The 144,179-nt window shown below is 42.5% G+C and overlaps 4 protein-coding genes across 7 annotated transcripts; 1 reads left to right on the top strand and 3 right to left on the bottom strand.

Moving 5' to 3' along the window:
- The first annotated feature begins 29,742 nt into the window (after positions 1-29,742).
- On the top strand, positions 29,743-51,256 carry myocd (myocardin). Of its 2 annotated transcripts, XM_034131994.1 has the most exons (12): positions 29,743-29,984; positions 34,033-34,098; positions 40,094-40,257; positions 40,746-40,853; positions 40,941-41,236; positions 42,384-42,528; positions 42,608-43,108; positions 44,272-44,742; positions 47,654-47,785; positions 48,092-48,220; positions 48,809-48,866; positions 48,988-51,256. In XM_034131994.1, exons 1-12 carry the CDS (start codon positions 29,930-29,932, stop codon positions 49,599-49,601), a joined length of 2,739 nt encoding a protein of 912 aa, XP_033987885.1. In that variant the 5' UTR covers positions 29,743-29,929; the 3' UTR covers positions 49,602-51,256. The 2 variants fall into 2 exon arrangements, with proteins under 2 accessions (XP_033987885.1, XP_033987886.1); XM_034131995.1 differs by lacking the exon at positions 34,033-34,098.
- A 1,197-nt stretch (positions 51,257-52,453) lies between these two features.
- Positions 52,454-66,746, bottom strand: map2k4b (mitogen-activated protein kinase kinase 4b). 2 transcript variants are annotated; one of them, XR_004555991.1, is made up of 12 exons: positions 66,559-66,746; positions 62,557-62,592; positions 57,798-57,900; positions 57,126-57,300; positions 56,874-56,993; positions 56,678-56,797; positions 56,536-56,587; positions 56,281-56,408; positions 54,410-54,487; positions 54,171-54,336; positions 53,920-53,965; positions 52,454-52,936 (listed from the first exon to the last, which is right to left on the bottom strand). XR_004555991.1 is itself a non-coding variant. In XM_034131996.1 (12 exons), the coding sequence occupies exons 1-12, from the start codon at positions 66,659-66,661 to the stop codon at positions 52,823-52,825; spliced, it is 1,224 nt and encodes a 407-aa protein (XP_033987887.1). In that variant the 5' UTR covers positions 66,662-66,744; the 3' UTR covers positions 52,454-52,822. The 2 variants fall into 2 exon arrangements, 1 of the variants encoding a protein (XP_033987887.1); XM_034131996.1 differs by having other exon boundaries at positions 54,171-54,319; positions 66,559-66,744.
- Positions 66,747-68,410: 1,664 nt separating this feature from the next.
- Positions 68,411-72,393, bottom strand: adprm (ADP-ribose/CDP-alcohol diphosphatase, manganese-dependent). Its single transcript, XM_034132039.1, has 3 exons — positions 71,711-72,393; positions 70,870-70,992; positions 68,411-69,726 (listed from the first exon to the last, which is right to left on the bottom strand). The coding sequence occupies exons 1-3, from the start codon at positions 72,264-72,266 to the stop codon at positions 69,431-69,433; spliced, it is 975 nt and encodes a 324-aa protein (XP_033987930.1). The 5' UTR covers positions 72,267-72,393; the 3' UTR covers positions 68,411-69,430.
- Positions 72,394-122,375: 49,982 nt separating this feature from the next.
- rsph1 (radial spoke head component 1) lies at positions 122,376-126,473 on the bottom strand. Of its 2 annotated transcripts, XM_034132032.1 has the most exons (9): positions 126,210-126,473; positions 125,967-126,080; positions 125,208-125,313; positions 125,005-125,095; positions 124,043-124,178; positions 123,785-123,853; positions 123,575-123,664; positions 123,003-123,108; positions 122,376-122,828 (listed from the first exon to the last, which is right to left on the bottom strand). In XM_034132032.1, exons 1-9 carry the CDS (start codon positions 126,258-126,260, stop codon positions 122,788-122,790), a joined length of 804 nt encoding a protein of 267 aa, XP_033987923.1. In that variant the 5' UTR covers positions 126,261-126,473; the 3' UTR covers positions 122,376-122,787. The 2 variants fall into 2 exon arrangements, with proteins under 2 accessions (XP_033987923.1, XP_033987924.1); XM_034132033.1 differs by lacking the exon at positions 123,575-123,664 and having other exon boundaries at positions 122,381-122,828.
- Between the last annotated feature and the right edge of the window lie 17,706 nt (positions 126,474-144,179).

Genomic DNA, 144,179 nt, shown 5'->3' with positions numbered 1-144,179 from the left:
AATAATCAGCAATGTTGTTTTTATATATATATAATATTGTCTTAAAGGTCACCTATTAGGCAAAATCCACTTTTTCATGTAATGATGTGTCCCCTCTGTGTAAAGAGATTCTGAATGTTTCAGGAACAAAGACCCCCTCTCTTTTTGTCCTGATCCATTTATATAAAAACCTGTCTGAAAATGAGCTGATCAGATTTGAGCCACTTTGTGATGTCACTATATTTTTTGGGGTTGTGCAACCATTAGCCAATAACCAACCAAGGTAACCAGGCCTCAGAGAAAGAGAGCAGAAGACAGACAGACTTTCTCTAACAATGCTAGCACTGGCTTTCAATAGCAGTGTGAATAAGAAGAGGAAAGGTTAGTGTGTGTAGTCTACTGTAGGCCTACAGTTACAAAACTCTTAACCTGTTACGCACGGCCCCCCCAGTACCGGGCGGATAAACGCGTCATTTGCAGGAAACAACGTCTAAGGAATCTTAATATTTAATAAACTATGAATGTTTTATATCCATGTAACGGGAAGAAACTCAGCTAACTGATCTTTTTAATTTTTTCCAAAAAAAAAACACAATGCTAGCACTCAGCCTCTGAATTAGCCACGAGCGAAAAAATGTAACCTAAAACGGCACTTAAACTCACAATAACTCCCTTATTACTTATCCGAGATGCACAGCCAACCACTCGTTTTGGGTCTCCTAGAGACACAGAATCGTTTGGTGCCCACCTCAACACTCAGTGATAAACATTTGCGATGCTATAAACGAAAGCGTACATCATAACATGTGGAGCTAGGTAGCTAGAAACGCTAACATGGCTTACCTTGGTCAAAACTGGTCTTCAATGGCATTAAAACGATAAAAAAACGATGCTGCAGTTAATCCATAGGTTAATCCAATGTATCTGTGTCCTCTTTGAAATGATTTCTGATAATCCATAAGCAATAAAACTGCTTTTTCGTTTCCAAATGCCAGAGCTAGAGATAGGTCCACTCTGCTGTACATTTACATGCGCGCAGCCCCCACCTTTTCTCTTCACAACCTGTGTGTGTGGGGGCCTCCTCCTTCGATTCTATTGGCTCTAACGGTCAGAAAGAGGTGTCAACCATCAAAATCGACCAAGGAGGGCCAGAGATATGGAAAAAAAAACATTTTCACCCAAATCACCTCAGAGGTGGGGTGGTTTTGGCTAAACCTCTCTAAAAAGGTCAAATGTCACTTGTTTTGCATCAATCTTGATACAGGGTACTTATTATATGTTGTACTTTGGATTCCTAAAGCTTTTAGTCTACTACCCCATCATCCAAGGGTAGTTTTCACTATCTGTAAAAAATAATTTTTGGACGGACACTATAATTTACAGTTTTTTACTATGTAAAATCTGAATTTTCTTTAAAATAAAAAACATCTATATTGATTCTGACACTTCTACATCCAACTCACAGATGTAACCTTGCTTTGATAAAAGAAATTATTCATATAATCCTTTTAGAAGTTAACTTGTAGTCATTTGTTTTGGGCATGTCATTTTCGAGCCTGAAACATGAAAAACAGGCTTGGTGCTTAACAGGTTAAGGAACAGGACTCTTAGTGTTGAAATAACAATTTATAATCATGATGATGAGTAGAGTTTCAATAAGATATTTAACTATTGGTGCAATTGTTTATTACACATAATTAATTAAGCTCCCTGTTAAGGCAGCATGGATAACTGTGATGTTATATTGGTATTATCTCATTGGCTGACTGACATTTGAAGAGTTTTTCAGGAGGGGAAATAGATTATATTATCCACTGGAAACAAAAAGTCAGCTGGGAGGCTTTGGAACTTTCCGTGATTGCTGCTAATATGTTCTGTGGATATGAGGACAAATGTAATATAGAGGGAATTAAAGGGCTTATTCCGGAAGCTTACATTCAACGTTTTCATTATTGGTTAGTTCTTCACGAAGGCAGGCAATTAAAGAAGTGCCCTCTTTCATCTGTCACCACAGATACCAGCCATATTATTATTATGAAAACTTTAAAAGCTTCCCTGGAATGAATGTGGACACAGAAACACACACACTGAGGGAGACCGGAAGAAGAAAACTTATCATATGTACTATATCTTTTCAGAGGTTTCAGGAATCACAGCACTCTTAAGTTAAGAGCAACAGTGACAGGGATCTAATCTGTGTAATGATTCATTCATCAGAGAGAGATAAAGACCTTCTAGGATTATCTATCCCTCCAAACTCCGGAAAAGATTAGGTCATTGCATTCACCCGGCTATTTTTAGAGCCCCTTAACGGTGGCATATTAAACAAAACGCTTAGAAATTCAATTAAGAAACCAGTCGCCCACAATGACCTGAAAATAACCCAGAGTTATTCTAAAACAAAGGCTCTGCAGAGCAGCCGCTGTGCCGCCTCACATGTGGTTTGGAAACAGGAGTGCTTAAAACCACAGATTCTTAGGGGCTGTGGAGATTAATGAAGAGTTTCTTTTTCCAGGTGTTGTATTGTGGATACAAGAGCTTTGGGAGGTGAATTTTAACCAAGGGGAGAAATCCTCACGGTAGAAATGAAAACAGTAACACAATATACAGCTCTGATCCGGCTCAGATCCGAGAGCAGCATTCCAGAGCGGAGAGAAGAGGAGGCATGGCTCTCAGATCGATCACATGGATGGCTTTTATATGAACGTGGGCTCCATAGATTCAGGGTCATATATTCCCACTGGAGCTATTTCAGTTTGTGAACATTTACTTTGATAACATCTTTTCCCTCAAACCTTTGATAAACACTGTATGACACCGTGACATACAGTAAATATCAGTTAAAGTGCTATCTAGTCCAGTGATTCTCAAACTTTTTTCAATAATGTACCCCCTTTGAAAAAGAAATTCAGCCATGTACCCCCTGATCAGCGCAAAAACTATTTGTTAGTGAAAAAAAGCCTATATTAAGAGGTAAAGTACAGCCTTGCACCATCAGTGTCTGATTTATTAAAACAACAACATTGTAACTGAGAAACACTTAAATGCTACATTTCAAATGTTTACAATCCATCACTAAATTCATGGCAAACCAATTTTAATATCATGCAATAACACTAAGACGACATTAGTTGCATTGAACTGATCTTTTTAATAAGTTGTACTTACAATTTAGTGAGAAACATGGGCTTGTGCTTCACTGAGGATCTTTGTTATTCTGACAGGGAGGCAACTGCAGTTATTACACTTCGTGTTTTGAAATATGTGTAACTCTAGTCTATTAATATAAAACCCACACTGCTCAAACTTCGTTACTTTTCCTAAAATTGGTATATTTATCTTTTTCTTTTTTTTTTCATAGACATATAAATCTCACGTACCCCCTGCAGTACTCCAACGTACCCCTAGGGGTCCGCGTACCCCCATTTGAGAACCACTGATCTAGTCCATACTCTCATTTTTCTTCTGTCACCATCAGCACTACCTTAGACGGTTAGTAACCTACTGGTGCTTTCATTGGCATGACCTAAAGATGCCACATGTGTCACAAACTAAACCCTTATTTTATGTAATATATATATATTTAGGTGAGCTCTAATTGGAAAGCACTTCCAGTTATACATCTGAATGTTTTATATTTCTTCGCACATGTCAGAATTAGGGCTGTCAGTCGATTAAAATATGTAATCGCGATTAATCACATGATGTCCATAGTTAATCACATTTTTTATCTGTTCTAAATATATTTTTCAAGTTTTTAATTTATGAGTGGACAAATATGCTTTATGCAAATGTCTGTTTATTATCATTGGAACAATGACAAATATTCTCCTGAATATTCTCAACACAACAACCTCTCAATAAACAAGCAGCAATATATCTGAGTGCAAGCGTACGCTCTTGAATAAAGATAGGGAATGACCTCCATAACACGGGAAATACTGTTTTCACGCCGAGAGATGACGATAACTTCACATGGACACTGGCCAATCTAAAACCTCTTTAGTAACATACGTAGTATATATACATTTCCTTGACAAGAACTGAACAAATCTTTGTATTCTCCACAAAAATGTGTGTTATAGTGAACCAAAAGTCGTGATAGAGGCTTGCTTGTCAACATCCGGGTATTTCTGCACTGGTGGGCCATGTTAACAATACCGTGTAACTGTCACGTTTGAAGGGACGAAATTGTAACATCTTCATGTCTCCCAGCGCGGTAAATCGTCACATTTTCACGTCTTGCCGTGATACCGGGTTGGCTGTACCACATTGATCAACAAATCACCATTCCACTCTGGAGAGGAGTATAACGTTTGAGAAGTCATGCTTTAAATAGGGCCAGAGGACCTATTGAACATGGCAGGGTTATTCTTATCATTCTTTAAAGTTAGCACATGAGTGGCGAAAATAGAGTTTTGATGAGGGGTTTGTCTAGGGCAGGGGTTTTCAAAGTGTGGGAAGGTGAGCCTCCCCTCAGAGAACATAAGAACAGCCGCGCCCCACCTCCCAATTATTATTGCTATTATTATTATTATTGTTGTTGTTGCTATAATGCAGGGGTATTATTATCCAGTGGAATGTCCTTACCTACTGGCCTAGGTAAATCAAAGTGGTTACTTTTTTTTGGCTGGGCAGTGTAGTTTTACACACCGTCTTATTTGACTTTCTCAGGACTTAAAACTGTTTTTTGGGGGCAGACCCCCACAAAGAAAAATATATATTTACACACGTAAGGTCATCATCTTAACAGTTGTGTATGCTCATCCGTGAGCAGAGCATCAAGTTGACATGCCTATTACAGCTGAATGCGGCGATTGTTCATTTTGTTCAGCAAAACGCCTCACAAACTTATTAAGATCAACAGCTTTAGTGCGTTTTGATTCAATGCTGAGTACAGCCAAACTTGACAGTCTCTTCTCTGTCAGTGTAGACCGCAAGACGGCCCTGGACAACTTGTGGCCCCACGCAAAGTTATGTGATGAGGCCCTCTGTGTCGCGATCGTCGTCGTCAATGGGGGGGGGGGAGCTAGTGGAGCGCGCCAGAGCCTTGCAGCGGCGAAACTGTGGCGCTCTTACAGTAGGTGCGCCGCATTTGTGCTTCGGATGAGGCTGCCTCCGCGAGGTGAGGCCCCCTCCGCGAGGTGAGGCCCCCTCCGCGAGGTGAGGCCCCACGCAGTCTGCGTGATCGGCGTGTAGGGAGGGGCGGCCCTGCAAATACCTCATTCCTTCCGTCTACTTGGGTCCGAATGCTTCTCGTTTTGCGCCGTCCCGTTCAAATGAAATCGCCGCCAATCACATTTCCACGCTCGCACCAGGGACGGGGGAGGGGTTACAAGGCTCGCGTCTTGTGCTGCATTCACTTGCACTCGGACATTAGGGATTTTCTCTCATAAATGTCCGATGAGCCTCAACTTTTATTTCAAAACAAAGCTGCCAACTTGGGTGGCAGCTGGGGTGGCAATGCTATTTTTAGGGTGGCAGTTGCCACCCCATGCCACCCCGGTAGATCCGCCCCTGCTTGACCGGTACTTGCTTTTGATCAAAGTCAATGCGGAAAACCCGCACTCACACAGGTAGGTGGAGGTGAAGGGAATGAGCACTTTTACAGCCTTTTTGGTGAGGTGGGGGAACTCGGTCTCCACAGACAGCCAAAAGTGTGCAAGTGATGTTTTCTGCCAGACGCTGTCTCCTCTCTCACTTTAGGTAACTTCACTAAAAATCGATCCATGTTGCCGCTCGCATAAAGTTAGCTGAAGTTAACTATCTGAAATTTTTCTCACGCTGCGCCTCCCCTGAAACTCTCTGGCGCGGGGAGGTGCGCCTCACACTTTGAAAACCGCTGGTCTAGGGCAGTGATTCTCAAATGGGGGTACGCGGACCCCTGGGGGTACGTTGGGGTACTGCAGGGGGTACGTGAGATTAAAAAAAAAAAAAGGTTAATTAAAAAAATACCATGCATGATTACAAAAATAATCATAGTACAATAAATTAAATAGAAAATAAAATGTTATATTACATATTTCTAGAACCACCAAGGGTTCAAGATCCGTTCTTTTGCTTTTCTAGTGCTTAACTGGTTCTTCTCTGTTTTTACAAGTGTGTGGTCATGTTCTAGTCACTTTGCTCAGCGCTACTGCTTGTTACAACTTGTAATGCCGTACATTAACTGTTATTGCTCAGGTTAATCTCGCCCCCCTCCGACGTAAGCGTATTGGTTCTTGCCGGGCAGCCGAGTGGGGCCAGCTAAGAACCGGGTTTCGGTACTGAGAGCCGGCTGCACTGCGGTGGAAACAGGAAGAACCAGAGCTAAATCAGGCTCTAGCCCGGAACCACGCTGAGCAGAAAGCCAGTTGCAATATTATATTATAACGAATAGACATTGAAATGGAATCGTGGTTTAAACGTAGCAGCACTACAGCAAGGAATGTAGACAACGGAGAAAAAAAGAGCCAAAATTGAGCCAACAAAATGCTGTCAATATCAGGAGGCGTATGCTTTGATGGGATTCACGTCAACAAACGGCAACCCGCCCCAGGCTTTGTGTTTTTTCTGTGGGGAGAAACTAGCCAACAGCTCGATGAAACCAGCGCACCTCCAGAGACATCTCAGCACCAAACACCTGTGTCATGTTGGTAAGCCACCGGAATGTTTCAAGAGAAAACTTGCTGAGTACAGATCCTCGCAAGAGATGATGTGAAACGCCTCCACAACATCAGCCATATCACTGGAGGCATCGGACCTAAAACTCCTAAATAGTGTAATTGCAGTGTTATTACATGGTTTGTTTATAATTGCAATTTTTTTTTTAAACCCTTTCATGCATTGTGGTCACTACATTAGAGACTGCTAATTTAATGCTGTTTTCTTGTATATGCATGGGGTTTCGGATGGTATAGTTGCACATCAGGCACCACAGTGGATTTTATTATAATATTTGTGTATTGTATTTTATAGCTTTTGCATAATATATAATTTTGTTCATTGGTTTGTTAAACATATATTACTTAAAAATCAGTTTAAAAAAAATGTCTCATGCATAAAGATGAAAATATCCTTAGTTTGTTGTAATTCATGCATGAAGGAGTTAATAAATCACACACTGATGGAACATTACTATATTGTAATTATATATATATATATATATATATATATATAGGCTTTTTCTATCAAAATTGTTCGGGGTCGGTCAGGGGGTACTTGGCTGAGAAAATGTTTCAAAGGGGATACATTACTGAAAAAAGTTTGAAAACCACTGGTCTAGGGCATGGGGAAAGCCACTCCCATAACCAGGAAATTCCTGTATGAAATTTGGTAGGCATATGTAGCATGGTGAGACATTTAATGAAGTCCTCCTACACATTTTGTCTGATTAACTTCAAATTTGGTAAGGACCATCTTAAGACCTTGAGGAGGAAAATGTATCAAAATCATGAGTTTTCATGCAACGATTTTGCCGTGGCCATTTGGCGATCCACTTAAAGAGAAAAAGTTGGTGCAACTCCAACAGACTTTGTTTTATTGGCACCAAATGCCATACATCTACAAGCCTATGATGCTGTTCTCCCCGCCCCCTACACTGTAGCCACGCCCCTTTGCATAACTAATTAACCGTTTGTCGTAGACATTTGCATAATGTATCGTTTAACTTGGCTGAGCGTGTGTAATGACACGTCAACCGGCCAGTAACCCCGACGCGCGTGGGAGTGCAATGGCCCGTTCAATACTGCTTGTAGCTTTAATTAAATTGGCTTTGTAAAAATAAAAGCTACATGATCACAGCTCAGAAGCAGTCTGCCATTGTTGTTGCTGTGATCGGTGTTAAGTAAATTAGCGACGTAAACGGTGATGTCATTACCGTTAGTATGAAGCACTAACTGCAAACCAAACTAAGACCAGCACGGAGTTAGAACCGAACTGATTTTCAGTGGAAAAGGTGTATATGAGTGTCTGCTTTATTAACAGGAAAGGCTTTGTGTGGTGTTGAAAAGCCCCTTTGTTCTAGATATGCTCTTCATTAAAGTGTTAAGTTGAGAATCTACCAAGAGTTTCCTCCAAATATCTCCTAAGTGCTGCGTATACCAAAGGCCAAGTATAACATGACATCAAGGGTCATATTTTTAAAGCTGACATACCAAAGGCTATGGGAATCCGCTTTAGAAAAAACAACAGAATACCAACTTTTATATTGAGATCACGCTCCAGCCAATTCTATGGAGGTCCTATCAGGTCAAGTATGTGTTCATTACAGATGTTCCTCAATTAACGCTCAGGACAGTTATCTTGTCTGATAACTCTCTGTTTATGTTCATTGTCCATTTGTAGCACACCTTGGAAATTTCATTAAAATGAAGAAGAGCTAGATAAGGTATGATCCACAGTTTTCTCTTGTTTGATGTAGACTGCTGGGCAATGATACTAAGCATTGTGCTAGTTAAATGTGAAATTATGAACTGGACTGGGCTGAGAGACTTTGTATTAAATAAGAACGGGGGTGTGGGTCGAAAATAAGTCCATTTTATATTTGATGTCACTATTTCCTTTAGTTGAGCCTTACCAACATTCACCTTTTTTTCAACAATGCTGTGCATAGCCTTATCATGACCATCATCACCCTTTCCTTTCTTACCAACCAATTAACCTAACTCAACTATTCAAAACATATCATTTGACAAACTACGTTCACAGATATATCTTTGTCTTTCAGCATTGATCACAAATGACATTCAAATGTTTATTCTAAAATACATATACGAGTTGAAATCAATATGAAATTCTCAAAATGTTTAATTAATATGTTGGGGGAATGGATAGCAAGTATTACGGTCTCTAATGGCTTTTAAAGCTAAGACAAAATAAAGAGTACTTCTACAACAGTCACCTGAAGGATAGGCCACTGGACTTTATTTACAATTAATGGTAGGACCATATATTTATTCTTTTGTGTTAAATAGCAGAACTGAATTCGCCTATTTTAACATGAATAGAAAAAAACTAATGTTTTAAAAAAGTTTGATATGAAATATGCAACATAAAACGCCTATCCAAAAGGCTAGTCATTGAGCAAGCTCCCAATTCAATGGTGCATTTAATCTATCTCTATGGGGTTCATATGTGTTTGAATCTGACTGTGATACTAGCCAGTGCAGTGTCATGACTGGGAAGGGGATGGGGGCTTGTGCTGAGCTTAACAGTTAAAGTTATGGTGTTGTGAAACAACTGTTCTTAAGCCTGCTGCTGCATTTTCTAGGGCTCCTGTACCGCGGCCCTGATGGGGAACCCAGTCTCACTGCATCTCGTGTTGTAGTCTCTAAATGTAATCTAGTGATTCGTGTACACGGACACGATTTCTCCTTTTTTTTTTTCTCGTGTCACACAGAACGATTTTAAAAGCGGATGCTGTGCGGTTGATCAACTTTTGTTTTACTCAATATCAAGCCACAATTATTGTTTTTAATTCTTTATTTTAATTTTATAATGTCCGACTTTTTTGCCGTCAGTGAGGAAGAGAGTCTGGGCTCAGAATACTGGAAAGTGTATTGTTTCAAGGTTTTTTCCTTCTATTTGTTATTCTTTTCTGAACCACACACTGTTATTTGCTCAACAGTAAGTCACAATTATCCTTGTTTTATTTTTTATTTTTTATTATATAATGTCTATTTTGTTTATTAACTACACCACTGGGTGTGAAGATCTTTTCTGTGTTGCTGTGGGGTTTTTCCATCGGTTTGGTGTTACAAATATCAAACAATATACGGTAATAAGCCTTTTTAACTATCAACATAATTATTTTGCCAGGCAACAGCTTGGGTTCAGGTTGATTCACAAACTCTGCAACAAGAACCCTTCTTTTTTATTTCAATATGTTTGGTAGGCCTAACGGAATACTTGAATGTAAATTAAAATGTAAAGGAATGTGTGTATTACAAAATACATCTGCTATAAACTGTCTTATATCAGAGTTTATACATTTGTTTATTTCCCATAATTAGAAGTTGCCAGTATTAAACTGTGTACACCCTTGGCCGTTTAGGGGATGGAAAAACACACTGGTGTTATCAAATACAAATAATATAATTGACCCACATGACAGCTCAGGTCAGAAGAGCTTTATTTAATAGCTGGTCTTATGTCTGTGACCCCTCCTGTTGTTAATTGATAAGCCTTGAAACATGCACATGCAAATATGGCAGTAGCCATCCACCATCTTCAGATTAACATGATGTTAAGAAATTATTGATTTTAATAACTATTCAAGCAAAACTATAACGGAAAACCACAACCTAAAATACAAAAACTAAGACAATTTACTCAAGTACTGTACCTAAGTACTTTACTTATTTCATTTAGATGCTACTTTGTACTTCTACTCAACACTACAATTCAGAGGTAAATGGTGTACTTTTACTCCACTACATGTATTTAATACCTTTAGTTACTTTGCAGATTCTGATTAATGATGTGAAATATAAACAACCTTTAAATCAGACTTTAGTTACACCTGGAGTAAAATGAAGGGAAGGTGATTGTCAAGTGCCAACAATCAGGCGAGATATTTGATAGTGGGTGCTTGAGAAAACTAAACATTTATCTGCAGATCCTTATTAAGCATTATTCATTACTCGTTATTCTCTAATGGTTCAATAAAGACTGTATATAATGGCAATTTTGCACTTCACTCTATCAGCATTTGTGTACCTACTCATTAAACTGTCATATTCTTATTCTTCACATTTCTTATACTATCTACATATATCTTATACAAGTATAAGAAATATGTATAATATCGGTTAAAATAAGTGCTTCAGCATAGTAAACATTGCAGGAGAGTTGATTGATCACGCCTTGAACTGTGTGTTGGAATTAAAGGTAATGTCCTAAAATGGTTTCAATCCTATCTGTCAGAAAGGACCTTTTCTGTGCATCTTGGCCAGTATTCTTCAGCTGCAGCCCCACTAGCATATGGGGTCCCTCAAGGCTCTATCCTAGGCCCCATTTTGTTCAGTCTGTATTTACTACCTCTGGGGTCAATTTTTAAAAAGCATAACATTTCTTACCATTGCTTTGCAGATGATCTGCAGGTATACCTGCCTATAAAAGCAAATAAGGAATCTAGGATTGCCTTGCTTAGCTGTCTGAAAGACATAAAATCATGGATGGAAATCAACTTCTTGACTCTCAACGAAAACAAGACAGAGATTATAATATTTGGACAGTCTGAACTCCTGGATGGCTTTAATAGTGTACTCGGCCCCTTAGCCTCCTACAGCCGTCCCTCTGTCAGAAATCTTGGAGTCATCTTTGACAACTGTTTTAAATTCGACAAACAAATAAGCTCAGTTGTCAAGACAAGCTTCTTCCAGCTGTGGCTTCTGGGGAAGGTAAAGGCCTATCTTCCTAGTAAGGAATTTGAACAGCTAATCCACCTATTTATAACGTCTCGTTTAGACTATTGTAACTCCCTGTATATTGGTGTTGATAAGTGTTTGATCCGTCGCCTGCAGCTGGTCCAAAATGCGGCTGCACGCCTTCTTACTGGGAAGAGACGTTATGACCACATCACACCCGTTTTGGCAGACCTTCATTGGCTTCCTGTCAGTTACAGGATCCAGTTCAAGTACTTACTTGTTGTTTTTAAATCATTGCATGGACTGGCACCACATTACCTGTCTGAGTTGTTGCACCGCCATGCTCCAGCTACAGTAGAGCATTGCGATCAGCTCAGCAAAACATGTTGGTGGTTCCTCGGTGCAGGAAAAAAACCCGAGGTGACAGGGCTTTCAGTGTTGCAGTTCCCAGACTGTGGAACAGCCTCCCAGTACATATCCGGACTGCTGAGTCTATTGAACTTTTTAAATCTCAGCTAAAAACTCACCTCTTTGCACTGGCTTTTAATACTAGTTGAACATTACATTTTTACATTTGTATGTGTTTTTTTAAATATTTTTCTAGTTATTGTGCTTTTTATCATGTTTTTAATTATTGTTTTATTATTGTACTCCCATTGTGTTATTTAATATGTATTGCCTGTACAGCACTTTGGTCAACTGAAGGTTGTTTTAAATGTGCTATATAAATAAATAAAGATTGAGATTGATTGAGATTGTCAAGTCCCAAAAACAACTAGGCAATATATTAGACTTTAAGTACTTTGTCAGGCTTAATATTTATCTGTAGATACCCCCAAAGCTTTTTGCCTATTTAAAAGAAGTCCTTAAACCAGAGTCCTGCATCGGGTCGGGTACCCGCGGAAACAGTGATTTGCGGGAGGTATTTTTTCATACATTCTTTTTCGGGTTCGGTTCTGGGTAAAACAAAGAAGATGCTGGTCGGGTCACGGGTGTTGCATAATAAATATATTAAAATAATAATAATTAGGGCCTGAGCACGAAGTGTGCGAAGACCTATTGTTATTCGTCAAATTCTTATTATTATTCCCCGTCCGGTTCTAAGCTGTTTTTGAGGGCTTTACGACGCCATTCATGCAGCGTAATTTTGCACGGACGTCAGGACCGGCGAAACATTTCACATTCTGGAGTCGATGGGTTAAAAATGTCCAACATGCTCGCTAGCGCCACCTATATGTAAGAAATTTTTGAAAAATGTACATAGTCGCACCGTAACTCAGATGGACCTGCACTACATAAAGTCCTCTTGAACCCCTAAGCTCCGCCTACTTTTAAAAAATTAAATTAGCATAATGTTAAAAACAGTGCAATACATTTCTATTTCTTGTTTATCAACACCAATCTTAGTATACAGCATCGGTGGAGGGTCACACACATTACAGTAGGAAATGAGCATGTTCAGTTAATAAATATGGCCGCCATTAATCAAAACGTATTAGCAAAAAGGTGTGGCTTAGAAAGAAATGCTCATAACTCATCCACAATGTATCCATTCACCACAGATTTTGGTGGATAGGTTCAGTCTGTGTTGGGGAATAGGCACACCAAAGTATTGTCATTTTGGACTATAGGGGGCGCGAAAAACACCACCAATTTATAACTCAAGAACGGATGGACGACATAAAATACTTTTTTTTAGACATAGACATGAGTATGAACTGAGATTTAAAGTGTCGCAACGAATGACGAACGTGGGCGTGGCCTATACATTTTTTTTAGACTGCGATAGCATAAAATGAGCTACGAACGCGACATTTGGGACACACGTCACAGCCCACGAACTCTTGGCGACTGTACAAAAAAATCGCACGTTTGGCAAAAAACGGCTCAGTAGCGCCCCCTATTGTGCGGTAGTCACATATAGTTTCTTCCAGCTACCCGAATCATGGCACAGATTTTCCTCATGGAATTGCGAACATATTTCAAAATGGCTTCCATTAGCTCCGCCCCCCATAAAGTCGGCCATTTTGAAAAATGTGCAGTCTAAATTACCCCTGATCGAAAAAATTCTAGCACACTGCGGCACAGATCTCAAGATAAAGATACCCTTATTACTTATCGTAACTGCACATACAATATATCCGATTAAAGCTGAGACTCCACAGATTATAAAGGGTATAGTATCATCACTGAGCGATCCGAACTCGCAGAAGACAGACAGACAGACAGACAGACAGACAGACAGACAGACAGACAGACAGACAGACAGACAGACAGATAGATAATAGACAGCAGACTGCCTGGTGGGCCTCAGCAGTATTGGTGAACACAGGGTCCAGTGTTCTGTCTCCTCTGGTGGTGCAGGAGATGTTTTGGTGGAACTTGGGGCGTACAGTTCTAAGGTTGGAGTGATTTAAATTACATGCAATAATAAATGCCCTACCTGGATGTGCAGTTTGTTGTTTGCTAATAGCAGCTAGAAGTTCTTTCATTGCTAGTTTAGCATTAGCATCAGGGGGTAGAGAAACAGCAATGACAAAAGTAGATGGAATCCTCTAGGATTTCTCCCTGTTGGGTGACGTAGTTCGCTAGACTTCGGTGACCTGACTATCTCTTGCCGTAATTGAACTTTGTTTATTTGGTATTGAGGTAATCCAAAAGTAATGTAATGTCTTAAAATCACATTGCTTTTTCAGACTTTACAAGGCTACTGTCTAGATTTTTGCTTCTAAAAAATGATTGTATTCTGACTAACTGCTAGCCCACCACTACTAAGAGCCAAGATCAGTTTCACTGGAGACATTATATGTAATGGATTCATTGTCATCGCTATCAAACAAATAGCAATCAATGCAACCAAAGCAATGCTGTTCTCAAGAGAGGATTCTGATGCTACATCCAGGGGTTAAATTGGGCCGGGGCTGTCCGGGGCAACGATTCTCTGACATCATCACCCTTGCACATTTGTCATATGTTTACAAAAAACGATATATATGTTAAAGGTCCCATGACATGCAAAGTCACAAACCCTCAAAGTACACCCTGTAGCGAGTAAAACTCTAACACAGAAAAGACCTGTCTATGCTGCCCCAGAACGCCTCGTTGGAGATTTCTCTTTTTCAATTTTTTCTTCCGGGAACCAAGTTACGTAACGACGACCCAATGAACCAATTGATGGAGCTCCTCACACTCACACACTCTCTCAGCGGCGAAACTGTGACGCGCTGGGGGGGGGGGTGCTAGTGGAGCCTCGCAGCGGCGAAACTCTGGCGCACGCCGCTTACACTGTAGGTGCGCCGTTTTTGGGGGTGCGGGGGGGATAGCCTCGCAGATTGGGGTGCTGCAGCCCCCTCAGCCCCCCCCCCATCACCCCCCCTCCATGGTGCTCAGGCTGAGTTCAGGCTGAGTTTCGCGATGTCTCGCTGTCTAGGGAGGGGGGGGGGGCAGGAGCTCCAACAAGCCGTTTCATTTTGGAGCATTGAACAATACAAATCTATTCTAGTAGACCTCAACAATGGAATTATGATCAGTAGAAATGGCCATGACATGGGACCTTTAAAACTTTTCTCGTTCTCAATGTAGACTATATTTATAATGTGTTGACTTTTTTTTTTAATAGCAGATCTCTGTGACTGGCTACAGTTTGTCGGCTTAGTGAGCGTGTCTCTGCTCCGATCCTGAGCTTTACACTGCAGCGCCGCCTGGACTCCGCTGCAGTTGTTTTATTCCTTGTATGCAGCAAATCATAAATTAACTAAAAGGTGCTTTACATATTTGGTTCTCTCTACTAGTACTGCGCATCCCATTATGCTGTTTCTTTTTTACCATAACAAAAACAACACTTGGACCTTTCACAAACAGGCCTTTTCACAAGTCCTTTGTAGTAGTGTTCTCTGTCTCCAGAGTACAGTCCAATTTTATAACACCTCACAGTTAAACAATTTAAGGATGCATTGCCCAGGATTAACAATGTGCAAATAACAACTACCATAGTGCAATGCCCATACAACTGCCAGCCTGATGTGCTTAACACTCATTCATAGGCTAACTCACCAGTGAGCAGAAAGCAGTGGTTTCTATATGAACAATAAAGAATACAAAATTACAATTGTAAGGAAGGCATTTAAACTATTATTGGCAGTCACAGGCTGCTGTAAACTAAACACCACTCTCACTGACATAACACCTCACTGAGTGATTGAACTCATATGTCTAACTTTCAGGTTTTTCTTTTCAGCCGCAGACCCCATGTCGCCTCTTTATGTGCGTCGCTAAGTTCCTCGTACTACTTGTCTACTTTAAAGCGGCACGGCATTGTTTACAATTTGCTTGCGATTTGTGAAGTTGTCCGTCTTTCTTGAAAAATCCGAAGTGTTGCCAAACGTTTGATTTGTAGGTATTTTTCAGTGCGCTGTGTTTCTCTTTCTCCTCGACTTCCATGTTTGTTGATAACTGAGACTCCCGGCCTCCGTAGTGGCGAAGCAAAGATCAAAGGCCGACTCTCTCAAACAAAAAAAGGGTTTAAAACGAAAAGAGGAGAATATTGGGCTCAGCTGTGTCTATTGCTCTCAGGAGATATCCACCCGTGTCTGGGTCCCGGCGTCGTTTCCATCAACCTGACGGCTGGCGGCCCAGCCGCTGAGCTCCACACGCCATCAGTCGGCTTCCGAAGAGGCTGGCTAGCCGAGAAGCTAGCACCACCGGCGGGTCTCTGCGGTCTCGCGCCGACGGCTGCCGGCCTAGCAGCAGGACCTCTACCCACACCACCGGAGGACTACGGGTCCACGCCGAGGGCTGGTGGCCGAGCAGCGGAGATCCACACACTGCCGGCTGGCTTCAGAGGAGGACGGATAGCTTCCACACCACCGGAGAACTACGGATCCGCACCGAGGGCTAGCGGCCTAGCAGCGGAGATTCTCGCACCACCGGACACCACCGGACACCACCGGACTGGCTTCAGAAGAAGCCGGCTAGCTGAACAGCTAGCTCTGCCGGCGGGTCTCGGTGGTCTCGCGCTGACGGCTGCTGGCCTAGCAGGCCTAACACCATCGGAGGACTGCAGTGCCGATGGCTCCACGCCGATGGCTAGCAGCCTAGCGGCAGAGATCCATAAAACACCAGCTAGCTTTGACTGCTCCACTGTCAACAACGGCACTGAGGTAAAGCCTAGAAATCCTGTGTTCAAAAAACACCGTTGCACAAAAATGTTTCAAACAGTGAATCAAGCTAAAATAGTGTGGGATCCTTGGTGCAAGCCGAAGGGACTATTCAGTGGACATTTAAATTTCCGCAGCATCTGCAATAAACATGAACAACTAGAACATCTCCTCCTTGAGTCCAATATTGACTGTTTGGGAATATCTGAATCTTGGCTAAAACATTCGTCACCATCTACTCTTGTATCTATGTCAGGATATAATGTGTTTAGGAAGGACAGACTGAAGGGGAAAGGAGGGGGTGTGTTGCTGGTGCCCTCACCATGATTTGCCTGTATCGACAACCCACCGCTAAGGTGGATTTCTATGACCAGGTAAAACTCATGCTGAATTCCTGTGACTCCAACAAAGAGCTAATTATTGTAGGAGACTTTAACATCAACTGGAATGACAAACAAAATAGAAAAAGCTTAAAACGGATCACGGATAAACACAACTTAATACAACTAATGGATCAACCGACTAGAATAACCAAAACCTCCAAGACTATGATACATTTATTATTTACAAACAAAGCTGACAGAATAGTTAAAACCTACAACTTCCTGACTGGTCTTTCTGACCATAATCTTGTTCTTTTTACCAGGAAACTCACAAAAAAAGGTTAATGGCCACAGCTAAAACCCCTGCCTTGGCTTCATCGAAAAAACCTGCAACAACATTTTATGGATGCAGTGAAAATGATTGATTGGGGGGACACTCTGTCCTCTGAAGACATTGGTGAAAACAGTGATCTGTTTATATCTAAAATTAATGATACAATGTCTTCCTTCTCAAGGAGAGGGTGCCTTAGGGACAGGAAGGAACGTCATCTTCCCTGGCTCAATCTACAGTGCAGGAATCTAATGAAATCTAGAGACCAACTATTAAAGCAGAGCTTGAAATCCGGACTATCCACTGACAGACATAAATGTACTCATGCTCGTAACAAGGTAACACAAACAATAAGACAGGCCAAAGCAAACTTTTTCATCAATATAATTGAAGGTGCGAAAGGTAACGGTAAAAACGTTTGGCAAATCCTAAATAAACTATTAGGTAAACATAAGAAACAGGAAAATAATGCTCTAGAATTAAATAAAAATCAATGATGCCCTGATAAAAGACCCTGCTGTATTGGCCAGCTCTCTAAATGAGTATTTCATAAATAGTGCTCTGGATATTACAAAGCTCTTCCCGCCATCTGAGGTCTCACCTAGCCTGACTGTGGATATACATCTAGTTTTTGAACTGGAGGAAATCACAGAGGTGGAGGTAACAAATATAATCTTAGGGTTAAGAGGTTCTAAGGCTAGGGATGCAGATGATTTAGACACCAACTTCATAAAGACAAATATTGACAGTCTAATAAAACCAATTACTGTGCTAGTGAATCAATCTATCAGCACGAGGGAAGTTCCATCGACCTGGAAAGTGGCCACAGTGACACCGATCTTTAAATCTGGGGATAAGGCAATGATGTCCAATTATAGACCAATCAGCATCCTCCCCTGTGTCTCTAAGGTAGCTGAGAAATGGGTGTCAAAACTAATCACCAAACATTTAGACAAAGGTTTCGCTCCACTCCACCCAATGCAGTTTGGTTTTCGTGCTCACCACTCCACTGAGACAGCTAACTGTGTCTTTGTGGAAAAGGTTAAATGTATGTTGGACACGAGCCCATATGTAGGTGCTGTCTTCCTTGATCTCAGGAAGGCTTTTGACACAGTTGACCACCAAGTGCTCCTTACAAAGCTGACTCAGTTAAATTTTTCGGCAGATTCAATACAATGAACCCTGTTGGGGTTCCACAAGGTTCCATTCTTGGACCATTACTGTTTTCTCTGTACATTAATTACTTGCCTAATGTATGTCCTGATTTGAATGTACAAATGTATGCCGATGATGCGGTCATCTTTGTACATGGGAAAAAGACTGAAATAATCTCATCCTGTCTCTCTAATGCTTTGGACAAGGTCCAACACTGGCTGAACAACATTTGCTTACAGTTAAATGCAAAAAAAACAGTATGCATGATGTTCAGTAAACGACCAGTCAAAATCTGGTTTTTAAACGGAGCAGAATTAGAACTAGTCCCCCACTTCAAGTATCTTGGAGTCATACTGGACTCGAACTTGATTTTTAAGAAACATATCAAGAAAGTATCCAATACCGTTAAATTCAACTTGCAACATTTTAAACAAATTTAAATGTTTTAAAACGTTAAAACGTTTTTAAAGCATTATTTGTTTTAAATGTTCATCAATGTGCACTGTCCCTCGTCAAATAAACGATGAAATGAAATGAAATGAATCGGTGAATCTTTACATCCCTAGTTCCCGGTGTAAGGAGACTCACAAAGTGTCAGAAAATAAAACTCTCTCTCTTTTCCTCCTTACCCACATCTCTTAAAACGGGGGTACAATGGAGCTGATCCAGATTTGCTGCGGTCATGACGACATTACTAAAATGTGGGCTGGCTTTACGCCCAGAATTGATGTCTATGTATTTTGTTATATTAGCACTGTTTTCTTCTGTAAATGAAACACTAACAGTAGCCATGTAGTACCTCCACAACCTCTACCATGCTGTCTTCCTGGTGTCAGGCCAGTGGCCGATTTGACCTCTGAGCCGACAGCAGACATCTCCAGAGAATATCAGGCAGCCATCCCCACAGACCATGAATGTTCTGCTCTGTGACAGACAGGAATGATAAGAGTCGCCAGACGACACGTTCCCCATCAGCATGCAGTCAAATCCTGCAGTACAATACAAGGTCACACTCCAAAAAGGCCCCCTCCCTAGATTCCGTCTGTTTACATTTCCCAGCAGACTCTTTGACATCCCACATAGCACATTGGACATTCTTTTCAGGGTCACTTTGAAGCTTTTACAACATTGTGATAAAAAATAGAAGCGTTTGTAATTTTCCATTTAAAGAGGGACCAAAGAGAAAGAAAGCGTATGTTATCTGTTTCACTCATGACCTTATTAGTGACAAGACACCATGACAGAGATCAGTGACTGCCTGATGCCTTCACTTTCTCTCTCTCTTCTGACATGTTGCGCTCTTGAACATTTCAAGAGGCACAAACATTTCCTAGCTGTCCGTCAAGCTGATGAGCAGTTCTTTTTTTGTTTTATTTGAATTAAACTTGAACACAGTATACGCAACTAGTTCACGTTTGACCTATAAATAATAGTTTGGCGAAACAAAATACAAGACACTTTTCATGGAGCTCTCAATAACTTCTCACATTGTTCATCAGCAGCTCATGGATGGTTCATCAGTGACCTATGACTGACACACTCTTAAAAGCCCCGGAGAGACCTAGTGAGTGGACTTGATCATAGATGACTTAACCATAGATAACTCACCTGGTTGGAAGAGATCTTGGCCTGGGCCAGTTGAAGAGTCCGCACCTCCTTCTCAACACTTTAACAAAGTGCAAGCAGACCCCGGATCATACTCTCCAAACTGTTAAACGAACGCTGTATTAGCATTTATATAGCTAAAGCCTTCTAGTTCCTTATAGTTGGACATAGGTGAAGGATGATGAACCACCTCCCCGATTCTTTGGTGTAACCCTTATTCGCATATGTTTCCGTACACGTTACGCTTCCGTACACATGTCCATGGCTGCGTTCCCTGCACTACATTGACCAACTCTGGGCCTTGTTAGTTTTCTAGCATGTGAGAGGAGTTTTTACTTTTGTTCATTTTCCTATTGTAACTTCGTACCCCATTCATTTTAGAGAATGTGAAGAATAGTTTACGTGAACCTACTAAAGTAGGCCTTTTCGTTCTACCTTGACATTCTGAATTCCACATTTTTTGAGGCCTTGCTTTTGACCTAGTTCACAAAGTTAAAGATAGCATTCTGAGTCCTTTATTATATTTCACGCAACATATCCTAATAAAACAATAGCATGCATACCCACATCTAAAACAATAATGAGCTTAATGTCATTTCAACGTAATGTAAAGTGACGTATTACCTATATGGCACATTGCAGTAGGCAACCAAGCCCCCCGTCGTCATCGTCGTCTGTCCGGCTCGTGTGGTGCCTGGAAGTCGTTCAGACTGTGATCATGGCCGTGGTCCACGACTACGCAAACAGGCAGCCAATGACATCATATTTTACCATGGATGTGTGTGTGTGTGTGTGTGTGGGGGGGGGGTTGCTCAGAAAGTGACACCTCTGGTCACTGTGACACTATCTGTCTCCCCCCACTTTGGCGCTCTGAGCCAGATCTCACAGTCCTAATGAGTGTGTGTAGTGCCTTCATCTGCAACAGCTTTATGTTCTCTCACGTTCACTCCGACACTCAGAAAGAACTAATTAACTAAACTAATTGAATGATGGAAATGGGCATCCTTAACTGTTTCTTTTCATTTGGATCATTCAAAGAAATAACTTTGGACAGCAGGAAATTACGAAATACATTTTGGCTTAAGACCCAGCAGAACAGGAGTTGGCCAAACGGGATCTTTCCTCTTTAGTAATCATTGAAAAATCAGGGTTACTTATCGGTTGAAGATAAATAATATTGTCATCACTCTGATGAATATGTTGATGTCACACTAGTTTTGTTGCATTGATGTTCACACTTCACGTTGCGGTGCGAAAATGGTCATAACCAATAAGTTAAAGATTTCCCTGAGTCGACAGCATCAGCTCACTTTATCCTACGTTCAATAACAACTCTGCATGTTTCCCATCTAACACACACACACACACACACACACACACACACACACACACACACACACACACACACACACACACAGACCAAAAATAAAGAAAAAAAGACAGCAAGAAACACACATTTCTATCCCGTTTCAGAACCCTAAAACAACATCCAATCACACCAACTGAGCGCCCCTGGAGTGTTCAAAGCAAGCAGGACCATATAGCTGTTGGTGCCCCTTTATTGTTTCAGCTTTCAGAGTTGGGCAAAAAAGAAAGAAAGGTTTGTCTGACCAAATGACCTATTGCAGGAAAAATAATAGAAAAGGCAACGTACCGCATCAATGGGTCGGAGTGACGATTGCTTTGAATGCGGAATGACAGAAAATGTCACTGCTGATGAAGGCTCCCTGATGCTGATAGGACGGACTCCCCACTGCAAACACATAGGACTCACGTGCACAAGCAGGCAGATAAATACACATAGAGAGGGACACAGTCCTATAAATAAGTCTTTGGTCCTGTGAGGTCAAGTGGAGTGCAGCAGCAGATACCGACTCTGTACCCAGAAATCAGTCGCCCACTTCATCCACTGAACCTGGATCAGTTTAAACGGCCGTTGAACAAAACAAAAAGAATCTGAGCTGGCATAACGTCTGGACAGCATGTTTTATTCTGTCGGACAGACGTCATGGAGGAAGGAGGGGTCCACACCCCTCCTTCATACAAACAAAAACATAGCTCCGGTCGGAATGTGTCAGGCCGTTTCAACCGAGCCATTTGTTCTGTTCTGAGCCAGATAGCTAAAGATTTGCACTATTGGGTCTTCCGTAGTTCTGGTGGATCTGCAATGATGCTGTGGTTCTGTCTCACTGTAACTCGCTGTGAAAGGGATTTGTTAGAGCTGTTGGAACCCTTCACTTCCTTCTTGTGCAGGCTTATTGTAGGGTCTCTATGGGGTTAGATTTGTCTCAATAATATTTGTATGAACATAACAATTATTTGTGTGGAAATGTGTGATTTGTAAATGTAAAATACCTTCCACAAATGCATTCAAAAGATTAGCAAACTCCCAAAAAGGTTTTGCAAATGTAAAACGGATCTGCAAATACGCAAAATGTTTTCACAAATAAAAAAAAGATCTGTGAATACTATAATTAGTTTACAAATAAACAAAAGGAATTTGTGAGTCTCTCTCTAACATTGACAACTTTAGATCAGGCATTTGTGAATCCATTTTGTATTTGTCGACCGAAAATGCGCTTGTGGATCTCAGATCTCTGCTTGTGGATCGTCTTTTTACACACACAGAGTTTGGAGACAAACTTTCCGCTGTTTCTTTTACATTTACAAATCACACATTTACACACATATCATTTTTATGTTCACACAAATATTATTGAGACAAATATAATAGGTCTCTACAAAGTTAGGCTACTCAGAAATCACATCATTTGGTTTGCCAGTGGCAGTATACATGTTCAAGAACAGTTTGATGACAAATAAAGCTACATGAGAACATAAGATATGATAATATCATGTGATTTGATCACATGATGGGGCAATTTATCTCATGTCTCTGAGAGTGCTGCCCCTCGGCCTTGATGCCCCCGGTAAATACAAATGTACCCTTGGATAATTTCAACTACTCGTGAATAATATTTCATTCATTTTCACTTAATTGCTTCTCTTTATAATGCTGCCCAAATGTTGGTAACGGAGACACACATTACCAACAACAACGTAGACTATGACTTATTACATTTCTTACAATGGGAATACCACATAAAGCCATGTCATAGCCCTTGGTAATAGGCAGGAGATAGGGTTAGCTGTGCTGACCCTAACTGTGCCCCCCCCCCCCCCCCCCCCCCGTGCCTGCAGACTACAGCCAAGATCTAAACAATCACAACCTCACAAACTGTCTGTGTTTTGGGTTTTACTCGATGTGGAGACAGTCTGTGTCTGACACACTGACAGGCCCCCCCAACAGGGGCCCGAGAGAGGGGAAGTGACCGAGCCACAGTCCTGATAAAGACGGAGAGAGTGTGGGGGGGGGGGGAAGCTCCTCTTTCTGTCACTCCTGCTTTAGAGTCAGCTTGTCCCTCCTGAGACTTCCTCATCAGAACCCAGAGCCCCCGGGCTCCACTGCAGGTCTGGCTCCTCCACCCTTGTTCCATCACCGTGCCATTTCCCCCTCTTTATCCTATTATATATTATACATTGTTTTAGTTCCATACTCTCCAGTTTGTCCTGTTTTGAGCTTGTGTCGTGAGAACGGCTCAGTGTTCTGACTGATTGGAGCTGATAAAGTCTCTCTGTGGATTCATCCAACATCCGTCATCAAACCTTATATTCCCCAATGACTGTTTTATATAGTGGGGCTAAACAACATGACAAAAACATAGCTTCACGTTCACTTTGACACTCGCTGCATGATGAATTGAATATTTGAGATAAATAAAAAATAAATGGACAATTATATTTTACTTAGTGACTTATATCAATGTATTAGTTAGTGTAGAAGTGCAGGAATTTGTTTTAAACTAACTCACAAGTTTGCATCCCCACTCCCCCCTATCCCCAACGATTTTGGAGGTGAAAGAAAGTGTTCTGTGTCTCTCCTGCAGCAGAACATGCTCCACAGGGTTCTGTCCACACTTTGTGAGGGACGCTAACATACAGAACACGCTCTTGTCTCTCAATATCTCTCAGGCCTATTGGAGAGATATTTAAAGGGTGAAAAATCAATAATTCATATGTCATGAAACTGATGGCAAGACATTGACAATTGTCTCATGTGAAGGGCTTGTAACTCCCTCACTGAGTTGGCGCTTAACTGGTGAGACATGTTGTGCTCTTGGGGCATTTCAACCAGACTCCTCTGCTTTATCTAAAACACAAACAAACTAAAAACACTACTGTCATTTTGATCTAGATGTCTGTATAATGGGCCAATAAACATGCTGTACTCACTTGTTGCATTATGGACTATGTGTTTTCAACATGCAACAGCACATGACTTATTGCATTTGCAGTATGCATCACACAGCAGAGCGGTGACGCCGGACGCCCTGCTGCAGACTTGTATGTAATGTACAAAATATGCACTTGAATCTGTCTTTTTTTGTTCATCACACACACACATGTACAGCTCCAGACAGTTCAGATGAGATGTGTCACATCCAATGACATAGGGCCCAATTAAAGGGGAGGATTAAGGCAGGGCTGGGTGACCTCTGCAGGAATCTCTCTGAGACGCTGTGTGTACACTGTCAGACCTCTGACAGACCTCCCCTTTAAGCACTTTCACCTGCTAATTAATACTCAGGATGTGTGTGTGTGTGTGTGTGTGTGTGTGTGTGTGTGTGTGTGTGTACATGTGTGTTCATTCACACACACACACACACACACACACACACACACACACACACACACACACACACACACACACACACACACACACACACACAACAAGACAAATGTCAGTGATAGATTTGCAGCCTGAGAAGCCTCTGTGTAAATATTTGACTGGAGCATTGTCCGGGTTTTGGGAGCTCGCTCCAGCACACGTCAGCACAGTGCTACAGCAAACAGATAGGCCATGTCATTACATGGCCTACATTAAATCATGATATGTTTTGGTGTGTGCATCGAACTGCAGTGTGTAGAGGCTCCACGGCAACAAAAGCCGAGCAGTGTTTATGGTGTGAAGAGATTAGAATGGAGACAGAAGCAGTGAGCTGTTCCTGGACTTTCAATGACTGATTAGTGCTGAGCCACTGAAGGTGTTACACAATGTGGAAAACACCTGTAGTAATCACACACTTCTTGTTTGGTATGATTTGTAATTGCAGTAGCAGTAGGAAATTGGTGGATGTTTTAAGGTAATAATAACTTGGGTAACAAAGTCAAGCCGGATACGGGCTTGTGGGGATAAACAGGTTGATAGAAGTCAAAAAGGAGGAGGCATTGAGATGAAATGATAACCTACCTAACTAACTGATGTGTTTGCATTAGCATTGAATTCAGGTCACTAAACACTTTGTAACCTCAAAAACTAATATGAAGGATTTGACATCCATGGGAAAGGGCCCATGGACTTTTATCCGATTGTGAGGAGCAAGCAGACGTCAGGAACTATTGCATAATATTACATGCAGAGCCGGATTATAAAAGTCTCCCTGACTTGTATTTTGTTTGTTTCATTTTTACAAACCCAGAGATGTGAGAATACAAGCTTATCATATAAGCCAGCTTTACGGCTGTTTGTAGTGTGTTTTTAAATTGGACAAAGCCAGTCTTTATGCTAAGCTAATTATGTTCTGGCTGTACAGTAGCTCCAGGTTGAACCAGTGGCGAGCGCCCACAGCCAAGTAACGAAGAACAATTACCCTTCATTTTGGAACACAACACAAACAGGCAATTTTGTTAAAACCGGCACAGCGGCTAATTAAAAATATGTTACGATTCATTTGGGGATACGGTTATAGGCAGAATGAATTAAGTTGGCACGGCAGGACATTGAAAATAACTTTGGCCTACCTTTGTTGATCCTGTCATCCAGTTGTATCGGTATATGATATTAAAATGCCTCTCAAATCTCCTTGAAGATACACAAATCCACGTTTTTTTTTCATTTGTGATTTGTATTTACCGCCATTCAAATGACAGCGTTGTTTTTCCCCCCGGAATCGTAATTTCGCCCGGAAGTGACGCATGTATCACTCTCATCTAACTGACGTTAGCCAGCATGAAATAATGCTAACTAGCTACTTTCCCCCCTAGCTTGATAGCGGGCGGAACTTGTGATAAAGTTTGCGAGAATAAAGCCCACCCACCCATTTAACCCTTCACATTCCAACAGAAACTGTTAGGCAGGTTTGAAGGGTTTATTCTTCAGAATATTTTTGTATGTTGATTGTCTGTAATAATTGTAATTACGAATGAATACAATTAAATAAGTAATAAGTAATTTAGGTATAACTAATGAAAACATTTTTTTTTATATAATTCTTTTGAAAATCTTAGGCCATGCTCAGCCAGTAAAGCTTTAATGTGGTTTAAGTGAGACACTAGCCCTGCTGAAAAAAACACCCATCATAACCTCCCCACAACATCTGACTGGGATAGATTTGAGATACTGCTGTGCCAACCGTCAAGCACTGCGCTGAGATGTTCAAATGAAGCCTGCAAATAAAGCGGCTCAGAGGAAGCCTTGCTGCTAACGTTGTGCACTGACAGAGGCTCAGAGCTCTGAACTCTGACAGACGCTCAGAGCTCTGAACTCTGACAGACGCTCAGAGCTCTGAACTCTGACAGACGCTCAGAGCTCTGAACTCTGACAGACGCTCAGAGCTCTGAACTCTGACAGACGCTCAGAGCTCTGAACTCTGACAGACGCTCAGAGTTCTGAACTCTGACAGACGCTCAGAGTTCTGAACTCTGACAGACGCTCAGAGCTCTGAACTCTGACAGACGCTCAGAGGTCTGAGCTCTGACAGACGCTCAGAGCTCTGAACTCTGACAGACGCTCAGAGCTCTGAACTCTGACAGACGCTCAGAGTTCTGAACTCTGACAGACGCTCAGAGTTCTGAACTCTGACAGACGCTCAGAGCTCTGAACTCTGACAGACGCTCAGAGCTCTGAACTCTGACAGACGCTCAGAGCTCTGAACTCTGACAGAGGCTCAGAGCTCTGAACTCTGACAGACGCTCAGAGCTCTGAACTCTGACAGACGCTCAGAGCTCTGAACTCTGACAGACGCTCAGAGCTCTGAACTCTGACAGACGTCCGCCTGCTGCAGAGTGGGAGCTGGAGGAAGGGAAGCTGGATGAAGGCTGAAGAAGAAGAGCAGCCTCTCTGCCGCTGGCCGACTGCACTCAACTCAGCACTTATTTACCTCATTCACACCAACGCAACTCCGGTTCAAGCTCCGTGCTAGAGCTTTTCAGGTTCAGAACCGGTTCTTCGGTTTAGCTCCGGCTCTTTTCACACCGCCCAGAGTCCGACTGGTGCTGCGTCATTGCGTCATCGTTTGCGTCATGACGTAACCGTTTGCGTGCCTGCTTCATAAAGCCAAACCGCGCGGAAACCCCTCACAGCTCACACCGACAACAACAACAACAATGGCCGATTGTGTTGAAGCGCTACTCGTTTTGTTTTGCTCTGTCGAAAGGAAATGGAAGACCAGTAGGTAGCTGGTCTCTTCAGTGGACCACTGCTGCTTGTTAAGTTTCTCCATCGTTGTGTACAAACTGGATAAAGCGCAGGCTTTTTGTTGTTGTTCAGGAGTTGATCCCGCCCCTGCCCCTGCCCCCGCCTCGACGTAAGCGTGACGTATGCGGTGCTTTTGCTCTAGCCGGACTATTTGTTGGTGCTTGAAACGAACCGGATTCCGGAGCAGATACCCCTTTCACACCAACGGTGTTTCAGGGCCGGTTCGGTGCTGGTGCTTGAAAAGCACCGGGTTTTCCTGTTCACACCGCAGCGGAGCAGCGTCATAGCTCCGGAATCCGGTTCGTTTCGAGCACCAAAAAGTTGTCCGTCTAGAAGCAAGAACCGCATACGTCACGCTTACGTCGGAGGTGGGCGAGATTAACCTGAGCTAACACTTAAGGCGAGTACGGCAAATAAAAGTTGTAACAAGCAGTAGTGCTGAGCAAAGTGACTAGAACGCAACCACACACTTGTTAAAAAAAACACACTTTATAAAGTCAGGCAACACTAACCAGGCTTCGTGTGATTCTGTTTATTTGTACCTTACTTTGACCATCCGTTCGCTGTTATTGATCATTGTGGAGAGCAGGCAGGCGTTTTGTTTGTTATTATAGCAGCTATCGGATGGAATCAATACATGGGCTGCACAGGTTGTCATGTCCGACTATCACAAGTAGAATCATAATGAAAAATACGTCGGTAAAAAGTGCCTGTAGAAAACTGCTTAGCAAGTAGTCAGTTTAGCTTCGGTTGCTATGCTAACATCACCCATGTTATACCAGAGAAACTTTCATAACAGCGTTGTGATGCCAAACAGCGTCAATTCAGACTGACACCAAACAGCGTCAATTCAGACTGACACACATTCACTTAAGGGGAACTGGGGATATGTATCAGCTGCTTGTGTGACAGTCAGACAGTGAATACTTTAGAGCCGTGTGAGCTAACCCGGAGCTAACGGGAGAATACACTCGTGGAAGAGCAGCAGCACTGCAGCGGTCGGTAAATGCCGCTGAAACACATTAATAAACAATGAACCACGGCACTCTGGAGAAAAGTATAAGGTTGGAGAAGTCGTTATTTAATTTAATCTGGCTTCGTATGATTAAAAGCAACGCAGTCCCCGGCCCGTTGTTATTGTGAGGTGAGCTCCGGCGTTGGGGAGAAACTCAGCGACGTAAACTGTGACGTCATGACGCAGCAGCGGCAGCACCAGTCGGGCTCTGAGCGGTGTGAAAAGAGCCGGCGCTAAACCGAAGAACCGGTTCTGAACCAGAAAAGCTCTAGCACGGAGCTTGAACCGGAGTTGCGTTGGTGTGAAAGGGGCATAAGAGGCGGCTCTGCTGCGGTGTGAACAGGAACACCCGGAGCTTTTCAAGCTCCAGCTCCGCACCGGCCCTGAAACACCGTTGGTGTGAATGAGGTAATTGTTGTGTTCTTCAATAGATCAAAGTCAAATATTGTACTTTTTAATCTACTATATATATTTTGACAATATTAGTTTCTGGTCATTCAGGGTTTTTTTTAAGGTTCATATTATTAATACAAAAATGTAATTAAATAATACATGATTGATGGAGTTACATGGCAGTATTAAAAGTCATTAAAGTTATGTTATCCTTAACCAGCTGCGACATTTAAATAATGACCAAATGAATGCATCACTAATCCAGTTATATAATATATATTATTAAAAAAATTGCCACTTTGAATAAAGAGTACTTTTAGATGTGGTACTTCAGTCTATTTTGCTGCTAATACTTTTGTATTTTTACTTAAGTATAATTTTTATTGCAGGACTTTTACTTGTAACTGCAGTATTATTACTTTTACTTAAGTATAAGATATAAGTACGTCTTACAACAGTGATCATAATGAATATGTTTTTTAATCACACTTTAAATGTATACTGCATTTGATGAAGCTTCTACTTGGTAATAGTTGGACACACCTCAATGGGAGCCAATACAGTTGTAAGCATGTACACCTGCTGCACCTCCTGTCACTTATACTCTGCTGCAAGAAGGCAACATATGAAGCGTCCCCCTCCTCCTGCCTCCTGGCTGTGCTGCCTGTCTCTATCTTGATCTTCTCCTCCTCTCTCCTCTAATGACAGCAGCTGATAGGCAGATATATTTACACCGGTGGCAAGGGAGGAAGAAGTCATCAGCCAAGCCCTGTCCAGCCCCCGGGGCTGAGGCAGGCGGGGCTAAGAGGAAACCCTGGCCCCGGAGCCCCTCCCCGAGCGGGGCATATCTGAGCTCTGTGCCGGGCCTGCTCTCAGTTCTCAGCTGGATGGGATCAAAGCTGCACCACCAGACTCCCACTCTGCTCCTCCTTCACTTTCCCTCTGGAGCTGTTGATGAGGCGAGGGTCCACTCCATCTCCTCTCAGTCTGGAGTCCAGAGGGGGCAGGGGGGTCCAAGTGTGTACCGCTTTTCGAGTGTACACTTTATTTTGCAACTTTTGAACACTGGAACTGTACTGTAAGCATTATGACTCTTCTGGGCTCTGAGCACTCCATACTGATACGAAGCAAGTTCAGATCAGGTGAGTGACATGAGGCTTGTTTGTTCCTGTGTATGCACTGATCAGGGAACAGTGTTTGTATACACACAGTTTGCCTGTGTACATTATGCCATTCATCTGTCTTGGATGAGTAGAGTGGACCCACAATGGTATCTTTAGTGTCTTTAACACGAGCATGTGGCTGTGTGAGGAATACCAGAGGAAGTCCTGAGCTCCGTCACTCTGATCAATATGCAGCCTTCCTGCTGTCCATCCACCTCTGTGTGAGCCCGTCCTGTAAGGGGGGGTCCGGGCCAGGTCAGCGCACTTGTTGCCTGCCTGCTAGCAGCTAACCTGCTGCTGGGGGGGGGGGGGGGCATGGGAGCGTTCCTCTGCTGCTCGGTGCTCGCTGATAAAGGCCCAGTACACACTGAGAAGGGTCAGAGGTTATCTTAATGAAGCTGATGGGGCTTGTGTGTGTGTACCTGCACATATCAAAGAGGGAGGTAGGGTCAGATCCCTTTAACACACAGCAGCTGGGAGGGCTTTGTATCCATCTGGCTCCTTTACACACACACACACACACACACACACACACACACACACACACACACACACACACACTTCTTAGTTTAGTGTATAGTGTGCATTTGTGTTTGTGCACACACACAAACAGTGTGTGTATTCTGACCAACACTGCCCCCTCCCTGAGGGAAATGTAACTGATGCTGTGATGTGCAGGCGGGGGGGGGGGGGGGGGGGGGCAGGGGCAGAGTAAAAGATGCTTTTCCTCTGAGTTGTTTAGAGCAGATCTGCAGGGTGGGAATGTGTCCAGTGGGAATGTGTCCGGTGGGAATGTGTCCGGTGGGAATGTGTCCGGTGGGAATGTGTCCGGTGCTTCAGGAGCGTGACAGGGTGAAGGGTTGTGTTCAAGGAGCCTCTTTCTGTGTTGCTCGACACAGCCTCTATCAGATCATGTTAATATCGTGCAGGTGTAGATATACTGTCTGTACAGCCTTGGTAGGTCATCTATACCAGCCTGCTTACCAATACAACTGATACGGCTGGTCAGGTGACTTTATGAGTGAATGAATGTTGTGCGTAAGATAAATAGATACATCCATGAATCTCTCTGTGAAGATGATGTGAAGCTCCAAATATTCTCAGTAAGGAAAGCATTAATTGGGCTCCTTCTGCAGCACACTTTGGGAACATTATTAAAAGCCATGGGAACTGCCGCTGCATGGTTGAAGCTAAAGGAAAAGATACAGATCTCCTCTAAGTGCTCCCTGTGGACCGCCATAGTTGTGTGAGTGTGTGTTACTGACTAGTTCTCATGCCGACTTGATTAACAGCTCAAAGGGCTGCGGCCCGTGAACTTGCTCACTGCCATGACCTGATAGGATGACTAAGGCACCAATTATTAGTTAAATCAAAACTCCAAGCACCACACACACAGACACACACACACACACACACAGAGACACACACACACACACACACACACACACACAACACACACACACAGACACACACACACACACAACACACAACACACACAGACACACACAACACACACACACAGACACACACACAACACACACACACACACACACACACACACACACACACACACAGACACACACACACACACACACACACACACACACACACACACACAGACACACACACACACACACACAGACACACAGACACACACACACACACACACACACACACACACACACACACACACACACACAGACACACACACACACACACAGACACACAGACACACAGACACACACACACACACACACACACACCACCACATGAGTTACTGAGAACAACATACTGCTAAGGTATGAAACGATAATTGATTCATCCAAAAAATGACAAAACGTTATTAAACACTGTCATTTAGGAGGATGCTTATCAACTGTATCTTCATTTTGACTTTGCTTTTAGGATAATCATTTTGTGCTCATCATGTTGCGCATTTAACGGACAATCAGCTGGTGAGAAAAACAAATATTACTCCAATGACCTATATTCTTGCTGACATGGTAAATAATACAAGAGACAAGACATATAATGAAAGGCACTCTGGAAACAGATACAAATGAAAGAAAGAGATTTCCAACTAAATGTAAAGAGTTGACTTCAATCCCGTTCACTGAGGCTCCTGCACAGACTGTGTCCTCCTGCACCTCTACAAACAGTTCTCTAAGTGCCCAGAGCCAAAGGGATGGCATTGCACATGTGACTGATGTTATATTAGCAGTATTTGACAAGAACAGTTCATTCAGGAATACCTGTTTATTAGATCTGTTACAGCAAGGCTCATCCCTTTACTCTTGTCATGACAGAGAAGCTGGATGAAGTGAGGCACACTACTGTTTGTTTGGGTGTCACGTGAGCTTGACAGAAGCATCACATAGGAACAGAAACACACCAGTCCTAATAGTTCAGCATTAGCTGGATGGGTTGTGCCAGAGGACGGAGAACTACTCAGATCTTGCACGTTTTTTTTTTGCCAACCCCAACATGGGACAGAAACCCTTTGCAGCTTTTTGGTGTTGTTTCCATGGTTACCTCCACTGCTAGCTGCTGTGTCTGTGGTTGCACGTCAAAAAGACATAGAGGTCAAAGTTGAAGTCATTAGAACTTTGACAGAGCGTTTGTAGCACCTTCCGCCCAGGAACAAAACAGATACAGTGACGTGGCTTGTCCCCACATCTACAGCATGGCGTTCAGCTAGGTGGGCTGTGTGACAAGACTCTTAAGAGAAAGCTTTTTCATTCAGAATTATGGACAGTAAACATAATTCATCCTTCATGAGTTCAAATCAAAGAGCCTCTCACAGCTACATTCCACCGCCGTTAGCTTTGAGCATGACAGAGAGACCCCACCTGGACATGCAGTGTGTGAACATACGGACTGCATTCCTTCTGGTGGAGGTGACAATGAACGTCCCTTAGCAGGTTATCACTTACATATTTTGGAAGAGCAGCGAATGCTGTATTGGCTCTCTGTGATGTTGGGACCCCCCCCCCCCCCCATGTAATCTAAAGCTTAATATAGCTGTCCGATGATGGGCAGGGTCTGCATGGTGTTAGATAATGGAGGGCACTACCATATGGCCCCCCAGGGAAACTGTTTAAAAAGTGATTACATCAAAGGTTTGAGAACATTCATAAAATGCTTGAATGTGAGATGAAGCACCTGAGGGAGACCCTCAAGCAGGACGTGGAGGAACACTTCATACTCACAGAGAGCCTCCAGATAGCAGGAGGAGAAGCACACAGACACGAGCCGAGCCACAGACAGGGGGGAGGCTCTGTGTTTATGACCCGCACTCCCACCTACACTACTCACACACACACTCACACACACACACACACTCACACACACACACACACTCACACACACACACACACTCACACACACTCACACACACACACACACACACACACACACACACACACACACTCACACACACACACACACTCACACACACACACTCACACACACACACACACACCACACACACTCACACACACACACACTCACACAACTCACACACTCACACACACACACACACACACACTCACACACACACACACACACACACACACACACACACACACACACACACACACACTCACACACACACACACACACAGCACGCAGAAAGCTGCGCACACGCTGCAGACCACACACTGGCTGACAGATCTGTTTAAAAGCCAGGAGCTGTGTTTATCATTCCCTACATCCTGCTGCAGAAGTATGTGTGAGCGAGCAGCATGTTGTTCCTGTGTTTCCTGAACGCATATGTAAATATGGAAACACACATACATGCAGACCTGTACTTGGCCTGCAGCTGAAGTACCATTTACTTTGAGTTGAGAAACAGTGTTTTAAATGGGTTGAATTCTCAGTGTCTTCCTGCTTTTTGTCTGTCCCTTACCTGTCCTTTCAAATCTTTTTCTCAATTCTCCTTCCTTTTTACTCTTCCCCTCCTCTCCTCCTCCTCCTCCTCCTCCTCCTCCTCCTCCTCCTCCTCCTCCTCCTCCTCCCTTATCTTCAGTCCTACAGTTCAGACTCCAGCAGAGGAGGACACGAATGCAGCTGGTAGACCAAGGCATCATGCCTCGTGAGTAACACCTTCCAACACAGAGCCGCCGCACATGCACACACACACACACACACACACACACACACACACACACACACACACACACACACACACACACACACACACACACACACACACACACACACACACACACACTCTCACGTCCATGCTTTAGACTGCTAGACCTTGTAAAAGGCGGACAAATTGCAACATTGTTGCCGTTACATAGCTAATGACCTTTTTTAAGTCTTTATAATAATACCATAAGCCTCACTAAAGGTGTTGTGAGAATAGATATTTTTGAATTTGTCGTAAGAACAAACCTAACAAACAAAATCAAAGATATGGTAATGATTATAGACTACATGGTAGGGGTTAGTGAGCATAAGCCTTTGTGAGTGATGTGACCCTATAACCCACAGTGGGTCTAATGACAAGGGGAATAGGCATAATCATGGTGTCTGCTTTTTGAAGGTTGGCATAACATCCACAGTTGGTTAAACAGATAACGATATGTTGGCCACTAGGGGGCATTCCAGAGAATTGGATACAGGAACAGCGTCACTCTAACATACTGGCCAAAGCGTAGAAATGACAGCCCGTGTTCAAAAGAGACATTTTTTAAATTGTGAATGAGACGCCTGTTAATCAGCATTTTGTTGTTGTTGGTGAAACCGACTTGCAGTATGAAGACTTGACCTTATTTCAATCATTTGGTCTTAGAAGTTGTTCAATTCACTAATAGCTGAATCCAGAACTATTTTCCTCTGAATATTGAAGGGAGTCAGACCCACAGGCTGTCCTGCAGGGAGATAACATATCCAGCGGCAGTGTGGAAAATATAAGTAGTTATTTCCTTTGCAATCGGCACTTTAACCTTTCTCATGGTTCAATCATTTATATTTGGCAAATATTGGAACGCAGTTTTTAGAAGCCTTTAATCACATGACTTTGACTGTTGGGTCTGGAGTCCTGTAGTCATTCCCAGGCTATCAGACCTACTAATTGAGCTGTCAGAAGCCATAGAAGTCTGTTATGCCAGGCTCGGGTCCACCATGTTGCATGACATGCTAATGGGAGAGCTTTTAAAAGAGACAGAAAGGAGCAGAGAAAGTGTAGCTCTGGAACCAGCGGGTGATCTAGATCCGCGCAGCCACTTGTAATGTGACAAGGAGCAGCCAATCAAAGCCCAGAGTTACCTTTGCTTCCAAAAATATTAGTCTACATCAAATATGGAGAATTTTAGTGCCGGTTTCTCGTCACCCTGACTTTAAGATATGAACACCACTGCTACGATGTCATACAACCACTAATACCCTCTCATGTCACACACACACACACACACACACACACACACACACACACACACACACACACACACACACACACACACACACATAGATGCCTGCTATGAGACATAGCGGACCTGAGCGTACTGAGTATTCTATGATTGCTCTGATAAACGGCCTCTCATGTTTTTTAGGTAATGGCAGCACTGTTATGTTGCAAACACACTTCATGGTAAAAATGTTACACATAGAAAGGTTTTTAATGCCATTTACAAAATCAAAATGTACAATATTCATAAGAAACTGACGTTTTTTTACATCATAAACCTAGATTGTATACATTTTCTTAAACACTGTGTCGTCTTTGCAAACGTGACAGCAGTGAGCCATGCCAGTGTGCAGGAAAGACTTGTTGACTGATATCTCTGGCACCGTTTGCCATTTCACAGAGGCTCCAGCCTCCAGATAAACGTAAGTGTGCGGGGGAACGGAATCCAGAGGCCCGGCAAGGCCATATCACTTTCTAGGAGTCTGTCACAGATAAGGCAGCAAGGGGAAAGGCAATTGGCCAGCGAGGCTGCAAGCGCTTTTTTAAAAAGACATTTCAATTGGCTGTTTATCTCTTGATTGCAGGCGGTGGCGCACATGGAAGAGCGTTTCAAAGACTTGTATTTGTTAGTACACACTTTCTCACAGCCACACAGTAGATGTATGAGCACTCTCTAAAGCAGCAGCATCATTTGTCCTCCCAGCTCTTAATGTATCAAATAGATGTTTCAGGGCGTAGCGGCATCCTTCCCCTCTGTGCTGATGTGTTATTCCTGCTGGGGAGATGGACACGGCACAGGGTCTGTGTATATATTACCCGCGGAACATCTGGTGTTTATTAGGCTATTCAGCCTCTTAGGCTGACTGGCGTGTGGCCTGCAGAGCAGCACATTGTCTGACTGGCCACAAGTCTGAACACACACACACAATCTAATATTTCCTCATAAAGATAAACGGGCTGTAGCTGAGCTTTAATGTGCTTCTTTCTGCATGCGCACACATCCAAACACATATTTCCATTCCCACAGCAGCGGCACTTTAATTCTCAGTGGATTGAGACACAAAGGGAATTATTGGAGCCTAATGCACCATACGTCTTACTTCTAAGTGTAATGTTTACATTGAACAGATACCGTCAGCAGGTATATGCATTGCAAGCGGTTTAAAGTGCGTCCTGTGTTTGAATACTGCTGCAGAATGTTTCAAAGTGTGTGAGCCAGCTTGCGACTCAGCGGATCATGTTACACTGTGCCCACAGCGGAGCCGTGCTCGGACATGTTTCACTCTGCTTACACAGTTGAAACACACTTTATGCTGTGTGTGTCCATTGGATGTGAACTCAGGTGTTAAATCAGGCATGTCAGTGGCAGGTGAGCATTGCTCTGTGACTTCCTGCTCCTCTGAGCAGAGCGAGGCCGACAGGAGGCCTCACTCCTTCCTCCCTTCTTCAATCTGTCCCTTTCATTTCCTTTTTCTAACAATATGTATTGCTACTTTTCTTTATGAACTTCTACCCACATGAGTCTCTTTTCATGACTCCTTTCTTTGTCCTTCTAGTCTGCAACCTTCGTTTCAACTTTCAATTTATTCTTTGAATTTGAATTTTTCCTTAGATTTTCATTTCAATTTAAGATTTCATTTGTTTCTTTCTTAATCATTTTATTTCTTTATTCTTCCAACCCCTTGATAAGAACCTGAATGTTCCCTTTTTTCTTTTGTTCTGCCTTCCTTCTTTCTTGAACAACTCAGAGCCATCAGACTCACTCAGGAGCAGAACGCCTCCTTCATCCCAACCTTTAAGTCATCTCCTTTTCTCTTTCCCTGACTCTCTCCATAGAACTACTTGTCCTTCTTCAGTTCTCCTGCACTGATGATTTATACTGGTGTGAAGTGTTTCAACCCCCCAGAGACAAACACTGATAACAACAACATGACCACACTTTTTGTAAAGACACTTTTAATCAGACAGACATTCATCATTTACCAAATGAATAGGTAGCTCTAAAGATCATGTGTTGAAAATACAAGGCGGAACAGGAAGTGTTGTTGAAGGAAAATATAAAAACTGGATAGTGTGGCTGTGTGTGTGTGTGTGTGTGTGTGTGTGTGTGTGTGTGTGTGTGTGTGTGCGTGCGTGCGTGCGTGCGTGCGTGCGTGCGTGCGTGCGTGCGTGCGTGCGTGCGTGCGTGCGTGCGTGCGTGCGTGCGTGTCTTGGATGCTGACATGATCTCCAGTTTGGTTTCTTGCTGTTCTGAATGTGTTCTGTTGTGTTAAGTTGCTTTGCATAAAACACTCAGCTCAATGAAATGCCATCTTTGTAAGGTACTATATCCATACTTTATTCAAATAAGTAAACTACGTCTTAAGTTACAGGCTACATTTTTAACAAGACGACGACAGGACCCATACATATTAGGTCAAACATGCATTAAGAGACAGCTGTTGGAGTTCTTGCTCAAGGACACATTGGCAGGGCCCAGGAGGTGAACCTGTCCACCTACCAACCATAACACCTTTATTTGATTTCTTTGGTCTGTGCAGGGACTCGAACCAGTGACCATCTGATTCCCAATATGAGTTCCTGCCACTTCAGAATCAGATCAGAAGTCCTTTATTTGTCCCGTAACGGGGACATTTACACGATCACAACAGCAGATATTGCAAATAAACTTGCCAAGTATGCGCACGCTACGACAGAAAGTCAAAAACAAAAACATAATAGCTGATATGTACACCATGGTCAGAAAGTAGCAGTATATTTGTTTTGAGGTTCTTTCTAAAGGCTTTCAAAGCTGCACCTATTGGTGTCATTACATGAACAAGCCTATGTGCCACTACAACCACCTGTTGTTTATGAACATCTTTTTGTGTTAGGTCGTTTTTGTATTTATATCACAACCAAATAGAATGGGAAATTCGTAATGAACTCAATCCAAATGTGTTGTTATTTCTGGGTTATAACTGATCTATAAAGCATTGACAAATTAGATATTATCAATCAATCAAATTATAAAGCTGTAATAAAGGCCACATTTTTAGAAAGTGGGACCCAAACATTTAGACAAAGAAAATTCATTTACAACTCTGGTGTTTGTTAGACTCTGGTGTTTGTTAGACTCTGGTGTTTTGGAAGGTTTTTTTCACCCCTCCAGCTTCCAGTAAACATGTTGCGTAAAAGGGGAGGGGGGGCGGGGTGCAGCGTGTTTACACTACCTCTGCAGGAGGGGTGGAGTGCCGTTTATTGAGATGAACAGCAGCTGTATTTGGGTACACCCTTGTTCTTTTCAAGTGGGGATGTGTGTTTGAGTGCATCCTTGTGTGGGTGTACCTATGTGTATGTTTGTACCTACTGCCCGTCCACCCCGTCCCCCGTCCCCCCGGCATTTGTCTCTGCTTTAACAGGCCTCCTACAAAGCTCAGTGACAGCAGCAGGCTGCGTCCCCTCCGCCTCAGCATTAACCCTTCAGCTCACAGCCCCATGTCCCTACAACACATCCCTCTGCCTGCTCGTTGTGGACTTGTGACTTGCTTCCTGGGCAGCCACTTGAAAAGCAGAAGTATCAACAGCTCTCAGATCAGTCCTGCAGACCAGCATGAGGCAGAGAGCACACATCGATACATTCATTTACACTGAGTGTGTGTGTGTGTGTGTGTGTGTGTGTGTGTGTGTGTGTGTGTGTGTGTGTGTGTGTGTGTGTGTGTGTGTGTGTGTGTGTGTGTGTGTGTGTGTCTGTGTGTGTGTGTGTGTGTGTGTGTGTGTGTGTGTGGTGATTGAAACCAGGGTATGCTCCTGCCTGTCACATGTTTGGATACAAAAAGAGAATCTTATAACACACACACACACACACACACACACACACACACACACACACACACACACACACACACACACACACACACACACACACACACACACACCCCCCCCACCTCCTCTGTGCCTTCAGCTCTGTGAGATAACCACTCTTAGCTCGTCCAATTAAAACTGATTAAAGCTGTGCTCACTATCAGCACAGCCAATGAGGAGCCAAGTGTGTAGAGTGGGGGTGTCAGTCTGTCACACCTCAGGTTGAGTGTGCTGCTGGGTATCCCAGACATACATCCAAACACTTTTTAATAAAAGGCTCTTTTCATCACCAATCAAACTTAGTTACACATCACCTCTTTCAAATGTTTTTATTTTGTAGGTTGCAAATCAGGAAGAAGACACAAAGAGCAAAGACAGATTCTCACAAGTGTTCTGACTTTGGCAGAAGGTGTTTCTAAACGTGTAGAAGCCATCACCCCCAAAGGGAAGCTGTGAGCCTCTCATCAGAGCCCTTCAGGGCCCCTCTCCAACATGCTGAGCCTCTCCTGGCTGATCAATCCAGCCTTTAGCTGTACACCTCAAATAACTGTTACATCAAATCATTTCAATGATTAAAGGAACCAAGCTTTGGTTCTTTTTAAACAATAGGTAAGTGAAACACGGAGACATCACATGCGCTTCAGAACAGGTTAGCCACATTTATTTGACAGAGAAACAAAGAGATAGTAAAACAATCAGCCTAGTTTACAGCAGGCGTTCTGAGCCAGCGTGTGACCTTAAGGATGTGCTCACGTTCAGACTGACCTCCACATAGAGTGCTTAAAGTCCTGGCTGATGATGGGATTGTGAATGCCTTTGTGCTCTTCTTCAGTGAACCACGGGAAGTTCCCTCAGCAGGAGGACTCGTACGCATTCGAGGAGGACAGCAGCAGTGAGAGTCTGTCTCCAGAGCAGCAGCACAGCGAGGAGTCAGAGGCTGCTGCCGCTACGCCCTCCTCCACCTCCTCCTCACCTGCCCTCTCCTCCCTCCCACAGGTAACACATCTGTCCGTCTGCCACCCTACCAGCTGCTGTCACTGCTTAACTTCTGCTGTCCTCTGCTGGTGGCATAGAGAACCTGCACTGTACTCCATTGACCTCAGGCCAAAGATCATGTGATCGAAATTCATACCAGAACAGGTTTTATCACTGTATATGTATATATATATATATATATATATATATATATATATATATATATATATCCACCTCCTTACAACTACATAATTAGCGCTGTTTCAGTGCCTACTTAAACTTCCTGGAACCCTTTTGCAAAAGAAGGAAGACATTTTAGGTATACTTCCATTTGGATTAGCATATACGGACATTACTTACACACAGTGGGCCTTCATTATCCTGAGGTAGATCAGCAGCTAGTTAGCATTTAGCTCAAAGCATTGCTGAATATATTGACAGACGTTATGGACTGGGGGGCATACAGGTGTGTGCACTGTATTCACTGTTTGATTGTGATGTGTGACCAGGGACGAGCACACCGAGACCCCCCCGCAGATCACAGCCAGGATGAGGGGCTGTCTGCTTCCGACAGGAGCCAGACTTCCCCCCCAATACCTGTCCCTGCTCTTGTGAAGGTCAGCTAAATGTATCCACTTGGCTTGTGTGTTTCTCACTGACTGGTGAAGAGCCTCTCACTAATGTCCCCTGCTTCCTCTCCTCAGTCCAAGTCTTCAGACAAGAACCGGCACAAGAAGCCCAAAGATGTGAAGCCCAAGGTGAAGAAGCTCAAGTACCACCAGTACATTCCTCCGGACCAGAAGGCAGAGAAGTCCCCCCCGCCCATGGACTCAGCCTACGCGCGCCTCCTGCAGCAGCAGCAGCTCTTCCTGCAGCTGCAGATCCTCAGCCAGCAGAAGCACGCTCACACACACCTGCACACACACACTCCACAGGCCCAGGCTCAGCAGCGGCAGCCGTCTTTCAGCTTTCAGCCTCACCTCCCCTCCCAAGCAAACAAGTGAGTTGAATCAAAGTCCCCCCCCCCCCCCCCCTTTCTGAAGCTTTTAACTACAGGACAGTACAGTCTTGTTGTGAATGGAGCTTGGGTAAAGTCACTCCATGAACATTGAGTGATGAAGAATGAAGGGTGATAATATGAGATGCGGTTAAAAGCTCTGGAGTAGGTCATTCAGATTACTGTGCGTTAGTTAAGCTTCAGTTTCTTATTCTCAACAAGCAGAACTTAACGGTGAGTCAATTGAAGTTGGCTAAGTACTGTGTATAGCTTTAGTGGAAGACGTTTAACAATGAATAGAGATACTTTTTGAAAGCTTGCCTTATATAAGAAAATGCTCCCACGTCTGTACTGTGGTTCTCCCCGTGGTTCTCCCCGTGGTTCTCCCCGTGGTTCTCCCTGTGGTTCTCCCCGTGGTTCTCCCCGTGGTTCTCCACGTGGTTCTCCCCGTGGTTCTCCCCGTGGTTCTCCCCGTGGTTCTCCCTGTGGTTCTCCCTGTGGTTCTCCCCGTGGTTCTCCCCGTGGTTCTCCCCGTGGTTCTCCCCGTGGTTCTCCCCGTGGTTCTCCCTGTGGTTCTCCCCGTGGTTCTCCCTGTGATTCACCCCGTGGTTCTCCCTGTGATTCACCCCGTGGTTCTCCCTGTGGTTCTCCCTGTGGTTCTCCCTGTGATTCACCCCGTGGTTCTCCCTGTGATTCACCCCGTGGTTCTCCCTGTGGTTCTCCCTGTGGTTCTCCCTGTGGTTCTCCGTGTGGTTCACCCCGTGGTTCTCCCTGTGGTTCTCCCCGTGGTTCTCCCTGTGGTTCTCCCTGTGATTCACCCTGTGGTTCTCCCTGTGATTCACCATGTGGTTCTCCCTGTGGTTCTCCCTGTGGTTCTCCCTGTGGTTCTCCCTGTGATTCACCCCGTGGTTCTCCTTGTGATTCACCCTGTGGTTCTCCCTGTGGTTCTCCCTGTGGTTCTCCCTGTGGTTCTGCCTGTGGTTTTCCCTGTGGTTCTCCCTGTGGTTCTCCCTGTGGTTCTCCCTGTGGTTCTCCCTGTGGTTCTCCCTGTCATTCACCCCGTGGTTCTCCCTGTGGTTCTCCCTGTGGTTCTCCCTGTGGTTCTCCCTGTCATTCACCCTGTGGTTCTCCCTCTGGTTCTCCCACCCAGAGGAGTCAGTGAGACGTTGTCAGCTCCATCCAGTCAGGCCAACAGCAGCTCTTCCTCCCCGGTCAAGAACACGTACAGCAGCAGCAGCAGCAGCATGTCCCCGGCCCCCCCCGGGCCCCTGCCAGCCAACCTGGATGATCTGAAGGTAGGTTTTACAGAGACAAAGATTAAAGAAAAGTATAAACCTATAAGAGAGCCTTCAGGACGTCTTCTTCTGCCGGCAGGTGTCAGAGCTCAGGCAGCAGCTGCGTGTCCGCGGCATGCCTGTCTCCGGGACCAAGACGGCCCTCATCGAGAGACTCCGCCCCTTCAAGGACTCCAACGCTGGCTCCTCCCCCTCCGGCTCCTCTGACATCACCACAGTGACCTTCCCTGTCACACCTACAGCATCCCTGTCCTCCTACCAGTCCCCGTCCCAGGGGGGCTACTACCCTTACCCCAGCACCTCCTCCACCCCTCCCATCTCCCCCGCCTCCTCAGAGCTGTCCCTCACTGGTTCTCTGCCAGACAGCTTCAGTGACGTGCCCATGTCCTCGCCAACGCTCTTCACCCTGCAGCCCTCCCCGGCCCAGCTCAGCATGGAGGACGGCCTGGGCAGGGGCAGGACGAGGTCGGGGGAGGGTGGAGGTTTGAATGGCGTGGAAGCTGAAAAAGATAAGATGCTGGTGGAGAAGCAGAAGGTGATTGAGGAGCTGACATGGAAGCTGCACCAGGAGCAGAGACAGGTGAGTGCCATGCAGAATATCAGTTACAATACAGGGCCAGGCATCCTTAAACAGGGAGCAAATCAGAGAGCACTGACTGAACACCAGCATCATGCACTGCAACACAAGTCAAAGGCAGAGTCAAAACTTGGACAGAAACGTAATCCTGGAACCATGTTTGTAGCGGCCAAAATCATATAGAAATGAAACTGATCATTAACTTAAAATAACACTGCCGCTGAGGCACTAGTTAGCGGAACTTACGCAGGGCAATGATCCAGCTCAGACAAGAACCTCCGTTTGTGCATTTATTTCCATGATCCAATATCATTAACATGGAGCAATCATCAGGTTTCCTTTAGCCTTTCCTTTAGCCTTTCCTTTAGCCTTTCCTTTAGCCTTTCCTTTAGCCTTTCCTATGGCTTCCTTCCTATGGCTTCCTTCCTATGGCTTCCTTCCTATGGCTTCCTTCCTTGTGGCTTGGAACACCCTGGTAAAAAACGGTTTGCCTACTAGTGCTCTGGCTCCCACCTCCACCTGTCTCCAATACAATTACACCAGGTGCTCTAATCACCCAGTGCCCAAAACTGCCTTCAAAATAAAAGCATAGAAACTACTTTAATAACAACAATAACTAAGAATACATTTACAATAAACACTATAAACAGCAGGAAAATAAATGTTTAAGTATTAAATAATATAAAGAGATACAGTGTTTCCCCTAGGTTTACTGCTTTGGGGGGGTGCTGTCTGAGCAGGGGGGGGGGGGGGATATTTAATTTTTTTAAATCCTCTGGAGCAGAGAGAGGAGCTGTGGATGATTGTTATTGATGAGTGCATCAGTGTTTCTTAGGGTCAACAACACTAATCTCACAACTTCAAATGAAAGTGTTTAGTTTATTTAATAAAAGAGCACATGTTCAATGTGAAAAGTGACAGTAGATGTAGATTAGTTGCAATTTGGTGCTATATATATATATTATTAAAAAAAACAAAAACACCTTGAATTTCAGGGGGGGTGCGGGGGTGCGGGGGTGCGGGGGTCCGTTGGCGGGGCGCGCGCCAAGACAATGGTAGGGGAAACACTGAGATATAGAGCTCCAACAATGTTCTTTGTTGTTATTAAATCAAACGTGTGTCTGGCTTTATCTGCTCACCTTCACTTTATCAATCACTCCTGGTAGGTTGAGGAGCTGAGGATGCAGCTCCACAGGAGGAAGCGCTGCTATAGAGCTTCCCTGGACACCACACCTCACCCCCCCATGCTCCACCAGCGGACTCCGGCCATGTTGGGCCAGCACTTCTTTGGGGTGACAATCAAGCAGGAGCCCACGTCCCTGTCCCCCAGCTGCCCTCTGTCCTCCCCCAAACTGCTGAAGTGCTCTCCTCGCAGCAGCTGCATGGAGGATGTCGGACACTGCAGCAAACCCCCCTCCAACATGAGGGGCCTCGGGGGGCCACCGTGTATGGACGCTACCTCTGGCAGCCCCCCCACAATGTCTGCTTTCCTCAGTCCACAGTGCTCCCCTCAGGGCTCCCCCATTGGAAAGCCTTCTAGCCCCCAGCCTTCGTCTCCTAACAACCCATACCTGCTAGCCCCCCCTCCGGGAAGAGGTCACCCCCACCCCCAGGGCAACAGAGCACACAGCATGCAGGTAGGATGTATTTAGGTTCTGTTGAGTCAGACTATGTATCTAACATAATAGGGAAGTAACTAAGTATATTTACTCAAGTACGTTACTTTTGAGATACATGTACCCACTACAGTTCAGAGGTAACTGGTGTACTTTTACTCCACTACATGTATTTAATGCCTTTAGTTACTTTACAGATGTGGATGAATGATGTGAAATCTAATCAAGTGTTAAATCAGACTTTAGTTCCACCTGGAGTAAATTCACAAGCTACCCTGCAGTATACAAAGTCATTCAAACTAGCTGCACCTTTACCAGCTTTGAGAACACTTTCATGATCAATCATTATAAAACATATCATATATATTATTCTGAAATAGACCAATCTGCACAATGACTACTTTTACTTGTTGTACTTTTACTTAAATAACATTTTGAATGCAGGGCTTTTACTTGTAACAGAGTATTCCTACACTCTTGTACTTATACTTTTACTTAAGTACAAGATCTGGGTACCACCTCTGCATAATACTGTTCTGAATGTAGGAAATAGACATGTTGCTATTCTAATATGATATTTGATCAAGGTAAGAGTTTATTTTGCATTCTATGTGTACAGACAGAGAGATCGAAATACCGTTTCCCACAATCCTGAGGAATAAAAAATACAAATATATATAAGAATATGTATACAAATATGTATATACATATATATACACATACATAATCAACAGACACATTCATACATATGCACACATTAAAGACATACATAAATCACAACAATCAATATATACAAAGTAACAGTCACTTCAAAATCTGTGAAAAGTGCATTAGTGCAAGACTGCCCATAGCAGCGTAGAAAGTGTCTGGGGCTGGATTTGTGTGTCTCATCTGCAGATACTATATTGACCTAAATAACAAACTAACATTGAAAAGGAATCTAACTTCGACACAACCAACGTTAATATCTAGGCCGTCTCCGATACCGAACTCCGGTGCTGATAAGGCTCCGGTGAACGGCCGTCCAATCGTTTTAGGACTAAACCCCCCAGAATCTACAGGCAAGATCACCGTAATCTGCTTAGGGGGGCGTCTACAGCGTGGCCTCTAACACCAGCTGCCCGTCGTATCCCTATTTCAGGCACTCCAGCCTCGGATGTCCGACCGCTAGGATAGCAAAACGGAGTGTATAGTGTAGTAGGTGTTGGTGAGCTGGTAGAACCCCAGAGCAGTATCTAAACTGCCCCTGGAGGGGAAACCTCAACAATTGAGGATTACAAGAATCCTTAAAAAATAACAAAGACACCAAGTCAAAATACAAAAGCAACAGGTTCACAAGTCAAATGTCCTAAAAAAGATGTCTAAAAGAGCCCAAGCCCAGGCCCAGGGCCAGGCCCAGGCCCAGGCCCAGGCCCAGACCCAGGGCCCAGGTTCAGGCCCAGGCCCAGTCCCAGTCCCAGGCCCAGTCCCAGGCCCAGGCCCAGGCCCAGTCCCAGGCCCAGGCCCAGGGCCCAGGTTCAGGCCCAGTCCCAGGCCCAGGCCCAGTCCCAGGCCCAGTCCCAGGCCCAGTCCCAGGCCCAGTCCCAGGCCCAGGCCCAGACCCAGGCCCAGGCCCAGGCCCAGGCCCAGTCCCAGTCCCAGGCCCAGTCCCAGTCCCAGGCCCAGTCCCAGTCCCAGGCCCAGTCCCAGGCCCAGTCCCAGGGCCCAGTCCCAGGCCTCAGAAAACTTCCCCCAAGCCTTCAAGCCTCAAAAAGCCCCAAAAGCCCCCCTTTCTCTTCACACATCCTCTTTTATAGTCTCTTGCCTCCTCCCTCTCTGCATCAGGTAGTTTCCCCTTTTCTATCTTTGAGGGAGAAGGAGGTCACATATGTTCAACTTTTATTTAATGGACAATTAAAAATGTAAAGTTAAAATAAAACAAATAAAGACTTATAGTAATAATATGTATTGTTAAAGAGAGGGAACATGAACGAGTTTCATGAAAGCAGAACACGTTGTCAATGTCATGTTTAGAATCAAATATCAAATATGCTAACTTTATACTTTAATTTATGAACAGAGACTTCATTTATTAACAGAGACAATAAGGACAGCTTGTCTCTACGATTCGCTGGCCCAGGAAGTCGCCTGCATCCTGACTCATTGTCTTCATACCCGCTGTAACCGCTCTCAAGGTGTCAAAAACCACAAGCGCCTTCTCAGAATTGTTGGAACTTTTACGCTGTTATTGCCCCATCTAGAATGCATAGTGCGCATAGGTCAAAAGTTCAGGATGTTCTATCTAGTTTCACATGCCTGGTTTCACACGTCTGAAAAGACATGATGGAAACATACATCCTTTCTATTTACAGCCAATTTAGCATCTGTTTATCAATGGTAAGCTTAATAGAGGTCGTGAGGTGAAGGTCAGGTCTGACACGGACACTCAAACAGCAGAACTGTCAACAACATACCTCCGTAACGAGGTGCTGGGAATGAGCCAATGTTTCCTCTTTTACATTATTTGAATCAGGTAAACCCAAAACCACAGTTCCAATAATGACAGATGATCTCCTTCCTCCTGTGGATTAAACATGAAAGGGCAAATGTATTGATATGCAATACAATTTGTACTGCAGGTTAAGCCTGTTTGTCATCTTAGTTGAGTTCACTTATCTCTTCAGGTTCATTAGCAAACGTTAACGCTTGATTACATATTGGATAAATGAACATGTTGACCAGATGATGCTGATCATCATTACTAATCATTCTGTGGAAAACAAGCCAAATGTCTACTATATCTCTGATGTTGCCTTCATATATATATATATATATATATATATATATATATATAAATCTTTGGTATTTTGATCTCCTCATATTTATGGGTATCATTTTTTATGTATAGTTTTTTCTAACATACATGGTTCCATGTACCCGCTCCTTCCTACAGATGCAGCAGAAGAGTGGTGTCCAGGCAGGGGGGTTTCCTTATCCCTCTGAGCAGCAAGCCCTTCAGGGAGTCTTCCATCCCCCCCCTTCCTGTGACCCGGCCCGACCGGAGCCCCACCCCCTGCAGCCCAAGGTAAACGCTGAGCATGAACAGAATCAGCTGACGTTTCCCTCTCTTTCATTTGTGATGTGTCTCTACAGTTCTGTCACTCTCTCTGTTCCCTCACATGATGGTGACTTTTCCTTTACAACAAGACAACGCCAACCATGTTATCAAAACAAAATCTTTAATGTGACAAAAGTATTTGATCCTGAGGGCCTGATTTCTATTTATTAATTTTACTTTTTTTTTTTTTTAAATGGGCAATACACTCACGTTTGATAAGTTTCCCTATTCTAATTGTTGGGCTAACGTCATTTTCACCTATGTCTCATATAGATGTCAGTATTGCCCTCTCCTCGGCATGTTGGCCCAAAGTGCCAGGTCTGCCCCCCCGCCTTCAGTAGCTCAGATTCAGATGCATCAGACTTAAGACAGCCCCCATGCTATGAGGATGCAGTGAAGCAGGTAAACTGAAACTCATGCTGACATTCAGTGGATAATGGCTGGCCAGAGATTTTATTTGACCTATCGGCGTTGCTCTGATTCCCCTTTTCCACCTATCACCTCTTTTTTCTGTTTCAGTCCATCACCTGTATTGCACCTTTTTTCATTCATCCATTTGCTTTGTTCAACACATTAACACTCCAATCACCAAGTGACTGAAGCCAATAGCTGATGTACACACAGTGTTTGAAGATGAAATAACTGTTACTAGTTGAGTTAGAGCTACATGAACATGTGGAGGCTCAGCTGATATATCAGTAGCACTGTAGCAGGTAGGTCATTTAGGAACACTTTCTCTTGCAAACACTTTGTCCACCAGCACTAACACGTTTAGTTTGACCTGTCATTGAAAAATGATTTTGCCTTAAGTTTTACCACAACCAAAAACTGGTCTGTTTGTATTACCAAAACTCTTCTCTGCAAGTCCTTGCAGAACGCTTAAAAAGCTTACATGTTTCATGTAAAAGGCTTCAATGTAACTGCATTACATTTTCAATTGTTAAAACATAGTTTTTTGCGAAAACCAACAACACTTTCCTTCTGTTACAGCAACTGACCAGAAGTCAGCAGATGGACGAACTCTTGGACGTGCTCATAGAGAGCGGAGGTAAGCTGGAACACAGAACTGTTAGCATAGCTAGCCCTGCCATGCAGTGGGTGTGACATCACATTGGTATGGGAGCCCAGTACCTGCTGTGACCCTCCCCCCTCTCCTCTTTCTCTGATAGAGATGCCAGCTAACGCCAGAGAAGAGAGGGAGAGGGCCTCTGTAACCAAAGTTGTCCCTCACATTACTGTGTCCCCAGGGTGTCCCGGCCTCCTCATCCCACGGTTCCACAGACACTACGAACAACTGCCCCCAAACCAGCTCCCTTACGACCACTCGGCCAATCACATCGCCGAGAGCCACTTGGAGAATCTGCTGGGGAGTCCCATAGTCCGAGGTGGGGAGGTGGCCCTTCTTAAAATGTCTGCGGAGGACGGGGGGCAGGACGATGAACCAAACAGAGAAGGCAATGGGTACAGCAGCCCCCACAACCCCCACCGCCGCCCTCACCACTCCCCCCAGGGCAAACATGTGACCAACAGAGATCTGATCACGCCTCTGTCGCCCATCAGCACCAAAGTTTCCTCCATCTCCGAGGTGCAGGGGATGGTCAGCATGACTTTCAGCGAGACACCGTGGGAGGCCATGGAGTGGCTGGACCTGACCCCCCCCAGCTCTGCCACCGCCTTCAGTATGGCTCCGCCCAATGGCCCCAACATCTTCAACACAGAGTTCCTGGATGTCACAGACATTAACCTGAACTCTGCCATGGACCTTCACCTGGAGCACTGGTGAAGGAGAGCCCCTGATGCTGGCCCTCCGCTGCCCCCCACCAAAGAACCATTGACTATCACCAGCTTCAGCAGGGGGCTTTTTTTAAACAGTGGGCTGTGATATGAAGGACTCTTTTAATCTACATTAAGAGACGCTGAACTATAGAATTGTCTCTAAACTATCTGTTCCCATTCCCAAATATAAGATTGTCATCATATGTGCCTGGACAACGATGCGCCACATGGCAGTAAGTCTGTGCTTTATACCAACACTATGCAATATCAGTGTTACGCCACCTAGACTTGAAGACACATTTTGAAGAACATTGTATATTTTATAATTTATGTCTGTTTGTATTACTGGAAAAGAAATGAAAAAAATGACAAGAGGAATTAGATGGATTATGTAAATATATAACTATCCGTACTGACAGAGACAAGTTGACGTCTGTGTTTTGTCAGTGGGAGAGACACAATGTATTATGTAATGAGTCCATCCAATGATGTAAATATGACGAAATGATTTCACTGCCCACCTCCAGCTGAACACATTTGAGTCCGTTTACTCGAGCTTCCAATACATGGGTAGAGATGCTCGTCATTCCTTTGAACAATCTTATTTTAATAAGCTTTCTCACTATTAGCTGTATTTATTCACAGAATATGGAGAGAAATGAATGTCTTTGAAAAACCTTGGGTCTTATCGATATTCATCGACAAACTGTGCCTTGTTTGCAACAACTTTTTATAAGAATTTTATACAAGTTTTCCCTTTTAAAAGTATTATTAATTGGTTATTCGGTGAAAGCTGTAGACAGATATTAATATGCTCCAACAAAAGTCAACACCAGTTGTTCAGACAAATGAAAAAGATGTAATCTGTATTTATCCTCACAAACGTCACCCTTTCTATTCCCCGGCCAGTTGTTTATTTTTTCTTTTGATATTTATACGTTATCCTGTATTTATACTGACATTCCTTTGAAGATTGGTTCTTTTTGATTTCATGGGGATGTTCCAGTGATGACATTCTGCCCATGGACATTTCTGAGTAATTCAATGTTATACAAAGTGTAGGAGACACATCCAAAAGCCATGCTTTCTTAAAGGAATCCTATGAAGTTGACATGTCCATCATTAGCCCTTGTGAATAGTACAAATGTAATATATTTAGATCTTTACTGTGAATACTGCATATTGACACACAGTAGTTACATTACACAGCACCTGTATGCTATTGAGTTCTGTTGAATTGTCTTTGCTTCATGTACAACTTAAAGACATCTCATCCAACTCCCAGAAGAGCATACATGTACTTTCCAGAATGCCAAGTTTGCTGAAAGCGCATTGAACGATACATGTACGATGTCTGTTAACATGGGTCTCGTGTGTTCTGGTCCTTATCCTGGCATTGTGAAGTGCTGCACCTGCTAAATGGGTTCTGTGGTCACATGTAGGCTTTGAATGGCCATCTTACATATTTGAGAAAAGCAAATATTCTCTACTTCCTGTCTCCGGTTGTGAAAATATCTGCTGGCTTTTTTAAATTTCATTTGTTTCCCTCATCAGGACAGAAGCTTCCATGTTGCTTGGCCACTGACTTGCTTTACTTTTGTAAAAAGAAAAAGAAACTGTATTTGCCAGCATTCCTGTATACTTCAGAAAGAGCAATACACTTTTCACAAGTCATCTTTTTTATTTGTGTCTAATTCACAAGAAGCACACAATAAAGGTTTCCAATATTTTTCAATACTTTCCATGGGAACTTTATTTGTAACCCTTGATAAAGACACCATATTATATTCAATTACCTAAATCTTCTAATGTAATATGAACATTCTAGTCAATTGCAATTTATACAACCAGTATCCTGGAGGTTGATAAACTCCATTGATAAATGTTTCTCCTGGAGATGTGTCCCTTGAGAGGAGACAGATGGTCGCCATGCTCCACATGGTGGTGTTTCTCTTTCTGCTAAAAAGACTCAAATATTCAAAGTGTGTTTTAAACGAGAGAACACTGAACTCCAGACTCATCCCGAGAGCAGGGGCCCGTCTCCAACATGGCATGGCTGACATCTGTATGTCCAAGTCAACCAATTTGACACAAATGTAGTCAGATCATCAGCTGGTCATCACTGCTGCTGTGGCTTTGGAAGATGATGACATCAGGGCTTTTCCTTTTCCTTTTCAAGCTCACTTCATAAAAAGTATTGAAGATCAGGAGATCTCAGCCCCAGGCCATTCTTTCTTAATCAGTCTTCTGCAGGACTCCCAACTTCATGAAAATACAACACTACAACGGCCGCAGGGGCCCTTTAAGTACGGCAATCCCAGTAATGTAAAGTAATAAAGCGTACAGTGGGGGAATAAAGCAAAAGTAGCATTGTTAATAATTTGAGTGTCTTCACATGAAGCTTCCTGCTGTGCTATGGGAAACAGTGTGATCAGTGCAGTCACATGCCTCCTCTGCTGTGGGCATGAAGTCGGTTAGCAGCATTTCTCTCTGACAAGGCCTCTGTCTGGCAGCAGGGTGTGATCTGAGATCAGTGTGGATGAGGTTTACTGTGCAGTGTCAGGCTGAAACACACACGCCGGTCACTGTGCACCCTTTGGTTTCATGTGTGCAGGAATGAGCCTCAGATCAGCACATTGAAATGCTCTATTTACATACATATTTACATCAGTGTACATGAGGAAGGAACGGTCCACCGGCCATGGAGCACTGAAACACTGTGAGCCTCAGTTCCTCTGAGAGGGAAACCCATCTCTGAGAAACACAGGGTTGGATCTGAGGGTCCTTCACGTACAACACTTACTGCAGTTTTCCTAACCAGAATTCATTTTTTCAATAATTTTTAATCAGCAGACAAGAAAGAAGATAAGTGTTTTTTTACTGAGCATTAGACAAAAATATCGATGATCTATCGGACTGAAGGACAGAAGCTGCAATTCTGTTAATAACTAAACACAGAAAAGTGTAATGATCATCTTGGTAAAGGATTTCAGCTGAGCTCTAACTGAAACAATGATGCATACTGCGGCTGACATTAGGTTTGATGAATGTACATGTTGTCTCACAGATTGCATATTTTGTACATTCACACACACGCGCTTTATTCCGGTTTCGCTTCATAAAAAGATGCATCTAATTTTCCCCAGCTGCAGACGAGTGAAGATGTTTGAGCTTCAGGCGGTGAGACTCAGTTCCTCTGAATAACTGAGGGCTCCGGTGTTCCCTCCATCAGTCCACAAACATGGGGGAGAGGGGAGAGGGGGGGAACTGATCCAGGATGCGACATACGTAACTGGCGACGTCCACAAAGCGCTCTTCGTACATCAGAATGAAGGGATGTTTCTGGAGGACAGACAGAGAGCTTCAGGCTGAGCAGGAAGTCAGGGTTGTTGTTCCTGAGACAACCCGCTTTTTGCGTTAAACTGGTAGCAAGGAGAATATGAAGCATTGTTCTACATACTTTGAGCATAAACACACATTTTAAAAAGGAAGCTTACATATCATTTGGCAATATTAGTATACATATTTGTATGACTTGCTTTCATTAGTTTCTAAGCCAAATGTTATTTAGCTACTGACACACTGAAAAATACAAAATGTATGGTATAGACCAGTGGTTCTCAAACTTTTTTCAATAATGTAACCCCTTTGAAAAGAAAATCCAGCCATGTACCCCCTGATCAGCGCAGAAACAATTTGTTAGGGAAAACATGCCTATATAAAGAGGTACAGTACAGCGCTAACCATCAGTGTCTGATTTATTAAAACAACAACATTGTAACTGATAAACACTTAAATGCTACATTTCAAATGTTTACAGTCCATCACTAAATTCATGGCAAACCAATTTTAACATCATGCAATAACACTAAGATGACATTAGTTGCATTGAACTGATCTTTTTAATAAGTTGTACTTACAATTTAGTGAGAAACATGGGCTTGTGCAACTGCAGTTATTACACTTCGCGTTTTGAAATATGTGTAACTGTTAATATAAAACCCACACTGCTCAAACTTCGTTACTTTTCCTAAAATGTGTATATTTATTTATTTTGGGGCGTGGGGAATGAAAAGAAAAAAATATATGAGCATTTTATGAGCATGGGATTTTGACCCCTCATATAAACATATGCATAATGAGATGAGAACCACTGGTATAGACATCTCCATAATTAAGTTATTTTAGAATGAATTCACTTCCTAAAATGCTCTGGCCTTGAAGTGCAAGTAGTTTTAGTAGTTAATACAATCAGAGAATGTAGTGCTCCATAACATGTGCTCATGGAACTTAGAAATGAATGAATTGAAATGTAAAGATCTCACCAGAAGCTCCTTGTACTTGGGCCGTTTGGATTCATCCTTTGTGAGGCTGCACAGAGAGAGAACACAGTCAATCATACACTAGGAGTTCCTCTGGAAGCTGTTTGCTCTGTGGCAGAATGCGTCCAATCATAAAGAGCGTGTGGTTTTAAAGTGCTGGACAAACTAGGCCACAAATTATTTGACTGTCAGCAGTTTCAAAGTATTGTCAGTATTTCACACACATCAGATGAGCCACTACACTGACTGCTCACCTGAGGTTAACAAAGTTGATGAACTTAGGGGAGAACTGCCTGTCCTCTGAGCTGCTGAGCTGGGGGGGCTCCCCTTTCACCACCTGTGTCAGCTGATCGAACACACTGTTCCACTTGGGGTAGGGGAACCTTCCCGTGGCCAGCTCGTACTGAAAGCAAACACACACTGCAGCAGTTCTGTTTCAACGTGCTCAGCCATCACAGACAAGACTACAGGAGCTGAAACGTTGTTGTCTTACCAGAGTGATCCCCAGGCTCCACACATCAGAGCGCACATCGTAGCCCTGCCGGGACGCGCTGGGGTCGATCCTCTCCGGCTACACACACACACACACACACACACACACACACACACACACACACACACACACACACACACACACACACACACACACACACACACACACACACACACACACACACACACACACACACACACACACACACACACACACACACACACACACACACACACACACACACACACACACACACACACACACACACACACACACACACACACACACACACACACACACACACACACACACACACACACACACACACACACACACACACACACACACACACACACACACACACACACACACACACACACACACACACACACACACACACACACTTTGTTTTTTTTGCACCTCAAGTCAATTCAAAGACGCGAAATTTGCTAGAGTTGAAATTGTCGAGCGAGATATTCAAAGCCAATCAGCAGTAAGAATCTCCGCCTGTCAGCACTGAAATACTGATATTGTTGAATCAGAAAACCAAAAATCAGGAGCCTTTCCCATTTATCTCATTTCTGCCTCCTCGACTCCTCGGTCCTCCGGTAGTGACCCGGAAATAGATTTCAGCGCGCCATGTTGAAGGACATCCCATTTCTCTAAATGCACATCGAGGACCAAGGATCGAGCGCCGAGGAGCTACAAGCGGGGATACACTGATGGCTCCTCCGGGGATGTATTTCCTGAAGATAAGCGTCCGCAGCGTCGCTCCGCCCGCCGAACAGCCGATCGCCCCGCCTACACTGCGTTACTATAGTTACTACCCCAGTTGGTAAACTGTAATGGAAACGCAGCATAAAGTGGGCCTACCAAAGCCTAACCATACCGTACTAAGCCGTGCTAGGTCCTGCAGTGGAAAAGCGCCATTAGTGACAAAGGGGGGGTCAACTGTGGCTCAGAGGCTGAACAGGCAAATGGTCAGCGGTTCAATCCCCTGCAGTCACATGTCGAGGCGACCTTGGGCAAGATACTTAGCCCCAAATAGGCATCGGGGCATGTCTATGGTACTGAGGTGTATGTAATGCCCCTTTCACACCAACGCGGTTCCAGGGCCGGTTCGGAGCTACAGCTTGAAAAGCACCGTTTTTTCCTGTTCACACCGCAGCGGAGCCGCCTCTAAGCTCCGGAATCCGGTTCGTTTCAAGCACCAAAAAGTTGTCGGTCTAGAAAGCAAGCACCGCATACGTCACGCTTACGTCGGAGGCGGGGGCAGGGGCATCAGTTTTAATGTTATACCATAGTAATTAATGCTGCAAAGCCGGGTATTTTGAGCTTGGCGCGTGCACAGGCTAACAACAGCTAGCTCTAACGCCATCGAATAGGACGTATATTTACCTTCTTTCTCCTAACGAATCGTCGTTGAAGTTGATGATGATGATTGTAAAGAAGTCTTGAATGTAGCATGTAACGACTGTAAAGTTGGTAGTAAAGTCGTCCCATTTCTTCCATTTCGTTTCGACAGAGCAAAACCAAAACGAGTAGCGCTTCAACACAATCGACCATTGTTGTTGTTGTCGATGTGAGGGGTTTCCGCGCGGTTTGGCTTTATGAAGCAGGCACGCAAACGGTTACGTCATGACGCAAACGATGACGCAATGACGCAGCACCAGTCGGGCTCTGAGCGGTGTGAACAGAGTGGGAGCTGAACTGAAGAACCGGTTCCGAACCAGAAAAGCTCTAGGAGCTAGAACAGGAAAAGCCTTGGTGTGAAAGGGGCATTAGCCGCTTTGGTTTGTTAGCGTTATTGTTTTTTAACAGCGTGAGTTAATTGACATGTGGTAGAGATAATAATGGGTGCCATGTCTCACCGCCATGTAGGGCCTGCAGCCGGCGTCTCGGGTCTTGGCGATGGAGTCCACCAGCTGCCCGCTGATGCCGAAGTCACACAGCTTGATGTTTCCTGTCCGGTCCATTAGAATGTTGGAGGGTTTGATGTCTAACATGACAGAAAGGAAAAATATAGACAGAATTGCTCCAATAGAAATGTGTTCATATTAACAATGACCAAAATATTGTGCTGACATTAAATGTTATGTCTATTAATATATAAGAAAAATACTTACCTCTGTGAATAATTTTCAAATTTTCTTTCAAGTGGTTCAGTGCTTTAACGGTCTGTTAGAGACAAAATAAAAACGTCACTTCTGTTCCCGTCATATGTTTGGTGTAAAATCATAATGTAGGAGGAAAACTATGTCTACCCACCGCTAATGTTATTTTGCCTAATATTTCCTCTGGAATGACGTCATCTAATGCACAATATACATATTTGTAGAATTTGTCTAATGAGGTAGCCATAAGTTCCATACAAATCCAACAGTCGCCCTGAAACAGAGTCAGAGGTTAGTGAGAGGATGTCAGGATGATGGTCTCCACATTAGTGCTGCTCGGGTCAACTGACCTCTCTGAAGAGGGCCCCGTAAAACTGGACGATGTAGGGACAGTCGCTGCTCCTCATCACCACGTCCAGATCCATCAGCAGCTGCTTCTGCTCCTTCTCATCCACCGTGGAGCGGATCCTCTGACACACACACACACACACACACACACACGATCTCAGACTCTTATTCGAGTCAGACAGACCTCTGGAAAAGAATCTTCTGTCTGTCTCTCCGCCTCTCTCTCTCTGTCTGTCTGTCTGTCTTTGTCTCACCTTGACAGCCATGATCTGTTCTGTGGGTTTGTGTACCATCTTGTTGACAGAACCGTAGGCTCCGCGCCCAATCTCCCCAAGGTCCCTGAGGTCCTCTGCTGTAAAGTCACAGTGCTGCTCCGGAGAGATTTTCAGCTTCCCAGATGACTCGATGCTGTGTGTGCGTAGACGCTCTCTGGAGGAGACCAGGTGACATAAGGAAGATTAGCAGGAAGAGAGAGAGTCGTGACTGTGGATATGACATGATTCTGTCTGTGAATGTGAAGCTAATGGATCCTTTTTAATCCAAGCTTTCTTATGTGATTGGACCCTCTGATAGGAGTGGGGGTATGAGGAAATGAGGAAAGTTGCTACGGATCACTTCCTGTCTTCATTGGCAAACATTAGGAAGCAGGAGAGGGAAAAGTGAGATATACCAATCAGGGTTCAATAGGTTGCTGTATCAGCAGGAATAGAAGTGATTGGTTGTTGTTGCTATTCCTGGCAACAGGCGTGTTAGCAACAACCCTGTTTTAGAAGATTTGAAAACTAATGGGGATCTGAAAAAGGAAGAAGCTTGGTTTGTAAACTTTTACTTTGTTTTCATTGTTTCATTATTGAATTGCATTACTAAAAAATGGTGTTTCTAAGACCTGCAGAAAATTCAGAGACAGTGGCCCAGATGGAACTTACATGTGAGGATTCTGGAAAGGGGGGGCGGTTGGATGGAGCGGGAGCCTGGAGGCCGCTTTCACTGGAGGGTTGGCGAAATTCAGCTTCAGAGCTTTTCGTTTACCTGGAGGCAGAAGGGAAGAAAGCGATCCAGAATCCCACAACATGCACACACACTGCGACAGTTTCACACAACGTGGCTCAGCTCAGGGACTCACACATGTGAGATAAGCCCTTACGGGTGTGCAATAAGCAATATTAACAAATGCATGCCAGCACATGGCATCAACATGATCCAGGCTTGACCTGACCTTGGGGGTATCTCAAGATCAGTGGAAACACACAATGCATGAATACAGGCAAGGTGTCGGGGGGGGGGGAATGCTCCCGAACTGCACCAGTTCCTTCTACTTTTTCATCCAAAATATAGAATTAATTAACTTATTGGAATTGTTGTTGCTGAAATAGAGGCAAATATTGGAAATCCCTGTCCAAACACTGAAAAGTTCCCTAAAAATATCAAAGTGACCCAACACTTAGAAAGCACTTGATTCTAATTGAAGAAAGGTCCACAGTGTCGGCCAGCTGTTAATGCACACGAGAGTTTAAGTGTGGAGTCGTCTTTGCCATTCCCTGTTCCACCAGCTCCTGAGTGCAAACACTCCATAACTCGGACATAACTGTCTGTGCCAGGTGACAGCGTACAGGAAGGACAGCTTTCAGAGCACCACACAGGGGCTTCAGTAGTTTACAGTGGCTTCCTTCAAACATATTTGTCCAATTAAATATGAAACACATCTCTACAGCAAGCGCTTTAACATTTTATCAAAAGTTAATCAGCAGTTAAAACAGCCATTGAAGAAATCAAATTCTGACTGGGACTGGTTACAAGTGCAAGGCAACATAACCATAATGTAATGTTGACTAGTAGCAATTCCAATTTAAGGTGTCTTATATTTCTAACAAGTTGCATTGTTAATTCTTAATATCTTAATAACTCATTTCTTACTGTTGGAAATGTTCATTGTTGATATCTTTGATTCTGTAACTAGTTACCTATTACCAATTTACCATTGACTTAATTTATAATTCAGTTACAACACCTTATCTGTATTGTAATATTGATAACTTATTGATAAACATTTAAATTATCACTAGTTAAAATGTTTATTATTGATATCAATAAAGGAATTGTAACCAGTAGAGATGTCAACAATTATATTCTAACTAGTTTAAATGTTAATAATAGGTATCTACAATTGAAGTCATATTTTAGATATAACATATTATAGATGTTTAAAATTGAATTGTGACTAGCTATAATTCAATTATAGATAGGCTTGGAGTAGTAACTCGTAAGAATGTAATTTGAGATTTCTAGAATTACCTTTTTAGTGATATCTAAAATACAATAGATACAGGTGGAAATTAAATCGGACGAGAAACAGTTATATTTTAGATGTTTACGTTTCCTTTTCTAACTAGTCACAATCGAATTTAGTATATCAAAAAAGAAATGATCAGTTCAAATGTCATTCTATATGCCTTTAATGAAATATCCCAAATTAACATGCAAATGAGAGCAACATATCCTAAATGAATACGCTAACACGGGAAGTTACCAAGATTCCTGAGACGGCCGTTTCTGCGTTGGATAGGAATTTCAATGTTGCAAATAGATGGAGGCAAGGGTTGGTGACACCATTTACAATTGCAAAACATTTCCAATGGATTTTAATAATAACTAACTCCACCATGTCCATCCACAGAAAAGTGTTCCTGTTCAACAGCAGGCAACTTCCCCCAAACATGTGCATGTTTGGAACATTCATTAGGTAGTTGTCGCCCTTTTGAACACTGCCAATGGCTTAACCCTGACAATGCCCACTTGTTGATATGTATGCAACTACTACATATGACATTTCTTTGCAAAATGTTGAACTTTTTTAACAGATCCATCCAACAGTTTACCTAGTTATTTCAAGATTATTTTCAACCAGTAAGCCTCGCTGATTAAATGTTAAAATGGCTTGCTAAACAACTCGGTCAAAGTGAGTGAGGAAGGAAACCACTGTAGAGCACTGAGGAGTTCCGACACAGAGACAGGTCGTGTGCTTACTTTGGGACACTGCAGAAAGCCTTATCTGAAACCCTGAAGTCAAGAAAACAGGATTTATTAGGGCTTGTTTACCTGTCAGTGGGTAAGAGGAGTTCAGCAGTTTGACTCTCACCTCCTGACACCATGTTTAAGGCCCCGTCCACACGGAGACGAAACGGGTGTTATCCGCTATAGTTCTTTATCGTATGGACGGTTTGTCCACACGAGGCCGTAACGGAACCGTGGAAACGGAGCCCACAAACGATAACGCATCCCAAAGTGGGAAGGTCTGGTAACGTAACGCTTGCGGCACCGTGTGTACACCCTAAACGATCATAGCCCCGCCTCTCCTGCGTCATTGCTGATGCGCTAGACCAGTGACCATCAACTGGCGGCCCGCGGGCCACATCCGGCCCGCCAGACATTCTCATCCGGCCCGCACGGCGGGGGTGACTGTGGCGTTGGCGGAGTGGTTAGTGCGTTCGCCCCCACTAATCTTTTTTTTTTACAACGTCTCGTGAGTAATGTGCAGTACCGGAGTCCAACAGAGAGGCAGCAGCTGCGGGACAGTAGACTGCGTAGCCTTCCCTGCCCTGAAGAAGAAGTGATCCTTTCTTAGCGTGAAGAGTCTGCTTTATGCTGGGCTATAAAAATCGCTGGCCCGCGAAAGTGTCTATTGGATACATTTTGGCCCTTGGACAAATGTAGTTGGTGATCCCTGCGCTAGACGCTCCAGACGCTACTGATGCTACTGACCATGATACAGATGTTAGTGCAAAATCTACAGCTTCTCTACCACAACCATCAGCAACAAGTGGACATGGAGAACTACATGAACTACATGTTGCTAAATCCACCGCGGAGAATAACCAGAAGGGCAACCAGGCAACCATGCTCGGGGGGTCTTATTCGCTGCTTTTGGTGTATTTTGTGGCGGAAGTACAGCGCCACTTACAGGCCCCATATGTACTACAGCGTCTCCAGCGGGTCGAGCGGTCTCGTGTGGACGGACACGTTTCTTGAGCCGATTCCGTGTGGACGGAAGACTTTTTTGATATCGACTTCGGTTCGTTTTCGTCTCCGTTTTGTCTCCGTGTGGACGGGGCCTAATGGCGCATTTCCACTACACGGCCTCGCTCGGCCTCGCTCGGTATGGCTAGGCCTCGTTAGGACTGGCTCACTTTATGGCGCATTTCCATTACAGTTTAGGAACTGGGGTAGTATCTATAGTAACGCAGTGTAGGCGGAGCCGTGACGTCATCTTCAATGAGAACCCCAGAAAAACAACACAGCCGTTAGCTGTTAGCACTCAGAGCTCACAGCTCCTCTTATCTGTTCAGAAACTAGACAAAAGTTAAACAAGTACAAACCACAGACTGCCTGTGTCATGGCGAATACAGTCGCTGCTTTATTTATGTCTGTATAGGCCGTTGTTGCGAGTGTGGACGGTCGGGGCATATGCAACGTTAGCTTAGCCAATCTCCATTTAGAAAACACACATTTTAAAAGGTTTTTCGCCTGCCGTCTGTCTGCAGACTTGTCAAAGCATTAATTCATGGTTTTTACTAACCGGTATCAGTGTGTTGTTACTTCGGCATCATTTTGAAACGTGTGTTACAATTAAATCACGGTCAAATATGTCCATCTTGTTGTAGTTGTAGCCCCCTTGCCAGCGATTCTCTCTCTAGTTTAGCATACTCAGCCCGACTCAGCCTGGTTGTTCCTGGCCCTAGAACCACGATTTTATGGGGCCAGAAAAACTGTGAATTAGAACCCGCTAGCCGGTACTAGGCCAAGTGGAAACGCAACCAAAAACGGGCTCGGCTCGGCACGCTTAAAGCGAGCTCCGTGCTGCAGTGGAAACGCGCCATAAGTGTCCTTGGGCAAGACACTAAACCCCAAATTGCTTTGAGTAATATGTAATGTAATAAAATAAGCACCTCGTGTCTATGGTTCTGATTCAGGCAATGGTGGTTCCATTTATCCCAGTGGAATAATAATACACCTCAATTTTAAGGCTTTTTGATGACTTTGTTTAATCTCTTCTGTGACCACCTGATACTTATATTTAATGTTTCACATCACCCTGGGGTGGAAAGTGGCTGATGGTTTTCCACTTTTGTCTTGGTGCCATATGCCTGTTCAAAGCATTCCCTCACTGCTGTCTGACATATGGTCCTGCACCACTGGCATCTCCCACTCTCCAGACATGTGCACTTTGATTGCTATACATGCCAATGCTCTGCTATTGACTAATGTCCCTTCTAACCTTACCAAAATTAAATAAGACCTTTTATCAAAGCACCACTAAAAATGCGCACGTTGTACTATAATAGGAGTGGCACACCATTGTAATGTGTTGATTAATCTGCAGGACATAAGATACAAGATGTTCAGAAGTGACACATAGCACAAACATGCAGTGGCATATGCAGAAATGGTATTTGCCAATGAAACATGACAGAAATATAGTGTATGCCACTATGCCATGAACCAGTAGAACACCAAAGACAAATAACAGATACCAATGCCAACAGCAGATTAAAACTCGTAAAATAACACATTATGATCCCAACAGCAGATTCAAACTGTAAACTACAACATAATCCCAAAATCTGATTAACACTAGTGAAATAACACTTTATCATCCCAACGGCAGTGTAATAAGTGTGAATAGTATACCTGTTTCATTTTGACATCTCCAGCAGGTGTTGGTTTCTGTAAGGTTTAGATAAAACATGTGATACTAGAGTCTGCCATACAGTAGGAAATAATGTTACATCTCACATGTGTTGAAAATTGAAACATGAGAACTGCTGCTAAACATCAACCATCAATGGGAATCCAGCAGCAGCTAGCACAAGCACCAGCATGTCCATTACTGGACACCAGCATGTCCATTACTGGACACCAGTCTGCCCTACTGGCTGTCCTACGTCCTTTTCAGCCATCACATAATAGTCTAGTGGCCACTTTCTGGTTAAAACTGCAATTTTTCATCCTGAAAATGTAAAAAATAGATTCAGCATACCCAATAACCCCAAAACCACTCCAACATTTTCCAAAATTGGTTACGCCATTTTTAACTAATGTTTACGTTTTAATTAGCACAACTTATGGGGACCCTACTATACATTTCTATCATCAAACTTTGGTGTATAGGATACTGCCTGAATATGCTTAATGAAAGGCAGGTTTTCCTATGAAAAAAATTATTTATGATACTGAATATCTTGGTATTTTCTTTTTTATTGTGACATTGTTCTGATCAAACACTTAAGTAAAAAACATCTAATTGATATTTATTCTCCCTTTTCTTTTATTTGCATATTTAATATTGAGGAAATCCAAAAGTAACGGAAAGTATCAGGTAGGATTACTTTTATATTTTGATACTCAGATTATGTTACGGATTACATTTTTTACTGGTAACTAGCAATTGTATTGGATATCAGTAACCCTCTTAAGCCCTGAATATGAGCTAGGGTTTGAAAGCAGAGTCCGCCATCACTGGACGCTGCTTAACATGTTCGTGTCAGCAGACAGAAATGTTGCTTAAAGGGGACCTATCATGCAAAATGCACTTTTTGATGTCTTTTATACATAAATATGTGTCCCCGGTGTGTCAGGGAACTCACGCAGCATCAGAAAATAAAACCCTCTCTCTTTTCCTCCGTACTCACATCTCTAAAAACGGGGGTACAACGGAGCTGATCCAGATTTGCGTCTGATATGACGTAATATCGGAAATGTGGACCCACGGCACTATCAGAAAGTTGCTATCAGAAACAATGCACGACTGTTTTGGACGTAATATGGTCGGTGTTTACATTAGCATCGCTAACACTCAGAGCTAACCTGTACTGGAGAGCATGTGTGTGAAGAAGCTGGATATAAAAAAGGAACTCATCTTGTGGTATAACCGGCAAGAGAGAAAGCCTTTGAGCTCCATACTGTTTCAGAAATAATCCTTGATAATCCATGATATGGCGTTTCACCATGGCAGTATTTAGTTTAGACCAGTGTTTCTCAAACTTTTTCATACCAAGGACCACTTAACCAATAAAAAAACACTCGCGGACCACCTAACTCCACAAATGTCCAAAAACACATCGTTTTTCTAGAACAGATTACAAATCGCCTGAAGATGGTACAAACAAGTGGCAACATGTGTGATGAAGGTGATGCGCTGGGCTATATCATGCAATCGGAAGTGAAACTTAAGCTCGCTCCATTGTGGAGATATTCCCGCGAGAGTGCGGAAAACTTAAATGTATTTATTTATTTCAAATGTGAAATTTTACCAATATACTCATGGACCACTAGGGGGGCTCTCACGGACCACCAGTGGTCCGCGGACCACACTTTGAGAAGCACTGGTTTAGACGGTAGCTGCCGGTCTGCATGAGCTCAGCCCCCTCCTCTTTTTTTTTAAAGCTTTATACCCAAAATCAGCATGTGGAATGGGTGATCTGTTTGGTATTTTGAGCAAAACACTTCATAGACATGTTTTTTATATATTTTTATATATCTGAGACCTATGCTATTGCCTAATAATAGCATGATAGGTGCACTTTAAATAATTTATTTGGAGGCAGATTTGTCTCAGTATTATTTGTGGCAACAGATTGGGAATCAGGGCGTAATGTGTAATCTGTAAATGTAAAAGAGCCTTTATTGATCCCCCTAGGAGGAAATTCAGTTTTTCAAAAAAGAGTTCTATACTTAAAAAAAAAAAAATTAAATCTCAAAAAAGGATCTGCTAGTACACAAACAAATTCCACAAATTAAAACACATCTATGATTGCATCAAATGAATGAAAAACCACTGTATTTGTGGATCGAAAATGCATTTGTGGATCTCAATCGTTGTTTGTGAATTTTACACTCATGGAGTTTTGAGAAAACCTTTCCGGTGGTCGGAACCAAAATCTACCTGTTTCACTTAGCCATTTACTTCGATATGGCTCGAGGCTCAGCAGCCTAGCAGCCCAGAATCCTTAACTGATATTTTAATGCCAAAACGTATGTACTTTTACTTTATTACAATTTTGAATTAAGGACTTTTACTTGTAACAGAGTATGTTTACAATGTAGTATTGCTACTTTTACTTAAAGGTAGGGTAGGTAAGTTTGAGAGACCGGCTCGAGATCGCTAGAATTTGAAAATACACAACCGGAGAAAATCTGCCACTTCCTTACAGAGCCCCTCCTCCAACACACACGAACGTGCACATGACCAATGAGGGCACGAGATAAGTTTGTGCACAGATGGAAGGCTGACAGGCAGGTAGGCCATCCAGTTATTTTAGCCGGGCCGGCTAAAATGATTGGTCGTGCTTTTTACAGTATTACGGCTTCCACAGATGACATTTTTTTATGGATTTGTTGTCAAAGCACTTAAGATATTCATTGCTATCGGGATGTTAAGAGCATTCCATGGAATATAACAAAAAGTGTATCTCGAGCCGGTTTCTCAAACTTACCTACCCTACCTTTAAGTAAAAGATCAGAGTACTTCTTACACTGCTGCAGATTATACATCTGTTTTCGATATTTATTTTTTTCACATAAATAATATTGAGACAAATGTAACTCCCTACAATTCATCTAAAGTAAATGAATGAACCACTTTTGGCTAGCCACAGGTTTGTATCAATCCATGAGGCTAACAGCTAGTGTGTGATGTTCCTCAGACAGCTGTGACGGTGAAGGCAGACATGTTGTTTCAGTTCAGCAGGTTGTTGTGGGTTTATTTGATGTCATCACTTTATAACTTTCTCACCTTATCCAAATACGGAAATACTGAGGCTAGCGTTACTAAAACAGAAGTATCTCAGTGACGATCAGAGGACTGAAGCAAACTCATGAACAACGTTTAAAAGTTGTGAACATAATAATTAGTAATCTAACGTTAAGTACTTTGTTTGTAACGTGTGTTTAGCGGAGACAGCGGCCTGGCTCTCAGAGACACACATGTGGAGGCCTTATGCTAACGGTACTTTTGGCAGCCTGGTGCTAAACATATCGGGGAATGTTTATTAATGAATACATCTTTGCCGTGGAACACGTGTGATTGATGTATTATCGTAATGACAACAGTGTCAGACTGAAAGAAAGTTCCCAACAAGTCAGTGGGCTCATCAGATCAGCTTTGCTAACCTGGTAGCAGTGTACCCATAGAAAGCTAGGCGAAGAAAGATGGAGCTTTACCGGCAACTAAAGCCATCTAGTCTTCAAAATAAGGGCGTATATAGAGTCCAAAATGAGTTACAATAATTGTAAAGAGTGATTTTGAATGTTTTTATATGTACTATGTTGACACTGAAATGTGTAAAGTAGAGCTTGAATACCTAGACAGTATGCATACATACAGCAGATCCATGAGTAGTGCTCATCTATAAACAGCCCGCTACATTTTCTAAAAACGATAACATGATCATCTCAAACACTTGACAGACCAATCCAAAGTAATCTAAACAAAAGAAAACTTAAATATTTATTCGCATGTTATATGGACAACGACGATGATCTTATTCTGAAAATTCGAACAGGAAATGGTTAATTATTATATCCCACTTGACTGGATCTGTTCTTCTTCTGGTAAACTAAGCTACCTTTTCCTCTTCAGTCCAGTGTGCAATAAGAAAACAGAACCGTGTGAATAAAGGCCATGCCGCCTACCCTGCATGCTGCTGCCCGGGCTCTGCTGCTGGAAGCGAGGCGACGCGGACCCCACAGTGCTGCTGGACTGTTTGGAGTTGCTTTCCGGACAGGGAGAAGCCATTGTTGTGTTGAATTCCGGTGTGCAGCAGCGAATCTTTCTGCGGACTCCTGACGGGACACTGCGCCCTGAACGCAGCAAGAGCACCGCTGCTGCCTTCAAGGCCTGTCGGAAATACAGGCTTTCCCGACTAACGCAATGTTAGACTTATTTCTATAACTTTTTCAAATCAGCACTCTAGCCTACGTGTTATACCCCCTTCTAAAGTAGAAGTAGGCTACTCAGATCAAGTACCACAGTGTAGGAATACTCTGTTACAAGTAAAAGTCCTGCAAACAAAAATATTTCTCAAATAAAAGTACAAAAGTATTAGCATGAAAATATACTTAAAGTGGACCTATCATGCTATATTTAAATGATTGTAGGGCCATACCTATATAAGGTATATTTATACGTTTCTGTTTTCAAAATACCAAACAGATCATGCATTTTAGCCATGCCTCATTTCGCTCTATGTGCTGTTTGCTGTCTACGGGTCTGATTCTGCTGGCCACGCCCCCCTGCAGGAGAGGGGAGACGTGCTCTGATCAGCTGCTGGGCTGTCAGAAGAGGGGGAGAAAAAGAGATCTCCGTCCTCCGTGTTTTATTATATAGAGTCGTTATTCATTTGTTTTAAAGTTCAATAAATAACAAAGAAGACCTTTGACCGGCACTTTTCTAATTTTGTCCGGAAGATTTAAACTTTAACGGACATCTTGACCGGCGAAAGTAACTGAAACTCTGCCGCACAGTCCCCTCGTTCCTTGGAAGAGGCGGAGAGGTGGGTGTTTGTCATCTGCTGGTGGACTAACCGGAGAGAATTACAGTGCTTGCCTCGACGGGGAGGGATTGCATTGAGCAATCCCTCCCCGCAAGCGTTTGCAGCGGGAGCAAACGCTTGCCTCGGGGAGAGAGAAAAAAAGCCACAGCGGAGAATAAACAGAAGGGTAACCATGGTAACTATGGGCGGGAAGTCTTCTTCGCTGCTTTTGTGGCAGACTACAGCGCCACTTACAGGCCTGGCATATGTACTACAGCGTCTCCAGCGCTTTCGAGCGGCAATGGCCGGCCGTGGCCCAACCCCACATTCCCCTGATTGGTGGAGTTGGCCCAATAGCCGTAGCGCCACCGTCCTGACGTCAGGACAGTGTTCAAATCTGGATCAGTTTTTATCAGATCCGTTGCAGCCCCTTTTTTAGAGATTTGGGTATGGAGGAAAATAGAGAGGGTTGTGTTTTCTGACACCGGGGACACATATTCATGTATAAAAGACGTACAAAAGTGCATTTTGCATGATAGGTCCCCTTTAAAGTATCAAAAGTAAAAGTAGTCATTTTGTGATTGGTCCATTTCAGAATAATATATATGATATGTTTTGATTAATTACATTGATCATTAAAGTGTTATCAAAGCTGGTAAAGGTGCAGCTAGTTTTAATGATGTTGTACTGTATACTGCAGGGTAGCTTGTGAATTTACAAGAAGTCCTTTTTTTGTGTTTATTATATTTCATGTTATTAATCAAAATCTGTAAAGTTAACTCAAGGTACTAACTATATGTAGGGGAGTAAAAGTACACGAGTAACCTCTGAATTATAGTGGAGTAGAAGTACAAAGTTGCATAAAATGGAAATACTCAAGTAAAGTACTTTATCTCAAGGTTGTACTTAAGTACAGTACTTGAGTAAATGTAAAAGTAAAAACAACCCCCTCTGCTACTTAACTGACCAGATCAATACCTCAGAAGTTTAATTGACTCGATGCTACACTCCGATTAAAAGTGTTCCTTTATTTTTTTGAGCAGTGTAGACAGGTTAAGTTACTTTAAGGATTCAGATTAAAACTTTATCATGGAAGCATAAAAACGTATTGATCCCAAAAAATTCACAAGGCTCCCAGCAGTATATAAACTAATACAAAATAACTCCTCTTTTACTCACGGCTACATTAATGATAACATTCATGCATCAATAATTATAATACAGTCATATATATTCTGCAGAGTGAGTACCGTTACCTCTGGTATATCTCGATACCAAATAACATTTTGATTGCTAGATGACCTTGCTACAGGGTTTTGTAAACTGTGGATTTACGACAGTAATTACTTCATGCTCTGCCTACATTATAATTCCTACTGTTCCTGAACCTTCTTTACACTCCTATCTGAGAGGCTTTTATGTTTGTGCTCATTTTATTCCATAAATAAACCAATTTGCAATTACTAACAAATCATTTATCATCACATGTGCGAGCAGAACCTGCAAAGTCAAAGAAGGGGTTCAACTAACAAGGCCATTTTTCACAACAATGCCCATCAAATAACTTAAATCAAAATAAATAAATAAAATCAGTGCTTTCTATATGTGCAAAATGCAGTAGGCAGCATATGTAACAAATACAAAATTCTGCTTAAATTGTGTATAACTATACAAATAATAGCATTTAACCTCTTGTGTAAAAGCTTGTGTATTAGATATACACTCATAAATAATCAAAACTATTTAATAAATACATATTGACAGTATGGTGTTCCCCCTGCTGAGTTAGTTCACACTTTAAAGCCTTTACCAAAACTAAACCAATGGTAGGTTACAGCCCTTCCATGACTGAAGTGGGTTAATGTTTATTCATCTGAGAAAATCATGGAAAGCCTAACGCTACGAGATGGGAGATTGTCTTTCTTGTAAAGGGACCTGACCTCCAGAGAATAATAAACACCCTGGAAATATCCCAGTCCATAAAATCCCTGTCATGACGTCCCGAAAGCCTCAGTGAGGTGTGAACTGTATCCTTATGATGGGAACAGAAACACTCGATCCTCCACCCTCCCCTCCCCTTTCAGCACCATCCTGTCTGCATACACAGAGACGGTGCTGAAGGCATCGCTGTCAGGGGGGGTCTCGATCACCCCGTCTATCGTCACGTGGTGTACGCCCGTGTCTTTATCCTGACAGTACCCCCCGTCGTGGCTGTGTCCGGCCATGTAACACACCACGCTGCTGTGGGCCCGGATGACGGCCAGCAGCTCCTCGTAGTTCCAGGCCAGGCAGACGGGGTCTGTGGAGCCGGGGTGCACAGGGACGTGACCTGGACAACAAAACAAGGTTGGATTTCACAGCGGCACTTCCAGATCAGCAGTTGATGTACACAATATATTTCATAGACTGCTGCAACTCAATTTCCTTTTGATTCATCTAATCACAGTGGCGCCAGGATGTCTGAAATGAGGCTGTGCAGTTCTGGAAGCAGAGGCTTCTGTTACCATCCCCTTGAAGAATACATGAGGACAGTGGTTCCCAACCTTTTGGGTCTCGTGTACCCCTTGAGCTCGTCACCATTCTATAAAAACCCCCTCAATTATCTGTGATGATTCGCCTACATTTTTTTCTTGTATTTAATCCAACTGCTCCTTAGATGACACAGTGTTTCCCATACATCGATTCATTTGTATCATTTGGCCGCCACAATTAAATATCGTCCGCCACAAATAGATCTCATACACATTTTTTTTTGTAAATTGTAAATTATATTTTTGGGAGAATAAACCCCACAGATCCTCAACTCCGGTGTGTCTCACTCATTAACAACGCAACACAGAGCAACAAGAATGTTGTCTGCTACAGTAGCCATGAACTCACATGTATTTTGTTATGAAAACACTCACCCTTAATACAAATGCATTTAAACTTGACATTTACACTCCTTGAGAATGGAAAAATAATAATATTAAGACTCACTTCTAGCAGTTTCAACACCTTTTATTAAGACTAGAGCTTTTGATGAGACACTTGAGCTTGAGAGGGCTGGACACCAGGTTTATGTAAATAGATTTGAGTGTTTTTTGATGTGGAAATAAAATGAAATCCCTAATCTCTCTACGTACCCCCTGCAATCCCCTCAAGTACCCCTAGGGTTCTCCGTACCCCGGTTGGGAACCACTATATTATGAGACATAGTGGGCTAATCAACAAGCGCTTCAGGATGGGGGGTGCCCATTTAAGAACCCCCAATGTGTGAGTATGAGTGTGCTGCTCTATGTGTACAAGCTAAAGAAATCCCCAGGCTTTGTAAACCATCTTACAGCTGCAGTCTGTCACAAGCTGCTCCTCTGAGTGCAGGGCAACACTGGAGTGGATTCACCTTACATATTAAATGACTCCACTTATAATATATATATATATATATATATTGAATAACTAATGCACTGTAGGGGCGACAGTTTTAACTTACTGACGATTGTAACTCTGTCTCTTTTGTCATCAGACGCGGTCAGAAGAGCATGCAGCCAGTCCAGCTGCTCCTGACCGAAGCCCCCGTTGAACATGGTGAACCTCCGCTGCAGCCCTTCCAAAACTGAAAACAACACGACATCTGAAAACCACTCTTTACTTGAAGAAATACTCAGATATTTTACTTAAGTACAAGACGAAACACTACAATGTAAAAGTACTGTGCTACAAGTAAAATTCCTGCATTTAAAATGTATCGGCATTCAAATATACTTGAAGTTCCAAAAGTATATAAGTAGGCCTACTTAATGTGCGTAATGTCCCATTTTAGAATAATTGATATCACATGAATAGATTTTTTTTATTTTTGCAATAATGTGTTCATCACAGCTGGTGAATGTAGAGCTACTTTTATAACTTGATATACTATTGCTGGATATTTTACTAATAACTATATAGCAGAGTTTATTTCTTAGTTTATTTATATGTGCTAATATTCTGAATCTGTAAAGTAGGCCTAACTAGTAACTAATTTTGTCAAATTAATGAGTAAAAAGTACAATATTGCCATCCAAATTGTAGTGGAACAGTAGTATAAAGTAACATCACTTAAAAATACTCGAGTACAAGTACCCCAGAATCGTGCAAAACTTGAGTAAATGTACTTCACTACATAACAGCACTGCTCTTCACACCAGTCACCCTGCTGTCTGGGACGTGGCTTAAGACGTGAATGAACACATTTGAATGATCAGCACTAGGGTGATCCACAAATCACATCACATCTCTGCCCGCTGTGCCTGGGGGGACTGTGCCTGGGGGGGTGTACCTGGGGGGTGTACCTGGGGGGCAGTTCAGGTCGTCGTTGTTGTTGTAGAGTTTTATCAGATCCATAGCCTGGCCGTACTGCTCACTGGACGGCTCCCTGCCCAGCAGGCTCACATCATAGGCGTCCAGCACGACAAACGTGAATCCGGGGGCCGGGCTGAAGCTGTAGGCGTAGACGTCCCCGCTCAGGTCCCGGTCCCTGTGCAGCGCGCTGCTGTTGAGCCGTGAACGCAGCAGCGCGCTCCTGCTGAAGTTATAGAACTCGTGGTTGCCCCACACATGGTGGACCTCCGCGGGCCCGGAGAACTCCCTCAGCACGGTGTCAAGGGCCCGCTCAGACGCGCCGGGGCCCTTGTTGAAGCCGTCGATAATGTCTCCCAGCTGGAGGATAAACTCGGGTCTGACAGCGGACTCTGCCCAGCTCCTCTGGGCGTTCTTTAGCAGCTGTAGGCTGCTCCGGTAGAACCGCTTCCGCGTCCGGCTGTAGTTGAACCCGTCCTCTAGGTCCGCGTACTGAATGTCTGCTATCACTCCAAATGTGAACAGCGGAGTGGGAGGACAGCCGTCCATGGTCGATGTGTGAGTGCCGACACAGCATACACTACCCGCGTTAATGAAATGCAGACAGGTTCAATGTCCTGTTTGGTCACACGATAGCAGGAACTTTTTCCCCTTCTTCTCTCGGATTCTCTAAAACTATGCAAGCCCCCAGGAAGTGCGCCGGACTCTGATGAAAATATTCGTGCTGGCCAAACGGCGGTACTACACTTCCTTTTGGTTGCCAGGCCCGGAAACACTTTTTCCCATTGACTTACATGGGGAAAGAGTGGTCTGTAAATCGTTGGATAATTTTTTTTAAACTAAATAAACTACCCAGTATGAACACTTGTATAGCCCTTATTAAAAACATTCGTTCCTCAAGTTGTAAAATGTGCTAATAACGTTATTCTGAGAGTTATTTCCCTCTGCATTATGAACGCGCATCTAACCCACGGGACCGCGCCGCCCGGCACGTTCATGTTACGTGTTCAGCACTACATGCGTTTATCTTTACCCATGGATGCACAATAAGAACGGACCCATATCGCCTTACTGCCAGCCCACGGAGCTGTAATAATGGATATATTGCACATGTTTGCTGTAATTCATCATTTATAACATATTATACTACATGGGCTGTATGATTAAATCTTGTACCGTAAATGTTGTATTAAATAAAGTTAATATTACCGACGTAGATTAACGTCCCTGTAGCTTCTTATTGCACTAAGAAGCTTATTGCACTGTGTGTATATATATATATATATATATATATATATATATATATATACAGTGCAATAATTCTTTCATGCTAAATGAAGCTCTGTTGCTTGGATATCACTAGATCCTGTTACAGCGTAATATAAAAGTACATAACGATTGATGTGTAAATTAGCATAATTACTAGCTAACCGCTAGCTGCTAACTGCCGCCTCGTTAATATCAAATCTATCATAACAAACATTACCATGCTGTCATGAACGTGCGGTGCTGTTACGTGTACGCAAATTGACGTGCTTGATGTGAACGAGCATTTTGGGGGGCATGGTTAAAGTTGCGCATGCGCTATGAGCGCACATACGGGTACTTCTCAGGCATGCCGGGTAATCTGTGACGTTTCGCTCTCTCAAAAATTGGGCCATTTTATCATCATGCGCGAATGAGCAACTCTCATAGGAATGAATGAGGCCCCGCCTCCCACGCTGTATCCAGTTCTTATTATACATCCATGAAACTATGAGGTTTATTGGCGGTTGTCAACCACCGCGAATAGGTACATTACCGCCACCTATTGGACTGGAGTGTGGATCATTAGATTGGCAGGATCAAAATAAATGAAAAAACACTACATTCTCTCTATAATTCTGGTTGCCTTTTAGATATGTTTTGAAAAGGCTGAATACTTTGTCTGATGATCTTTCCTAGCAGATTCCCCATGGTAAGGCTGAGCTTTTTCATCAGCTAAACCTGAAAACTAACACTCTTCTCTCATCTTCATCCTTGTGGCAGTCTATTAAGACATGTTTGACAGTTTCCGGTTTATTGCAGTCTTTACACAGTCCAGTGGGCTACACGATGTGGGCCGGTCGGATAAATCACTTGCACCCCCCCATAATCATAATCTAATAATCCAGGATATGATCGTGATGATTTTTAATACTGACAAGGCTTATTTTTTTCAGGCAGAATTACAATAACTTGTTACAGTCGGCTGTTAAACCCAGCGCTCAAAATTGGTCAGCCTGAATGAAAATTACGATAAATAAAAATAAGATAATCAATATATATAGATGAAGAAAGTTGTATGTGGTCCGATTTGTTGTTCAGAATCAGAATCAGAATACCTTTATTAGTCCCACAGAGGGGACATTTACGTTGTTACAGCAGAAAAAGAGCCAAAGACAGTTTAATGTTACGTAGAAGCATGCATAAAAAAGTATTAAAGGTCCCATGTCATGCTTTTCTGGTTATTACCCGTCCCCTTGTGTGTTATGCAGCTTTTTATGCATGTAAACCAGGGGTGTCAAACTCAAGGCCCGGGGGCCAAATCCGGCCCGTGACTTCATTTTCTGTGGCCCCACAAGAGCTTGCAAAGAATATTATATGTTTATTATACGGTTACATGATGATTTACAGAAGCACGTTGCCCATAAACTACATGTCCCACAATGCATCTCAAATTAGACTTTTTTCTCAGAATTTGACTTTTTTTCTTCTAAATATGCCTTTTTTCTTAGAATGTGCCCTTTTCTCAGAATTTGACTCTTTTTTTAAATGTTAGTTCCTTTTTTTTAAATGTCATTTCTGTTTTTTGATTTTGACTTTTTTTCCAGAATTTGGCTTTTCTTTTTAAATCATTTTGTGACATGCGCACTGAAGAGACTTGCAATTATTTGCCCCAGACTTCTGCTTTCAGACGTAGTTAATTATGAAGTTATTACCCTATCCAATAATAATCCAATGCAGAGGCAATAATGTAATATAATACATTATTTTATATATATATTTATATATGTATTTTATATAGTCTTAAAGTTACAACCGGCCCTTTGAGTGTAGCCATAATGCTGATGTGGCTAGTGGAGCATCGCAGATGGGGGTGCCCCCCTCATCACCCCCCCCTTCCTGCGTCCATTCGCGATGTCTCGCTGTCTCGCAGCAACCAGGAAACCACACCAGTAAGCCAGCTCACACTGTCCCCTCCTCGCAGCAGTGAGCCTCGCAACGTCCCGCCAACACGGCACCACGCAGCATTCTCATCTGTTTGTCATTACTGGTGTCATTTTCTGGTTGCTAACGCCATTGTAACACATAATCACTGATGTTCCGCTGTAACGGTGATGGACTCATCAGAACAGAGTGGGCTCATAGGGAGGGGGGTCAGGAGCTCCAACAAGGCGTTTAGGACAGAGAGTGAATACACATACTATACAGAGATGCTGTATGAGAAACCAATGTGAGTTTGGAAAATTGCACAATTTAAATCTATTCTAGTAGACCTCAACAATGGAATTATGATCAGTAGAAATGGCCATGGGACCTTTAAAGTAAAAAAAAAGAATTTATAATAGAATAAAAAATAGAATAAAATAAAAAGTTACACAATTTACAAAATACACATCCTGTAACCATGGGCGGCGCCAGAGATTGTCTTTTGGGGGTGCTGTTGGGTAGCTTGACATTTCATAGAGGGTGTTCAAACATGTAGGGTTTCCCATTAAGGTACCGGTCGCTACAGTTGAATTTTCTACTGCAACACTCCCCACACGCACACACACAGTATATCAGCGACAGTTACAATGAAGGCTCGATAATCAGCTCACGGCATATAGGTGTAAGCAGGGTGTAGTGATATTTTTTATAAGTGGGTGGTGGACCTAACATCCTCTAGGGGGTCCGGGGGCATGCTCCCCCGGGAAGATATGTAATATAAATATTGAAGTTAAAAGCATCAATCTGGTGCACTGTGAGAGCAACATGAAGAGATCTATGGATACAGCTCTCAACACCCATATGAAACAGAACTGTAAACAGATTTACTTTTTATTTATGGATATTTTACAAATCACTCTCCTTTTAAACTGTATTCTTGTTTTACTGTCATTTAGTATTTCATAACTGTTTTTCATTTATTCTCTTGTTTTTTTACAACTATAATGATCATATAAAGGTGTGCCTTGGAAATACTTGTTTACATAAATGGTGATCAAACAATTTGAGACCCACTGAGATAACTTAGACTAAGTGAACTATCTAAACACTGAGAGAGTCCTTTACCTCACTGAGCTGTAGTTATCAGCCTCTCAGTCTGACAGGAGAGGACTCTCCGTTCACGTTGTTGTAGAAACAGCTTCTAATATCCGTTAGCGCAGCTAGCTAACCAGATGCTAACAACAACTATCTCTGGTGCTCTCTCTCTCTCTCTCTCTCTCTCTCTCTCTCTCGCTCATGTTGGGTTCAGAATTCCAGAAAAGACAGACAACTTCTAAATGTAACTATTTATTGTAAAGAGAGCAAAATATATATATCACTTGGCCAAGGACTCCGTCACGTCCTAGAAATCACAGACAGCAAAGCTGTAATCTGTCAGTCTATTTCCGGACAAGAGCCTCGAACCTCGTGCGTGCATACATTTTATTACAGAGGGCGTTGCCCGTACATTTATGATTGGTCAAGACTAGCTGAAGAGATACCATGGTTTAGACTTGGTTCTCTTTGGTTGGTGCGCAGACTCAAATAGAGTCTCTTGGCAACACGACCTTCCAATCAGCATTCGGCCGGCCTGTGGAAGTCCCTCCCTACTCTGGCGCCATCATACGTAAAAAAAAATTTCTGAAGCTTTCTGCAGATATAGTGGAATCTTCATAATGCTGCTTCCTAGCTGTGTGTGGGAGCGAGTGATGTCCTGTTTATGAATAACTCTTTGTATTCTTCCAGTGTCTGCACCTGACCTTGCTACTCTGTATTGTAGGCTAAAGACGTCTATTTATTCCTAAATCACAGCACATAAATGAGCACTATAAGTTTATAATGTAATAATAAGTCAAAAATCAGTATTTCTAATGTTATATACAAATAGACTCCACAAATCCCTCCTTTCACACCTTTTAAGGTGTGAATCTAATCTACGTCTATTTTTCTTTTTACTGCGTCTCTGGTGTAATTTATGAATCTCTGTAAATTATAAATGGTGTGCTTATTATTTCTAATATTAATGTTTTCTAGACCTCCTATTTGTCCAGTGCAGCTTCAGAATCTTAATACTTGGCCTGTGCCAATGTTATAAACAAAATAAAACTCCAACATCTTTAGGTGAACTAAATAACATATTTCAATAGCTCTGAATTTCTGATGAGCATCTGTGTTATTCCTAAATAAAATCCTTGAAATCCTATTTAAAATCTAAATATAATAATGAACTACTCATGTTTCTGGTAAAGTCACACACTAATGTTATGGATTCAACATCTACTAAAATCATGATACCGTCAAAGTGAATGATTTCCTCAGTGTCTGTCCTGTAAGGATAAATCCCATCAATTGCACCTGGCAATACTGCTTCTACCTGTCAGTGCTCAGCTGAAAAAATGAATGCAGAAATCCAACATACTGTCATCACATGTCTTTCTATAATGAATTTAAATGGCCCTTGTGAAACTAGTCTTGAATTCATTGCTATCCCCATAATGACCTAAACAATAAAGTCTATGGCTTTACTTCTAATTATTTACCAGACTAGAGACAGGATGTTGTCTAAATTGAATTCTGTCTCATTACATTACTATGTTTTAGCTTAACTTAACTTAACTGTAATATGTGCATTCTACATTTCAAACCCCACTTACTCTAATATCTGTTAAAATATCCACATTATAAAATTGTTCCATTATCACAGGTCAACTTCTTTGGTATTCCCATTCTGGACTCACATCTCTCACAGTAGCCCCTTGGCCACTGCTTCTGCATCTGTGTTACCTGTTATAATTCAATCAATATTTAGAAACATGTCAACATTCATCAAACAGTATCTTATGGACATGGAGCAGGTTCATTCTAAAACTGTCAATCAATGGTCAGATTGAACATTCGAGTTGGAGCGGCAGGTTTCTTTCAGTCCCTAAATGAAAAATGTAGATTGTGAATTTGACAGCCATATTGATATAATACATTATTCACACACTCCCCCTTTTTACACATGAACTCATGTGTAACAAAATCCTGTATGGGAAGAAAACCTTCAGGTAATCAGTGATTATAAGAAAATATCAAACATTATTCACAAATGTACATCCAACACTTCAGTGAAAGGAAGTGTTTCTCTCCATCTTGCAGTCCTAAAAGAAACAGAATCTTCAGATTTTAGTTTGAGCTTCACATTTTGCAAACCGCCACCTCCTGTGGGAGTAAAATATCATCAAGTAGATTAGAAACAGGTCACATGTGCGGTTTTCCAATTTTGTGGAATTTTAGGAAACCTCTCGTTTCCCACACAGAGCCCCAGAATAACGTGTTAGCCCAAAAACATGCTTGGAGTTATTGTTCTAAAATCATGCAGTTGCACTGATCACATGCAGACATACATTCACACTCACACTGTCAGGTTGTAAGGTCAAGTTTGGTCAGGTACACCCCAGAGTCAGTCATTGACAGTGCTTTTCTCAAGTCACACTGTCAGTCAGGGTCAAAGGTCATTTGGTCTCAGTCTTTTGGCCATGTGTCATGCTTTGCAGAGACTTTGATATTTCAGCATAGGCAGATATTCTTTGTCTACAAAAATCTGGCATATATGGAGCGCCATCATTTATTAATTCACAATTACAATTATCATTTTCAAGATATCTCTAACTTTTCATTGGGACAGCTGCTTCCCACATTTCCTGAAATTTGTTAGCCAACATTTTCACTTCCTTATAGTACTACTACTGCAGTTTATTAACACCTAATCTATATTAAAATGTCTGATAGATCTATTTCAGAAACTTGTGCACATAATTATTTTCTTGAGTCAAAACATTAATAGGATCTGCGAAGCTCTGCCATTCAAATTCAAATTCAAAAGCTTTTTATTGTCATTGTCCAGAATACAACGAGATTTATAGTTACTGCTCCAGCGAGTGCTTGATTAAAAGGTCTGACAGTTACGACCAGCAAGTAGTGCACACAGCTTCGGATCGTCATGTAGATGAGCAGGATTAATAAATAAATGAATAAAATAGAATTATGATAAAATACATATGATAAATATTACAGTGTATACATAGAGACAGACCATGATTATTGCACAGTGGGGATATGGGGGGTTATTTTTGTGTGTTTAATGTCCTAATGGCCCATGGGAAGAAACTGTTTGTGAGTCTGGAGGTGCAGGCTTTCAGTGAACGGTAGCGCCGGCCCGAGGGCAGCAGGTCGAACAGATGACGGGCTGGGTGGGATGAGTCCTTCAGGATGGAACTGGTCCTCCTGAGGCAGCGAGAGCTGGTGATGTCTTCCAGGGAGGGCAGAGGGCAGCCAATAATCCTCTGGGCCGTGTTAATGACCCTCTGCAGAGCCTTCCTGTCGGCAGCCGAGCACCCTGCATACCAAGTAGAGATGCAGTATGTGAGGACGCTCTCAACTGTAGAGCGATAGAAGGTCACCAGCAGCTTCTGGTTCAGATGGTTATTTCTGAGCAGTCTCAGGAAGTACAGTCGCTGCTGGGCCTTCTTTATCACTGCCGTGGTGTTTGTGGACCAGGTGAGCTCCTGGGAGATGTGGACTCCCAGGAATTTAAATGAAGGCACCCTCTCTACACAGTCCCCGTTAATGTAGAGGGGGGCGTGGACTATGCTGGTTCTCCTGAAATCGATAATGATTTCTTTAGTTTTTATTGAGTTTAGCAGTAGGTTGTTGACCGCGCACCATTCCGTCAGTTTCTGGACCTCCTCTCTATAGACTGTCTCATCCCCTCCTGAGACGAGCCCGATGACGGTGGTGTCGTCTGCATATTTAATGATGGTGTTTGAAGGGTAGGTGGGAGAGCAGTCATGCGTGTATAAGGCATACAGGAGTGGACTTAGCACACAGCAGAACTCCTTTTTAAAATGATTTCAACCATTGTAACATATTTACTCAAAAAAACTCTTTCAGTAAACCATTTTCTCCTATAAATTGAAATACTCACATGTTACAAACACCATATCTTTCACACACTACAAAAAGAACATCTCCATATATTCCCCGTTTAAATCCCACTGTTACTTAGAACAACAGTAAAAACCAGCAGAGAGCATACTAACAGATCACAACAATGTAAATTGACCCAAGAGTAGGCCTATGTTTTCTTTCTATTATAATTATTAATATTATCACTTTTAGTGAACACTTATTCGTATTATCTAAATGCCCTGTCCATAATCCAGACATGCAAATTGTTTGAGTATAAAAATGTGTTTATCCCTATCTGTTTATACTCTAAAGATTCTTTAAATTATTATGGATTAATTACTAATCCTTTTTGTACTTCTGATCAAAATTATTTATGTGTAATGCTTTAAATATACAAATATGTGCTAAATGTATTAGTTCTAAAATTGAACACTAGTGTATAAAATAATATACAATATGTCCACCAGATGAAGCCAAACCTTAATGTATCCTTAATCTCTCTTTTTTACGCACCACACCCTGTTGTATACGTTCTTTGTCCTTTTCACTCTGACTTCTCCATTTTACAAAACCTCTCCTTATTTCACACTTTCTTATCTATTTTTTCTGTTCTTTTAATCAAACAGCGTAAAAAGTCTTCGTCAATTAGCAACAAAATGCAAAATTTGCTGTTCTTTTAATCAAACAGCGTCAAAAGTCTTGGTCTTTTTTGCAATCAAATGCTATATTTTCTGCCCTAAGTTCTCCCTGCCACCATTTTTAGGATATTATAGTAAGTTCATAGGAAGGAATGAGACAATTAAGGAGTCGTCACTGACTTAACGTAATCACCCTTTTAAACCTATGCCGTCTCTGACGGGCTATCTCAGAAAGTCTTCACTTACTATAAATATCTTACTTTAAATCCAATCACTTGCCCTATTCTTCGTTTTTCTGTATGGTCCTAGACTCGCTACATTTAACACTTTGGTAGGGTCTCTGACTCTCTACGCATAACACTTCTGTACGGTCCCAGACTCGCTACATTTAACACTTCTGTACGGTCCTAGACTCGCTACATTTAAACACTTCTGTATGGTCCTAGACTCGCTACATTTAACACTTCTGTACGGTCCTAGACTCGCTACATTTAAACACTTCTGTATGATCCTAGACTTGCTACATTTAACACTTCTGTACGGTCCTAGACTCGCTACATTTAACACTTCTGTACGGTCCTAGACTCGCTACATTTAAACACTTCTGTACGGTCCTAGACTCGCTACATTTAACACTTCTGTACGGTCCTAGACTCGCTACATTTAAACACTTCTGTATGGTCCTAGACTCGCTACATTTAACACTTCTGTACGGTCCTAGACTCGCTACATTTAAACACTTCTGTACGGTCCTAGACTCGCTACATTTAAACACTTCTGTACGATCCTAGACTTGCTACATATAACACTTCTGTACGGTCCTAGACTCGCTACATTTAACACTTCTGTACGGTCCTAGACTCGCTACATTTAAACACTTCTGTACGGTCCTAGACTCACTACATTTAACACTTCTGTATGGTCCTAGACTTGCTACATATAACACTTCTGTACGGTCCTAGACTCGCTACATTTAACACTTCTGTACGGTCCTAGACTCGCTACATTTAAACACTTCTGTACGGTCCTAGACTCACTACATTTAACACTTCTGTATGGTCCTAGACTCGCTACATTTAACCCTTTGGTAGGGTCTCTGACTCATTAAACCATGTGCACACTTATCAGAAATATATCCTTTGCTCCCCACACATTTCAGTTGTCTTGTATTTTTACATTACCTCCTCTTTCATCCACCAACACTCACAGTTTCTAAACGTCCAGGAGCGACGCTTGGTCAGGGTCCCGTGGCGTGCAGTTGGGACGCGCCGAGGCTCCTTCAGCTTCATAAACGGACGCAAAGAGCTTTCAACTGATTGCAATGTATTCCCATTGGCGGCGGTATTTGACGCTCATGGAAGCACCACATCGGTCCATGTCGGCGGCTGTTTAAAGGCAATGTGAGCGTCCATTCCCATTGGATAACGGAGGATTTAACACCCGGAAGTAACTATTCTCCTTACTGTCGATTGATTTTACAGTGATATCTGCACTACTCATCAACTAAAAAACACCAGATTATCCTTGTTAATCATAAATCTAATCGCCAGAAGCAAAATGCTAACATTATGCAAAAACGAACAACAGCCGAGTACAGCAGGGTCGCACGACTTCAACGTCACGCCAACTTAAGATCGATATTCAAAAATACAGATTCAAAATTGTACAAGTTGAAGCGTTTGTTTTAACAGTTTGCAAGAGCGCAGGTACTTGCTTTCAAGCAGAACAGGGCCAAACAAACTTAGTGGGAGTGTTTACGTGTTCGGCGTAATGACGTACAACGTCCTCGACAACTTCTGTAGTCCTATTCAGCCACTTAACAACCATCGTTTTTCAGACACGTAAACTCTTCAAAAATCACCAGTGGGGTCACTGCTGATGAAAATCACGACATGAAATATCATGTCGTAGAACAAAACGTGATCCGTCTCTTAAATTTGTGTCATTTCATTTCAAACCTTTATTTAACCAGATGGTCCCATTGAGATCATAGATCTCTTTTTCAAGGGAGACCTGCAAACCACAGACCTTATTTCGAGCTATTTTCCAAAAACTAGTTAAAAAAACCCATTGACTCTGAGACAAAGGGGCCAATAGAACCTGGCCCCTCCCCGTCAACCAATAGGAGAAGACTTTAGACTTGTACAGAGATAATAAAATGTGATGTAACCAAGACCTCGGGACTTCTTCCTGTGGAGCTGAGAGACAGAAACTACATTTTATGTGGGCTGTGGTTACAGTGAAATAGGAGAAGACCTCGGCCGAGTACTTTTGCAGACTTATCTTATCATTGTATTAATAAACGCTGTTAACTTGGCGAGAAGCTTCCTGGATTCTTTTCAGCTACTCCTACCTCAAATTATAGAAACACAACACTTCCGGTCTAGCGGGCATGGGAATGGCGGCATAGAGTGACAGGCTCCCGACAGTGAAAACTCAAAGTTTTAACTTGAATTACCCAGGAAAACGCTTTACAGCAAGCACATACACGGCGGGAGAAGTAATATGCCTAAAAGAGTTAAGAAAAGTCTCGCACCAACAAAGGAACATGACGAAAAGGAAGAAGGTAAACTGTCACGAACTAGTAGAATTGGACGACACGCAGCTGGACTTTGACTCGGAGCCGAACGGTGAACCTAACTTGGCTTTAATCTTGAAGGAGCTACGAGAACTTAGAAAGGCCTTTGGTCAAGAACTGAGCGGCATAGAAGAGGATATTAGTAAAATTGGCAAAAGAGTGGAATAAGCAGATTGTAGCAGGCACACTGGGCTCAGGAAACTGCCCCACGCTCTGCTAAGCCTTGAACTCACCACAGAAGTAGGTCAACTCCTCCCCCAGACCCAACCTCCTAATTAGCTCAGGGGGTATTTAAGGCACCTGTGGACTCATAGCAGTCCTTTTGCTTCAGTGCTGCCTGCCTGTTGCGACATGGCCACCTCTTTGGACTTTAGGGTAGGTAATTTAGTAGGTTTTATGTTTGATCAGCCACTCAATGTCCTGATGTGCATTTCATATTTACTGACTGGGTTGCGTTCACTTTTATTAGTCTTCTGTCAGCCTGTCTTCCTGCTCCACCTTGTCTCCCCTTGAGTGTTGGTGAACTGAAGCTCCTGTTAAGGCATTAGTTATATTGATTAGTGGTAAGTAGCGTGCAACAAGTACCTGAGGTAAATGATTAACTACTTATTACTGTATTGTGAAACTAATGTACAATGTGTTTATCCTAGGTGGTTATGAGCTGCTGCTTTGCTTTGCTTTTAGCTGCTTTGCTATGGTGTTATATTTGGAATGTAGTGTATTTTAACGTGGACCAACCAAGCCCCCAGGAAGTGCGCCGGACTCTGATGACAATATTTGTTGTGGCCAAACGGCGGTACTACACTTCCGTTAGGTTGCTGGGCCCGGAAACACTTTTTCCCATTGACTTATATTGGGAAAGAGTGGTCTGTAAATCGTTGGATAATTTTTTTTAAACTAAGTAAACAACCCAGTATGAAAGTTTGTATCGCCCTTATTAAAAACATTCGGTCCTCAAGTTGTAAAATGTGCTAATAACGTTATCCTGAGAGTTATTTCCCTCGGCATTATGAACGCGCATTTAAACCCACGGGACCGCGCCGCCCGGCACGTTCATGTTACGTGTTCAGTACTACATGCGTTTATCTTTACCCATGGATGCACAATAAGAACGGACCCATATCGCTTTACCGTTCGGGTGTTCAGAGCAGAGCTCCCTGTTGGAGCGGCAGAGCGTGATGTGAACAGAAAAATGTTTCTGTCGCAATATTATTTAAGGAATCGTTGAGCTAGCTAACTAGCATACATTGTCACTATCTGCTAACGTTAACTTTAGCCTTCGTTTTCTAATAGTTTTTTTCATAGGCTATAAACAGATGTGGTATAAGTATAGATCTTGTACTTGATTAAAAGTAGAAGTACTCAGATCTTGTACTAGAGTAAAAGTAGAAGAACTCAGATCTTGTACTAGAGTAAAAGTAGAAGTACCAGAGTGTAGGAATACTCTGTTACAGTAAAATTCCTGCATTCAAAATGTTCCTCAAGCAAAAGTAGAAAAGTATTCTCATCAAAATATAGTGAAAGTAGCGACAGTAAAAGTAGTCATTGTGCAGATTGGTCCATTTCAGAATAATATATATGATATGTTTTATAATGATTGATCATGAAAGTGTTCTCAAAGCTGGTAAAGGTGCAGCTAGTTTGAATGACTTTGTATACTGCAGGGTAGCTTGTGAATTTACTCCAGGTGGAACTAAAGTCTGATTTAACACTTGAATATATTTCACATCATTCATCCACATCTGTAAAGTAACTAAAGGTATTAAATACATGTAGTGGAGCAAAAGTACACCAGTTACCTCTGAACTGTAGAGGAGTAGAAGTACAAAGTAGCAAAACATTGAAATACTTAAATAAAGTACAAGTATCTCAAAATTGTACCCAAGTATAGTACTTGTTGAGTTTATGAACTTAGTTACTTTACACCAGTGGCTATACAGATAGAAAGACTAAGCCTTGAACAGAGGCATGAAAATACATTTTCAAAATACTCAACAGTCCTGCCAAAATTATAAACTGACTGCTACACAATTAAAATAAATGCTTTTATATATTTCTATTAGATGTGACTCTTTGGTGTTTCTGTTATTATTAACTGCTTTAGTTGTTCTGACTGCTAAAATCCTCTGTTATTCCTCATCTTAAAGCCGATATTCCGTGGGGTCGGGGGGGCTATATATATATATATATATATATATATATATATATATATAGATATATATATATATATATATATATATATATATATATATATATATATATATATATATATATATATATATAGATATAGATATAGATATAGATATATATATATAGATATATATATATAGATATATATAGATATATATAGATATATATAGATATATATAGATATATATATATAGATATATATATAGATATATATATAGATATATATATAGATATATATATAGAGATATATATATATATAGAGATATATATATATATAGAGATATATATATATATATATAGAGATATATATAGAGATATATATATATATATAGAGATATATATATATATATATAGAGATATATATATAGAGATATAGAGATATATATATAGAGATATAGAGATATATATATAGAGATATAGAGATATATATATAGAGATATATATATATATATATATAGAGATATATATATAGATATATATATATATATATAGAGATATATATATATATATATAGAGATATATATATATATATATAGAGATATATATATATAGATATATATATATATATATAGAGATATATATATATATATATATATATATATATATATATAGAGATATATATATATATATATATATATATATATATATATATAGAGATATATATAGAGATATATATATATATATATATATATATATATATATATATAGAGATATATATATATATATAGAGATATATATATATATATATATATATATATATATAGAGATATATATATATATATAGAGATATATATATATAGAGATATATAGAGATATATATATATAGAGATATATATATATAGATATATATAGAGATATATAGATATAGATATATATATAGCCTGTGTTGTATATTTATACACACAAATGAACAACCTTTGTTGTCAAAAAACAAATAACAAGTTGTATTGTAGTGTTTATCTTAGTGTTGTTTTATGCTTATCCACATTTTGATTTCAGAGCACAGGACAGGAGAAGGCTGGGCACAACATAAAGCTCAACAGTGAAGCTGGCAATGCTGAACAAAACCATCTAGTTATAATATTTATTCAGCTGAAAAAGTCAAAGCTCTACGAAAATGTAATTAAAAATATATTGCACATGGTTGGTATTTAACAACAAGGGGTGTTATAGTCTGTGTTGTAGTGTGTGATATTGGTATTTATGGAAACATTTTACACCTTTCCTTCAAGTACTATACGTTGTAGTTACTTGTGGGGTACTTAACATGAATAATCACAGATACTATCCTTTTACTCCATCACATTTCAAAGAGAAATAGGCTATTGTTATTTTAACTCCACCACAGTAATCCATCATCAGCTTTACTTTTTAGATAAAGATTTAAATCACAATTGATCATAACTCAAAATACATATATTTTTGTATATTACCAAGTGGTTTAATGTACAACCCACAAAAGTATCATGCTAAATGAAGCTCTGTTGCTTGGATATCACTAGATCCTGTTATCAGCGTAATATAAAAGTACATAACGATTTATGGTCACATAAGGATAATTACTAGCTAGCCGCTAGCTGCTAACTGCTGCGGCCACCTCGTTAATATCAAATCCATCATAACAATCTGAAGTTACCTACTGTAACTCGAGCTTCTATTTCGTATATGGCGTAGCCCTCTAAGGCTATCGCTATTGGGTAATCCCCCTGCGCACCCGCGCAGCACTGAAACACTTGTAGTCCACGCCCGCCCGCAATGTGGGCCCCACCCTCGGGCTCCCTTCCGGTATAAATAGGAAGGAGGCCCGACAATCTGCTCCCACACAAAATAACTTTTCTTCAGCTATTCGTGGCCCAGAACTTAGAGGGCTACGCCAATACTCATAGAAGCTGGAGTTACAGTAGGTGACTTCAGTTCTATTTCGTATATGGCTTCGCCCTCTAAGACTATCGCTATTGGGTTAAGGGCGAAGCAAGATGTAGTCTGCGCCCCACTGGGTCCGCCCGGTACTAGAAGCACAGACACACCTGCTCAGATAACAACCCATGCCCTATATAGCAATATAGCATAACATGAATATTTACCATGAGGGGACGAAGGCTGGGAACAATACAAACCTGCCGCTGTGAAAAAGTAGAGACGAAGGTCACACTTTGCCCAGTGACAGAAAGGAGGGGGAATAGCAGCTCTCTGCGTGCAGACAGGCAGGAGAGCGCAAGGCTGGATCCCTGACATCACTCACTCTGACAGGACATTCCGTACGAAATGTGTCAGGGGAAAAAGGGGGACGTCCCTCTCATAAGAGGGAAATACAGGCCACTCTCCGTGTGCCGAGGCAGGAGAGAGGCGCACAGCTGGGTCCCTGACGTCACTCACTCTGACAGGACACTCAGCACAGGGTGCGTCAGAGAAAAAAGAGAGACATCCCTCAAATAAAATTGAATAAATGAACAGGGAGAAGACCAAGATGCAGCAGTGCAAATGTCTTCCACCGACATTCCTCCGTGCAAAGCCCTGGAGGAGGAAAATTCCTCTGGTGGAGTGCGCACTGATGTTCTCCGGGGGATCCACCCCAGAGGAGACATATGCCTGCGACACAGCCTCACACAGCCAGTGTGACAGCCGTTGTGCAGATAGAGACTGCCCTATCGAGCGCTCTCTGTAATGCACAACCAGGCGCTGGGAACGGCGCAAGGCAGCCGTGCGCGCCACATAGCAGGACAGCGCGCACAGGACAGAGGAGATGAGACGTGGCTTCTTCCTCCGACCTGTGAGGGGGAGGAAAGAAGCCATCCAAGGTGATCACTCTTGACCTAAAAGAGTTTGTGATGACCTTAGGCATGAAGCCGGGTTAGGGTGTAAACCAGCTGAACTGCCATCTCCTTGGATCCGGAGACATGACGGAGCCACAGAGAGAGCGGACAAATCACTCACCCTTTTCGCTGATATTAGAGCCAAAAGTAATAGCCTACTTTGGCTGATAACAGTTTAAGGGGAACCTGATCTAAAGGTTCAAAAGGGCTTTGCTTAGTGCGCGTAACACCAAAGCCAAATCCCACTGAGGCGCCAGTGCGCGTGACCCGCCAGTGTGCGTGACACAGGTCTGAGTCTCCGTACTCCTCGCATAAAACGGCTGCTGCGCTCTGCGAGCACCTCTGTTCAAATCGCCGGGAATATACATTGCTCTGATGGAGAGCAACGTGTGTGCGCGCCCAGAACAGCAGCCGCCTGGCTGCGTTCAGAAGCTGCGCAGATCGTACTCCTCCCTGGCGATTGAGGTAGGCTGCCATGTCCTGTTGGCTGGGCGAATCAACACATGTTTGATTGTACAGCAACGAGGCGAAGTGCTGGAATACTCCAGCACATTTACCTCTGACGCACGGGGTCGGTGCGTGGGCGAATGAACCACCTCTGGAGACTCCTCCTGTGGGGGAGACCCCGGGGAATCCCCACGTGATCAGCTGACGTCATGCTGAGCAGCTGTATCACGGAGAGGGCTGTCACCACGCTGTGGGATGTGACACGCCGGAGAGGGAGCTGTCAGTTTCTCCACTCGCTGCAGCGAGAGCCGCGCTCTGCTGGCTGAGTTTTATTCCACTCGCAGATAAATGAATGTCTGGGGGGGAAGAGGACAGCTCTTCTTCAAACTCATTATGAAAACCAAGCTTTGACAGATGCGATACGAGATGTAACGTCTGTAAAGCGACTTCCTCCCTGGAGCGAGCCAGCAACAGCTGGTCGTCCAGATAAAACCACACTCTCATCTCTGTGTAGTGGCTCCAGCCTTCTACACACTTTGAAAAAATGCGAGGAGCCAGGGAACATCCGAACGGCAGACGATTGTCTGGTCTGATATTTCCCTGAAATGAGAAACGCAGGAATTTCCTGAGTTTTGGGATGATGATAGGCTACATGGAAGTATATGTGCTTCCGGTTTATGGAAGTGAACCAGTCGTCCTGGTGAACACATTCCAGCACCTGTTTGATGGTCAGCATGGGAATACTGACAGATCAAGGATGGGTCTCACTCCCCCGTTCTTTTCCGGGATTTTAGAAAATAACGGGAGTAAACACCCCTGATTTTCCTCCCTTTGAAAGAAATGCCTTTTTCAACAGGAGTTCCTGCAGCGCTGAATGGAGCGCAAGACACTGTTCCTGGGATGACAGGAGCGTTTCTTGTATCCCATGGAACTGCGGGGGGGAGAGGCTTCTCTGTGATATGCTGTAATGGTCGTCATGACCGTGCTCTGTAGGAGGCATATCTGGGACAGAGGAATGCCGCGAGCTATGCAGTTTATAAACCAATAGGTTAAAACAGCAGGCTTCTGCAGTGAATGAACCACCTCTGGAGACTCCCCCTGTGGGGGAGACCCATGGGGATCACCACGTGACCAGCTGACGCCAATGCCGAGCAGCTGCGTCACGGAGAGGGCTGTGCGGGTTGTGACACGCCGGAGGAGAGCTGTCAGTTTCTCCACTCGCTGTCGTGAGAGCCGCACTCTCATGCTGGCTGAGTTTAATTCCACTCCCAGATAATGATTGTCTGAGAGGGAAGAGGACAGCTCTCCTTCCAATTCATTATGAAACCCAGGCTTTGACAGATGCGATACGAGATGTAACGTCTGTAAAGCGACTTCCTCCCTGGAGCGAGCCAGCAAATAGCTGGTCGTCCAGAGAAAACCACATTCTCATCCCTCCTCTGTGTAGTGGCTCCAGCCTTCTCTACACAAAAATGCGAGGAACCAGGGAATATCCGAACGGCAGACGATTGTCTGGTCTGATATTCCCTGAAATGAGAAACGCAGGAATTTCCTGTGTTTCGGGATGATGGGTATGGAAGTATGCATCCTCCTTCAGGTGGAAGTGAACCAGTCGTCCTGGTGAACACATTCCAGCACCTGTTTGATCGTCAGCATGTGACTGTGGGGGGGGGGGAAGAGGCGAACTGCAGGGTGCACCCTCTGCTGATCAGCCAGCCTGCTCGTCCATCTGTCCATCAGACACACGCGCTGCCACTCTGAGAAACACTCTGAGAGCGGGCGCACATGCTCGAGATGTGTTGTGGTCGTCATGGCGACGAGCCACGTCAGAGCCCTCGCCACCGCTGCCCGTGAGGCAACCCAAGGTGGGCCTGGAGCGAAAGGGCTGTGAGGGAGCCTCCACACGCTGCGTTTCACTCCGGCTCTCATGAGGCGTACACGCTCAGGGGATGAGTGGAGGTGTGCAGTGCTGTTCACATGAGGCGTTACAACGGCGCTCATGGGTTTATTATGACCGTGTGTAGGAGACGTATCTCGGACAGAGGAATGCCGCGAGCTCTGCGGTTTATTAACCGATAGGTTAAAACCGACAGGCTCCTGCAGCGAGCCCTGCTGCCTACTAATCAACAGATTAGTGGCAGCCGGCGTAATTAGCAAACTCTGCTTTTGCAACGAGCCCTGCTGGCTACTAACCGATAGGTTATAGGCAGCTGGCTTACACAGAGTGGGGGACATGTGAGAAACACTTGTTACTGATGACTCAGTACAAAAAGTTGGAAAATGAACACACTTTACTTTACTCACCACCCCCCAGAACGTCAGAACCGGCTCTGCTTCCTCGGAGGCTCTCGTGGAGCAGACCAGGAGCGGGGGAGCCTCACTCCTCTTTGACTCGCCGCCGGGAGACCCTGTCTATGGGGTGGCGGGGGAGCGGAGACGTGGGACGGAGCCCCTGCAACCGCCGAAGGGCGAGCCTGACGCCGAGGCGGTTGCCTGAAAGGCACACTGGTGCACCCGGTCGGCCTGGCGGGCGACATACTGGTCTCTGGGGGCGCTCAACGTAGGGCGCTCAACGTAGGGTGCCATCCGGCGATTATGTTGGCCTGTCTTACCCCAAAAAAAACGGCAGAACCGCACGGTGAACCGTGGAGGGAGGCGGGTATGGAGCTAATTTCCTGCCATAACTCCACAAACAAACTAAACAGGTTTTACAAATGCCTTATGATTCACTAACAAACACAATGTGGTTTGCAAATACAAAACACCATCTACAAACGAATGAATTTAGTTTTGCAAAGAAAAAACGTATCTATCAAACAAACACATAACATTATTCTAATAAATCATGTTTCAGAGACAAATTCAGCTTAGGTTTTACAAGTACACAACTTTTTTTTACAAGTGCACAAATTTGTTTTACAACTACAACACTTTGTTTTACAACTACAAAACCTTTTTTTACAAGTACACAAATTTGTTTTACAACTACAACACTTTGTTTTACAACTACAAAACTTTTTTTTACAAGTACAAAACTTTTTCTTCTCACGGCGGAATATTACTGCCAAAAGTCACGTGACTGGAATATTACTGCCAAAAGTCACGTGACTGAGACTTTTGGCAGTAATATTCCGCCGTGGCTGGCTCATACACAGTCACACATGCTCACTCACACATGCTACACGGCAGCAGGGGGCGCTACTGAGTCCATTGGGAAGACGGGAGGTTGAGCAGAGCATGGAACAGCTCTTGCCAGTCTGATGACAGGTGTTATAGTGATAATATTATAAACAAGGTGAATTTAGCGATCACAACGAAAACAGCCAAGACACATATTGAGCCCAGAAAATAAATGTTATTAGGGGCTGTAAATATAATAAGCCTTTGTCTAAAATAGACAACATTGTAACTAAGGAGATTTAAACTATATATACAGCCAGGGGACGTTCGGGACGAATCCCGATGGGCCGGTACTGAAGTGGGCCGGTCGGATAAGTCACTGCTCACCCCCCCTTCCCCCCCGTCGACAATTTCCTCGCGGTATTTACTTGCGGCACCACCGAGGTGGGCCGCTTACTTGCGGTACCGAGGTGGGCCGGCGGTACCGAAGTGGGCCGGTCGAGAGTCCCGGGCTGATTTGTTGTCCCAGTCCGCCCCTGTATACAGCGATTCTGCACTCGGTCAATCAGCTGCTTTTCATTTTTATTCCTGCTATATTCAATGAGTGATACAAATATTTTTTACCACAAGTTCTTAATAAAACTGACACTGTTGGACTTGGTACTAGTTGACTGCAACCAGAAATAAAATGAAGTACTTTACTGTGTACTTTGTGAGTAATCCTCTGTCAGAGTCCCCTCCATAGTACATAATGCATGTTTTTTGCTATCTTTGATGAATGATAAAAATAAAATGTTACCATTAGTTCTTAATGAAATTGATACGGTTTGACTTTGTATTAGTAAGCCTACTACTAACAATACATTGAAGTACTTTTACTGTGTATTTTTTGAGAAATACTCTGTCAAAGTCTCCTCCTGTGAACAAAATCAAGCCACTTCTGCTAAGTTTGATGAGGGAATTCTTTTTTGTTGCCATTAGTTCTTCGTGAGATTGATCCTGTTGGACTCAGTACTACTGAAACTACCCCCACAAGTACTATGAAGTACTTATTGTGTACTTTTCCAGTAATCCTCTGTCAATGTCCCCTCCTGAGTACAAGAATGCATGTTTTTCTTTTAATAAGCGTTAAAAAACATTTCTTCCTGAGACTGATATTGTTGGACAGCGTATTTTAAGAGGATGGTAGACATGATATCAGCAATACTTCCAGTCAGTACTCCGGCAGCAGCATTTTCACACCTTGGAAAGTCTTTAGAGTCTGGCCTGGAATGGATAGCTGGTCACAAATATCCTTCAGCAAAGTAACACACTCTGTCACATGGTTGCCCTCTTATGATGCTGCTGTCTTTTAATATATAATTATTCTTCTGCCGCTAGTTCGTTCCTCGCAGATTCTTCAGTCTCATCAGCCTCATCCTTCCATCAGTCCCAGTTAACGCCTCCAGCCCACTTCCAGTATCTGACTCCATATGATATTGTCCTGATGCTGTAAGGGTGATGCCCCATGATCACAAAATGACCCCTCTAGAGTGCCAAGGACCTCATATTATGTCTGTCATTAATGTTACATCACCCATTAAATCACCCAAAAAATATTTTTTTCCCTCATCAAACTTAGAAGAAGTGGCTTGATTTTGTTCTCAGGAGGGGACTTTGACAGAGTATTTCTCAAAAAAATACACAGTAAAAGTACTTCAATGTATTGTTAGTAGTAGGCTTACTAATACAAAGTCAAACCGTATCAATTTCATTAAGAACTAATGGTAACATTTTATTTTTGGGTCATTCCAGAATTGGAGGACATTTCATGTCCCCCATATAAAAAATCTAATAATCCATGCCCAAAAAGCTAAGACATGCACTTGTTGTGTTAAATATACTTGTCTTGAGACAAGATGCATATAAAGTTGTAGAAAAAGTAGTTTCAAAATATTATTTAAAATATCAAATAGCTCTCGAACACCCCCTAAAATTGCCCTTTTCTCTTGTCCCAGCTTCTTGGTGACCAACTTGCATGTCAACTATAACATTTAAAATAGGGTTTTTATTTACTTTTTTGGTATTATTCTATTGATATATGTGTCTTGTAATGGTAAAATCAATTTGTTAAATCATAAACACATTTTAAATAACAGTAATTTTGCACAGAAGGTGTGTCCCTCAACATGCGCGCAACCCTGTTACCGAAACCTTTTTAGCTTGGCAGAGGAAGTGAAAAAACTGTTTGTCGCATGACACAGTGGAAAGGACATCAGCAAGCCATGTGCTACTACCATGGGTAGACCAAAACTAAGTCCTCTCTTTTATTTGTAATATATTTCCAATCTTGTCACTCTTGAAGGAGTGTGGCACTCATACAAACGCAACCCTGTTACTCAAATTATGAGACAAAAACAAATTAATTTCAAATGTATCTTTCTTTTGTTAAATATATATAAATATAAATATAATATAAAGTGTGTCCATTCCTTGACAATAGCATTACATTGTGCAGCTAGCATTAATTCCTGAGGTAAAAGCTAAAATTAGCATTGATTTTCAACCCTGTTACTTGCAACCCTGTTACTATAATTAGAGTAACAGGGTTAATTCTTCATTGGAAAATATACATTTGATGCCTTAGCTGGGCAAATCACTTTTTTTTATGGTTTATTATCTGTTTTTCCTAAATACATTACAAAAAATAATCAAATGAAAGGTTCATTTTTCAAAAATGTTGGTGTCTAAATTGTCCTCCAATTCTGGAATGACCCTTTTATCATTCATCAAAGATAGCAAAAAACATGCATTATGTACTATGGAGGGGACTCTGACAGAGGATTACTCACAAAGTACACAGTAAAGTACTTCCTTTTATTTCTGGTAGCAGTCAACTAGTACCGAGTCCAACAGTATCAGTTTTATTCAGAACGTATGGTAAAAAATATTTGTATCACTCATTGAATATAGCAGGAAAGAAAATGAAGAGCAGCTGATTGACCGAGTGCAGAATCGCTGTATAGTTTAAATCTCCTTAGTTACAATGTTTTCTATTTTAGACAAAGGCTTATTATATTTACAGCCCTAAGAACATTCATTTTCTGGGCTCAATATGTGTCTTGGCTGTTTTCGTTGTGATCGCTATATTCAGATGCTGGATCGCTAGAAACACCGCTGTCATGATCAGGCTGGCAAGAGCTGTTCCATGCTCTGCTCAACCTCCCGCCTTCCCAATGGACTCAGTAGTGCCCCCTGCTGCCGTGGAGCATGTGTGAGTGAGCATGTGTGAGTGTGTATGAGCACAACCACGGCGGAATATTACTGCCAAAAGTCACGTGACTCAGTCACGTGACTTTTGGCAGTAATATTCCAGTCACGTGACTTTTGGCAGTAATATTCCGCCGTGAGAAGAAAAAGTTTTGTACTTGTAAAAAAAAGTTTTGTAGTTGTAAAACAAAGTGTTGTAGTTGTAAAACAAATTTGTGCACTTGTAAAAAAAAGTTTTGTACTTGTAAAACAAAGTGTTGTAGTTGTAAAACAAATTTGTGCACTTGTAAAAAAAAGTTGTGTACTTGTAAATCCTAAGCTGAATTTGTCTCTGAAACATGATTTATTAGAATAATGTTATGTGTTTGTTTGATAGATACGTTTTTTCTTTGCAAAACTAAATTCATTCGTTTGTAGATGGTGTTTTGTATTTGCAAACCACATTGTGTTTGTTAGTGAATCATAAGGCATTTGTAAAACCTGTTTAGTTTGTTTGTGGCAGGAAATTAGCTCCATAGGCGGGGCAGGAGTCGTCCGACTCCTGCCCGGCACTCGGCCCCAGGGACACTCGGCCCCAGGGACACTCGGCCCCCCGTCCGCGGGCTCGTAAGCCTGGATGGGCCAATCGATTCACAGCATGTGAATCCAGGCAGGACTCACACACTGTGTGCTTGAATCCAGGCAGGACTCACACACTGTGTGCTAGTCATAACTCATTATGAACCCAGAGCCACATGAGGGACAATCTCTCACACAATTGTCACCCATGTTTACTCTGCAATTGAAGTGTCTCTTGTGCTTCAGTAACGGGGTGCTGAAGAAAAGAGGGAGCAGATTGTCGGGCCTCCTTCCTATTTATACCGGAAGGGTGGGGCCCCCCTTGCGGGCGGGCGTGGACTACAAGTGTTTCAGTGCTGCGCGGGTGCGCAGGGGGATTACCCAATAGCGATAGCCTTAGAGGGCGAAGCCATATACGAAATAGAACCAGTACCATGCTGTCATGAACGCGCGGTGCTGTTACGTGTACACGTGTGACGTGCTTGATGTGAACGAGCCTTTTGGGGGGCGTGGTTCAAGTTGCGCATGCTCTATGAGCGCACATACGGGTACTTCTCAGGCATGATGGGTAATCTGTGACGTTTCGCTCTTTCAAAAATTGGGCCATTTTATCTTCATGCGCCAATGAGCAACTCTCATAGGAATGAATGAGGCCCCGCCTCCCACGCTGTATCCAGTTCTTATTATACATCCATGGTACCAACTGGGTTATTGATTATTTATTTTGACTAACGTCTGTTTTTGTTGCTTTTAGTGGAGTGGAGCCAGCTAGTGGTGGAGGCTAGGCACACTAGTGTGATTCCCCTCACGGCCTGTAGTGGTAGGAGCACCGGTACACGGTTTGCAGTGAACTCAGTAGTATTGATACTACTGAGTCCAGCAGTATCAATATCATTAAGAACTAATGGTAAAATTATCTTTTTGTCACTCATCAAAGATAGCAGAAAACATGCATTATGTACTATGACTTTGACAGAGAATTACTCAAAAAGTACACAGTAAAAGTACTTCATTTGATTTCTGGTAGCAGTCAAACTAGTACCGAGTCCAACAGTGTCAGTTTTATTAAGAACTTGTGGTAACAAATATTTGTATCACTCATCAAATATAGCAGGAAAAAAAATGAAGGAAGCTGATTTTTTGCCGGTCGCCCTCCTCGCAAAAATATAAATAAATCTGAACTGCTGCAGTTTCTGGAGGAGGAGGACCAATTTAACCGTCAGTAGGCGGCACTAGAGGACACCTTCAGAAAGGAATAGTTTTGTTGGTTTAGTTTTATTCAATTCAATACTTTTGTGTCAAGTTCATTTTAAATGTAATTAAAATGAAAGTTTGACTGCAAATCAGTAGTCCTCTTTACAGTTCCAAATCCAGAAAAAAATACCCCCACATATGTTTACTGAAAAGATACAAGGAGATCTTTATTTTATACCAAGCTGAATAAATATTTCATGATTGTGACATGAGAAAAAAAGCCAACGTTTTTTAAACTAATTTTGCAAACCCAAGGTATAATAGTCATATTGAAACTGATAATCAGCACTTTGACATTTTCAGACTTTAAAATCTCTACTGTTGTGTTCAAAATTCCAGGAAAGACAAACAACTTCTAAGTTTAACTATTTATTATAAGCAAAATATATATTACTTGGCCAAGGACTCCGTCAGGTCATATAAATCACAGGCATTTTGCTAAAGTTTCTACAGAAAAAGTGGAATCCTTCATTACTGATTCCCAGCTATGCGTGGGAGCGAAGCTCACCCATATCTCAAGGCCGGAGCGATGTCCTGTACTGAATAACTCTTTGTATTCTTCCAGTGTCTACCTTGCTACTTTAGTATTGTAAGCTAAAAACTGTCATATGACTGTCCCCTTCGTTTCACATCCAACCCTTTTTATAGTCATAACAACATCTCATGAGCACAATAATGCATATAATGTAATAATAAGAATCCCTCTTGTAATGTTATATAAAAATAGACTCCACACTACTGTACCTCAAATAATTCAGCAAATAAACCAACCTTGTGTAAAGTATCTAAATGCAATATCAGGAATGTTTTATTAACCCTTAAGAGTTGTTCCTAAGGACAAAACCTTCCCAAAAACTGCTGTAAAAATATGATATACTCATATTTATTTCCACTTTAAACGAGTCAATCTTTTAAAACTACTACATATCAAATATGACTCCACTGTTTTTTCTATTGAAAAAAACAAAAACTATTGAATAATTTCCATAAAATACATTTCAAGGAGTATTTGATTATTATTAGGCCCCTTAGATGGGTCAATGATTGGCATCAACGTTGATTTTGATGCATTGGTTTATTTTTTCAGTGTCAGATTTAAACAAAAACTCACACTCGTGGTCCTAAGGACAAAAAATGTCACCTTCCTAAAAACTGCTGTAAAAATATTAGGCTATATATTAATATTTTGTTCCATTTTAAACGAGTCAATCTTTTAAAACTACTTCAGCCTGAAATAAACATTTATTAATTATATTTTGGGGATTTTAACCCCAGTATGTTTTCAAGTAGTATTTGATTATTATTATTATCAGGGCCCGAGATGGGTCAATGATTAGCAGCAACTTTTTTCTGCAGTGTCAGATTAAAGTTTAAAATCTTAGCCTATATATGATGATTTTCACTAGGCCGTTTCCTACCACAAGTAAAAGGTTTTTTTTTCCCAGTAAATGCCTTTTACCCTGTTGTGACCTGAAAAAAAAAAATAGAAGATCAGTTTGAACCAGAAAAAACATTTATATGAGAAAGATGAACATTGATTGATGAACACTGTGTGTCTGGGTGTGAGAGTCCAGCTCAGGTTGAGCAGGGGCTGCAAATAGACAGACGGTGGTCCTTGCATGTGAACTTCCAACATTTGCAGCAGGTGCTGCAAACTCTCCTCTTTCTGTCCATGCAAAAGTGGCACTGCCTCCTGCCCTTACATTTACTGAGGGGAGAGGGGCCTGCAGCAGCACCCTGCAGATCTGAGACTATTCCTGCAGCGGCTGATGAGCCAACATGAGCAGCTCCACGTACGCCTGCAGTTCCTCTGTGGCCACATCTCGCCAGTCTCCCATGCATGTTTTTCATGGCCTCAATATGCTTCAGGATTTTATCCGTCAGCAGCAGTGCAAAGCTGGACCTCGGGTCACCGATTCGGGCGACAGCATAGTGTGTAGGTCCCGGGATCAAACCTGTGGCTGCTGGGACGTAGTGGTGTGTCTCAGTGTTTGTGGGAGATCAAAACATTTTTCCGCCGCTTCATCCATCTCCCCTCCGCTCTCATCTTCAAATGAGTCTTGAGATGAGTCTGAGTTGGACTCTAAAAACAGGACTCTGGTCTGTTTCTACCTCTGAGGCCTCCTCCGTTTCAGCCTCAGAGTCCTCGGAGGAGGATGAAGAGCCATCCTCGCACTCAGAGTGCATAATCATTACCAGAGCCTCCTGTGTGCCGAATTCCTTGCCATCTCCAAAATGACTACTCCCGCACTAATACTCATACTTCTAACCATGGCTGCACCTGCATAAACAACCTGAGCGAGAACCAAAACAAAGTCCAATTTTGTTTTGGTTCTCGCAACTCATCGTTTTTGTTGTTGAATTAGATTATAACGCAGTTTCTAAGATAAATGTTTTTTGAAGTTGGACACACTCACACACACACATACCATTATCCAACATCAATAGCGACACAGACCACACATCATTTCAGTAGCAAGGCACCCTTGCAGAAAACAGTAAAAAGTGTGAAATTTTTCTGCATGCTTCAAAGGGTTACAATTATTGCCATCTTGTAGACAAATGTAAAAATAAAAAATGTGAAAGCTAGAAGTCAAAAATGAAATAACATAAAGGAACTCATTCGTTTGATAAGATAAATGTGGGGTCAAAAAAAGCATTTTGCCGCGAGGAACAAATGTGTCGTTTTCTGTGTAGCTATTTTAAGGAACTGAGACGACAATTCAAAATAAAATTAAAAAAGAATATCCTCTGGCAAGTTTTAGCTATATTCATTCAACAAATAAAAATAAATGAAAAATAAAAACCAGAATGTCCCTAGGAACTCTTATCCCTCCACCACCTCCAGGACCCTGAGGCGGGCAGGGAAGATAGTGGCCGACCCCTCCCACCCTGGACACAAACTGTTCACCCCCCTCCCCTCTGGCAGGAAGCTGCACTCCATCAGGACCAAAACCTCTCGCCACCTGAACAGTTTCTTCCCCTCCGCTACCGGCCTCCTAAACAAGGCCCGGCCCCCCCACTGACACTTTACCTCAGCCACATCATAGACTCTATGTGTAGGAGCCGCATTTAAGTTTATTTAGTTTTGATTTATTTGGAACCTTTATTAATGCATTTTTCTGTTTCAGTGAGAGGTGCGCTTTGCTCAGGTGAAGGGGGCGGGGCTAAAGCTTTAAGTTGGAGATGCAGGTGTGTGACGGGAGGGCAGCAGGCAGCAGCAATACCGTCATTGACACCCAGACGCAACCTTATGCTTAGTAAAAGACAGATTATTAGGATCTGCTGTTTAAGTTTATGTTAAATATTGTTTTCGTATTTTGTTTTATGTTTGCTGGAAATAAACGTTGAAAAGCAACCGAAACGTCCAGTGGATGTTTTACTGCGAGTCTGACACTGCTTCCCAGCCCCAAGCTCTACATGTGGCCAAGAACAATAACTTTTGAGGTATCGAGTTACAAGACAAACTTTCTGGGATTTTGGCCACTACACTATGCATTACACCAGGGGTGCCCAACCAGTCGATCGCGATCAACTGGTCGATCGCGGGGAGATTCCCAGTCGATCGCGAGATGTGTCTAAAAATAGAACAACAATATTCTGTTTTATCGTTAATGTCCTATAACATAATCTTCCTGTGCCAGAATAATGCACTTGAACGCATCAAAGCTTTGTGATTGGCCGGCGTGACCCCATGTGTCGGGGCGTGGCTGGTGGGCAGTAGGCACTAGGGGTGGGCGATACCACAAAATCTGGATTCGATCCGATACCAAGTATTTCAGGGCCAGTATCGCCGATACCGATATCGATACCGATACTTTTTAAAATGAAAAGCGTCTTATGTAGCTACTTTCATATAGGGGAGAGCTGCATGACATGATTTTTGAGCTGAAAGCATCATAGAATAAATCTGAATTCATTTTCATGAATAAAGACAGGACAGTTTTTATAGACAAATAAACGTTTTACTTTTGCAAATGTAAAGTGCAAACATGAAAAATAACAATACAAAGTGGCCAGAGTAGCGAACTGCCTTCTTGCACACATCACAGTTCACTAAGTTTTCATTGACAGTTGTGAAATAGCTCCACACAACGCTCCTCTTTCTCTCAGTCATCATGCGCGTGTGTGTGTCGCGCGTGTGTGTGTCGCACTCGCGAGTCGCTGGCTGCTGCTGTCCTGCCCTGCTGGCTGCTGTCAGTCAGCTTGATAATCGGCGTTCAGGCAGGGAGCGCGCTGCGCGTGCGCGAGCCTCGAGGAGAGGAGGACAGCAGTGGAGAGAGAAGAAAAGAGCGCATATATTTGTGTTCGTCTGCACATAGTTTTTGATGAAATTGACGAGTAGAGGAGAGGGGGGAAAACAAGTATAAAAGTATCGATCCTATTGGCTCTAGTATCGATATTTTGAAACGTAACGTAATATCGGAAGTATCGATATTTTGGGATCGATCCGCCCACCCCTAGTGCGCACTAGTTAGCTGACGTTGTCCGTGTCAACAGGAGTGACAGTCCGCACACACACAAGACCGCAATTATGGCAGAAGCAAAAAAGCCCAAAATATATCATTTTCACTCCGAGTGGGAGGATGATTATTTTTTTGTTTATTCCAATTCAAAGTCCATCTGTCTCATCTGCAATGCGAGTGTGGCTTTACCGAAGAAGGGTAATTTAGAGCGGCATTTCAAAATGGTGCACACACTAGTGATGGGAATTATGGCTCTTTGAAGGGAGCCGGATCTTATGGCTCCGTTCCTTTCAAAGAGCCGTTCAAAAGAGCCGTTCAAAAGAGCCGTTTTTTTAAGGTTACTAGGTTTATCTGCAAAATAATCACCAGGATAATGATTGCCAGACCTAATGTCAATAATCGGCATTGTAAACATGACACAAGGTGGCGCCATATCCATGTCATTCATGTCAGTGAATGTACTTTGAATTTACCCTCTGTATGTGTTAAGTAAATAAAGTTGCCTTGCCTTGAATGAAATTCATGCAACTCTTAATATTAGATACTGTGTTTTTAAGTGGCGATGGAGATTATTTGTTGACCCTGCTTTAAAGGATATTTTGCCTTTACAAATGGTGCGCTTTATCACTGCCTGGGTTTTGGTTGAAGTGCATCCAAATGCTGCTGCGTTTTCGCGTTTGGCTCATTTTCCATCCGAAAAACACGTCGTCTACCTGTCCTGTACCACTTGTTATGACTTCTCTCTCGCGCGTATTCCGTTAAGACCCACCCCATCTCACTCCTCGTGCTGAAACCTACCAATCAGAGTAGTGGCGGATCTTCACAGAATACGTTTGGGGAACAAAATCAAGCTTTTTAAAAGGCGAGTGGATTTTGGCAGGCAGTGAGTGCGGACCGTGCGGACCAACGATTGAACGATAACAAGAACGGCTCTCACCAAGTAGGACTCGGTTCCCCTCGTTCGTACCAAAGAGCCGTTCAAAAGAATCGGCTCGTTCGCGACCGACACATCACTAGCACACACGCTACAAGACGGAATTCCCTCCTAATTCTGCCCTACGCTCTTCTGTTCGTTGCGTGCATATGTAACAGAGTTAAACATGTGAATACATAATTATAAGTTTGTGAATATTTAATTCATAATAAGTTGTGAATTTTAAGAGATGAGATTGTTTCATTGAATATTTTAAGTTTTGTTTCCCGTGGGAACACCGTCCCGTTGCACGTCTTTTTTTACTTCCGGTATCTTCAGACTTCAACAATCTTCATGCAACTTCAACTGCTAACTGCTCCTTCTTCAACTGCTAACTGCTCCTTCATACTTTCACTCAGAAACCTCATTCCACATTTAAAATGTTACACATCTTTCTGACATTATTCGTGTAACACAACTTTTAAATCTGATTCTTACTTTTAGAGATATTAAACATTGTTCAGACCTTGGTAAAGAGGCCTTCTTCAGATTTTAGAGTGCGTGATGTCACAGCTACAGTGGAGGACAGATTTAATTTGGCCTTCATATTTTCTTTTAAACCTGCCATAATTTCCAAACCCTCCATTCCTGAGACATAATTTTTCATGACAAATGTAGGAAAACATCTCTTAGCTTGAAAGATACAAAAGAATTAAGCAAAATAATTAAACAAAATGCCTCTTGAGGGCATGAAGTGACAAAAACCTTCAACATGTCTCCATTAAAACCCATTGTAAGTTCAGCCTCACCTTTCCCTACCACAGCAGCCGCACACCTTTAGTTAATCTGCCAAAAAGGCCACATTATTGACCCGAAAGTACACAAAAAGTACACTTCAGATGCTCAAGTTCCTTGACATGCTTCACGCTTTGAAATTTCACCGATATCTGTTACAGTTCTTCAACAAAACGTTCACATGTAACAGGTTTATCTCTCATTCAGAACAATGCTCTCCTCTCACTGATCACCATGGAAACCTTTGATCTCTGGACACGTCGTTAGCTCAAATATAAACACCTGTGTCATGGAACACGATGATGTCATAACTCCAATTGACATAATTAGAGCAGCAGACTAATGACGTGGTCACTGGACTTTAACAGACTGTCTCAGCCTATTCTTTTCCGTCTGATGGAGACTTCATACTGACTTCAACATGTTCCACATATTTTAGACATTATTGGTGACGTATGCTTTTAGTTCTAAAGTTGTCAGTTCAAATATTCTGCTGCTTTTTCATGCATTTAGACTTTTATTTTCTTGTTTTTATTTCACATTCAAGTCCCCTCTATTCATGAACCATTTAAAGTACTCAGCCACACCACTTACATACTATGGAATGCCATTTAAGCCAAAATTAAATAAATAAATAAATACATAAATAATTAAATAAATACATATATATATATAAATATGCCTATGAAATACATTCTGAAATAAATAAATGAGGCAATAAATATGTATACATTTATTTCAAGAGACTTGTATTTCATAATGACACATTTATTTATTTCAAGAGACTTGTATTTCATAATGACACATTTATTTATTTCAGGGGACTTGTATTTCATAATGGCACATTTCCATTTCTTATATGCAAATGAACGGGGCGTGGTTAGCTCACAGATCCAGACCAAAGCAACAGCACCGCAACACTGACTCAATAGCTCTTGTTTCACACTCAGCCTGATTTAGCTCTGGTTCTTCCTGTTTCAGCCGCAGCGGAGCCGGCTCTAAACACCGAACACCGGTTCTTAGCTGACCCCACTTGGCTGCCCGGCAAGAACCAAGAACCACGCTCACGTCGGAAGGGGGCGAGATTAACCTGAGCCATAATAACAGTTTATGGTAGTGATGGCAAAATGAAGCTTTGAATGAAGCATCGAACCACTTGGACAATTGTGTCGGAAATAGGTTCATTTCTCAAAGCTTCAGTTACAGCGACCTCTCCTGGCGAAGTGCAAGGCTGCAGTGGGTTTAACGTATCTTTGCCTTGAAAAATATTCGATGTACACACACACAAGACTGAATATCATGTTCTATTTGCAATTAAAGATTGATAATTGTGCGTATTGGGTTATTGAGAAGAGACTAGAGAGTGCTGGAATTTTGTTTGGGCGGAGAGGGCCTTTTATCAGTTAATAAAGTATTAAAGTTGAAAAGGAATGATTAAAAGTTAATCCGTTCCGGGCTTTGAACCAGCTGCGCGGAGGACATCGTCGCTTCGGGCCGCCAGCTCTATCCACTGGGCTATCTATACCTTAAGTTAGTAACATGGTTTTCATATTAGTGTTAAGTGTCTTTTTGTTCACAAGTTCTCCACATTTCGAAGTGTTTCCCGAGCCAGAACGACCTATCTTTCTTCCTGGCTTGCTCTATAATGATCCAATTAAAATGCAATACCAACAACAACTCAACAGCAACAACGCAAACTACGACAACAACCCACACATTGCTCATTGTTTAGAGCGGTTATAAGTGTTGAAGCGCTCAAATTCGAAACTGTTTCAACCTGTCACCTGTCAGAGTAGAGACGAGGCAGTGCATTGAATCGCCTGATTGGACCGCGAACCAGTCAAGTGATTCATTCAGGAAATGAAGCAGTTGCTGCTTCGGACGTCATATGTCACGTGATTTGAAGCAAGCTTCGAATCACTGCTTCTATGGAATAGGAAGTCCAGGGTTGAAGCTCCGTTCGAAGCTTCAGTGTCAAACTGCCATCACTAGTTTATGGCCAGTACGGAAATTGAAAGTTGTAACAAGCAGTAGCGCTGAGCAAAGTGACTAGAACGCAACCACACACTTATAAAAAAACACACTTTATAAAGTCAGGCAACACTAACCAGGCTTCTTGTGATTCTGTTTATTTGTACCTTACTTTGACCATCCGTTCGCTGTTATTGATCATTGTGGAGAGCAGGCAGGCGTTTTGTTTGTTATTATAGCAGCTATCGGATGGAATCAATACATGGGCTGCACAGGTTGTCATGTCCGACTATCACAAGTAGAATCATAATGAAAAGGTAAAATGTGCCTGTAGAAAACGGCTTATGCCACAATAGGATAGCAACAAGTAGTCAAGATAGTCAGTTTAGCTTCGGTTGCTGTTGCATAACTGCGGTCAACTCAGCCGTCTCTCGCGTTCGCTTGGTCAAATCAGCAGCTATTCATTTTTGAGTGCGCAATTAATATCGCCTTTACGGTAATCGCTGTACAAGTGTAAAATAATGGATGTTTTTTTCTGCTTTATTTGCAATACAAGTCATTTGTACCATAAGTTCTTAATAAAACTGACACTGTTTGACTCAGCCCTAGTTTGACTGCTACAATAAAATGAAGTAGGCTACTTTTACTGTGTACTTTTTGGGTAATACTCTCTCAAAGTCCCTGAGAACAAACTCATGCCACTTCTGCTATATTTGATGAGAGATAAAATAATTTTTAGCCATAAGTTCTTAATAAAATTGGTACTGTTGGACTCAGTACTTGTTAGACTATTACCACAAATACAATGAAGTAGGCCTACTTTTATTGTGTACTTTTTGAGTAATACTCTGTCAAACTCCCTTCCCGAGTACAATCATGCATGTTTTTAGCTATCTTTGATGAGAGATAAAATGGTATTTTGCCAAAAGTTCTTAGTTAAATTGATAGCCTACTGTTGGACTCAGTACTACTTGGACTACTACCACAAGTACAATCAAGTACTTTTACTGTGTACTTTTTGAGTAATACTAGGTCAAACTCCTGTCCTGAGTACATTCTTTCATGTATTCTGCTATCTTTGATAAGAGATAATATCTATATTTCAGGTATTTATTTAAATAAGAAGTGACCTTTGAATAAATATTGCAAAACAAAGCCTATATCACCTGCAGGCTTAGCCGTGTGTATTTCTTCCTGCACTACAAGATTTCGATGTGTACACATCTGGGCCATTTATTGTGTAATTTCTCCAAACATATACAAATGCCTGTATCAAAAAGGTGCAGTAGAAGGACTTTAGCAGCATCATAAGAGGCCAACAAGAGTGACAGGGGTGTGTCACTGTGCTGAAGGAAGGTTGTGAACAGCTATCCAGGATAGTCTCTAAAGACTTTCCAAGGGGTAACAATGCTGCTGCTGGAGTACTGATCTAGTGGATCTAGTGTTGATGTCATCTGTCTACCTTATCCTCTTAAAATACTCTGTCTAACATTATCTGTACATTACATTACATTACATTACATGTCATTTGTTAGACACTTTTATCCAAAGCGACTTACTTATTCAGTACTGTGGACAATCCCCACAGGAGCAATTTGGGGTGAAGTGCCCTCCCCTGATTCGAAGTCCAGCACACTATCCACTGAGCCACAGCCTCCCAGTATTGTGAACGCTTTTAACGCTTATTAAATATAGCAGAAAACATGCATTATTCTACTCAGGAGGGGAGTTTGACAGGGGATTACTCAAACACTTGATTGTACTTGTGGGAGTAGTCCAAGTAGTACTGACTCCAACAGTATCAATTGAATGTAGAACTTGGTGCAAAAAATCATTTTATCTCTCATCAAATATAGCAGAATACATGAATGACGGGTAATCTGTGACGTTTCGCTCTCTCAAAAGTTGGGCCATTTTGTCTTCATGTGCCAATAAGCAGCTCTCATAGGAATGAATGAGGCCCCGCCTCCCACGCTGTATCCAGTTCTTAGGCCCAATCCCAAACCGCCCCCTACACCCTACACACTACCCCTCCGTTTGCGCGTTCGCGCGGAGGGTCCGCCACATTAAGTGCTGTTCCAAACCAACGAGTGTGGAGCGGTGTGGAGGGGGAGTGGGCTATCAAGCCATCAAACAGCGAGTCTGCATCGGTGCTTACTGGAGACCGGTCTCTTCCTGACCGGTCTCAACGCTGTGTGTCCCCGTCAGGAAACAAGCTGTTTACAAGTAGTTCCAGCAAACATCCACTGATAAACTGCGATGTTAAAGGGCCCATGTCATGGCCATTTCCACTGATCATAATTCCATTGTTGAGGTCTACTAGAATAGATTTATACTGTGCATTTTTCCAAACTCACATTGGTTTCTCATACAGCATCTCTGTAAACTACGTGTATTCACTGAATTTCACTCTCTGCCTTTAACGGCTCGTTGTAGCTCCAATAGCTCCAGCCCCCACCCTCCCTGTGAGCACAGTGTGCTCTGATTGGTCGGGACGTTGTGAATCGCGCTGAGCTCCGTGGAGGTGTTGTTTCCTTGTTAGCGATACACAGCCAAACTCATCATGAGCACACACAAAGTCACAGCCGAAGTAAAAACAATAAGTGTGGCTTGATATTGAGTAAGAAAAAGGTTGATAAACGCTGTGAGAATGGGTCTGCAGAGAGAATTTCGCCGCGATCCCAACTGTCTGTTATCAGCCTGCAGCCAGGGAGGAGAAATCAGCTGAGCTGCCTGCTCCCTGCACACAGATGTGTGTGTGAGGAAGTCCGTGGATTGGTCAATTTGGACCAATCAGCGGGGGCTTAACGTAACAGCTCCGCGGACGTAACGTAACGGCTCCACGGATTGGTCCATTTCGTTCCGGGTACGGCTTGACATCATGCCGTACCCGGAACTAAATGGAAGACTCAAATGGGCAGTGACGTATCTCCAACGAGGCGTTTTGGGGAGGTATTTTCTGTGTTAGAGTTTTACTCGCTACAGGGTGTACTTTGAGGGTTTTGACTCTGCACACCGTTTACATACATAAAAACCTTCATAACACACAAGGGGACGGGTAATAACTGGAAAAGCATGACATGGGCCCTTTAACAACCTCATGATAACCTCATATGTTTTTAACTTAGGGTCATACCTGTGTTTAGTCTAGAAAAAGGTAAATGTGTGCATTTTATTATAAAGTTGTGTATATTTACAGACTGTTGCAAAAACTAAGAAGCTTATAAACATCAGGTTTAAAACTAAAAGAGCTTTACAAAAAATTAACACAATTAAAGATGTTTGGAGTTTTATTTTAGTTATTAATTGTATTTTTTATCCAAGAGATGCTGATTTGAAACCGTTCTTACATACAGTTACGGCATTTCCTGTTTCTGCCGGAGAGAGGGGAGTTTGTCCCAAAGCTTGCCGCTGTATCTACTCCCTCCATCTGACAGGAGGGAGCCTCGTTGAGCTGCGAGTGTCACTCCACAGAGTTACCTACATCACGGAGGGGGAGTGTGTAGGGGTAGGGTGTAGGGCGTGGTTTGGGATTGGGCCTTATTATACAATACATCCATGGTTCAACCTCCACCGGCTGCGGCTGCAGCTGGACCCTTCTCGGAGAAAGCACGTAAGCGGAACCCAGAAGTGGCCTTCGTGCCAAAGAGCAAGAGGGAGCAAGAACGACACTGACCCCTCTTTATAAAGGTTGCCCCATGTGGTGATAGGGCTGAACAGTTTATCCTGCTACATGTCATGTGTATGAAACTTTGTTTAATATCTTGACTCTCTGCACTTATCTGGCCTCTGTGCTACACCACCCTCAAACGCAGCACTGTGATCTCCCCCGAAGTTACAACATTTCACCTTGGCATCCTTTTCACATTTCCCATACTCGTGTTGGCCTCCAGATCTTGCACACCTTAGCTGTCCTTCACACTGCTGTGCAGTGTGCCCCATTCTTTGACATGTAACACGATGATAGGTTTGGGAATGTACTCCCTAACCCTGAAGTTTATGTATAGTGTTTTCTTTAGTGTGCTATGCTATCCCTTTTGCTCTTGTGATCTCTAGTACTTTGCCTCCTTTAATCTTGTTCAACATCTCCCATAGTCATATTTAATGACTCCTGAAAAGACTCAAATGAGTATGTTTTCCTGTTGTTTGCTGCATCATTGTATCAACACTCGCTTGTTGTTCATAAACTTAGCATACCTTATTTCACCAATCTCTTCCTTAATTGCGTTAGTAAGTTTAATCGGGGGATATTGAAAACCATCTTGATATGATCATAACTTTCCACTCATGTTCTTGTGATTGATTAGTCTATCTTCCTGTCTTTCCGAAAAAAAATGGTGTTTGCAGGCCTTGCCATTTTCACTGTCATCCGACCAACTCCAAGTAGCCAAGTCCTTTTCAGCCTTGGCTAGATATCATCCACTCCACTTCATCCCTATTGCTTCCATCTGAGCTGGTTGACATGATGATACAATCAGAGTACAGTTTTGCAAATGTGCCACCAACATTAAATCCCACTGTGTTTTGCCCATTTCCTCCCGTTCTCCCTCTTGCTTGCAGGCTGACCTGTTGCAGTCCCGCCCGATGGTACAGAAACTAAAGTACAGTAGCTATGGCTTCTGGATGTATCCTTTCAGAATAAAAGAGTCAGAAAGATATTATGTTGAAAACAAGGGGAAGTAGTGGAACATGTGTGTTTAGCCTGTTCAGAGGTTTCAACCGTCATACAGTCTTCTTCTTCAAGGACATCATATGTTATGTAATTCGTACCACCACTGTACCATCCTGGAAAAACATAATTTCTTGAGTTTTGACCATTTTAAAAGTATGTGTTTTATTTATAAATGTTTACATTTAGGGGAATTCATCCACAGAAAACACACTGGACGCTGCACTAGGTCAGAAACCAGAGAAGACTGTGAAGTCCACCGCAGACGGACCACTTTTGGACAAAATGTCCTTTCCATTAAAGGCAGCTCATTGTGGAATAGCATCCCAACTGAGATACGGGATTGTCCCACTCTCAATAGCTTTAAAGGTCAACTCAAAGAATGGTTGAGAAACAAACAGACATGTAATCACCGCTAGATGCACTTTAACACAGGGGTATCTCCTCTTGCACTTTATGTAGCTCTTTTATCTTCTCTTGCACTTTATATGTCGTTGCTGCTATATTGTCATGGCCTGGCTCTTGGCCATAACAAAAAGCGTGGGAAAGGACAAGAACATATATGAAAAATATATTTATTAACAAAAGTTTAACGTAAACCAAGAAAAACTAACACAAAGGAAAAGCCAAAAAGGCTAAGCGACGTGGCTGCTCCGCGGTCAGGTCCTCTGCGAGAGAGAGAGATCGAGACTCCGGCTCCTGCCTCTTAAATCCTCCAACAGCCGCCAGGTGTCCTCAATCAGGGCGTCACAAGCAGAGGAGAAACATTAAAGGGCCATGCACCCCACAGGAGACCTTGAAGCAGGGGTCGTCACACCCCCCCCCTTAAAGTCGGTGTCCCCAGGACCACCGGCATACCGAACCAACCCCATCCCCAACGAAAACACAAATTCATATACCACCTTACACTGCAATCTCCGCCTTCAGCAACCAGCCACATCTTTAGCAACACAGGTATCTGGGAAGCACACTTTAAAAAGATGGGCAGAGCGAGAAAGATTTAGCAAAACAGTGTGACAGGTAATATATAAACATCAAGGTCAAACTAACACCTACTTAGTGCCATGGAGCACGCGATAGCGCGTCAGCAATAACATTGTCCGATCCCCTAATGTGCTTAACATCAAGATTGTAAGCCTGGAGAAACAAAGACCACCTCGTCAGTCTTTGGTTAGGACATTTCATAAGAATGCAGAAACGTCAGAGGATTATGATCTGTGTAAACCAAAATTGGTCCTCCTGCTCCCACATATACATTGAAATGTTGCAACGCCCAGATGAGCGACAACGCTTCCTTCTCAATCACAGAGTAATTTTTCTGGTAGCAGTTAAGTCTTTTTGAGAAAAAACTGACTTGTCTCACCACCCCCTTCATTGTCACTCTGGAGCAAAACCGCACCCGCTCCGACCTGGCTTGCATCTACTTCGAGACTAAAAGGTCGATCAAAACATGGAGCAGCTAGTACAGGAGAGGAACACAACAGAGATTTAACATTATCAAACGCTCTCTGACAGTCAACCGACCAAGTATATTTGACCTTATCCCTAAGAAGTTCAGTCAGATGAAACACTGTAGTGGAAAAATGTTCGCAGAACCTCCTGTAGTAACCCACCATACCCAGAAACCTTTGGAGTTCCTTTTTAGTTGTGGGCTGTGGATATTCAGATATCGCCCTGACCTTGGCCAGAACTGGAGCCACACAACCCTGACCCACCACATGGCCAAGGTATGTCACTGTGGCCTTTGCAAAGGCACACTTGGCCAAATTAATAGTCAGATGTGCCTCCGCCAAACGTTCAAACAACAGCTCGATGCGCTGAACATGAGAAGACCAAGTATCACTGCAAATCACCCAAATCGTCTAAATACACAGTACAGCCCTCCAAACCCGACACCACGCGATTCATCAAACGCTGGAATGTAGCGGGAGCATTTTTTAACCCAAATGGCATTACTTTATATGAATAAAGTCCAGCTGGTGTGATAAATGCCGATATTTCTTGTGCCCGCTTGGACAAGGGAACCTGCCAATAACCTTTCAGCAGATCAAACTTGCTAACATATTTCGCAGATCCCACCTGATCTATACAATCATCCATTCGTGGCAAAGGAAAAGAGTCAGATTTCGTCACCGCATTCACCTTCCTTAAATCAGTACAGAACCTAGGTGTTCCATCCTGCTTCGGCACCAAAATACATGGGGACGCCCAACTAGATGCAGATGGGACAGCAATTTTATTCTCCAACATGTAATTAATCTCAGCATCCAAACACTTGCGCTTAACTGGTGGCATGCGATAAAAATGTTGCTTAATCGGCTGAGCGTCCCCAACATCAATATCATGCTCAGCCCAGTCAGTTTGCGAAGGAGTATCTCCAAACAGACACAGATACTTGTGTACCAACGCTGAGAGTTCCTCACGTCTTGATTCCGGCAAATGAGAAAACAACCCATCTAAATTACCCAGTGATTCAGAATTTCTCAAACGACCACAGAGCAAACTATCATCAGGTTCAGGCACTCTATCTCCCTCATGCATCAAACCAAGTGACGTCACAGCCACAGCTGGATGCACACTGTCCTTCATCACCTCTGTGTCTGTGTTAGCTTCACGCCAGTGGTAAGGTTTCAGAAGATTTACATGACAGAGGCGTTTGGTCTTCCTCCGTTCTGGTGTTGCCACAACATAGTTTAAGTCAGACCTTTTTTCAATGACAGTGTATGGACCTGAATACTTAGCCTGAAATGGTGAACCAACAATAGGCATAAGGGATAGAACCTGGTCACCTGGATTAAACTCCTGTCGTGCCGAACCACGGTCATACAACTTCTTCATTTTACACTGAGAAACTGACAGCTTTTCCTGTGCCATACTCAAGGCTACAACCAAACGATGTCTGAATCCATTCACATAATCAACCAAACTCCGTGGTGGCTCAGTGTCAACACAACCCTCTTTCAGCACTGCCAAGGGACCACGTACAGCATGTCCGAAAACCAACTCATTAGGGCTAAACCCCGTACCTTCATGTACCGCCTCCCTTGCAGCCAACATTAACCATGGAAGACCCTCTTCCCAGTCTCCATCTAGTTCAGTACAGTATGCACGTAACAAGGATTTCAACGTCTGGTGAAACCTTTCCAAGGCACCTTGGCTTTGAGCGTGGTAAGCTGTTGATTGGTTCTTTTTAATTTTCAAAAGCTTCAACACCTGACCAAACATGTGAGACGAAAAATTGGAGCCTTGATCACTCTGGATGACTTTAGGAATACCAAATATCGAAATAAACTGCGACAAAGCCTTAACCACCGCTTTAGTTGTAATCGACCTCAACGGATAGGCAGCTGGATACCTAGTGGTTTGACACATCACTGTCAGCAGATACTTGCAACCAGACCTTGCACACGGTAATGGTCCCACACAATCCACAATGAGATGTGTAAATGGCTCACTTACAACTTCTATCGGCTGTAATGGTGCTGGTTTGACCTTCTGGTTTGGTTTCCCTGTTAACTGACACACATGGCATGTTCTAATATACTGCGACACATCTCCTTTTAGACGTGGCCAAAAGTAGTGTTTCAGGATGTTTAAACATGTTTTCCGAACACCAAAGTGTCCACACTCATCATGTGCGACTTTCAGGACAAGAGGACGAAACTTAGTTGGCACCACCAGCTGGAAAACATTATTCACCCCACCACCATCAGCCACAGGAACCCATTTTCTAAACAACAAGCCATTATGTAACAAGTATCCACTCAAAGCATTCTCCAGCTCTGCAACCGGCACAACACAGTCGAAAATTTCTTTCAACGAAGAATCCTGACGTTGCTCATCTAAAACTTCATTGTGTGTAAGTAATACCGAAAACTCAGACAAAGATGGAACCCCCACTGTATCACCAGACTTTCCATCTGGTGACAAGTCATGATCTGTTTTGGCCATAGCCCGAGTGATCACACAAGAGGACGTAACGTCTGGCACCACTGTAGAGCTCTCCTCAGACCCCGACTCAATCAGACCACCAGTGACTGAAAACGCTGGGGGAACATCAGCCCAGACTCTGCTACCTTCCAAACCGTTGCCCAGAATGAAATGTATCCCCTCGATTGGCAAAGCTGGCCGTACACCAACAGCTACCTCACCCTTAACAAGATCACAGTCAATATGCATCCTGTGAACAGGAATAGGGAGAACCTTTAATCCCATCCCCCGACTCAGCACGGTGTCACCAGTGTCACTTTCCTCAGACAAAGGCAAAACAGAATCAACAATAAAGGAGTCAAATGTGTCACGATCTGTCTGTGTTGTGTTTTGTCTTGTCTTTTTCTGTCTCTGGTTTCCTGTTTTGTTTTGAAATGTTTTCCTCCTTGTGTCTTCTCTGTTCCTTCTTCCTGTGTTTGCCTTCCTGTCTTAGTTTCCCTGGTGTGTCTGATTGTTTGATTGTGTTCACCTGTTGCCCTTGTGTTTCTGCCTCCCTTACCCCAGCTGTGTCTTGTCTTGTGATTACCCCTCTCTGTATTTAGTCTTGTCTTCCCCTGTGTGCCTTGTCGGTTCATTGTTTCTCCTGTCTCCCACCATGTTGGTCACGGTCAGTTTTTGTAGTACCTATGTGTTTCATGCCATGTTTTTGTTCAGCTTTTGGAATAAAGCTCGCTTTTGTTTCTAGACCTTTTTACCTTGTTTTGTAGTCTGCATTTGGGTCCTACCCTTTCCACGCATCCTAACAGAATGAACCGACCAGAATTGGACTCAGCAGACTCTGATTTTTTGTTGCTACAGGCGGAACGTCTTGGGTACTCTCTGGAGTACATTTTTTATACCTGGTATGACGCCACATCTATACGGGGTAGAGTGGCGGCTTTGAAGGAGGCACGCCAGGAGGTTGCTCGCAAGCCCGGGCTCAGGGGTTTGTTGCCTGAGTGGCTACAACATTTTACATGTGTTCCTGGAAGCTTTTCTCAAGCCTCTAACCCTTTCCTGGGATCCGACTACTGTGATGTTGGAGGTCCACGGCGTCTCCAAAAGGCCTCTAAGAGACGCAGGGCCAGGATTCCAGCCCGTGCCCCAGCAGCCATGGTTTCAGCCCCAGGTCTGGTCCCAGCAGCCATGGTTCCAGCCCCAGTTCTGGCCCCAGCAGCCATGGTTTCAGCCCCAGTTCTGGTCCCAGAAGCCATGGTTCCAGCCCCAGTTCTGGCCCCAGCAGCCATGGTTCCGGCCCCAGCAGCCAGGGTTCCGGCTTCAGTTTCGGCTCCAGTACTGGCTCCCCGGCCGACGCCAGCCCCCCGTGTTTTGTCAGTGGTTCGGCCCACTCCAGCCCCTCGTGTCCTGTCGGTGGTCCGGCCGACTCCAGCACCTCGTGTCCTGTTGGCTCTACGGCCGACGCCAGCCCCCCGTGTCCTGTTGGCTCTACGGCCGACGCCTACCCCATGTCCTGTACCGTTGGAGGTCCCGCCGACTACTCTCCTGCCGGGGGTCCTGCCAACCCTATGTCCTGTGATGTTGGAGGTCCCGCCGACTACTCTCCTGCCAGGGGTCCTGCCAACCCTATGTCCTGTGATGTTGGAGGTCCCGCCGACTACTCTCCTGCCGGGGGTCCTGCCAACCCTATGTCCTGTGATGTTGGAGGTCCCGCCGACTACTCTTCTGCCGGGGGTCCTGCCAACCCTATGTCCTGTGATGTTGGAGGTCCCGCCGACTACTCTCCTGCCGGGGGTCCTGCCAACCCTATGTCCTGTGATGTTGGAGGTCCCGCCGACTACTCTCCTGCCAGGGGTCTTGCCAACTCCATGTCCTGTGCCGTTGGGGGTTCCGCTGAGGGTCCTGCCAACTCCACGTCCAGTGTCGTTGGGGGTCCTGCCGACCCCATGTCCTGTCCCGTTGGGGGTCCCGCCGACTACTGCTCCGCCGGGTTTCCTGCCAACACCAGATCCTGTCCTGTTGGGGGTCCTGCCGACACCTACTCCGCCAGATTTCCTGCCTACACCATATCCTGTCCTGTTGGGGGTCCCGCCGACACCTGTCCTGCCAGGGGTCCTGCCAACTCTGTGTCCTGTCCTGTTGGAGGTCCCGCCGACACCTGTTCCACCGGGGGTCCTGCCAACTCTGTGTCCTGTTCCGTTGGGGGTCCAGTCGACACCAGCCCTTGCTCCATCCGGGGTCCCATTGACACCAGCCCATGTCATGTTCAGGACCCCGTCTACGCCTGTCCCGTCGGCTCCGGTTCCTGTCCGGCCGATACTGGGTTCTGCCCGTCCTCCGGAGCTGTCCCGTCAGCGCCTTCCTGCCCGTACTCCGGAGCTGTCTCGTCGCCGCCTTCTTGTTCGCCCTCGAGCCCGGCCCCCTGAGTGCCGCAGTCTTCGCCCTCGAGCCCGGCCTCCTGAGTTCTCCAGCCGCGGTCTTCGCCCTCGGGCTCGGCCCCCTGATTCTTCCAGCCGCTGCCTTCGCCCTCGAGCCCGGCCCCCTGAGAGCCGCTGCCTTTGCTCTCATGCCCGGCCCCCTGAGTTCGCCCGCTGTGGCCTTCGCCCCTTTTTGGACTCTGCCTTGCCCCCGGGCCGTCCGCCCGGGACCCCTTCCGGGCCCGTCCTCCGGACCCCCCCTCCACCCACCCTTTTGGAAATGTTGGACTATGTTTTTTGGGACGTCTGGGATCCGTCCCTTGAGGGGGGGGTTATGTCACGATCTGTCTGTGTTGTGTTGTCTCGTCTTTTTCTGTCTCTGGTTTCCTGTTTTGTTTTGAAATGTTTTCCTCCTTGTGTCTTCTCTGTTCCTTCTTCCTGTGTTTGCCTTCCTGTCTTAGTTTCCCTGGTGTGTCTGATTGTTTGATTGTGTTCACCTGTTGCCCTTGTGTTTCTGCCTCCCTTACCCCAGCTGTGTCTTGTCTTGTGATTACCCCTCTCTGTATTTAGTCTTGTCTTCCCCTGTGTGCCTTGTCGGTTCATTGTTTCTCCTGTCTCCCACCATGTTGGTCACGGTCAGTTTTTGTAGTACCTATGTGTTTCATGCCATGTTTTTGTTCAGCTTTTGGAATAAAGCTCGCTTTTGTTTCTAGACCTTTTTACCTTGTTTTGTAGTCTGCATTTGGGTCCTACCCTTTCCACGCATCCTAACAAAATGCCCCCGTGTCCCTCAAGATTTTAACTGGAACTCTGACATCGCTACCTACCAATGACACCGAGCCGTCTCTTATAAAAGGGGCAGACGATGCCAAAACATCTGATCCACAGAAGTGGGCTGTAAGCACATCGGTAACACAGCAGCTTTTCACAGGAGCAGCCAATGCAACCGGTTTAACGAAAAAACCTCCTCCCTTGGATTTTACCCTGAGCACAGGACAGTCTCCCTTCCAATGGCCCTTTTCCCGACAGTAGTTGCAAGTGTCGTTTTTTTTATCCACCTCAGATTTTACCAAACTAAGTTTCCTTGGATCCATCCCAACATCCCTTCTATTTCCTTCACAAACAGTTAGTGCCCCAGAGCGTCCTCCGAACCTGTTCTTATGAAGCAACACGAACTCATCAGCTGCCACAGCAGCTCCAGCCGCGGAAATGAACTTGTGCTCTGTTATGTAGGTAGCAATCTTGTCAGGAAGAATATTTTTGAACTGTTCCAAAATCGTGAGTTCACACAAATCGTCAAAAGAATCGATTTCAAGAGCAGTTAACCAACGCTTAAAATGAACAGACAAATCCCTCGCCATCTCCACATATGTTCAGTGGCGTTTTTATATGTACAAAAGTGGTGGGGCACAAAAAACTTAGATGTCTATATATAAGCTTCTGCAGTGACGTGACGTGCAGTGAGGTTCATGGCTGGTGAGGCACTGGCACTGACTCTTCAGGTTTACAAATATTATATTTTGACCTAAACCAAAATATAATATTATTTTCAAAAGCTTTTTTTGTCTGATGCTTCGATTAATTTTAAACAGACAGTTCAACAAAAGGATACCCAAAAAATGTCATTTTATCATTTAAATATTGAATTGTTCTCTCTTAGTAAGATCCCATTTTCAATAAAATGGCGGTCTTACCTTGACTTGAAGATGAAGTCCATTTGCCTATCCTTCTGGACAAACATTTCTATTACTTTTTTTGTAAAAGTCCTCCTTATGTTCTTGTAGTTTCAAAAGTCTATCATAAATCTAATCCATAGATTTATGATAAAAAAATTATATAAGTAGGGTAGACATGTGGATGTTATCCGGCTAATCAAAACGTGCATTTATCTAACAGGTACGTTTCCCACAGATCTTATTTCGAGCTATTTTCTAAAATCCTCTGGAGAAATCTCATTGCTTTTTTGTGCTTACTTCCTGGTTTTAGGACGCGTCACTGCAGCTCTCTCGTCTCCTCTTCACACACCACACTTTTCGCGGCACACGTACTTACAGCCAATCAGCTCTGAATGATTTGAGATGACGTATGGTGGGGATGGTAGCTCCATGCCCCTCTGGTCATTATTTTTTTGCCACACACATTTCATTACAAAATACTCTGAGCATGCGCAGTGAAGTTTTTACAGTCACCGTTGACTTCACAGCGAGAGGAAGGGGCATAATCAGGTTTTGTCCCACATGGCTCTAAACAGCTCAATAGGCACACACTGTGACTGTAGACACACTAATTAGAAGAACACAGACTAAAACAGCAATGTACAGACGAATCAGATGATTAAACATGATCTTAAAATATATTTTATATATATATATATTTTTTTTTTTGCATTTTTGTAATCATTATTTGTAATACTTTCTGCTGACACTAGGTGGGGCTGTGCCCCACCTGCCCCTAATGACCAGTCGCCACTGCATATGTTTGATCTTGTTTTTGCTCAAAGAACCTAAAACGCTGTCGATAGGCCTCTGGCACGAGTTCATATGCTCTAAGCACCGCTGATTTTATTTTACTATAGCTAGAGCTATCTTCCAGACATAAGGAGGAATATGCAGACTGCGCTCTTCCTGTGAGAACACACTGAAGCATCAGAGCGCAGTCTGCATCAGGCCACTCTCTAGCCCTAGCTACACGTTCAAATAACAAAAAAAACGTGTCAGGATCACTTTCATTAAAGTGAGGCAGCAAGCGCAGGTTATTAACATCAAAGCGATGAGGAGACCTGGGCACCTGTTCACCCTGCCCCTCACCGGACAACGCGCCATCTCTGAGAATAGCCAGACGATGTCCCTCCCACTCTATCTTGGCTTTCTCAGATTCTTGTCGCATCCGCTCCACTGTGATTTCCTTTTCCCACTTTATTTTTTCGTGTTCCTGCTGTAACAACAACATTTCCCTCTGCTGCTCAAAATAAAGTGCACTTGCCTGAAAACGAGGTTTTAACAAAACCCCCTCTTCCTTTGCAGCAAAAACTCCCGTCTCCCTTAACGTTGACACTATAGAGTCTTTAATGTTGTCTTTCACCCTTCTATCCCCGACAATAGACACAGCGAAATGCTCAGCAATTAAGAGCAGCTGCTCTCTTGAAAAAGTGCCCAGCAACTCCTGAGACGGAGCTTCAACAAATGCCTCTACGTCAGCCATATTAACTTCCAACGACCCCTCACCGGAACACAACACCGGACCTTTAAACCGAGAGATGAGGGGAAAAAAACAAACACAAAAACAAACCGGACAGATACCACCACGCTTGTTATGCGTGATGCGTCCAAAGTGGAACAACACTAATGTTCTGATTGGAGTTTCCCCACTAACTCACCATCCCACTGACTAATCTCCTCCCTAGTCTTCATGCAGTTACTTGTGGTGGGTATTTATGCACCGGAGACCGCTGGCCCAGCAAAGCGACTAGCAAGCTAGCAACACTACTGTGACCACGGCCATGCTCCCAAGCCGAAGCTTCAACCACTTTCTCCGCAACACTACACACCCCGCTCAACAATCCCAAGGGAACCGCCGCTTAACCTGCCAGGGAAAACTCTGCACCGCTCCGCACCAACAAACCCCCACGAGAGAAAAAGGAGAAAAACAAACCAAAACAAACAGCTGAACACGGCTAAGAACAACTAGCAACCACTCTCCCGAAATATAATACCAAACAAATCAAAGCCTCACAAAGTAATTAAATATGTCCCCAAACAACGATCTGAAATGTCCTTCCCACAACGAGCCGAAACATAGAAACCGGCCGCACTGCAAACGCGCTCCCAACAAACTTTATACACGCGCACCAACTCCCAACACAAATCTTACCTATCCGTTGCTGTATCACAGATAAAAGAAGTGGACGAGCCCCCATCTGTCATGGCCTGGCTCTTGGCCATAACAAAAAGCGTGGGAAAGGACAAGAACATATATGAAAAATATATTTATTAACAAAAGTTTAACGTAAACCAAGAAAAACTAACACAAAGGAAAAGCCAAAAAGGCTAAGCGACGTGGCTGCTCCGCGGTCAGGTCCCCTCCAACAGCCGCCAGGTGTCCTCAATCAGGGCGTCACAAGCAGAGGAGAAACATTAAAGGGCCATGCACCCCACAGGAGACCTTGAAGCAGGGGTCGTCACATACTGCCATGTGGTAAATACTTGTGTATGCTGCTCTTGCTCTCTTGCACTTTTTGCATATCATGTATTTGTTTTTGCTATGTTTGTAAAATGTAAATTTCTTAAATGTTTTTATGTGAGGGACTGCAAATGGAAATGAGCTCAAAGCTAAATCTGGCACTGTTACGCTTGACACATTTGAATGTTTTAAGTGTTCATTACAGTGCATTGTCCCTGCCAAATAAACGATTAAAGGGCACATGTCATGGCCATTTCCACTGATCATAATTACATTGTTGAGGTATACTAAAATAGATTTATACTGTGCAATTTTCCAAACTCACATTGGTTTCGCATACAGCATCTCTGTAAAGTATGTGTATTCAGCAGTATTCACTCTCTCCACTAAACGACTCGTTGGAGCTCTTGCTCCCCCCCCTCCCTGTGAGCCTAGTGTGCTCCGATTGGTCAGCTCGGCCACTCTGTTCTGATTAGTCAACCACCAGAGAGGCTCCGCCCGCTTTTTTCGGCTCGCTCTCAGAACATCAGTCTTATAATGGCGTCGGTACAGCCGTATATTTTATACGCTAACTAACCGAACTGTACCAACAACTGTTGTTATAGAAGAGTGTGACGGCCCCAGGGCCTTTGTGCAGGCGTGTTGCAGGTCTTACGATGGGGTGGAGCTGAAGAGGCTAATCAGCGCGATCACGGACACCTGGCCGGAGCCGAGGTGCTATTAAGCCCAGCTGCCCGGAGTCACACGGCGGCCCCTGTCTCTCTCCAAAGCGGCTGCAGAAAGACGAACTCGGCGATCCTCTCCACTCGACCACCTATCTCTGCATTTACCACAATAAATGTGCCGTGGTTTTGTAAACTCGTGTATGTCTCCTTGTCTTTCCGTTGTGGCCTACGAGCCGGTCATAACAAAGAGTAAGTTATTTTTACCTGTAATAAACTACTACTGTTTGATGAGAAATCAAATCATGGTTTGCTATATATGAATGATATGTTATAGGAGCAAATAATTCAGGGAAGAAAGGATAGGCCTACTAAGTATTTCCATCAAACTTTATTTTTAGAAATGTACAAAATGAACATAAATATACATATATACATATATCATCCATTCCTCCCCGCATCTTGCCTGGGCGCAGCCGGGGCTTTTTAGGACGATGCATCAGTGTGGTAGTCCCGTCCCCGTCATGTATTGTCCGGCAGGATCTGGCTGGACGAAATCAAATGCAAATCACAAAATATTAGAGAAACTTGGTTGTCTTAGATTCGTTAGTAGTAGTTGTGGTAGGAGTGTGGATCTATCTAATCCATCTAATGAACAGCTTGCCAGCTAATATGCTAACCTAGCTTTCTTGTTTACTTTGGTAGCTAACACGATATGAACGCTAGCTCGGAGGAACGGCAACTATAATGTAGTGTAATAAAACTACTATGAACAAAAGCTAGTGGTTCATATTAGGCTAGCAATAACGTGTTTCTAATTGCAATCTTATACGGGTATTCTGCTACGTTCGGTCATACATTGTAACTTGCATGAATACATTGTTTTGCGCTAGCATGTATAGCTAGCCTCGTTAGCTATACATGCAGTATGTACATGTACTGTCACAATGTACGGTAAATCACCCGGAGTATACTGTATGAGTATTCCGTGTGTGTGACTGCAGACATTCTCCTGCCATGACAAACATGTAAGGCCATCTGCTGACATTGTAGTTGATATATTTAAACGCTAGCAACGTAGCATAACACAAATGTTTTTCCGATCAAACCCATGTCTAGCTCCGTTGGTTAGATCGGTAGCATACACGCTACGCTATAATGCCGGTTCTTCGAACCTCTGAAGGAACAGTGTTAAAAAGACATTTCAACCACTGACTTCGTCGTGGTTCTTCCGTCGGTAGGACAAACAGCTCAGATTTCTCCTCACATTTCAGGAAACAGGTCCTTGGCAGTGGCATGACTGGATCGATTGTGAACTGAACCAGAGCTTCCAACAGTAAATGTTAGGCTGGCAGAGGGTGCGGCCAGCGCCGCTGGGTGTGGCCATAGCTCTTCGGGATTGGTCCATTTCGTTCCGGGTACCGCATGACATCAGGCCGTACCCGGAACTAAATGGAAGACTCAAATGGGCAGTGACGTATCTCCAACGAGGCATTTTGGGGAGGTATTTTCTGTGTTAGAGTTTTACTCGCGACAGGGTGTACTTTGAGGGTTTTGACTCTGCACACCGTTTACATGCATAAAAACCTTCATAACACACAAGGGGACGGGTAATAACCGGAAAAGCATGACATGGGAGCTTTAAATAAAAAATAAAATGTATGTTTTTTCAGTAATTTTATTTGTCAGAACCTAACCTAACAAAAAAAGTATATAGTAAAATTGTCTGAAAGCATTCAAGCAGCAACCTCCTAACAAAACAACAGAAAACACATTCTTACCCTGTTTTAAATTGTAAATAGTTTACAAATAATTTGATTTATTTAATTAACTTCCTCTATCACCTTTTTCTTTTTAAAAATGGAACACTGTGAATATACCAGGTCTGGTAGCTTTTTATGTATTTTAGACATATGAAGCTGTTTGGAGATTAGCAGACAGGGGCAGCACATTATATAAGGAAACGTTTCCTGTTGCTTCTACTAAACACCTTCAAAGAAAAAGACAAGGCTAATTTACAAATGTATTAGTATATTTATGTTTGAGGATTGATCAGACATGTCAGTTCTCTGCCTCTGCTGAAGCCGTGTCCTTTTCTGCACCTGACAGAAGAAAACACACGTTAACACTGAACGGCACATCAACTCTGTGTTTGCAATATTTTGAACTGTTGAATGTATTCCTCAGAAACATCATCAACAATAAAGGCTGACCTTCAGATGATGGTACATTTACAGCAGGTCTGTTATATTCTAGTTTTTTTTTATAAAGCTCACATGAAGTGTGTGTGCCTGTCCACAGCGTCAAGTCGGTTACACACTTGGGGATCCACTTGAGGATGGCAGGCGAGCCCGACTCCCCCCACTCACCCTCAGCTCGGTCCTGGATAGAATGAAGAACACACTGTGAGAAAATGTTCTACAATATATTGTTAACATTCATTTTGGTTTGATTTGCAAGCAAAACGCACACCATTAAGTACGCACCTTCAACACACTTTTATTTACATGTAACGGGCTGCCCAATTAATCCAAATGTAATACCACAATATGCTTGTTTGGTATAGATCCTCTTAAAAAAATCACACCATGATCATTGAAAAATAATGATAATGTGAATCGCAAATCATATCGCATTGGCAATATCAGTCAATCACAACTAGTCATTTTTCTAAATTGTGCAGCCACAAACATGAATCCTGAAGTTATGATAAAGTCACTCAACGTGACTGATCGTCATGCATATAAAGTCAAACATGCACTTAGAACAGATGAACTAAGGAAGAAGGAGTTCTAGCAGACAGAAAGGACACGCCTGTCTCTACTGACACACTCTGGAGTTAGAGCACCTCCTCGGTGCTGAGGTACCCCTCTCTGGAGCCTAGGTAGGGGGACCGCTGTGTTTTTAGATTTGTACCGTTCTCCTCATCAGTCGCTGGCTGGAGTTTAAGTTAAGAGAGTTGTTATGGTTACCTTGTGTCTCAGTGTCATATCATGAATGCTATCCCTTCTGTTTGCAGACACAGTAAGGAGAAAGAGTTGTGTGGTTGTGTGATCACCTGCTCAGCGGGGCGGTATTCACCGTGCTGCTCACAGCCGTCAAACACGTACTTCCCCGGGCCGGACGGCTGAGGAGAAAATAATCTGCTGTGATTGTTACTGAACACAATGTAAAACATGTTTTATTACAACCTGGGTTTTATTTGTGTGTATTGTGTTGTGTATGTGTTTAATGTGGTATGTACACTTTAGTTGGTGAATAAAATGTTGTTAAAACATTGTATAAGCATTTTGTGAGGTATTAAAGTAAAACTTACATTATTGTTGACAAAGTTACCCATGTATCTGTTGTTAGAGTGGATATACTCCCCAGCTGACTCCATCTTGCCATTTACCCATGAGCCCTTGTACTTGGAGACAGTTTCCTGGTAGTTGTAAATGCCCTGGCCATGCCTAGCAATCACATGAGACCAAGGATGTCAGCAGTTCTGAAATGCTATTAACGGTATTTACTGTAGAATGGTAATGTTCAGGTAAAAAGGTGTCGATATTGAAACTTAGCTTTGGTTGAAAATAAATCTACATCCTGTATATTGAAATCACTTTGTCAGGCTGTTGAAATAACATATGCAACCTAGTTGTCTACAGCAGTGATTTACCAAAGGTCTTAATCATTGAGTGTAGACAGTGTTGTAAGGAGTACTCATACTAGAAATACTACAGTGTAAAAATACTCTGTTACAATTAAAGTCCTGCATTTCAAATCTTACTTAGGTAAAATAACAAAAGTATTGGCATTCAAATATACTTAAAGTACCAAAAGTAAAAGTAGTCATTGTGCATAATGTCCCATGTTAGAATCATATTTATTAAATAACTGGATTATTTTTTGAATGCTGGTAAAGATTGTGCTACTTGTATCTACTGCTGCTGTATATCTTAACCTATACTTTTATACCATAGTTTATTTATATTTTGTTTAAGCTAATGATCTGAATCTGTACAGCAACTAGTAACTCATTTAGTCAAATACATGTAATAGAGTAAACAAGTATAATATTGGCTTCCAAAAAGCATTGGAGTAGAAGTATAAAGTAGCATAAAATAAAATACCTACAGTAAGTAAAGTATAAGTACCCCAAAATCTTACTTAAGTACAATACTTGAGTAAATATTGTTCACTACATTACACCACTGAGGTTAGATAATGGAAAACCAAGCTGGCTTTTAAATCCAGATGGCACAGAGAATTGTGTGCTTTCACAAAATGTAGATATACCTCATATGATGAAGCCACTCCCCCTCATAAGCATCTCCATTGGGGTAGGTGTAGAGACCATGACCCTGTCTCAGGTCCTCAACCCACAAACCTAACACACACAAAGTTGCCAGCTGAAAAATAGTATTATCTTCACAAAACTGTAAACGGACACACACTGATGGAATGTTGGCAACTATCCCAAAATAATATGATTCTTGTACCTTCATATTTAGAGCCGTCGGGATAGTAGAAGGTGCCGTGTCCATGTTTCATGTTCTGGTAATAGTCTCCAACATATCTCGCCCCATTCTTGAAGCAATATGTCCCCTATAGTCAAGATGAATTGTCAAAGAGACATTTATCTTGCAGGAAGCACACGTGGCAGGTACATTCAGAAACAGACGCTTTGCCACGGCCTGCCACATGGCCTCTGTTGCAGGAGCTGCACTGACTGGCCGTTTGAAGCTGATGCTGACTGACCTGTCTATGCACGTTGCCAGGACAACACTGTAAAATGTGCAATCTATTTGTCAAAAACATTTATTTTTGAAATTATTACTCCTGTTATTCACTTTAACTTTGGGTGCTTAATGAGTTAAAGGGAACTACTGTGTTTACTTGTTATATTCATGATGATAAACAAGATGTATTATGATTAAATAAAGAAATATAATTGCCAAAGATAAATATCAGTATTGACATACAGTAGCAACGTGTACACCTTTTACAAGTCTGTACAAATCGGTGGTCGTCTACTACAACAATCTTATTTTCCAATTGCATATATACCATTTTAAATCTTTCATGGACCTTGGCCCAGTGATGTCCTTAATATGAACATGTATGAGGAATCCTAGCTAAACAGCAGTCACATATTTAGAAGAACAATAAACGTTTTCCTAACCTTAACATAGGTTCTAAGTTAGAAGCTATTTTAAGGTTAGGAAAACGTTTTTCTACTGTTGGGGTCTTACTCCTACCTGTCCGTGCCTCCTGCCGCTCTCGTACCCGCCCTGATACACGTCCCCGTTGGGCAGGACGGCTCTCCCGGCTCCGTGCCTCTCTCCGGCTCCGTTCCTCCCGCCGTCATACTCCTGCGGGGACACGGCAGAGCGGATCACACAGTCTGTAGCCTGCTAATGCTAACGTTAGCTTCAGCCAGCGTAATTCCTTACAACAAAGCAAAGATGTCTGACTCACTCACAGACAGACAATAAACTCACCCCAAGTTTCCCGCGTTCATCATCAAACTCATCAGAACCGACATCCGACATGTTTCTGACTCCTTTGTCCCGGTGTGTGCGCTCTGCTGTTTACAGTTACCATGACAACGGCCAATTCCACGTGACCAGAAGTTGCATAGGTGTTAAAGAGCAGCTTGCAGGTTTTTTTTTTTTACTACATTTATGCTTAACCTTGCCTGAAAATTACAATTAAAAAAGTGAATGCAGGATTTGATATGTTTTACGAGACATAAGGGCAGGAATTCAGAGGGGGAAGTAGCCGTTTTGTTTTTTAAAACGCGTCATATTACGTCACATAAGGGAGCAACTTTCTCGGACTCCTTCTCTGCCCAATTCTCGGTAGTAGTTGGTAGTTGGTTTGAGCGGTTGTGATTTAGTGAGCTTGTATTTTTTCGGTAATTTTACATTGCATTTCACCATTTTTAATCATGGTGAGCTATTGTGTTTGTGCAGGTTGCACAAATTTGCCAGACTTATTACTGAATATCGTTCTTAATGTGATACCAAGTCCATCTGAGACCTGTGTACACCTTCAGACAGCCTCCAAGTGAAGCGTACGTTGTTTACTCACAGTTTGAAAGCAGCGTGGAGAAGTCTTCAGCTGTGATAAGCTGTGATCCGCTCGAATAAATCATTAACACCAGCTATTGTTGCCCGACTTATCACTGAATATCGTTCCTAATGTGATACCAAGTCCATCTGAGACCTGTGTACACCTTCAGACAGCCTCCCAGTGAAGTGTACGTTGTTTACTCAGTTTGAAAGCAGCGTGGAGAAGTCTTCAGCTGTGGTAAACTGTGATCCGACTTCTGTGACTATCTACCAGCGACCATGTTTAATATGAAAGACTGCACACACGTTTATCCCTTATAACTTTGCAGCAAAACACTCACGTCAATAAATCCTTTACAAGCTATTGTTGTTGTCAGTCTTACATTTGTATCATATATCGTTAATAGATGTCGAGTCGATATGATACCCTATGCTGTTAAGTATTTTATTTTGGTGAGTCTGTCGCAAGACAGAAAAGACAGGCAGTATTGCTAGAATATAAACCTTTTTTTAATTGCATTCTGTTTCTAGCACAACAGCTTCGGTCCAGGTTTACATCCTATCAGCTACTGCATTAGTAGACATAGCAACAGGAAATGGGGGGCCTATTTAGAAAGTTAGCGTTTAAAAATGTCTATATTGTGAGGCTAAATATTATATTGTATAGCATAATGTTGCATGGCAAATGTAACGAAACACATGGCCTGATTTGCATATTGGAACTTTATGTGTGCACTAGAACACATTCATATGTAAAATTAACACTTATCACAACATAATGTGGGCTCGCAGGCTGATAAACTAGGATATCTGATCTCGGTGGGTCTTAATGAGGCTTGATACAGACCTCAGTCAGTATATACTATTTCTAAGCAAATGCCTACTATAATATGTATATTATATATTATAAGTGTACATACATTCGCTCACATTATAAATGATGGTCGGGTTGCATTTTTCTGGAACTTTTTAACAAGGTTAATGTAACAAATTGAAGTGTGGTGGTCTAATATGTCGTGTTGATCCGTGGTGCACTCATAATGCGCAGGGTTCGAGTGATTTTTGCTGTTGGGACTCGGGTTTGAGTCCAGTATGAACTTTTTTGTTATTTTCATGTCGATGGACACTGAATATTATGTTTGAATAGAGGATTCCTAATATTGTTTGCCGAGACCAACATTAATAACCCATCAGCATTTTAAAGTCTAAATATCCCTGCACATGCTGCAATGACATTTCTGCTGCTATCTTTGCAAAACGAGTTAACAGTCACATCTTATCTGGATGAGTGCTGCAGAATACTGTTTTTATAAGGGATAAATGTGTGTGTAGTCTTTCATATTAAACATGATCGCTGGTAGATAGCCACAGAAGTCAAAGTTTAACCTGGGTGGATCCCAGTTGACCCTGGGCGGATCGCAGTTTACCTGAGAGGATCACAGTTTACCTGAGAGGATCACAGCTTACCACAGCTGAAGACTTCTCCACGCTGCTTTCAAACTGAGTAAACAACGTACGCTTCACTGGGAGGCTGTCTGAAGGTGTACACAGGCCTCAGATGGACTTGGTATCACATTAGGAACGATATTCAGTGATAAGTCGGGCAACAATAGCTGGTTTAAATGATTTATTGGAGCTCGCAATGTTTTGAACAGACATCCCCAGTCAACTCGTTTTTCTAAGACTAATCAAGTGTGAGCCAGTTGTATACTGTGCTAGTGCGAAGGTAAAACAACAGAAAAAGCACATAAGATAAAAGTGAAAGCTGAAGAGTCCAATAATGGACCCTAACCACCTTAACATGTGTTTGTACAACAGCCTCAGTTGATATAGTCACATTAACCAGTCGGAGACTAGGCTCACACATGTTCACCAGAAATCTCCACACTGAGTAAAATGGATACACTCAGTTCGGGAATCCTTACCATTTCCATTCTTATTATTTCTTTAATAATGATGGTTATGATGAGTTGTTATTTCTGCTTTAGACCAGATTATTTGGAAAATGCAGTAAATTATTCCTGGGGACTGCTTTGTTTTTAATCTGTTAGCACAACTATGGGTAACAGTTTTGTAGTCAGTATTCAATAATGTAATTGGTCTGAGATGATCTAATAATTGTGGTTCCTTGCCAGATTTGGGAATAAGAGTTATAATACCTTCTCTGATAGTGGAAGGAAATGCCATAACTTTAAACTATGACCATTTCTTATTTCTGTTGAGCGATTTACCAACCTGAATAGAATATTAATTAATACCTCATTTTAAATTAAAGAAATTCCCATTTAGAAATGTACAATTTCACAGACATCAAGCAATATTAATTTAAAAGGATCTCATCACATTTAAAATATATGGTTTGAATACTAAAACAAAATTATTTACATTTCAACAAACAATAATTAAATTTCCAATACCCTATACATAATGTTCTTCAGAGACAAAGTTCATTACAAAGGAGGAAATAACCAGAAATCTGTTCTTGATTTCTTTGAATTATGTGGTTCAAACCGGGAATATTGCATGATGTCTGGATTTTGAAGGCGCCAAGGATCAGATAAGTTATGAGAGCTCCAAAAATGACATAAAATTGGGTTCTTAGAGCTATATTGAAATTTGGGAGGATATCTGTCCAGCCGTTTGCATTGACCATGTTAAAATCTTCCCCTGTAATCACAAGTCCGCTTGGATAGTTACACTTAGGTTCAAGTTCAAGGCTTTTATTGGTCATGCGTACATAGCTACAGTGTAGGTATGATGATGAAAATCTTAGGTCACAGGCTCCTCCAACAGTGCAACACAATAAAACAGAAAAAACAGAAAAAATAGTGCAAGTAAATACAAAAAGAAAAATGGTAAAAAAGTGAAATAGTGGAATAGTGCAATAAGAGTCTATATGCAAGTGATTGAATATGATATATTAGATAAATCATTTCTAAATTGCAGCCAGATTAATGTTGTGGATGTTGTTTCAAAAGTTCAGGTGTTTAACAGTCTTATGGCCTGTGGGATGAAACTGTCCCTGAGTCTGGTGGTTTTAGTCCTGATGCTGCGGTGCCAGACGGCAGCAGACAGAACAGTTTGTGGCTGGGGTGATGGGGGTCTTTTATAATCCTGAGGGCTTTCTTCCTGAGCCGCTGGGAGTAAAGATCCTCCATGGATGGCAGCTCCGTCCTGGTGATGTGGTGTGCAGTTTTCACCACCCTCTGTAAAGCCTTGCGATTGAGGGCGGTGCAGCTGCCATACCAGGCCGTGATGCAGCCAGTCAGGATACTCTCTATGGTGCACCTGTAGAAGGTCAGGATGCTCTCTATCGGTGCACCACCTTTAGAAGTTGCAGAGTATCCTGGAGTCCATGTTGAACCTTCTCAGCCTGCGGAGGAAGAAGAGCCGCTGTCGAGCTGTTTTGGTGATGGTGTTAGTGTGATGAGTCCATGTCAGGTCCTCAGTGATGTAGACACAGAGGAACCTGAAGCTGCTGACTCTCTCTACCGTAGTCCCATTGATGGCGATGGGGGCGTGTCCCTCTCTCTGCTGCTTCCTGTAATCCACAATCAGCTCCTTTGTTTTGCTGATGTTGAGATGGAGGTTGTTATCCTGGCACCAAGATTTCAGGTTTTCGACCTCCTCTCTGTACGCCGTCTCGTCGCCGTCTGTGATCTGGCCGATGACGGTCGGGTCGTCAGCAAACTTCACGATGGTGTTGGAGCTGTGTATGGCCACGCAGTCGTGAGTGAACAGGGAGTAGAGGAGAGGGCTGAGCACGCAGCCTTGAGGGGCTCCGGTGTTGAGGATCAGGGTGGAGGATGTGATGTTTCGCAGCCGCACTGCCTGGGGTCTGCCCTTCAGGAAGTTCAGGATCCAGTCACAGAGGGCGCTGTTGAGCCCAAGGTCTCTGAGCTTGATGACCAGCTTGGAGGGCACAATGGTATTGAAGGCTGAACTGTAGTCAATGAACAGCATTCTCACATATGTGTTCCTCTGGTCCAGGTGTGAGAGGGCAGTGTGGATGGTGAGGGCTATGGCGTCGTGTCTGTGGACCTGTTTGCTCTGTAGGCAAACTGCAGGGGGTCCAGAGAGTCAGGGAGGGAGGAGGTGATAAATGTTTTGACTAAAAGGACTTCATGATGATGGAGGTGAGTGCTACTGGGCGGTAGTCGTTGAGGCTGGTGATTTTTGATTTTTTGGGGACAGGAACGATGGTGGAGTGTTTGAAGCATGTGGGGACTACAGACTGCAGCAAGGACCTGTTGAAGATGTCTGTGAACACCTCTACCAGCTGAACTGCACACACCCTGAGAACACGGCCAGGGATGCCATCAGGTCCTGGAGCCTTGTGTGGGTTCACCCTTTTAACCTGTTAACCCGGCAGCCCCCGCCAGCTTTTTTTTCACAAAACTGTGTCTCAGGGCTTCTTAACATTTAACAACCTATTAATGATGCATACCCACTTAACGGGAAGAAACTCAGCTAACTGACAATATGAACCATTTTTAGCTAAACGAAACACAAGGGTAATACCAAGCCTCGGAATTAGCCCTGAGCGAAAAAATGCTGACGCACTTAGCACAGAACTCACGGTAGAAATACATTATTACTTATCGGATCTGCACAAACAAGATATCAGCTAGCAAACTGAGATTCCACAGATTATAGAGGTATAAGCAGGGGTGCACATAACTTTTTTTAGTGAGTTACTCAGATGAGTACCAGGAGACAGCGTTTGGTACTCACCCCACATGAGCGTGGTCCTCCTCAGTGTCTCCTTCACTGTCCTCTATTTACACTTCTTACATGCTAGATGATGAAGATGCACCTCCCTGTCTCCTTTTAAGCCTCCGATTTGCTTTCTCCAAAACTTGTTGCCAAAACTGTGAAGTCCTTGCATTTCCTGAGGCCAAGTTGAAGGATCAAATACTAAGAAATGATCACATGACTTGAAGTCATATCTGATTTCAGATGTGGGAAGTTACTAAGTACACTTATTCAAGTACTGTACTTAAGTACAATTTTGAGATATTTGTACTTTACTTGACTTTGATGCTACTTTGTACTTCTACTCCAAATCCGGCCCGCGACTTCATTTTATGTGGCCCCACAAGAGCTTGCAAAGAATATAATATGTTTATTATACGGTTACTTGCTACTTTACAGAAGCACGTTGCCCATAAACGACATGTCCCACAATGCATCTCAAATTTGACTTTTTCTCAGAATTTGACTTTTTTTGTCCAAATATGCCTTTTTTCTTAGAATTAGCCTTTTTCTCATAAATAGATTTTTTTTTCAAAATGTCACTTCTCTTTTTCAAAATGTCACAATCAATGTTTTTCCAGAATGTGGCTTTTCTTTTAAAATCATATTGTGACATTCTTACTGAAGAGACTTGCAATTATTTGCTCTAGACTTCTGCTTTCAGACGTAGTTAATTATGAAGTTATATTAATTAATGATATAGTCTTAAAGTTACAACCGGCCCTTTGAGTGCAACCATAATGCTGATGTGGCCCGTGATGAAATTGAGTTTGACACCCCTGTACTACAGCAAAAGTATTCTCCGTCGGGACTTCCTGTAACAACACCACGCCATTATCGTGATTCTGATTGGCCAGAAGACATTATCAAAGATGTTTTATTGAGAAGATGATCACTACGTGACAAAAGTTTTCAAAACTGTTTCTAGTCTTCGGTATTTCCAGACAAGTGGCTACTGAAATCAATCTTACTAACTGCTGTCTGTGTAATTTACTCCGCGCGAGTTGACGGACTTTATTTTGCTTACTTTAACATCATTTTTCATGGTGGGGCTAAGGTGGGGCTAAGCCATTTCTTGGTATGGCTGTAGCCTACCCCAGCCATACCCTGGCGCCGCCACTGGATGTGGATGAATGATGTGAAATATAATCAAGTGTTAAATCAGACTTTAGTTACACCTGGAGTAAATTCACAAGCTACCCTGCAGTATACAAAGTAATTCAAACTAGCTGCACCTTTACCAGCTTTGAGAACACTTTCATGATCAATCATTATAAAACATATCATATATATTATTCTGAAATGGACCAATCTGCAAAATGACTACTTTTACTTTTGCTACTTTAACTATATTTTGATAATGCTTTTCAAATTTTACTTGAGTAACATTTTGAATGCAGGACTTTTACTGTAACAGAGTATTCCTACACAAGATCTGAGTACTTCTTCCACCTCTGTCTGATTTCAAACTCTTCCATTAACACCCTGCGTAAGTTTGCAACTGTTTGTTTCACTTTGTTGTAAATAAAACTGCAGCAGCTTGACCACGGAGCGTGAACGTTGTGATCAGCTGATTTTGCGCAGTTCTCCAGTGTGTGCGCGGGGCACAGAATGTGCACAGGGGAGTCTCCCACTGCAGCCAGTTGGCAGAGTTTTGGCACAATTCTGTTGTTCATACCGACGTTAACCCTGTCTGTGCACACGGTGAACAACTCTGTCGTCCAGTGATGTAAGCCTCTGCCTCCTGTAAAGCTTCACAGGTCCGTCGGTTATGTCCTGCGCGGCTCGCCCAGCTCCAGTTCAATCAGGCATAGAAAGTCCGAAGATCTTTTGCAGGGAGCAAAACGGCAACGTAGCTGCTTAATGTCTTTGTTTTTTTTGACATGTCTAGTAGTTTACTCCATTGAGTGTTGACAAGAAACACGTGTAGACAAAATATGTGTTTTGCTTTGATGTTTTGAGGTACGCAAAGGCGCGTAGTGACATAAGTGACGTTACGCAATTCAGATTTGTGCCGCGCATGCGTACCTGCGTACCAGTTATGTGCACCCCTGGGTATAAGTATCATCACCGAGCGATCAAAACTCGCGGCAGGGGAAGCAAACCCAGACATCACACAACGTAGCTTTACGGGACTAAAACGTAAAATAAGTCTTACCTTTTGCTGTTTCTGATCAAAAGTTGTGTTCAATGGCATTAAAACGATAAAAACGCTGCTGAAGGTTAATCCAATGTGTCTGTGTCACTTTGAAATGATTACTGATAATCCATAATGATATGCCCAGAACAAATGACTATATCTTCACTTCTAAAAGGGGTAAATTAATCATCTTTTTTCTCAAAGCAATGAAACACCTGTGAGTTGGATGTAGAAAAGTCAGAATCAATAAAGATGTTTTTATTTTAAAGTAAATTCAGATTGAACATAGTAAAAAAAATTAAATTAAAGTTTCCGTCCAAAAGAAACCCATTACTTATAGTAAAAACCACCCTTGAATGATGGGATAGTAGACAAAAAGCTTTAGGAATCCACACTATAACATATAATAAGTACCCTGTATCAAGATTGATGCAAAACAAGTGAAATTTGACCTTTTTAGAGAGGTTTAGAAAAAAAAAAACCCCTTCGTACAGCAGTCTACCATTAGCGCATCCAGATACTTTGCCTGGTGCGTTCTTATGGTGCCCATATTAGGCGCGTTCACACCGGAGTACTTTTCCCACAATAGTTCATCAGAACTACGATATATTTGCGTTCACACCAAAAAGCCCCAGGAACTAAAGTAGTTCAAATGAGTTCATCTGACCCGCTTTTCAGTCCCTGCTAGAGAGCAGGGACTGTCGTGGGAGAAAATAGTTCATACGTCTGATTGGCTGTGCGGAATGCAAACAACGCCCCCGTGAATCTCTAGAATCTTTTTTTGGCCGCCATTGTATTTGCTTGCATTAAGCTCAGCACAGCGCACCAACGAGTGGATTACTTTTGTGAAAGCAGTTATTATGGCAACACTAAATAAATCATCGGAGCGGTGGAGTGATGAGGATGTGTCGGCGCTTCTGGCGATTTACTCGGAGGACGCGAAGCGCCGCATTCAGAAGCTTCTGCTGAATGCAGTCTCCGTGGTTCAGCAAAGTTAGCAGACCTGGCAAAGTCATGTCGGGACGAAGGTAAACTAAAATACATGCACTGCACTGTTTTAATCTGCACAATACTGGTCTCAGATGTACTTTTATTTGCTCAGTAGATCGAGCTAGCCATGCTAGAACTGGCTAACATAGGTCCAAGCTGGCTAACAACATCTAGCTAGCTAGCTATTCTCAGCCGTGCCCGCTATGAACACGTTTTGACTTGTGAATAAGTGTGCAATGTTCTGTAATTGCTTCACTAACTCATGGCACTAATCGTGTGTTTCAGGCGAGGTGTTTCTCTCTGGATTGGAAACTAGTTAGCTTTTCCCTCTATAAGAGCCATCTTTCCACCTTTAAGCTCTTTTTCTGCTCTTTGGTTTTAGCGCCTGGCCGACGCGCTCACACATCACTCAGAGATATATTGTTCGTTTTTGGTACATTTATTTCCATGTTCGTTCTCTTCTTCAAACACAAATGAAGGTATCTTACCAGACGATATTGAAACAGTTTTCTTCACTTAAATAAACAAATCATATCTTCTCTGCAGTGCAATGCAGCGGTCAAAAAACCGTGTGGCTTCACAACCAAAATAGCACCCAGAGTGTAATCAGCAGGACTCTTTTAACCAGCTGAGGCAATCGCAGCACCAATCAGCCGCTCCGCCCCACCGTGGCTGCGGATCCCAATCAAATGACACCAAACAATTATACTCCATTACATACATTAAATGATTAAATAATATAAATAATAAATCAACGTTTTGGCTCCTACACTCCGGCCCCTAATTGTTATGGAATCACACATGACAATTACTAATAAACATAAAATGGAGAGCCAATACAAAACATTTGTTTGTTAACAACTATAATTCATATGAAGTCCACTGCAATATAGTATCCATCTTCGGGGCTTCTGACCCTTAGTGGGGTGAATGTGTATTAACACATGAGTCCGTGTGTGTGTAAATGTGCTTGTGTGGTGCAAGAGGGGAAGGGGGGCTAGAGCTCGTTTTGGGACTCGACCAGCAGTACCAGCTTCGTGATGGGTCGACGGAGTGTGCTGGTTTTTGACTGTACTTCCACTTGTCGTACAAAACCTCTCGAGTCTGGCAAGACTTGCGTTATTCGTCCCATGAGCCAGGAATTTCTTGGAGCATTTTCGTCGACGATAAGGACAATGTCCCCGGTTGCAAAATTCCTCCTTTTCCTGTTCCACTTTTGCCTTATTTGGAGTTCCGGTAGGTATTCTTTGGTCCATCGCTTCCAAAATAAGTTGGCCATGTACTGAATTTGGCGCCATCTTCTCTTCCCGTGGCAGTCGCTCGGATTGAAGACACCAGGCGGAAGAAATGGTTTTGATTTGAGCAGGTGATTTGGAGTGAGGGGCTCTAAATCTCCAGGGTCGTTGGAAACAGTCGTTATGGGTCGATCATTTATGATCGCCTCTACTTCGCAGAAAAGTGTGGCAAGTCCTTCCTCGTCAAGCTTTTGTTCTTGCGTGAGGGCACTGAGAATGCGTCTGACGGTTCTGATTTGTCTTTCCCAGATTCCTCCGTGGTGGGAGCCTGCTGGTGGGTTAAATATCCAGTTTATTTCCTCTTTAAGAAGCTTGTTCTGAATTTGTGTGTGGTTTAACTCTTGAATTGCTTCTTTTAGTTCACGTTCAGCTCTAACCAAGTTGGTTCCGTTGTCTGACCTCATGACCTTGACAGGGCCTCTTCTTGCAATGAATCTCCTGATGGCATTAATGCAAGAGTCAGAGTTGAGACTGTGCGCAAGTTCGAGGTGAACTGCTCTGATGTTTAGACAGGTAAAAATTACACCGTATCTTTTAACTGTGGCTCTTCTCTGTTTCAACTCAAATGGGCCAAAGAAATCCACACCCACGTTTGTGAAGGGCGGATCATCAGGGGTAACTCTTTCTTCCGGCAAGTCTACCATGAATTGGTGACTTTTTACACCACTGAGTTTCCTGCAGGTTACACATTTAGAGAGGATTTTTCGGATGGCAGAATTTCCTCCAGGAATCCAATATTTCTGCCTTAAACGTGACAGAGTATGAGTCCTTCCACTGTGCCCTATGTTCTCATGGACATGTCTGATGAGGAGTTGAGTCACATGATTGTTTGCAGGTAAGATAATTGGGCTTTTGGCTTCGGCTGGCATTGCAGATTTCGCTAACCTTCCGCCAACTTTTACCAAGTTGTTCTGAAGAAAGGGTGCTAGTTTGTGAAGATGACTGCTCCTTTTTACTGCAAGTCCTTTCTTTAGCGCAGTTATCTCATCCTTAAATGAAGCGGACTGACAAAACTGAATTATGGCAGCTTCCGCTTCCTCCAAGTTTTCAACAGTGAGAGGTCCTTTTTCATGTTTTGCTCTCTTTTCCTTCAAATCCATTTTTGGCCTCGCCATCAGAGCGGATTTTATGCGTAGCATCCAGGCCACAGCTTTTTTCAGGCGATGCCAGTGGGAATAGTAAGTGAGCAACTTGTTCACTGTAACAGAGCTTTCTTCCATGGGGGTGACACTTACTGCAAAAACTTTCACTTCAGGATCGCTGGCTGTTAGAGTCAAATCTGGAGATTTAGGCCATTGATGCTCAGGGAGACTGAGGAACTCTGGTCCCCTTAACCAGGTTTCATCTCTCAGAAAGCGACTTACAGAGATTCCCCTTGAAACACAGTCAGCTGGATTCAGGCAACCATTAACATACCTCCATTGGGAAGTCTCCCTTACGCAAAGAAAATATATTTCCCCATATATTAACTGTCAATATATTGCATTATTTTGTTTTCTGATTTACTGGTTAATTGAAAAGATTTAATAAAGGAAATCTTGCTGTTGGCTACACCAAGTGATACTGATTAATAATCAACATGAAAAACATATTTATTCATATCTACAAAATATATTGAAAATATATTGAAGATATATAGAATAATATATTGTGTTAATATATTACAATATATATATATTGAATAATATATTGTGATAATATATTGTAATATATGGGATAATACATCAGTAATTGCCGCTTTCCATATATTGAGTAATATATGTAAATATATATAATATATTGGTTGTGTATATATGTGAACATACATTTTACTATATATTAACATTTATATGGGGACATGTACTATATATATTCACAAATATATGGGGACATGTATGCTCTATATATTCAGATTTATATGGGGACATGTATGCAGAATATATTCACAATTATATGGGGACATGTACTATATATATATGCACAAATATATGGGGACATGTATGTACTATATATTCAGATTTATATGGGGACATGTATGTAGAATATATTCACAATTATATGGGGACATGTACTATATATATTCACAAATATATGGGGACATGTATGCTCTATATATTCAGATTTATATGGGGACATGTATGCAGAATATATTCACAATTATATGGGGACATGTACTATATATATATTCACAATTATATGGGGATATGTATGCGCTATATATTCACAATTATATGGGGACATGTATGCACTATATATATTCAGATTTATAAAAGACCATGTACGTACCATATATTCTGAACATGAGTGCAATATATGTTCACAATGAGGAGAAATGCATGTTCTGATAAAAAAAATCTTTCATTTCATTTCAAACCTTTATTTATGCAGGTGAATCCCATTGAGATAATTGATCTCTTTTTCAAGGGTGACCTACTGCAAGTAGGTTCCACATGAATACATATAAACATAACAGAAAAACAAAAAAGGACATCATACAGCATATTTACAGTGACTACAGTTTACATAGCTAGTAACATTTACAGGTTCCAACAGTTTCCGATTGGATAGTATCTATCCTTGCTTTAAAAACATTTAGCGGAACCAAATTGCTCAGACTGTTCCAAGTTAGCGGAGCTGCGCATCTAAATGCTATCTTCCCTAAGACAGTCCTAGCAGTTGGCACATTTAATAAAACCACAGCATTCGATCTCAGGCAGTAGCCACTTACAATTCGCCGTGAGATCAGGGAGCAGATGTAGGAAGGAAGTTTCCCTAACATGGCTTTGTATATAAAAATGTACCAGTGACTGAGCCTCCGTACAGTTAGTGAAGGCAAACCTGCCCTTGCATACAGGGTACAGTGATGGGTTAATACTTTACAGTTTGTCACAAATCTCAGTGCACTGTGATAGGCGGCATCTAACTTGACCAGGCAATTGGCAGGTGCATTCATATAGATCAGATCACCATAGTCCAGTACAGGTAAAAAGGTCACAGTGACTAGCCTTTTCCTGGCCTCAAGTGAGAAACAGGACTTGTTCCTGGAAAAGAAACCTAGCCTAACCCTCAGTTTTTTAAGCAGGTTATTGACATGAAGTTTAAAAGTGAGACAATCATCAAGCCAGATACCAAGGTATTTGTAACAGGTAACCACTTCAAGTTTTATTCCTTGTGTAATTAAAATATCTAAAACAGGCTCTGGTGTCTTTTTAGCTTTTGAAAAGAGCATTACCTTGGTTTTATCAACATTTAAAAGAAGCTTAAGCGCTGAGAGCTGAGTCTGAATAATGAGAAGCTTAATTTGTTTTTTTCTATCAATGTGTAACAGTTATCAAAATACTCATTAAAAGAAGGACAAGGAACGAATAAAAGAAAAGGCCTATAAACAACACATTATGTCATGACTCAAGAACATTTTTATGTAATTATGTAATAAAACCCACATTTTGTAATAATCTGCTGCATTCTGTAACAGCCTGAACGCAATATAAAATAAATGTCCCTGCATTTTGTAATAAATTATTACATTTTGCAATGGTTATTACAAAATGCGTGAGTTGCCCTTTTAAAAAACTGTAATATTCATTATGTAACCATAACCAAACTGTAAATATATCCCAAAATTGATGTTGATATACATGTTGGCTAATGAATATGGTAACACTTGATCTAGTTTTGGCCAATGAAAGATATTCTACTGAAGTATTTTTAAATTATGAGTAAGGATGATTCATGGTTGAATAAATAAATAAACAGTTGTAATGTTATTGTTTGCAACTCATTTTGTAATAACCACAGCAATATGTAATAATATATTTCAAAATGTGGCGACATGTATTACATATTTGCATTGAACTTGTTTACTACATAATGGGCAAATTATTACAAAAGGAGGTGTTATTACATAATGAAGGGAAAATGTATTACATTTTGTATAGGTATAGTTAATAAATGATGCATTGTTATTTCATACAGGGCCAAAAAGAGCAGTCTGTTATCCTATTTAACAATCTTGTTTTTTGTTTCACCTGGTGACAACTTTAAACATGAGCTGATCACTCATTAAAACAATGTCCGGAACAGGGCCAAAAAAACAGTCTTGTACCCTATTTGATCGTCAATCTTGTTTTTTTCGTGCCTTTACTCACAAATTCTTGTGTTAATGGATGTTCTTATATCTGATGTCTTGGTCCCTGGATGGTGGTTTACTACAGCATCTGTGGAACAGAACAATTACAAATAATTAGAAGTTCACAAAAGACAGCAGGAATTATAACAATATCCATAATATCTATATTAAAGCATGGGCTGGCTTGGTGAATAATGTGGGAATACAAATAGTGGAAGAATAGGCTTTGTACATTTTCGTCTGAGTGTGGCGCTACTGGTTGGTATATTTTATGGAATTTGGACCAAGCATCTGCATCTGTAACAGTTCTGTTTAAAACTTTTTTAAATGTAATTGCATTCATCTTTAAAGGTGGGGTAGGTAAGTTTGAGAAACCGGCTCGAGATACACTTTGTGTTATATTCCATGGAATGCTCTTAACATCCCGATAGCAATGAATATCTGAAGTGCTTTGACAAAAAATCCATAAAAAAATATCATCTGTGGAAGCCGTGGTACTGTAAAAAGCACATCCAATCATTTTAGCCGGCCCGGCTGAAATAACTGGATGGCCTACCTGCCTGTCAGCCTTCCATCTGTGCACAAACTTATCTCGTGCCCTCATTGGTCATGTGCGCGTTCGTGTGTGTTGGAGGAGGGGCTCTGTGAGGAAGTGGCAGATTTTTTCCGGCTGTGTATTTTCAAATTCTAGCGCACTCGAGCTGGTTTCTCCAAAATTACCTACCCCACCTTTAAAAGACTACTTTTATTGAATGAGAGTTTTACCTAGCACAATGAGCCTGGGGTGGTGGGAAGGGAGAACTGGGCCTCGGCATCGGCATCGGCAGGAGTGGTAGTCGCCTATGAGTATTAGAATTTAGATGAACAAAGGCATAGAAAAACCCTGAAATATGTACTGACACAAAGCTACAACCCTCGATTTTGTAAGTAGTAGTAGTAAATACATACGTATATACAATATACAACAATACGCATAATGCAATTAGCAGTACCAGTAATAAAATAACTGAATAAATAGTAGTAGAACCTTTATTTAGCCAGGAAAATCAATTAAGAACAAATTCTTATTACAATGATGACCTGACAGGAGGCAAAAGGCGTCCTGAGGGGATGGGGTTTGGGAGGAAAAAAATAAAAAGACAGACTCCGGGCACTACAGAACCCAGGAGACAACACAATGACACAGAGCAGAGATGACAGGCATAGCAGTTAAACATATAAAATCTCTAAAACAATATTGCTGTGGTTCAATCTGTCATTAAAATAATATAGAACATTCATCCATTCAATCCTTCATGGCAAGGATAACTAAGCTGAATAGTGAATAAAGTGATATGTGAAAAGTAAAATGACAGTGAAATTAAATGACAGTGCGTTCCTTACCACTGCGATCTGGCTCCTCTGTCCTCGTATATTTTGGGTCTGATTCCTCACTACTGATGTCTGCCTCTGCATGGGCCCTCTCTCCTTATTTATTCTGTCTCAGTCACCACTGCTATCTGGCTCCTCTGTCCTCTTGACTTGTGGTTCTGCAGGCTTAGTTCGACCTATGAATTTCAACAATGCTCCTGTAAAATATATAGATATATAGTATTATGGGTCAACATTAAAATAACATACACTGGAGAGCAAAATGTGAAATGCCATTGACTGTAGGCTACATATTATCCACACAATTGTCAGCAGGGGCAATAACAACTAAAATGTGAACTAACTTGAATGCATTAGTCCACAACACATAGCCTAACGTAGAGTAGAGAATGAATGAATGGTTTCTGCAAAATACACAGAAATAGAAATAAGGTTCAAATTACAATAACTAACCAGACGATGGTTATTAATAATAAGCAACAGCAATACTAATTGTTGCTAAAACACATTAGACACGTTGCAAACACACGGCTAATAAAAGCTAAGTTAGCATCTCATCCACACACTATCATAGCTTAACTTAGCTAACTAGCTAGCATTAGCTCAATTCCTGAACAACATAGAAACTAAAAACGGGACATCAAGACTCATTAACACTCATTAACACACTGACTGACACTATGCATACAATCTTATAACATTACCAACACTAAAGATCTGCATATATGCTCACATTCTTCACGAACGCATTCTCTCTGTGACGATGGTAATTATGCATGTGACGATGCGCAATAATGTCCTGAACGCACATGTGTAACCAGCTCGAAGACCCGTAGCTGAACTACTTTAGCTGTCCCTAAATGTGCCTGACTAAAACACGAACGATATAATGCAGATCAAGGAGAACAAGGGGAATTTACAAGACATAGACTAACTGTGGTTACATTACTTAACTAGCTCATCGTCGTCACCAGTCAGAAAATGTCCGTTAGCCGTGGGGCTAGTTTTCGCTATGTTAAACTCCATTGACTTATGCTAAAATGTTAGCGATCTAAAGGTCCGCTATTTTTGGCTGTTTTGGGTCGACTTCAGTTGACTGTAAAATCAAAAATCTTCGAAATTGAATGTTCACAAAGCTGCGGACCGGTTATACACTCATACACGAGGGAACTAACATAGCTAATTTAACTAACGTTAGCTAATGTAGCTGGTGTAGTGCCGAGAGACGGGACATACGGATTAAGCAACTAGACTACTTATAGTGTACATGCAGAATTATTTCAATTTAAAATAGTTTTAAATGCTCACACACATACCTGACTCTGGTGCTGTATTTTCCTCTCGTTTCTTTTTAATTTTCCGTTTCGAAGCACCTGATGAATGCTTTCTCTTTGACACTCAGCGACAGAATCAACAGACAGAGGCAGCAACGCAGATTTGAATCTGCCAATCAGATCAATCTATTGCTGGAGAGGGGGGGGGGCTCCCCGAAATCAGCCGGAAGTGGCGCATTCGAATACTGTTTGGGCTGTCTGCCGTGGATGGGCTGCGTTCCACTCCAAATAGCCGGTCGGCCGTAATATATGCATAGATATATATGCGTGCATATATGAATATATATATGCGTGCATATATGCATATATATATATGAATATATATATGCGTGCATATATGCATATATATATGCGTGCATATATGTGTGTGTCTATATATATTTATAAACTGTATATTATTTTCCATCATTCAATGGACAATTTGTACTTTTTTTATATGTAGGCTACCATCAAACATATGTTCATATATAAAGTGGGTAACTATACAAAACGAAGTGAGATAACTGTTTATGAATATCTGTTCAATTTTATGTAAACTCATGAAAGATAAATGAGTGTTTCAATAAAACTATTACATATAAATGTATAGTGCAGTTTTTGTTTTCATTGCAATATATTTTTTTTATATGTATCAATATATAGCCATACATGGTCCATGCATATATTGCAATATATTTAAAAATATAAGGACTACTTTCCCATATATGGAAATGTATGATCCAATATATTGTATTATATTTACCAATATATTACAATATATTTTTGTTTCATAAGGGCTCTGAAGCAAATCGAATGACTGTGCCTCCGTTGGCAACGAAGGTGTGGAATCTTGTTGTTTCATTTTGTATGTACTTCAGCACAGACGTGCTGTCAGTCCAAAACACGGATGGCTGGAGTTTAAGCTCTAACTCTTCCTGCAACATTCGGTCCATCCGGACGGCTACAGTGGCAGCGGTAAGCTCCAACCTTGGGATGGTCACAGGTTTGAGTGGAACTACTCTGGCCTTACCCATGATAAAGGAACAATGAACTGCGTTTGCTTTGTTCATTAGGCGAAGGTAAGACACCGTTCCGTAACCACTTTCACTAGCATCTCCAAAGTGGTGAAGCTGAGCTGAGACTGGATCTCCAAAGTTGAGTGGTGTGATGCATCTTTTGACTTTGAAGTCTCTCAGTAATTGCAAGTGGTGTAGCCAGCTCAACCACTGTTCCTTACATTCTTCAGGAATATGTTCGTCCCATCCTAGCCTTATTCCTGTTCATTTTTGCAAGATTTGCTTTGCAGGGAGGATCACAGGGGACAACATACCCAGCGGATCAAATATAGAGCTCACGACTGACAGAATACCTCTCCTGGTAAGTGGTTTATCCTGAGGATTGAATTTGAAATGGAATGAGTCTGTT

This window comes from Trematomus bernacchii, unplaced genomic scaffold, assembly GCF_902827165.1.
Source record: "Trematomus bernacchii unplaced genomic scaffold, fTreBer1.1, whole genome shotgun sequence".
Classification (NCBI taxonomy): Eukaryota; Metazoa; Chordata; class Actinopteri; order Perciformes; family Nototheniidae; genus Trematomus; species Trematomus bernacchii.
Note: the sequence above shows the minus strand (reverse complement) of the source record. Positions and strands in the feature narration are given on the sequence as shown.

Bases quoted from the DNA above. Each gene is read 5' to 3' on its own strand.
- adprm (XM_034132039.1), bottom strand. From the start codon at position 72,266: ATGGACGGCTGTCCTCCCACTCCGCTGTTCACATTTGGAGTGATAGCA. The intron at 70,993-71,710 runs GTACACCCCCCA...TGTTGTTTTCAG, and splicing joins CGACCTGAACTGCCCCCCAG to TTTTGGAAGGGCTGCAGCGG. The intron at 69,727-70,869 runs GTAAGTTAAAAC...TTTGTTGTCCAG, and splicing joins AGACAGAGTTACAATCGTCA to GTCACGTCCCTGTGCACCCC.
- myocd (XM_034131994.1), top strand. From the start codon at position 29,930: ATGACTCTTCTGGGCTCTGAGCACTCCATACTGATACGAAGCAAGTTC. The intron at 42,529-42,607 runs GTAGGTTTTACA...TTCTGCCGGCAG, and splicing joins CCAACCTGGATGATCTGAAG to GTGTCAGAGCTCAGGCAGCA. The intron at 48,867-48,987 runs GTAAGCTGGAAC...TTTCTCTGATAG, and splicing joins CGTGCTCATAGAGAGCGGAG to AGATGCCAGCTAACGCCAGA.
- rsph1 (XM_034132032.1), bottom strand. From the start codon at position 126,260: ATGTCGGATGTCGGTTCTGATGAGTTTGATGATGAACGCGGGAAACTT. The intron at 125,314-125,966 runs GTAGGAGTAAGA...TCTTGACTATAG, and splicing joins GCGGCAGGAGGCACGGACAG to GGGACATATTGCTTCAAGAA. The intron at 123,854-124,042 runs GTAAGTTTTACT...TTTTCTCCTCAG, and splicing joins GTAACTTTGTCAACAATAAT to CCGTCCGGCCCGGGGAAGTA.
- map2k4b (XM_034131996.1), bottom strand. From the start codon at position 66,661: ATGGCTTCTCCCTGTCCGGAAAGCAACTCCAAACAGTCCAGCAGCACT. The intron at 57,901-62,556 runs GTATACTATTCA...TTCTGCCTCCAG, and splicing joins GAGATGTCAAAATGAAACAG to GTAAACGAAAAGCTCTGAAG. The intron at 57,301-57,797 runs GTAAGTTCCATC...GGTCTCCTCCAG, and splicing joins CCTTTCCAGAATCCTCACAT to AGAGCGTCTACGCACACACA.